The 118,851-nt window shown below is 36.8% G+C and overlaps 3 protein-coding genes across 7 annotated transcripts; 2 read left to right on the top strand and 1 right to left on the bottom strand.

Annotated features, from left to right (window-relative positions):
• The first annotated feature begins 460 nt into the window (after positions 1 to 460).
• On the top strand, positions 461 to 86,357 carry gria2a (glutamate receptor, ionotropic, AMPA 2a). Of its 4 annotated transcripts, none has more exons than XM_005170897.4 (16): positions 461 to 734; positions 944 to 1,084; positions 49,728 to 49,967; positions 61,800 to 61,996; positions 62,148 to 62,201; positions 65,272 to 65,430; positions 65,565 to 65,732; positions 65,819 to 65,923; positions 71,716 to 71,823; positions 71,903 to 72,109; positions 72,548 to 72,915; positions 73,369 to 73,567; positions 76,133 to 76,380; positions 80,518 to 80,632; positions 81,587 to 81,721; positions 84,375 to 86,357. In XM_005170897.4, exons 1-16 carry the CDS (start codon positions 662 to 664, stop codon positions 84,537 to 84,539), a joined length of 2,682 nt encoding a protein of 893 aa, XP_005170954.1. In that variant the 5' UTR covers positions 461 to 661; the 3' UTR covers positions 84,540 to 86,357.
• A 10,186-nt stretch (positions 86,358 to 96,543) lies between these two features.
• tmem144a (transmembrane protein 144a) lies at positions 96,544 to 104,806 on the top strand. The gene is given in 12 exon segments (NM_001003999.2): positions 96,544 to 96,692; positions 96,787 to 96,930; positions 98,334 to 98,456; positions 98,584 to 98,683; positions 99,139 to 99,219; positions 99,819 to 99,897; positions 100,260 to 100,336; positions 101,278 to 101,396; positions 101,482 to 101,601; positions 101,697 to 101,794; positions 102,325 to 102,378; positions 103,925 to 104,806. Coding segments are annotated over 12 exon segments (1,158 nt in total). The 5' UTR covers positions 96,544 to 96,613; the 3' UTR covers positions 104,009 to 104,806.
• Positions 104,807 to 105,425: 619 nt separating this feature from the next.
• med28 (mediator complex subunit 28) lies at positions 105,426 to 108,628 on the bottom strand. 2 transcript variants are annotated; one of them, NM_001007770.1, is given in 4 exon segments: positions 105,426 to 105,969; positions 106,959 to 107,071; positions 108,029 to 108,095; positions 108,454 to 108,628. In NM_001007770.1, coding segments are annotated over 4 exon segments (540 nt in total). In that variant the 5' UTR covers positions 108,616 to 108,628; the 3' UTR covers positions 105,426 to 105,771.
• Between the last annotated feature and the right edge of the window lie 10,223 nt (positions 108,629 to 118,851).

The following is a 118,851-nucleotide window of genomic DNA, read 5'->3' as shown; positions in this document are numbered from 1 at the left end:
ACCATGTTAAACTACTGTCAATTTTATACATGGGTCGCAGTTTCATCTACCCACCATGCCTAAAAATGAGCTAATTCTCAACAGATAGCAGAGTAATAGGCCTACTGGTATGTCAGTTATTGATTATTCAGCCTGATGTTGGATTATTTGGAGTGAAGGTGGTTAAGTTCATTATGTTTCAAAAAATGGGGGAGACCAAGCTTATTGGATAGCAGAGAAACATCTGTCACCTATAGTAGGCACACATTAGGCTTTTACTAATTCAATAAATTCATAACCTAACGACATATGTTACAGTAATGAATTGGTTCCTCGAATCGCAATTCTATTTCGCCAAGCAGCTGAGCCAACATCCCAGCGCGAGAGCGCGCCTCTCTACCCGCGTTCAGAAATAAGAGCAGCTTCGGCTGCGCTCGGCTCTTTTCGTCTTCATCAGTATTCTTACCGTGTCCGCTGAGTTGAAACGATTCTCAGGGACGGAGCCGCAAAGGAGGAGGGAAAGACTCCCGCATCATCGCGCCCGCTCTTTCCCTCACCAGCACCGAGAGCCGTTGCGTTTCAGCTGTGGTCAGTTTTAACATGTGTCCACCCTGTATGATGCCCGCTGTTTTGTGAACAGTGCGCGTTTGGTGGATGTGGTCGCGTGGATAAGCAGAAGACGATGATTTTGTCGGGTCTCCTTTTACCCGCGTTATGGGGACTGGCGCTCGGCGGATCTCCAAGCGTCCAAATCGGTAAACGCTCTCCAGCTGTCTTTGATAATTACCAAATCTCTTGATATATCTGCTGACTGAAATGACATGCCAAACGTCATGTTGAATTGTAGGCAATACCATACGAGATTGCTGTGATAAAACGTTACAGTTGGTGCATTTCTGCTATTTAAGTCGTGATTTGTTTTACGATTTAATTAAATATGATATTTAATGCGTTATTTTCTCAGGTGGCCTGTTCCCTAGAGGAGCAGATCAAGAGTACAGCGCGTTTCGGATCGGAATGGTCCAGTTCGGCACGGCAGAATTCCGCCTCACTCCGCACATTGATAACCTGGAGGTGGCAAACAGCTTCGCCATAACCAATTGCTGTAAGTTAACTTGCACTTTTCTCATATATTCCCCTTCTATTCTATCCTGGATGCTGTTATGAATTAGCCTACCCATGCACAGGTGTGATCATAAAGCAGCCCCCTCCCCTGCCCCATATTATTCATTCACCCTGAGATTATGCCATGTTAAATATTACAGGAGCTTTTATGGCAGGTTCCGTGTGTTATTCCATATTCGAGTTAACAGTGGATAGCGATCGCCTGTGTAAATATATATGTGTGTGTTCTATTATTAACGCTGGTGTAATATGCATCTACGCAACCCTTGAAGGAACCTGAGGCTGGATGTTAGCAAACAATCGGTTTATCGTTCAAGCACTTTTCTTCTCGAGTCTCAACTGTGGCACATTCTGTGTATGTGTGTAAACTGCGTGTTGGGGAGATGGTCGTTATATAAAGCAGTTTTTTGGGGGATGTGATAATTGGCATTCGCGGGAGCAGCATGATGATGGTTTCCACAGTAACGGAGAAGGAGAGGAGATGGCCCCGTTTTACCAGCATCTGCACAATTCGGTGGCAAATGAAAAAGCAGGCTGCCTCCATCGACAGTATTTTTGTGTGCATTGTGGCTGGATCTTTGACCGTCGAATTTCTGCTTTTTATTTGGCGATGTATATTATTTAAAGGTTTCTGACAAACGAGGCACGAGGGCGTAAAAATGGAGCTCGCGCGCGTCCCTCCCCCACGCATCTTACATCTGTGGCATGAAGACTGAACGATGAAACGCTGTGCTATTCAGAAATGACATTAATTATTAGTGCGTGTGAGTTAGTGTCAGTTTTAAGGGTTCGGATTCTTTGAAATTGTTGGTTTTGCGTCGCATCCATAGCAAGGTTTGTTAATAGGTTGGTTCTGTTCTCTCAAAATCAAGCTGCGGTTCATTCACGGACCGGACTGAATGATTCGTTCACTGTTTTAGATCCAAATCGGTTTTGAAAAACAGCTCACGGATAAACTGAATGTCTCTTTCCAACATGTTCGATTTGTAATGATCAGAAAACTGATGAGGCTCTCATGGGGTGAAAAGTTACTTTACTTTCTAAATGAAATTTTTAAAATGAAACTTCTTGAATATTTCAGGAGTTTATATAATGCATTTTTGCTTTTGGACCTAAAACATGACTGCAACAGACTGAACAAGGGAATTGTTATTGTTTAGAACAGTTTTGTTGGAATGTTAGAATTCAGGCTGACATAATTAATTTGTGTCATGAATTAAGTTTATGACAAAACTAGTAATTTAATAGACATATTTTTATTCAACATGCTTGTAAAACAAACTACACTTTTTCACAGAATTGAAATATATCTCCCTCCACAATTTTTTCTGTTTTATATAAATGCTTTCATTTTGTTTTTATGGATGCAACAGACTGAACTGGAAAAATGTTTAAATATTTAGGCATAATTTGATATATAAACCACACCAAACTCTTAGAAATAAAGGTATGCGATCTTTCACAGGGGTGGTTCCTTTTGGAAAGGTACAAGTTTGTACCTACACTCAAAAAAAAAAATTGTTGAATGAACATGATTTAATCGTGGCACCCTTTATGCATCTAATCCAATCAAGTAAACCTGAACTGCTTTGAACATGTTGTATGAACACAAAGCACATTTGTAGATAAAACATGGTTTCAATATGTCAGTCTAACTTCTTTGCAACTAATTGACTCAAAATGTTTGTATTGTGTTATTCTAATTAAAATGATTCTAATTTACTCAATGTAACACTAAAGCTTTACTTTAACAAAATTATGTCTTGTTAAATCAGCTAGTAAATTTCTTGTTCAATATTGTTGTTTGAATTCATTCATTCATTTTCTTGTCGGCTTAGTCCCTTTATTAATCCGGGGTCGACACAGCGGAATGAACCGCCAACTTAAAATTAAGTAATTCAACACAAAAAGGACAGAAAACATGTTATTTATATATATATATATATATATATATATATATATATATATATATATATATATATATATATATATATAACTCTTCATACTCACACAGAATGGTCATTTCAAAGTATGAAGGTTCTATATCAATCCAAGTGACTTTATCATGTTTGATATCATTTGAAATGTCTCGGTGCGACTGGTACAATGGTGTCATACCCTCAGAAATAGACATAATCAAAACAATAAATATATTACTTCAGGTATATTTTGATGCACTGCTAAGGGTGCGCCTTTACTTAGGGGACCTTTATTCAAATGACTATTTGTTTCCTATCGGCAGAAACTCTTTAGATTTATCATGTCACTAAATGCAAATGCCTTTTGCTATAGGAAACACACACCACCTTAGTTTGACTACTTAAGGGAAAGTTTCAACATGTTCGGGCGATTTTGATCTTGAATTTATCTTTGAAAATGTGATGTCTTGTATTGATTTTTTGTGAATTGACTGAATGAATTGGCATAATACACATTTACCTGACTAATAAATTATGTTTTGAATTATTCAAACAGATTTTATGTTATTATCTCTAGTAGGTTACGTTAGGTCCTTAACACCACAAGCCCCTGTACAGGTTAGTAATAGACTAAAACACGATAGACAGAGCAGCGTGGCATGCTATAAGATGTTCTTAGAGCTCCGACTAACACATTGACATTAATTCACGTATACTTAGACTGTAAAAGGCTATCTAAGGAAATAGACCTTTATCTCTAAACTTTTGATTTAGTAGATAGTAGATCTATGGGGACCACACAAAAAAAATTCTAATCTGAGTAAGTAAGGTTTTGCCTTTTTAGAATAGTGGTTAGTCACCTCTGTTTAGTGACCAGGACTGACATGCTTGTGTTTAGGAGATTGTATACTCGGCCGGTACAAGATATTATAGGAATCCGAATGAACGAGAATAATATACAACAACGAATCTAAGCGAATATTCAATCATAATCTAAAGTAATATTAAAAGAAACAAAATAATCTTATCAATGTTTTATAATTTGAGTCAGATAAAACAAGGATAAATATATTAATATTCTAAACCACCTCATACTAAAATTGGAATCAGATATGAGTTAAATTTAAAGTAAACCAACATTGTGCACTAAAAAAGGCCAAACAGGCAGTGAACCTTCATCCACCAGTAGACAACGTGGTTGGACTAGCTGGCTGGACCTTACACAATATCAGCGCTAACATTACATTTTGCTGCTCTTTAAAAGTCCTCAATAGTAGATGTACATAGGGCCTTCATTTCGTCTCATTTCGAAAACTGATTTTGCTTGATTTGAGCTTCACTGCGACAAGTCTGTGATTCATGCGAATGGCCTCCACACCCCCATAAACCCGTCCCACACATACTCACATCATGCACAGAAACGTACAGTTGAAGTCATTATTATTAGCCGTCTTGTGAATTTTTTTAAGTATTTCCCAAATAACATTTAACAGACAAAGGAATTTTTCAAAATGTTTTCTATAATATAATAATTTTCTTCTGGAAAAAGTCTTATTTGTTTTATTTTGATTAGAATAAAGGTAGTTTTACATTTAAAAAACTAATTTTAAGGTCAATTTTATTAGCCCCCTTAAGCGATATTTGTTTTCGATTGTCTGCAGAACAAACCATCGTTATACAATGACTTGCCTAATTATCCTAACTTGCCTAATTAACCTAATTAAGCCTTTAAACTGCACTTTAAGCTAAATACTAGTATCTTGAAAAATATCTTGTAAAATATGATGTACTGTCATCATGGCAAAGATTAAAGAATAAGTTATTAGAAATTAGTTATTAAAGCTATCACGTTTAGAAATATGTTCTTCTTTCCATTAAACAGAAATTGGGGGGAAAAAGTTACAGGGGTCTAATATTTCTGGCTTTAACCACATATTTCATTTGGAAATCGGGCATTTTTCTGTAGAATTGGGACTGTGTTTACTCTTTTGGGCCTGCAAATGTGGAAACTGTATTCAGATGAGTTGGCCTATATTATTTTGTCTTACTACATGAAAACAGGCTTAAATTTGCATAATGTTGTATGTTTAATGCACACAAGAGATTTCCTCTCCTGTTAGTTTCAGCACAAACACTTTTACTCACATGCAGATAATATACATTGGTTTTGAGCAGGATTATCTTAGAACGATGTGAAATGAGCTGCCAGAAAAGCCAACTGTTAAGGCAGTTCATGGTCTGCCATAGCATAACACATTTCTGGTGTAGCATACACTCTGTTATCGCTCGTTTGTATCCTTGAGGGGGCTGAAGTGACTCATCTGAGACCCATCTAAGTCTATTGACATATATGTGCCCTAGAGTGGTTTCTGCATTGTTGTTGCTGTTGTATGAGAGCAGTTTTTTTTTTCTTTGGTATGCAGCACTCTCTAGTCAGCCATTTTCAATGGAATGTTTGTTTTTGGTTGGTCCTATTTGCTTACATATATTCATTGATGATGTTAGAGTTTGTGTTCCTGGAACACAGCGGCTTTTCTTCAATAGTCAGATTGAATAACGCATTAATGTTAAGACTAGGCGTAGTTTGCCTCCAGCTTGCCGCCGGATATGAGATGCGATCGCCCCACATCAACAACTCTCCACTGTGATGCACACATCACACTACACAACATGAATTTCTTGACTTTTATTGGTTAATTAAAGCGTTCTAGGATCATTTTATTTTTAATGCTAACTTATCCCTATGAAATATGTTTTGTTTTTCTTAAATTCTTCTGGTCTATTTTAATCATTAAATTAAACATTATTCAAAAACACGACCAGTTGATTGAAACCTGAACTAATTTTACTTCAATTCTTCAACAATTTTAGAGTTAACTTAGTAATTTTCAAGTGTTTAGTTCTTTTTAGTTTAGTTGAATAACACTAGAGTTCGTTTTCCCTTTTGGCACACTTCATTTGGGCAGTCACACTAGAAGCGCAGCAGAAGTGGACCAAACAAGTGTACGGAGACCTGCTTAAAGAGGTGGTCTTGTTATGCCTTTAATCGAACCCTGGAGTGGTTAGTTAACAAGATCCAAAGTCAAACAATGTTCCTACAGTACGTACGGACATTGGTAAAACAGCGTTTTCCTCTTTTGGGTGGTATCATGTTACAAACAATTACACCTCTAAATATTTTTAAAAACTTTTAAAAAGAAAAGTTGTACCTGGAGGACTCATGTGAATGTCTTGCATAAATTTTATTATGTGATATATTATGTGTGAAATTTTTTTGTGCTGCCGTTTTATCCAGGACCCCTGGTAGAAGAGATGCATATCTCAATAGGAAATTCCTGGTAAAAAATAAAAAGACTTAACTTCAGATCTTTGGATTTCACCAGCTGCCATAGCCAGTTGCACTGTATATTATGGGTTAATGGTTTTCAAACCCTGAGACTGAAAAATGGGTTGACAAGGATGATTGACGGAAAATATGCATTTATTTTTGTATTAAAATTGCAAACATAATATCCATTATATATTATAAACAACTAAACATGAGAATAAAAACAGATGCCAGATAGAATGTTCTTATGGCTTGACCTGATTACATGAAAAAATTTTCATTGTCAATTTAAAGGTGTTTTCACACCTGTGGTTCGGTTCTTTTGGTTCAGACCAAGGGCAACAAATGATTGTAGATTTTTCTGCCATTTTAGTTACTTTGATTGATCCAGTCCAAACCAGTTAGAATTAACTAAATTGCAGACATGTGTCATAAATTGCTTTTCCGTTGGTCAGAATTAACGTGCACCTACTGAACTAATATTCCTACTAAACTTCTGAAAGTAAAAAAGAGAAGAGGAAAATATTGCAACAGAATGCTTGAATGACTGCACTTTCTGACTGCTCCCCTGGTCATTGTATAATATAAAGGTAGTAAGTGTGCATTACTTCTGACTATACATAACTATACATTTCAAGAATGAAGCACAGATGCAGCTGGCAAACACATTTTTATAACACTGCAAATTGTAAAGGTGCATTGCTAGTCACTTATTCAGTTTGTTCACAAGCTAAGAAATTGCTAAAGCACTGTCAACAAAAACCTGTGGATTGACAAAAAGAACATTTATAGGCACATTTTCTTAAACCTAATTTTATTTCAAATTAAAACAATGGAAGATCAAAGTGTAATTATTGCTTAAAAGTATTTTAGTTTGTGATCTTATTAATGTGAGAAGTACTTCAGTATTACAAAATAAATTCTTTTTTTGTATGTATAATATATTTTTGATAATTACTTCTATTTTGATAATTTGTTTCATTGTGTATTTTTTTAACACTGCAAGTCTGTGTGTAAGTGTGGTGAAGTGAAGATAAAGTTCATGTGTTTATATGCTGTCATATGGTAAGACAACAGATGCTGGAAAAATCATTGTCACGCTTTGGTATGCGTGATAGTAAATTAATAAACTCAATCAGGGAACAATTGTGATTTGATAAGGTGTACAGCGCTCCCTATGATTTATTCAATTAAACTTGCACAATTTTGTGACACTTGAGACATTAATTCTGTTTTTAAGATTGAATTCCATAATTCCATCTATCTTCTGCAACAAAGAAATCATATGACCCTAGGCAACTACTGGCAAATAGTGAAGTTTAATTCATGCCCCTTACAAATTACTAGTTTCTTTTAAATTCAAACATTTTTTCATCTTTTCAACAGGTTCAACTCAAAACAATATTTCTTGAAATGTATTTGGCAAATTGGTGATTGGCTTTTTTAGAGAAAATGATATTTCTATTTATAAAGACCACTTACTTCGATCAAAAGTAGCAGTAAAACAAATTTTCATTTCAGAATTCATTCATTCATTTTCCTTCAGCTTAGTCCCTGTTATATCAGGGGTCGCCTCCACAGAATGAACCACCAACTACTCAGGCATATATTTTTCACAGCGGATGCCCTTCGAGCCGCAACCCAGCACTATGCTGGTAAACACCCATACACTCTCATTCACACAAACTCATACACTACGGCCAATTTAGTTAATCTGATTCACATACCACATGTCTTTGGTTTGGACTGTGCTAATCTTTGAACCACCATGCCACCTTTTCCTAAAGAATATTCATTCATTAATTTTCCTTCGGTTTAGTCCCTTTATTCATCCGGGGTCACCACGGCAGAATGAACCGCCAAATTATCCAGCACACGTTTTACACTGCGAACGCCCTTCCAGCTGCAACCCAATACTGGCAAATACCCATACACATTCACAATTATACAGTACACTAAAGCCAAATTAGTTTATTCAATTCACCTATAGCGCATGTCTTTGGACTGTGGGGGAAACCGGAGAACCCGGAGGAAAACCCACACCAACACAGGAAGAACATGCAAAATAAACCAGCCGGGACTCGAACCAGCAACCTTCTTGCTGTGAGACAACAGTGCTAACCACTGTGCCAACATGTCGCCCTATATACCTGATTTATCTTGGAAATTGAACACCAAAAATTAAACGAATCTAATGCTATTTTTCAGGCATAGAAAAACTGAGGGGAAAAATGACGATAAGAAGAGATCAGCGCAAGATCAATTTTGAGTGCTAATGATGATGTTAAAGACATAAACTAGTAGCACATTTATTGAAAATAGACACTTAAAGATTAATAAACATTGTCTACTTGAATGAAATTTTAAATAATTTTGAAATTGTGTTTGATAAGCATTAAAAGGATGCATTGTGGGCCTGTTTGCAATGGCATACTCCACTATTTTGAGCAGAGGTGTCCATACTCAGTCCTGGAGGGCTGGTGTCCTGCAAATTTTAGCTCCAACTTGCCTTGTTACACCTGCATGGATGTCTCTAGAAAGCCTAATAAGAGCTTGATTAGCTAGCCCAGGTGTGTCTGATTGTGGTTGGAACTAAACTTTGCAGGACACCGGCCCTTCAGGGCCAAGTTTGGACACCACTGATTTAGAGCAAGTGAGGGCTCTAAAATTTTTCTGCTTGGGGTTCCCAAATATACAGCTAAGGCGCTGCATGCATGCATAATATGTGTGTGCTAAATTGTGGAGGGAAAACTGAGATGTGTCTTTGGTCCCCACATGGAAAAAAAATGTATTGACATTGTAAGAGCCAGTTATGCATAATTCATTTGTGATAATAATTTAGTGAAGGTTAAAACATGATAAAAATTGATATTTAAATTTAATAAGAATTCATTGTGATTGTATTATCTAAAATGCATAATTTAGTAATTGATATAATTTAAAAACCTTTAATTTGGTATTTTGGCTTCCGACAGTAATACGTCATGAGGTCATTAGTTCATACGTTTAAGGCAGATTGCAGTTATGGATGTTGGAAGCAACACAGTTTTTTGACCGAGCTGATCGAGTCTATTGTAACTTTGTATTTTTGTTTGCATTTGTTCAGTAAACCTTTTTTAAAAGAAGATTCGGTCTTACTCGCGTTTTTGCAAATACTGGTTGTTGGAATTGAAGCTGCAAAAGGTGGTACATAAGGATTTGCACGAAAGGTGTGCCACTATATTAGTCAAAAAACTCGCTAAGAAGATGTCAATGGAATCTCCTTGAATTGCCTTATTGCACGGCTCGACGAACTGATCAACGAACTGATAATTCATTACAGCTTCCTCCAGGAAAAGGTATTGGAACGTACTTTTTATTTTTTGAGTATTGTGAGGAGGAGACGCATATGGATGAATGAGGAATTCCCACGTGCGGAGAAAAACGAAAGTGAAAGAATTAACCGCATGGTCAGTGAGAGCGCTGAATCTCTCCCTCTGTCAGAGAGCGCACGTGAGTGACAAAGTGGATTCAGTCAGTGTGGAATTGTGTGATTATAGAAAGGTTGTTGGCATTCAGTTCTTTATGAAAAGCAATTTGAAGAAAGTGCTTTAAACTTTGTGCACGCGACATAAGCATAAGCTCCGCAACAAATACGATGGCTGATGAAGAAGTTAATATATGCGAAGGCGAAGATGGGGTGGAGTCAGGAAGATCACGTAAACTGACAGAGAAGGGATTAGAGGAGAGATTGCGACGGCTCATAGCAAAAAGGAAACAAACTTTGCGAGCTCTAACAGACAAAATGAAGGAGATAGAGACAATGAAGAGAGATACTCAAAATGTACAAGAAGTGAAGGATATGTTGGAAAGTGATTTTGAGCAGTATCTAAATGAGTTCATTACACTTAATAAAGAAGTTGGCAATTTGTGGACTGAAGAAGAAAAAATGTTTGACCATGTTGATTGGTTTGAGCCAAAAATGGTGATGTTTAAAGACTTCATAAAAACAACTAAAACATGGGTTGCAGATATGCAAGAATCTATGGAGAAAGAAACTGAGCAGTCAGAAAATCATGATGGAATAAATGAGCATCAAGAGGCTGTTTTACCAAGTGACAGTATCTCCCAGATAGGGGTCAGCAGTGGTGCCAAAGCTCACTCATGTGGATCTCATGCAAGTCGTACATCAAGCACTTCATATTTATCATCTACACGTGCTAAACAGGAAGCAGAACATGCTGCTCTGCTGGAACGTGCATCAGCGATGAAGAAAAAGCGAGAGCTTGAATTTGAGGTGGCAAGGATTAAGCAGCAGTTTGAGATGGAAACAGCTAGAATTAAGGCTGAAAAAGAAGAATTAGAAATGGAGACTGCGCTAGCTGAAAGCCAAGCAAAATTAAAAGTGCTCAAAGAGTATGAGAGGTCTGAAGATGGTATGAATAGTTATGCATCAGTGCGTAAAATATCAAGTGAGAATGTGAAGAAGGAAAGAGTAAGCATTACGCTACCGACACAAGCTAATGTAAATGTTCATGTACCAACACGAATGCGGCCCTCACAAATACCACAGCAGCCACAACCAGTCTCTCATCAAAGTCTTATAACTCAGAATAATAGAAGTGATGACATTTTGACAATCATGCAAAGGCAGAATGTAATTACTGAGCTACTAGTAAAGCAACAACAGCTTTCTCAGTTGCCAACAAAAGACATATCAGTGTTCAAAGGTGATGCACTCCAGTACAAATCCTTCATGAGGGCATTTGAACATGTAATTGAGCAGAAGACAGAAAATGATCAAGATAAATTATACTTCTTGGAGCAGTTTACAGACGGTGAGCCTCAAGAACTCGTTCGTAGTTGTGCTCACATGCCACCTAGCAAAGGTTATCACGAGGCTAAGAAGTTACTTCATAAGCATTATGGAGATGAACTTGTGACTGCCAATGCATACATAGAGAAGGCACTCAAATGGCCACAAGTGAGAACAGATGATGGGAAAGCATTAAATGCTTACGCAATGTTTTTGATTGGATGTCGTAACTCTATGGAGGATATTGAATTTTTAGAAGAAATGGATAATCCTACCAACATGAGGACAGTGATATCCAAACTGCCTTACAAACTTAAAGAAAGATGGCGTGTTGAAGCTTTCGAACTTAAAGAACGAAGAGGTAGAAGAGCAAGGTTTGCAGATTTGGTGAGTTTCATAGACCGCCAGGCCAAGATAGCTATAGATCCTCTGTTTGGTAACATCTCAGACAGCCGCCCAAACACAGCTGGAAAGCTGGATCTAAGGGAAAAGCAGCCTGCAAGGAAAGAGGTTCGAGGAAGCAGTTTTGCGATTAGTGTTGCTACTGAGAGTAAAGCACCTCAAGAAATACCTATCAAGCCTCCTAACATAATTAAACTAGCAAATGCCTTTGCTAAACCATGTTTGTACTGCCAGCAGTCTCACACTCTTGCTTCATGCAGTAAAATTAAATGTCAGCCACATGAAAAACGAGTGGAATTTCTGAGAGCAAAGGGCTTATGCTTTGGATGTTTGGTTCCAGGACACCTCAGTAAATTCTGCAAACGAAAGTTAGAGTGCAAAGAATGTGCATTAAAGCACCCTGACATTTTGCACAAAGTGAAGGAAGAAAGTTCTGTCCCATCAGAAAATAAAGATGGTGCTCAGCGTAAAGAAGCATCATGTATGGAAGTTCCCATCACACAAGAGTCATGTGGTCTTACCGGAGCCGGAGAAACTGAATGTGTGCTATCAATAGTACCCGTGAAAGTCAAATCAAAGAATAGTAATAAGCATATAGAAACATATGCTTTTCTGGACCCGGGAAGCACAGCATCATTCTGCACGGAAGACCTACAAAGGAAATTGAATGTTAAAGGGAAACCCACAAGAATACTTCTTAGCACTATGGGCAAAGATACATCAGGAGAACAAACGCTAATGAACAGTTTTGTGATATCAGACTTAGAAGTGTGCGGGCTCGAAGACACGATGTTCATTGAGCTACCCAAAGTGTTCACTCATAGCAGCATACCTGTGCATGCCGAGAATATACCCAAACAGTCAGATATTCAAGAGTGGTCTTACCTTCAGGAAGTCAGCTTACCAGAAATAGAAGCTGATGTAGGTCTGCTTATCGGAGTTAACTGTTCAAGAGCCATGGAGCCCTGGCGCATCATTAATAGTCGAGATGGAGGTCCTTATGCAGTGAAGACGGCTATAGGTTGGGTGGTGAATGGTCCTGTAAGGAAGGAACTGAAGGATTCAGAAAATGAACCATCTCATTTCTCTGTTAACAGAATATCTCTGATGGACATTGAAAAGTTACTGGTTCAGCAGTACAATACTGATTTTCCAGAGCGCAAATATGACGACAAGGAGGAGATGTCTGTAGAAGACAAGCAATTTTTGAGGTCTGTAGAGAAGACAGCAATCTTTGAGAATGGGCATTATAGCATTGGATTGCCACTCAGGAATAAGAACCTACAAATGCCTAATAACCGCTGTGTGGCAGAACAGCGTTTAACTTGTTTGCTCAGAAAGTTGAAAAAAAATGCTGAATTCTTTAATGACTACACAAGTTTTATGGAAACCATCATCAATAAGGGCTACGCTGTCCAGGTTCCCACAGACCAACTGAACAGAGATGACAACAGGGTGTTTTATATACCTCACCATGGTGTCTACCACCCAAAGAAAAGAAAGTTAAGGGTGGTATTTGACTGCACCTCCTCGTATCAGGGTAAATGCCTGAATAGTGAGCTGCTTCAGGGGCCTGATCTGACCAACTCATTGATTGGTGTCCTTCTTAGATTTCGAGAGGAGCCTGTAGCAGTAATGGCGGACATCGAGTCGATGTTTTATCAAGTGAAAGTGCCAGAACATGATGCAGACTTGCTCCGTTTTCTATGGTGGCCCAACGGTAGATTGGATGAGCCAGTGGAGGAGTTCAGAATGACAGTGCACCTCTTCGGAGCTACTTCTTCTCCAAGTGTAGCCTCATATGCACTGAGAAGAACTGCAGAGGATCACAAGGATGCTGCATCACTAGATGCTGTTCAGACAGTACTGCAAAATTTTTATGTAGATGATTGCCTGAGAAGTGTAACTACAGAAAACGTTGCAGTAAACTTAGTCAGTGATCTACGAGCTTTGTGCAGCAGTGGAGGGTTCACCCTAACAAAGTGGATGAGCAATAGCAGAAATGTGTTACTGTCAATTCCTGAGGAGCACAGAGCCAGTGAAGTCAAAGATCTGGATTTACGACGCGATGCTTTGCCAGTTGAGAGGACACTTGGTGTACAGTGGGACACAGAAAATGATACTTTCACCTTCAGTATAAAGCTGCAAGATAGACCAATGACTAGAAGGGGGATTTTATCGATCGTCAATTCCATTTACGACCCTCTCGGCTTTTTAGCCCCAGTCATTCTGCATGCCAAACTTCTATTAAAGGATCTTTGCAAAGAGCAGCGTGTGTGGGATGAAAACATTGATGGAAAGCACGCAGAGGATTGGGAAAGATGGATGAAAGATGTTACTCACCTTTCCAACTTTCACGTGAGTAGATGCGTTAAACCCACCAAGTTTGGATGCACTATTACAGCGCAATTACATCATTTTTCAGACGCATCAGAATATGCATACGGCATTGTGTCTTACCTACTGTTGGAGAATGAACGGGGTGAGAAACACTGCACTTTCCTTTTGGGGAAGTCAAGAGTGGCTCCACTCAAAAGAGTCACAATCCCAAGACTTGAGTTGACAGCAGCGGTTGTCGCTTTGAAAGTTGACAAGATGTTGCATCAAGAGATTCAGGTTCCATTGCAACAATCTGTCTTTTGGACAGACAGCACTACGGTGCTCAGATACATCGACAGTGAAACTGCTCATTTCAAAACGTTTGTTGCAAACAGAGTTTCCTTGATCCGAGAAGCAACCAAGTCATCGCAATGGAAATATGTTGGAACAAATGAAAACCCTGCAGATCAAGCCAGCAGAGGCCTGAAGGCGAAAAGCTTAGCGCAAGGGGGAACATGGATAAGTGGACCAGACTTTCTGTTGCATGAAGAGGATTGGCCGGAACAACCTGTGAGAAGGAATGAAAGCCTTGCCAATGACCCAGAGGTCAAAAATACAATTGTTGTTAACACAGTTAAAGTAGAAGAGAATGTAGAACCAATGAAACAGCTGATCAATTATTATTCGGATTGGAGTAAGCTTAAACGAGCAGTGGCTTGGATTGGAAAAGTGAAGAGTTATCTGTGGAAACAAAAAACAGAAAGAAAAGAGGCTTTAAAAAACAAGCAAGCTGTAAAAGACCCTGAAAAGCAAAGATCAAAATTAAAGCAACTTATGAAGAAACTAAAACCTGCTGAAGTAAAAGAATCACTTACCTTGGATGATCTGGACACTGCTGAATTAGAAATCATACAGTTCAGTCAAAGACAGCATTTTGGAGAGGAAATCAAGGTACTACAGGAGGGAAAGCAACTCACTCGCAGTAGTGCACTGTCTAAATTAGATCCAGTGATTTACGACGGCACGTTAAGGGTTGGTGGAAGACTGAACAAATCAGCTATGCCGGAAAAGGCTAAACATCCTGCGATTCTTTCTAAACACAGCAAAGTTGCAACTTTGATCTTGAGGGACATACATCAAAGAACAGGACATTGTGGACGTAACTATGTGTTGGCACAACTAAGATGCAGATATTGGATTCCACAAGCTAATTCTGCTATCAGAAAAATAATCAACACATGCACAGTATGCCGTAGGATGTCTGGAAAGGTTGGTGAGCAAAAGATGGCAAACCTACCTGAAGATCGGCTCCTCCCACACCAACCTCCTTTTACCAACACCGGTGTTGATTTCTTCGGTCCGTTTGAGGTTAAACGGGGCCGGGTTACCCTTAAAAGATATGGGGTAATGTTCACTTGTCTAACGCTCAGAGCTGTGCACATTGAAGTAGCTGACAGCCTCGACACGGACTCCTGCATCAACGCAATTCGCCGTTTTATATGTAGGAGAGGTCAAGTCACCATCATGAGATCTGACAATGGTACAAACTTTGTGGCAGCTGAAAGAGAATTAAGGGAAGCTATTCAACAGCTGGACAATTATAAGATCGAAAGAGCTTTGCAGCCCAAAGGAATAAAATGGATATTCAATAGCCCAGCTGCTTCTCACCAAGGCGGTATTTGGGAAAGACAAATCCGGACGGCTCGAAGAATTCTTAATTCCCTGTTGAAGGAGCAAACAGTTAATGATGACTGTCTTCAGACGATAATGTGTGAAGTTGAAAGTATCATCAATGGCAGGCCTCTCACAAGTGTCTCAGATGATGCAAACGACGTTGAGCCTTTAACTCCCAATCACTTACTGCTTCTGAAATCTCAACCAATCATGCCCCCAGGCATCTTCTGCAAAGATGACACATATGCAAGAAGAAGATGGAAGCAAGTTCAGTATCTTGCCGATTTATTCTGGACTAGATGGACGCGAGAATATCTTCCACTTCTTCAGGAGCGTCAAAAATGGATGAAACCCAGCAGAAACTTCATGATTGGAGATGTGGTGCTATTGGTGGACAGTTCATCTCCCCGCAACTCTTGGGTAATGGGGAAAATAGTGGAAACACTGCCAGATTCCACTGGAATGGTGCGGAGAGTGAAATTGAAGACCAAAACCAGCACTTTGGAAAGACCCGTAAATAAACTGTGCCTGTTGAAAGAGGCAACGTTGGACGAGTAACAAAGAAGGACAAGTTGATCTTTACACACATTTGAAATTTAAGTTGTTTGGCTCTTAATGTTTTTAGTTGTAATTGATTAGTCCTCCAGCCTAACAATTAGGGGCCGGGTAATGTAAGAGCCAGTTATGCATAATTCATTTGTGATAATAATTTAGTGAAGGTTAAAACATGATAAAAATTGATATTTAAATTTAATAAGAATTCATTGTGATTGTATTATCTAAAATGCATAATTTAGTAATTGATATAATTTAAAAACCTTTAATTTGGTATTTTGGCTTCCGACAGTAATACGTCATGAGGTCATTAGTTCATACGTTTAAGGCAGATTGCAGTTATGGATGTTGGAAGCAACACAGTTTTTTGACCGAGCTGATCGAGTCTATTGTAACTTTGTATTTTTGTTTGCATTTGTTCAGTAAACCTTTTTTAAAAGAAGATTCGGTCTTACTCGCGTTTTTGCAAATACTGGTTGTTGGAATTGAAGCTGCAAAAGGTGGTACATAAGGATTTGCACGAAAGGTGTGCCACTATAGACATTAATTAGAAAGTGTAAAAATGCAAACAGGATTTCTGTGAGGGGGTGGTTTGGGCTTAGGTTTCGTTCAGGGATATAGAATATCATTTGGTCAGATTAAAAACAATAGAAGTCTAAAGTCCCCACAATTCACAGAAACCTAATGTGTTTGTGTGTGAGGGGGAGTGTGTGTCTATATGTGTATGTGGTAGATAAAAAGCAATGACAAATTCTGCTGGCATATGTATAACGTGATCAGCATTTATAATGTGATCTCTCTGTCGCTTCTGCTATCTGAGGCTGTCTCTCTCACATGCACAACCACCAGCATGTTAAAGGCATTGCGTGTGGTGTGTTGTCCGTGTGTGAGTGGGCTATATTAAAGATATTCACATCAGCGGGTCCAGAATGGGGGTGTGGAGGATTTAGTGCTGAAGACAGGATGAAAAACGAGTGACTGAGCATTTTCTCTCCTTTACTGACAGTCCTTCAATCCCAACAATCTGCAATCACCTTGAGGAACAGTAAGAAAGGGAGAGAGCGGAAGAAAGAGAGAGAGAGGTCAAGAAAGCAGGACTTCATTTAAAGGTGTTGGTTAATCTTGAGAAGGCAGTCGACATTTGAATGAAGAATGTGACGTGATGATCTGCTGCTCTGCAGAGAAAAGGGCTGTTTTAAAGTCATTAATGTGCGTGTGCCTGCAAGGATAACCTGATTATTATGGAGGAAGCATGCTTTTGAAGGTTAAAGATGATTGTGTGTTGTCAGAAGATGAATGAGGCCATCAATCAGTCAAAAGTGAGAAGATGTGAAAGTAGCGGGGTCAACGATGTCACTTGATATTAAGAGGTGAACTTATTAAAGGCTGCGATATGAGCAGATAGTTGTTCATGGCTGGTGAGCGATGTCACAACTTGCCGCATTAATATATAATTCAGGTGCATGTTTTACAACAGAGCTCATTTATTATGAATAATCAGGTTTAAGTTGGCTTTCATCAATTTCCAAAATATAATTTGTATTTATCGGACTGGATTTGATAAGAGCAGGCACTACCATATGGATATCAATATGGAAAGAAACCATTTTTCTTACCTAGATGCCAGCAAAAGAAAAAAGTGCTGGTAATTTACCAAACAATTTAGGTAATACTGTGTAACTGAGATTTTAAACACAATGTTGCCAATTAATTTGTCTATTTTTCTTTGCCAACAGAAATAGTTGCATAGTCAAGCCACATATTTAGCAACAGTGTTGTATTGTATTATTTGAACAAATTGATTGATTCATTTACTCAAGTTTTTATCAATAGTGTCATAACAAGATCGCACTGCCAAATGAGCATCGGTATGGTGCATTAAAATAATATAAAAATAAAGCAGCAGCTAATATTTTTCAATCTAAATCTAATATTTCATAAAGTAAATTCAATAGGTTTATGGGTAACACTTTATAATAACTACACACTATGAACCATTTATTAAGCATTAGCAAATAGTGAATTCTTTATCTGTTAAGCATTGACTCTATATAAAGGTTACTAAGCAGTTTAAAACTGCAGCTACAAATGCTCTATTCTTGACTTTTTTTTACCACATTTATAATTCGCATAATAATTGTACTTTTATTCTTAGTTAATGATTTATTTTTCATTACTAAATTAAGTATTGCATTATTTACAAACCCTTTGTATTTTAGAGTAGTTGGAGGTTTTTAAGATCATTCAGAATGCATTAATAAACTCTTCAAATCAACGCTTATATATCTTATTATTTAGGCATATACTAATGGTTACTATGCATGTTAATAAATGCTTTATTAACTCAACTTCATGCTGTTTTGTGACCTAATCTAAAGTAAGGACTATTTATGCTTTATAAATCCCTTATAAATGACAATACATGTTGCTTATTACACACATAGGTATGCGCCACAGCACGCAAAAAATCTTTAAACATGAAATTGTAAGATATTAAAAGATAAAAGATTATTATTGTCTTCATACATTGGTGGAATCGGGTTATTCCATAGATGGTCTGCTCATGTGATTTGACCTCCCACACAAGGTTCTGTTTTTGCACTTACAAAGTCCATTTAAATAGCAAATCTGCCATGATGCAACCACAACTCACTCTTGAAGAGAATGGAAAATTTCTCGTTAAGAGAATAAGGACTACAGTTCAGATTCTCGGCCCAAGCCGATATCTCCTGACACTATCTTCTGACCGTGCCATTACCAAGCATTTGTGTTTTTGTGTCATTACTTAATTAGCCTAGTTGCATGGAGAGCTATACACAAATCTATAATGAAAGCATTAGATTACTTTCGTACCGTTTGTGCTTATTTAAGACAAAATTATTTTTGTTTAAAATAAAAGAGGCCAGGAAGGACATGTTTACATTTTATTAAGTGCATTTGTCTGTTAAAAAACCATCGGGCGCCCATGTTGGATTACTTTATTTACTTAGGATTGTGAAATCAAAATTCTCCTACGAGAGTGATTATAGCGCCTCCCGATTGTGGATGCAGTTATACTCATGGCAGGTATTATTTGGTACTTTGGTCATTTATTTCACTAATTTGGCAACTGTCAAACGTCATCAGGGAAGTGGTTTGAATTTCTGCTTACTAAAAAAACATTAGTGTTCCATTTGGGACAACACTACATTCATATACCATGCTGCTGTGTAAGTGTATAAGTACATAGTGCATAAATGCATAGTGTGCCGTTTTAGACGCAGCTTACGTGTCAGACCGGGCTAAGACAAAAGGTGCACAGGCTCGGGGAGAGTCAGGTTTAATTTTTTGGGGCTAAATAAAATATAATATAATATAATAAATCTAATAAATATAATATCTAAATAAAAATACTGCCTGATCAAAGTTGTTAGCATGGGCTTATGGTGAGGCACTAGTGGCACATATTACTAACATTTCCCAAAAAATCTAGAGGTTTTTACCAGCAAATGTTAGAATTTTGTGTTTTATCTTATATTATAACAGACATTTTTCATGTTGATGTGAAATATCATTTTAAGACAGTAAATGACTTGGTGAAAATTTGAAGATTCCAGATTATGAATGTCTGCTTTTGTCTTTGATTCATTCAAACACATACCGCTCAATGAGCATGACATTGCACGTCATGTGTAGAGAGCTTTGTAATGTTAAATGCTAACTTTGGTCTCTTCTAAAAAAGTTAAACCAGAGATATTACCTGAGCAGTTGAAGTGCATTTATAGGGGGGGGACATATTTGACATATTTGTCTAATATGAAGGTGCAGTTTAGTTGAATCAAAACTCTCATAAACCTAAAGCTGTTAAACTGGTTGCATAAAGGAGATAAACATTTTGCATAAAATCCTCAAAATTAACAACAAATAAGTATACAGACAACAGCATTAAGGCATTTTAAAATAAATTTATGAGCTGGATTTCAGATGTTTCATTCTGTTTGGTTTTTATTGTTTTAATGAACGACTGATTGGAATGTTCGATTGTGATTTACTCGGGTGCAGTTGAAGACAACATAGGTGCACACAAAAATAAATTAACTAAATAAATTAAGTGATGTCACTTTCCCTTTTGAGATCTTTTCATGGAATCTCGAAGATAAAATCTGAATCTCAAACTTTGTGATGTATTATTCAGTCAATGGAAGTATGGTATGACTAATTCCCATTTATATCACCCCTACACTGAAGTGTGCATATATGTGTGAATGTTCATTAAATATTCAGTCTGAGCTTAAAAGACAGACTTTAAAGCTCTAGCAAAGCGTATTTTCTGTCAAAAAGTGTCAGAAACATCTGCATATTCAAATTGTAAATGACAGTGGTAGGAGTAATATGTTAATGCCCAGGACCAAATGCTAATGTAGATGCATCTCTCCCTCCTTCAAGGTCAAATGCAGAAACAGCCATGATTTCTGATTAGCACTGATTGACTGATACACCGTCTTGTCAATTGACTTTAATGTTTATGCCAATAACAGCTGACAGATCCAATCAGATGACCCTCATCTCATTATTCTCAAGAACCATAAAATGACAACCAAAATGTTATTGATGTATATTAGAACTAATGCAATAGACACTTTAGTTTTATCAGATTCTGATTCTTAGCTAAGGCAGAACCCATTTTGAAGCTAAATAAAGCATTTTTTAAAATCAAAATTAAAGGGCTAGTTCACCAAAAACTGATATTTTATTATCATTTACTTTCCCTTTATTTGTTCTAAACCTGTTTGGAAAGCTTTAAACTAGTAACCATTGATTTTCATATTTTTTTTTCTACTATGGAAGTTGACAGTTACAAATTTCAGCTTTCTTCAAAATAACTTTGTGTTCAACAGAAAAAAAAGGAACTCAATGGTTTGCAACAACTTGAGGTGAGAATAAATAGTGAAATAATTTTCATTTTGTGGTGAACTTTCCCTTTAAGTAGCCGTTATATTCATTCAGTCATTTTCTTTTCGACGTAGTCTTTTTATTAATCTGGGGTCGCCACAGCGGAATGAACCAACATATCCAGCACATGTTTTACGCAGCGGATGCCCTTCCAGCTGCAACCTATCACTGTAAAACACCCATACACTCTCATTCACACAAATACCCTATGGACAGTTTTCGCTTACCCAATTTACCTGTACTGCACATCTTTGGGGGAAAACGGAGCACCCGGAAGAAACGCAAAGGCAGGGGAAACATGCAAACTCCACACAGAAATGCCAGCCGGGGCTCAAATCAGCAGCATTCTTGCTGAGAGGCGACAGCGCTACCTACTGCGCCACTGCATCGCCATGTAGCCATTATAAATAGATGTTATTTTTTTAGGTGAAACTGTGGACTGTGATGATTCATAAAATGTAAGTCAATGGCAACCAGAACTCTGAGAAAAATACATGTGGAGGGAAAACCAAATTTAAATTTGTATGACACTCATCGGCCACTTTATAAGATCCACCTGTCCAACTGCTCATTAACACAAATTTCTAATCAACATGAAGGTGAAAGTTGATTTAAGAGACTTTAAACGTGACATGGTTGTTGGTACCAGACGGGCTGGTTTGAGTATTTCAGAAACTGCTGATCTACTGGGATTTTCTCGCACAAACATCTCTAGGATTTACAGAGAATGCCCAGAAAAAGGGAAAATATCCTGTGAGTGGCAGTTCTGTGGGCGCAAATGCCATGTTGATGCCAGAGGTCAGAGGAGAATGGCCAGACTGGTTTGAGCCGATAGAATGGCAACAGTAAACTCAAATAACCACTTGTTACAACAGTGGTATGCAGAAGAGCATTTCTGAATGCACAACACGTCGAACCTTGAGGCGGATAGGCTACAGCAACAGAAGACCACACAGGGTGCCACTCCTGTCAGCTAAGAACAGGAAACTGAGGCTACAATTTACACAGACTCACCTAAAATGGACAATAGAAAAAAAATGCACAATTCAGCCAAAAAACATGTTAAAATATTTGTACTCATGCAACTTTTATGGAGGTCACAAAATTACACAAGCTGACGTTGTTTGTTTATAACATTTTATATTGGCAGCAGCATACAGGATAAACACAACAACCCTTTTTATGAATAATACAACACACACACACACACCTTCCCTCATCATTGTTCGCTAGCAATATCAGCTTGAGTGAGTCTAGGAAGATCATGCTTAAGATAATCTTGAACAGCTCAAGAGTTTTTGTCTAAGGCTGTGAATAAAAAGTGTTCAATTCTTCGCACAGAATGGGTTTCACTTTACAAGACCTCAATGTACCATTAGCAGCCAGTGGTTTTGTATTTTATTTTTTTATTATTTAAATTCAAACATTAAGTAACATTTCATTATAAACAGTTCTTCTGGAGGATTTGTTTTAGTCAATGAAGAACATATTAAGAACAATCGTTATAGAGTATAACTAATGCATTTGTTAAAAATATCTGCAATTATTACTCATCCTACGGTATCCTCACTACAGCAAGAATATGCCAGAAGAACATTGTTTCCCAGTCACGATTCCCTGTATGAATATGGCATGCAAATTACCATACTGAAATTCCCTACTGTACTGACAGCACGTTTAGACAGCCAGAGCAATTGACACACAAATGAATCCCCAGTGCATGCATGTGTGCGGCCCCATTCACACACAGTTGTATCCCATAAGCCCTGATGTGCGGCAGTGCCAGCTCAGACTCTCTCTACTGTTCCGTGTGACTGCTGATCAAACGCTCATATTTAGCTTTCTGACTTCATGCAGTCTGTGTACGGATCACTCTGTGCGAACACAAGTTGAATCTGCTTCATGGTTTAATGGGCACATTATTGTATATGTACACATGGAAGTACATTTGCAAAGTAGAACATAAAAACTGGATATACTGTACACACACATCATATATTTTGCCTTACACTGCATTCTGCGTGATATCATCATTCGACATGACACATTCAAAGACTCATTCTAATTTTAGATGATTGATTAATGTGAAATTGTACATTACTGTACATGTATTCACAATTCTTCCATTTTCACTTAATTAAATTAAACTATAGATACTTGTTGAAATGAACTAGTGTTTTCTTATAAAACATATTTAATATACACTCATCTGCCACTTTATACACCTGTCCAGATGCTTGTTAACGCACATTTCTAATTAGCCAATCACATGGCTGCAACTCAATGTATTTAGGCATGTAGACCATACCTTTCAACATTAAGATGTGAAAATAAGGGATATGCCCACCATAATAAGGTATTCCAACCCCACCCCCACCCCCCATTCACCCCTCCCCCTTCTTTAAAAATTCCTGAAATTACTAAATATGTACACTTGGAGCTGTTTCATTGTAAATAAACAGTTAAATGGTCAGTAATATGTTTTATTATTAATATTATTACCAAAATAAAAAATAAAAATATACATTAGCAGCAAATACATTAGCTAACTTCAGCTTATTAAAATTAATAGCTATTATAATGAAATAGAATCAAGCTATAAATCTCATTAGCCGTTTCTCCACTGTATAACTTACACATTCTGATTAAAGAGCAACGAATGAATCTCTCAATTTATTAAGATTTTTTTTATTACATTGAATAAGAGGTGTCACTTTAAAAATGCAGACTTAATAATGAAAGCATTCGACTGCTTTCCTAATTTTTTTTGCTTATTTAAGACGAAATTAGTTGTGTTTGGGAAAACAAAAAAACAAAATTGACATCCTTATATGTTATAATTATTAATTATATTTGAATGTCTGTGCAAACACGCACCCAAAAGCCAGACTTTCTCTCCGCTTCAATCGCGTGTACAGAATCCGTTTGGTAAACAGCATCTGTTTATCACTATGGAGCACGTCAGCTGACAGTCATGCACCATTATATGACTGTTTTGAGGATTGTATAGGATAGGCAATCGCACCTGTAATCAAAAGGAAATGGAATCGCGCCGTTTTTAATATTTATTTATAAGTGTTTTCATTTCTAAACAAAGCACAGAAGACTCACGTTTTAGAGCAAGGGGCGACCCCTGGTGGTTCGGTGGTATGGGTTGCGCATAGGGAGGCTCAGCTGTTCAGAGAAAGACTGAAAATACGGGAGAAATACGAGAAAATACCTTTACAGGATGATAGCGGGATAGAACAGTAAAATACGGGAGAATCCAGGGAAAAACGGGAGGGTTGACAGGTATGATGTTGACATAACCAAGACGATCTTCTGCAGCTTAAACCGAGCATTAGAATGGGAAGGAAAGGTGATTTAAATGACTTTGCACATGACATGGCTGTTGGTGCCAGACGGGCTGGTCTAAGTATTTAAGAAACTGCTGATCTACTGGGATTTTCATGCACAACCAGTGGCGTAGCGCAAAATGCGGAGGCCCCCCTGCAGGGATCACCGACGGGGCCCCTAGTTGAAGGCGGGGGTGGGGGGGGATTGGGGGGGGGATATACACATAGATATAGATATACACATATATCTATGATCGGGAGTTTTCCTGGATGTTAGTATGCATTTTTGTTTTAATATGAAAATTTTTATTTGACATCACTTTTCTACATTGATGGATCACTTATCGCACGGGCATTCCTGACAAAAAGCTTGTGTTTGTGTGTATGAAAATGTACTATTCACTCTCCCTGTTAAATTTGATCTAATCATGTGCTGAAATACAGCTCCTCTCCTGCTTTCACTTCTCATACTGACGGAGGGAGCGATTCGTTTGTGAATGAATCTCCGTTATGAACGACTCGTTCGCTAGCCGACAATAATACAATTTTCTGGCAGAGCAGCATCTCTTTGTCATATTTCTTCTGCATTGTTTGCTGATTTATTCAACAAACCTAGCATAAACCGAGTGTTTAGTGCGAGTTGGTGCTACTTTGCCTTATGGTGAATGCAGTAAGTGACTATAGATATTATTATCAATAACGTGACCTGTTTAGCACAAATTTAAAAACATACAAAAACACAAAAAACTTAATCCTATGAAATGTTCTGCCTTTGTGCTTTGTTTTCTTTGTTTGCTCGTTACTACACTCGTAGACAGCGCTTAAGTCCAGCATCACGTAATAACACTGTCTTGACTAGTGCGGTTGAATGACATTTGTCCTGGGAGCACTGTACCAATGTGGCGGCGCTATAGACGCATGCTCAGGGTCCCTATGCGATATCTAGTGTATATATCTATGTCACAAATTGAGGAGCGGGGAAAGGAGGCGGAGTGGCGTGACAACGCGGGGAATCCTTCACAAACTGAGGAGCGATCACAAACCGAAAGTGGCGAGAGCGTCAAAGTAGCCAGAAGTCATTCATTTTTTAACGAGAACCGGCGGCGAGAAACAGCGGCGCGTCTTCATTGGCCATGACGCGGTTCGGCGGCAAGCAATCAGAATGAAGTAGTCCACCGCTTGAGCGGAGTTCAGAGAACACAGACCTGTAAACTTTGGTTCCGACCACAGTTGTTCCCAAGAGTTTGATTATTGCGATTCCTGGATTTTCAATTATTAAAAATCGCGACGACGTGGGGCCCCCTAATCACGCGGGGCCCCCTCGCGGTGCGTGCCCTGCGGGCCCGTCCGCTACGCCACTGTGCACAACCATCTCTAGGATTTACAGAGAATGCTCAGAAAAAGAGGAAATATCCAGTGATCGGCAGTTCTGTGGGCACAAATGCCTTGTTGATGCCAGAGGTCAGAAGAGAATGGCCAGACTGCATTGAGCTATAGAAAGGCAACAGTAACTCAAATAACCACTCATTACAACCGAGAATTACAGAGTAGCATCTCTGAATGCCCAACACGTCCAACCTTGTGGTGGATGGCCTACAGCAGCAGAAGATCACACCAGGTGCCACTCCTGTGAGATAAGAGCAGGAAACTGAGATTTTAATTTGTACAGGCCCACCAAAATTGGTGAAAATTACATTTCTGTTAAACAGCACTTGGGGAAAAAAAATTCAGAGGAGGGCTAATTATTTTGTCTTCAACTGTAAGTCCTATTCTGGCTGTCATCCATGATATTTTTTTATCAGAAGAAAAATCATAATTTAGTCAATCAAACTACATCATTTTTTTATACTTAAATGATTTCAGCACTTTGTTGTTTATGATGAGAGAATTTAGTCACTGATGTGAAAAACTAAAAAAAAAAAAAAAAAACATCTTGTGAATTTTTGGGACATTGTTGTACATTTTTGAGACATTGTTGTACATTTTTGACACCTTGGCCACAATCCCATCTGACCTTACTGCTGGGTAAAACTATGTTAGGTCTCAGAAACAGATTTATGAACATTTTTCCTTAATAAGATTACTATGCTTAGGAAAGTTCAGGTTTTAATGTCCCAGGTTGATTTTGTCTATTAGATGCACTATTAGATCTTTCTCCATTATTTAGTACTTGTGCAAGTTGTGCTGTTATAATTAAACAGTATACTGCAGGATTTTGCATAGACAAACAATTTAACACAATAAATATTTAAATATTTTGAAAGTAAACGGCAATTTTCTCAGTATCTCTGTGATCTCTGTACTTTGACACAGGATTTATTTACTGAGAGGCACTGTTAACAATAAAATCCAATTAGGAACCTGGGCTGTTTTCCTGATAGCGAAGTATTCTGTCTATTGAGGACATTTTGTATATGCAAGATTATGGATGCTCATTGCAGTTCCGAGTGCATTTAACAAAGCAGACAAAACATGATTATTCGAGAACTTATTCTATGTACTGAAATATATCAATACATTGAGTCATATCCTGAACATTTTTCCCAATAATAGATGTATGGGAATAGACTTATTTCAAGTGTTACTTAAGTTATAATATTTTTGGGAAACAGGCTGTAAAATTAAGATCAGCCGCAAAATAATTTGGATCTACTGAGGTTTAGAATTAGGGATGCACCAAATTGCACCAGAGTGTACCATATTTGTTCAGTCCATATGTTATCATTTAACATGATAGGCTTGGGAACATCTAACAGAAGGAATATATACAAAAGATATGCATCTTAATACAACAACAGTTTCCTTAATACCCCCCAGTTCCCCTTCGGTTGGGGAACTTCAGTGCCATGAATGGGAGGATTCGGATCAGAAGCCGCTTATCTGGAGAGTATTGAACGGGCCAATGAATGAAATTAATTGGCAGCGTAAGCTTGCGCAGGTGTGCGACATCTGCAATCATCTCAGCATATAAGCACACCTGAAGCCAGCAGACGCCATCCTTTTCGCTTCAGATCCTTTCTGAGTGAGTCGATGAGGGTTCCTCTTGCTGATCAGCACTTCAGAGCGAACGAGTGTGTCTCCCGGTCCAGAGTGGGTCTTCGCGGTGGCAGACGGTCGAGCTGGGTTACTCCCTTGCCTGCGGTTCTTTGGGTCCGGTCCTCCAGAGCGGTGCGTATAGTTGCAACTTTCCTAAAAGAGCAACACAGTCGTGCAGCACGTCCTTTTCAGGATGGCGCTCCGACTGTGCGTTTCTGGATGCGGGGGTTTCCTGTCTCCGGATGATGGACACGATCACTGCATTGCATGTTTGGGGGTCCAGCATGTTAATGCGGTGCTCGCGGGCGGTTCATGTCGTCATTGCGATGCCATGACCGTTGCACAGCTAAGATCGCGGCTAACTTTCGCAAGAGAGCGAGCCACCCCAGTTGCCTCCTGTTCTAAAAAAGCAGCGGGCGCTCGGGCAGATCTGAGGGTTTCAGCGGGAGCTAATCCGCCGCCCACGGGCTCGCGGACCTCTCGCTCCTCACGGCGCTCCATCCAAGCTTCGGGTGGTGAGAGTGATCCGTCTAACCAGATGGTAGCTCTCACACTCGCTGACACCGGAGATCAGATGTCCTCCGCGGCATCGGAGGGTGGGCTTTCACTGTCCGACGAAGATCCGGACCCGCTCGCCCCCTCCGGGCAGGTGAGCGCTGTCAAATCGGATCCTGAAGCGGACATGTTAGCCGTGCTTTCCCGGGCTGCTTCGGCCGTGGGGTTGGAGATGGTTTATCCCCCAGCTCCGCGGCCGGACCGACTAGATGGGTGCTACGTAGAGGACCAGAAGGCGAAGCCTTCGAAGCCTCTCGTCCCCTTCTTCCCGGAAGTGCACAGTAGGCTCACGCAGTCCTGGAGGGCACCTTTCTCTGCCCGTGCTGCGAGTGCCTCCGCCCTCACCGCCCTTGACGGCGGAGCTGCCAGGGGGTATGAGGCGATCCCGTCAGTGGAGCGCGCTATCGCGGTCAATCTTTGTCCGCGCGGCGCCTCTACGTGGCGGGGTTTGCCCCGCCTCCCGTCCAAAGCCTGTAGGTTGTCTGCCTCCCTCGGAGCCAGAGCTTATAAGGCTGCGGGCCAGGCTGCTTCTGCTTTGCACGCGATGGCCACCTACCAGCGCTACCAAGCGCAGGCGCTGGCCGAGCTGCACGAGGGCGGGTCCAACCCAAGCTTATTACATGAGCTGCGCACCGCGACCGACTATGCTCTTCGGACTACTAAGTCCGCCGCGTGTGCGCTGGGGAGGACGATGTCCACACTTGTGGTTCAGGAACGCCACCTCTGGCTAAACCTGGCCGATATGCGCGACGTTGACAAAGTTCGCTTTCTTGACTCGCCCATATCCCAGGCTGGCCTGTTCGGCGACACCGTCGGTGAATTCACCCAGGAATTCAAGGCGGTGAAAGAGCAGTCGGATGCGATGGGCAATGTCATCTATCGGCGTGGCCGTAAGCCCGCTCCGCCCGCCGAGCCATCCACCTCCGCTGTTCCTCGCCGAGGGCGCCCGCCAACGAGTGCTGCCCCGCCCCCGCCTGCGCCTCCGGCCAAGCGGGCGCGGCGTTCACCTCGAAAGCAGGCAGCCCCTCCTGCCCAGGGCGCCGTTAAGTCCGGTAAACGGACCGCGAAGCGTCCCTGAGACAGGCCATCCGGAGAAGAGGAAACTTGCTCTTTCCCCGCTGGAGGGCGGGGCCCCGATAACAACGGTACTTTTCAGTGCCACCAAAACATCAGTAAAAGAGCACTTTTTCCCTTCCCCGGATGTGACTGCACGAGTTCTGCCAGTCCGGGACGCGCTGCCTTCCGGCTCGCAGACTCTACGTGCTTCGCCAGTGGCTCACGAGCGCTGGGGGGACGGTCTCCCTTCCCTCAGCCCTCCAGCCCCCTCTCCGGAGTCAGGGTGCGGAGCCAGAGCGAATCGCTCTCCTCCAGCTTTTCCGCGGGACCCTCGTGCTTCCCGGATCAGCACACCCACTCCGCGCTGCCCCACCGCTGGTACGTCAGCGATTGTAGCGATGACTCCATTAGCGAGGGCTCTGCCTGCCTGGTTAGCGCGGGCCAGCCCCTCGCGGTGGCTCATACGCACAATCAGACTCGGTTACGCGATTCAGTTCGCGAAACGGCCCCCCAAGTTTACGGGCGTGTATTTCTCCAGGGTCAACCCCCTGTCCGCCCCTGTCTTGCGAGAGGAGATTGCTGCCCTCCTGGCGAAGGGTGCAATCGAGCCGGTTCCTCCAGCCGAGATGGAGAGTGGGTTTTACAGCCCATACTTCATCGTACCCAAAAAGAGCGGTGGGTCACGGCCAATCCTAGATCTGCGCGTTTTGAACCGCTGTCTGCACAAGCTGCCGTTCAGAATGCTCACGCAGAGGCGCATTCTCCAATGCGTTCGTCCTCGGGATTGGTTTGCAGCCATAGACCTGAAGGACGCGTATTTCCATGTCTCCATTCTTCCACGCCACCGCCAATTTCTGCGGTTTGCGTTCGAGGGTCGAGCGTGGCAGTACAAGGTCCTCCCCTTCGGGCTCTCTCTGTCTCCGCGGGTCTTCACCAAACTCGCGGAGGGTGCCCTAGCGCCCCTTCGGCTCGCGGGCATTCGCATACTCAATTATCTCGACGACTGGCTGATTTTAGCCCACTCGCGGGAGCAATTGATTATGCACAGGGACGAGGTGCTTCGGCATCTCCGCCTACTGGGGCTTCAGGTCAACCGAGAAAAGAGCAAACTCGCCCCCGTGCAGAGGATTTCTTTTCTCGGGATGGAGCTGGACTCGATCACCATGGTAGCGCACCTCTCCGAGGAACGCGCTCGCCTGTTGCTGAACTGTCTGAGGGAGCTCGACAGCAAACTAGTGGTCCCACTGAAGTTCTTTCAGAGGCTCCTGGGGCATATGGCATCCGCAGCCGCCGTCACGCCGCTCGGGTTGCTCCATATGAGACCACTTCAGCACTGGCTTCACGATCGGGTCCCCAGACGCGCATGGCACGCGGGCACACACCGGGTCTCGGTTACTGCGCTGTGTCGCCGCGCCCTCAGCCCTTGGAACGACCCCTCGTTCCTACAGGCCGGTGTGCCTCTAGGACAGGCGTCCAGCCATGTTGTTGTTTCAACAGACGCTTCCAACACGGGTTGGGGGGCCGTGTGTCGCGGGCATGCGGCTGCGGGCCTCTGGAAGGGTGCCCAGCTGCATTGGCATATCAATCGCCTAGAGCTGTTGGCAGTGTTCCTCGCTCTCCACCGCTTTTTACCGGTGCTGGAGCGGCAACACGTGCTGGTCAGGACGGACAGTACGGCGGCGGCGGCGTATATCAACCGCATGGGGGGTATGCGCTCTCGCCGCATGTCTCAGCTCGCCCGCCGTCTGCTCCTCTGGAGTCACCCGCGGCTGAAATCGCTGCGCGCCATTCACGTCCCAGGCACGCTCAATCGTGCAGCCGATGCGCTCTCACGACAGCTGTTACGCCCTGGAGAATGGAGACTCCACCCCGAGTCTGTTCAGCTGATATGGGCGCGATTCGGGGAGGCCCAGATCGATCTGTTTGCTTCCCCCGAGAACGCTCACTGCCAGTTGTTTTTTTCCCTGACCGAGGGCTCTCTCGGCACGGATGCACTGGCCCACAGCTGGCCTCGGGGCATGCGCAAGTATGCGTTTCCCCCAGTGAGCCTGCTCGCGCAGTTTCTGTGCAAGGTCAGGGAGGACGAGGAACAGGTTCTGCTAGTTGCGCCCCTTTGGCCCAACCGGACCTGGATATCAGAGCTCTCACTCCTCGCGACGGCCCTCCCCTGGCGGATCCCTTTGAGAGAGGACCTACTCTCTCAGGGACAGGGCACCATCTGGCACCCTCGCCCCGATCTTTGGAACCTCCACGTGTGGTCCCTAGACGCGAGGAAGACTTAGGTAACCTACCGACTGCGGTGGTTAATACCATCACTCAGGCTAGAGCCCCCTCCACGAGGCGCGCCTACGCCCTGAAGTGGAGTCTATTCACTGAATGGTGCGTCTCTCGCAGAGAAGACCCCCGAAATTGCCAGATTAGTGTTGTGCTCTCTTTCCTTCAAGAGAAGTTGGACAGCAGGCTGTCGCCCTCCACTCTCAAGGTTTACGTGGCCGCCATCTCCGCTTATCATAGCGCGGTAGCTGGCGGCACCGTGGGAAAGCATAACCTGGTCATCCAGTTCCTTAGGGGTGCTAGGCGAATTAATCCATCTCGCCCCCCTCTCATGCCCTCTTGGGATCTCGCCCTCGTTCTCACGAGTCTGCGATCCGATCCCTTTGAGCCACTCGAATCAGTATCTCTAAGATTTCTGTCCCTGAAGACAGCTCTGCTGGTTGCGTTGGCCTCCATCAAGAGGGTCGGGGACCTGGAGGCATTTTCGGTCAGTGACTCGTGCCTGGAATTCGGGCCGGATTACGCTCACGTTATCCTGAGACCCCGCCCCGGTTATGTGCCCAAGGTTCCTACCACCCCCTTTAGAGATCAGGTAGTGAACCTGCAAGCGCTGCCCCCGGAGGAGGCAGACCCAGCCCTTTCTTTACTTTGTCCAGTTCGCGCTCTGCGCATTTATGTGGACCGTACTCAGAATTTTAGATCATCTGAGCAGCTCTTTGTCTGTTATGGCGGTCGGCAGCAGGGAAGTGCCGTATCGAAACAAAGATTATCCCACTGGATTGTGGATGCCATTTCACTCGCTTATTCGAGTCGAGGTCAGCCGTGTCCCCCGGGAGTACGTGCACACTCCACTCGGAGCGTTGCATCCTCTTGGGCGCATGCACGCGGCGCCTCTCTAACAGACATCTGTAGAGCTGCAGGCTGGGCGACACCCAACACATTTGCAAGGTTTTACAATCTGCGAGTGGAGCCGGTTTCCTCAAGGGTATTAGGTAACCCTTTGGTGATTGAGGAGACAACTCGGTAGGGTGTTGAAACACGCTTGCTGCGCCATTCTCCCTAACACGGAGGTACGTGCGCCTTTTTTATCTGTCAGTAAAGTTCCCCGTCAGGTGAGCCCTGCAGATTCCTCCGTGGCCCCCAGCACTGACTCAGCGGAGGAGTCACTTGCTGGCCCACTACGTTGTAGGTCTGCCCGCTGGTCAGCCCGCGTTTTGGGTATAGGTGCCTGCTATGCGTGATCCCCACTAGGCGATCCCATATGCTTATTCCGCCACGGTTAAGTCCCCCCCCTGGGCGGACCCGTGTCTTCCCTCTCCGCTAACCACTCTTTGCTATGCGTACTCCCCCTTTTTAGGGCTAGTCCATAGGTAAATTCTGCCATCTATCCCCCCCTTGGGTAACGGATGGCCTCCGCAGCGTCCTCCCTATCGGGATTGCACGCTTCCCAACGTACTGTCGTATTTCCTAGAATTATCTAGATGCTCACGACTTCCCAAAAAATATATCTAAATCCGTAAAACTTCTGTTGAAGTAGGATAAATTAGGGCCAGGGACACGTTGGAGGACCGCGCCCCCCATGATGTGGGTGCGTCACGCTTGCTTGACTATCTCCTCATCGAGGGTGTTGGTAAGGTGCAGTCATTATGGCGCTTTCCATATTCTCCCATTCATGGCACTGAAGTTCCCCAACCGAAGGGGAACGTTCGAGGTTACAGAAGTAACCCTTCGTTCCCCGAGGAGGGGAACGGAAGTGCCATATTCCGTCGCCATAATGACTGTCCCTTAGCTGTTTGAAAGTCTCTTCAGCTTAAAAGGATGGCGTCTGCTGGCTTCAGGTGTGCTTATATGCTGAGATGATTGCAGATGTCGCACACCTGCGCAAGCTTACGCTGCCAATTAATTTCATTCATTGGCCCGTTCAATACTCTCCAGATAAGCGGCTTCTGATCCGAATCCTCCCATTCATGGCACTTCCGTTCCCCTCCTCGGGGAACGAAGGGTTACTTCTGTAACCTCGAACGTTTCCTAGTTTATTCAATAATCTTTAGAAATGACTAAAGAAAATTGCTTTATATTAACTATTATATGTTTTTTTAAAATATAACAATGAACTTATTACAATAAAATATAATAAAATCAAATTTTTAACAGAATTTTTTACTATTCATAAAGTTACAGTATTTACATATTTAAACATCAGATTCATCTTCAACATTTGGTTGAAACTTTTTATTTCAGTTAGCTTTTTTTGTTTCTAAGCAGTAAAACTAAAAAAAAAAGTTACGTCAAATTTTAAACGACAATCTCTGTGTTAAAGGCATTCGTCCCAACCCTCTCCAAAACTTGGGCCAAATCAAAGGTTACAATGGCTCAACTTTGGCACACAAGCCCAACTTTGGGCATCTCTGGTCTAGGAACTCGCATTTCGAGCCTTGTATCATGTATTAAATCTTTTCCAATTGAATGTAAGACATCGCTTATAAAGCAATAACCGTATGTATATCTTTACTTCTAAACTTTACTTTAGAATTTTTTACCATAAAGATAAAAAATGGCCAAAAGAGTTTTAAAAAAGTTTATGCTGCGCTCTACTGCACATTAAAGTTCAGCGCACTGGTTTCACTCACCCTCCAGCTGTAGCCACAACAAAAAGTGTAGAGGCTTTCACGCTGGAAACGGAATGCACTGCACTATGATAGCCACTCATTTCACTGCGCCATGCAACAGCCCATTTGATGGTGGTCAAAGTTCAATATATCCTAATATTCCTCTGTGGGTTTTTTGCTCATGACATACTGTTATCATGCATAAACCACACATGCTAACTGGACAAGGAAAATAATGTTCCCGCTCAAATAACACGCTGACAAGATATTTCTACGTAGTATAAACTCTTGTTCCTGCTGCTTGTGCTACTGTTCTGTAATGCCAACATTGATAATACCAACTCAATAAAATATTTGACTAATTCAATAAGATGTTTTTTGTGCTTTTTTTACTTATTGAGTAACATTAGGATAATATATTATTTTATAAAATAATAAAAAATTATTACAAAGCATTTTCTTTTTTAGGTTTTAGTCAAGTGCATCCAGAATATTTGGTTTCGGCAAAGAATTTCCCTTTTTGGTTCTTCCCTACTTACTATGCTTTTGCAGTAAGCAGACCTGTCATGGTAGCCATCATGCAAAATAAGAGCAAGATTAAAATGAAGTATGCTATTCTAAATTCATTCAAATAATAATTTTATAAAGGTTCATTAGTTAATGCATTTACTAACATGAACTAATCATGAACAACACATGTACAGCATTTATTAATCATAATTGAACATTTACTATTGCATTATTAACATCCAAGTCCATGCTTGTTAACATTAGCTAATGCGCCATGAGTTAACATGAACTAACAATGAACTACTGTATTTTCATTAACTAACATTTACTAAAATGAACAAATACAGCAGTAAATGTATTGTTCATTGTTTTTTCATGTTAGTAAATGCATTAATTAACATTAACTGATGAACCTTATTATAAAGTGTGACCTATAAAGGAAATACATATGCAATTTTTGTCTTCATAACATGCTGGATAAGCCTTTAGTTAACTACAATAGCATTATTAGTCTATTAGTCTAAGTGCTTTTTCCTATGGACTACATACAGTTAACATGACATTTCCAAAAGATGATTTATTGCTTTAGTCCACCCGAAACCGAACCTTCAAAGAACAAAGTAAACACACTTAATTCTTCAATTGATTTCTGTCTCATTGGTCGGAGTGTATATCATTTAGTAGCTTCTATCAAGGCAAGAGACACTGTGTATCAACTAAAGACTAAATACATTAGGTTGTTGGCAGTGCTTTGAGTTAGTGTCTATATCATGTTTGCATAGATTTATTGTGCTTAAAAAGCCAGGCTGGCTTAGAAGTGGGCGTTATCAGTGTCTAATCCATTTCTTTCTCTCCAATGCTCGGTCACACATTCTCAGATCAGATTAAACTTAATACTCTCTGTCATCCAGTGCAGCTTCAGGCACTGATTCTGCTCTTCAGCCCCCGTTTCTTAACAATGAGAATACAAACCTCACACCAGTGACAAGGAGCTTACCCTTTTCAATATTCTAAAAATTTGCATTTGTGTAAAAGGAATAGTTCACCTAAAACTAAATATATTTGGTGTTTTTGTCAAATGCTTAGACAATCCATTAGACGGGGGTTTATTACTCTAAAAAGTGCTGGTATGTATGTTATGAATTCTTAATATTATGAAGTTATATGTGAAATGTTTTTTATTTATTTATTCATTCTCAGGGCTGCACAATTATGTTACTTTCTTTTCATCCACTTAATGATTTAATTACAATAAGGCCGTGCAAGGGCTGGTATGGAAAAAAAATCCAATTGCCATCTGATCAAAATTTTGATTTACTATAATTTGATAAACAGTGTTGGGAGTAATGCATTACAAAAGTAATGTATTACAGTAACTTATTACTTTTTTTTGTTACGCAGTAGTGTAAGGCATTACTAACACATTTTCAGTAATATATTATTCAGTACATGTTCAGTAATGCCTGTGTCACAACAAACTTTTCGCTTGCAAGACATTAACAAATAAAAAATACTGCAAGTAAGTTCTATTTCCAGTTTGTGGTAAGTGAATATATGCTTATGTTGTCATTAATCTCCCCCTGGCTATTGCAACTTTTTACTTTGAATGCGGAATGATTTCCACCTCTGAGCTCGAGGTCCGAGGCTATTGGCTCAGCCTGATTCGCAGCAGCAGAAAAGAAGCAAATAGATGAAAATGGCAGAAGACAGTACATTCGCGAGATTGACATATGTGCATATTTACAAGTCGAGAGTGCATTCATGTAATATAAGCAAGCAAATCTCTGCCGGTTTCCTCTGTTCGTGGACAAAACTGCTTGTGAGCTGTCAATATACACTGCTCATGCGCAAAACCTTGCAAGCGCACTCAAAACACTAGCTGCTCATATGCGATTTATCTGCTCTCGCTCCGTCAGATGATGCAGACACAATTTGTGCCTTGTGTTTCCTCTTCCTTTCGTGCTTTTGCTCTCCAGAAATCCTCCTGTTAAACTGCTTATCCCAACAATGTTGATATGGTTTGTATATTAAAATATAAAGATGATAAGTGATAAGCCAAAGCAGCAGAAATTAAGTTTCTTTCCCTCAGTGGATTAAATTAGTCTTTTTAGAGGCATATGAATATCTGTTTGATCTGTTTTCTTTCTGAGCAGTTAGGCAATGTTTAGCCTATATGATCATTTTTATGGCCTAAAATGACTGAGGTTGAGGGGTTGGTCTTCTAATTGCCCTTTGTACTGAGAATGCTATGTTCATCATGCTTACTTTGTGCATGACAGTTTTGTGTTGTGAACCATTTGAATTCAAAGTGAATAAAATAATGGAAACAATAAGAAAAGAAACAAAATCTGCATCTTGTCATTGCATTGGAGTTTACATATCGGCTTTTTGTGTCTAATATGAATGTACCCAAGCTATTTACAGATATTGACAGATAATTACTTTACCTCTACCATACTTTTAACAGACTTGGATAATTTGTTATTCTGGCTGTCATCCTTTCTTGAATTGTCCTGAGCCTTAACATTGCCAATTATATACTATATATAGTAGTCTGGATAGGTCACAGTCATTCTGCTACATCATATCGCTTTCTACTGGATGTAAAAAGCTCTGCGGTACATTTGTCATTTTAGAATGTTACATTCTAATTCTGTAGTTATTTTGGCGAAAGTAATTAAAAAGTAATATAAGAGTCATGTAACATATTACAATTCTGAGAGAGTAATATTGTAAAGTAAGGGATTACTTTTAAATAACAGTAACAAGTAATCTGTAATTTATTACAGTTTGGAAGTAACTTGCACAACACTGTTCATAAAAGAGCAACAGGTTTGATGTGGTGGTTATGACAGCACCAAAGAATGACCAAGCATAATCACGATGTATGTTGCACTATGCTACTGTGCATTTAAAACCCTTTTTTCAATAAAGTTAATTGTCATGACAAATTAAGAAAATAACTATAGTATTTTAAATTCAATTAAATAAATTATATATAAAATCTTATAGAATTATAAAACCTTTATATTTAGATTGTTACATTTTCATATTGATTTCATGACATTTAAGGTGCATTGACAATGCTTTCCATACACAATTTTAGATTTTAGTTAACACCACAAGAATTGCTGTATTAAAATGTATCATTTTTGAATATATTTATATTTAGAATTTTTTTGTAATACAGATTTGTTCTTTAATACTGCAGTCAGATAAATAAACTGTACTTGTAATATCACCTGTTAAAAAAAAACACTCTTTGAATGTGTCTGTCATGATCACCAGCGATCCTATTCAGTTAGATCGCTGGTTCTCACACAACAAACCATGGACCACACTTCCGCCTTGTCCTGGACTACATATTCATACATGCTCTCCAGTCACACTCACACATGCTCACTCATCTAGACTGATTACACTTGCAACACCTGAGGTATATCAGAGACTGATTACACACCCTACATAAGCCACACATTCACCCTCTCAGTTTGCAGAGTCTTGTTTGCTATCAGTGACACTACAACGCGTTTCTCCCTGTCTTGTTTCTCCGTGTTTAGACGGAGTCTTGCTGGGATGGAGTCCCAGTCTTGTTTACCTTGTTCTCCTGTTTAGCTGCCTGCCTTTGGACCTATCGCCTGTATATTGATTACGACTCTGGATTTGCCCGCATATACCTGTTTACACCTGATTTGACCATTGCTTGCTTGACGCTGAATAAACCTGCATATTGGATCTTACCTCAGTTGTTGGTGTGTCATCCCCCGTGGTTACAGTGTCAAACAAAACTAAAGTACATACATAGTAAGGAAATAAATGAAAAAATTATCCTGCTTGTTTTTTGAGTGTTGTCGAACGAGTTCTTAAACACCTGTGATTGGTCATTCAACAGAAAGGGCTGCGATTGGTTCTAATGGTCAGCACAGTTCTGGTGTTATTCACTAATTAGTGACGCGAATACAAATAAACAGCCGTGATCTATAATGCATCATATTATCATAGCTGATCAGCAACTAATATTATTCAGGTTGATCTTACGTGGAAACATAAGTATTTTATGTTTTGTCAGTTTAGTCAAACAAAATGTAAGACTTTAAAGAGGAGGCGTGGCACCCAACCCCACCCCTAACCCCAACCGTCATTGGGTGATGAGCAAATCGTACTAAATTGTACAAATTAGATCGTACAAATTCATACAAATTAGCCACTAAATCAAAAACTTAAGAATTGCCGTGAGATTGCCTTCTATTATCACACTAATATTATCACAGCTGATCCGCGATAGACACGATGGAGAAAACTCACGCTGTGGAGTAACACGCTGGTGTGTGTATGTGTGTGTGTGTGTGTGTATAAACAAGTGTCGCTGTAACAGCCGAGAGAGGAGACTAAACGTTACCACACGCAAGCAGGTCAAAGGTCCACACACACACATAGAGAGAAGCAGAGCAGAGATGGAGTTCACAGCTTTTATTTAATCTCTATAGCAGTGAAATAGGGGCTTGTGGGTTCTGCTGTAACAGTTGTCTGCTTTTTAAGTAACGCTAGTTGGATTGATTAATTATTCGCGCTTGCCTTCCTCATCGAAATAATTGCAGCTTTTGCGATTTTGAAAAACATCTTTTTTCAAATTGTGTGAAAGCCCAAATTTGCACGCTAATTTAAAAAAAGAAATATGCCCATGGTGGAGGCCCATTTGTTAAAGCAGAAATGGAGGCGAAACAGATCCGAGAGAAACCTAAAAAGGGAGACAAAAACAAAAGGAAGGAAAGAAAAGTGCCGTGCTGGAGCGTTTTAGCGAAGTGGTTAACAAGGATGAATCAAGTGCTGGGTATGTAATATGCAACGGCTGTAAATCGATGTATGTTTTTATCTAAAAAAATGTTCATTTCAATCGGTTTACAATTATTATTTTACTATCAGAGATGCACATATTAGCTCAATAAATCTGCTGTTACAGTTTTTCTCGATTGCTTGGATGCAGTTGTCAACTGAAGCTCCACATTTTCAAAACAGTTAACACACAGGCCTAAACAGCGGCACTCATGGTCAAAATGACACATTTTGCTTGCAAAAGGCACATATCGTGTCAAAACATTTAACATATGCAACAAAAGCTAGTTTTACCTTCAAACTACACAACTTGCAAACAAGTATATGAGCTCTTTCAATTAATCATTACACAATGGACAACAAAATACAAAATACAGAACTCAAAATGCACCACCATTGCTTGCCATTGTAGCTTATAGCCAATGACATTTGTTGTCTCTATTTGGGATGTCAAATTCGCCTTTTTGCAAAGAATTGGATCAAGAATAAGATGTGCTTTGATTGAATATATATTGAATTCATGACATTTTTCAAACTGTGGCTGAAAACTGAAATACTGTATATAAAAAAAAACAGACAAAAGTAATAAAATACTGTAAATATTAGAGAAAACACATGTAAACTAATATACAGTCAAATCTATTGGGAGTATAGGACATAGCCATATTGACCTCTTCCATCAATGCTGGCACAGAACAACACAGACCTTCCATCGTTTTTATAAGGTTTGCAGAATGATGGCTAATTGAAGATTTGTGTGAAGGAGTGTCAAACCGGTGCTTCAGTGATTTCATACTGATGTTGGTAGTTTTTAATAGTTAGGAATAGATGGATTCTGTTTGGTTACCAAACTAAAACAATGGAGTTTGGACTGCTTGAATGACATCTGTGTTAACTGTTTGGAAAAATGGTGGGGAAAATGTGTCAACCCAATGAGAAAGGGTTTACACATTTGCAAGACCGGTCCTCTGCTCTGCTGGGATAGTGATAATGAAAATGAAGAGGAACCTAGTTTCTTTAACCAGGTCAAAGCAAACTAGAAAAACTGTAATAACGAATAATCCACGCTGGCCTATCATCATGTTTAAAATAAAGAACTAGATTTATTAAACTGACATTTGTGTTAATTAGCATGAAGCCGTGGATTCGGGTGACATTTCAGCTAATCCGCGCATCTCTATTGTTGAGTTTGCATGATCTCCCAGTGGTCGCATGGGTTTCCTTTAGGTGCTCCAGTTTCCCCCACAGTCCAAAGACATGCGCTACGAGTAAATTAAATGAACTAAATAGGCCGTAGTGTATGTGTGTGTGCAAATGAGTGTGTATGTATGTTTCCCAGTAATGGGTTGGGGCTTCAAGGGCATCCGCAGAGTAAAACGTATGCCGGAGAGTTGGCGGTTCATTCGGCTGTGGCGACCTCTGAAATAGAGACTAATGAATAGGCCCAGATTTTTACCCCATCATTGATTCTGTTTATTTACTTGTATAAATGTATGCAAATTTATATTTATTCACTTTTTTAATTAATTTAAACCATATTATTGACTACTATGAAAATGTGAATATAACTGATTAAAAATACAGTTTGTAAAGTAATATTTTCTGCCTTTTAGTAGATATATTATATAGAAGATTTGCTTTGTTTACCAAATAAAGTGGATCTAATTGGATTTGCATTTAGTTATGATACTCCCAAAATTATTCTGCATAAACCTGCAGATTTTTTACTAAATCTTTCACAGAAATAGGAAAAAATGTCAGCAGATTCCGTCTGGCCCTACTAATGAATGAATGAATGTTGGTTGCCATAACCAGGATAACAGGATGGGATTTGTGAAATATATCTAATTGTGATTTTTCTGATTTGATTTGCAATTTAATTTTAGGAAGTTAAGCTTTAGCTCAGCTAGCATTTTTTGTTTTTAAAAAATGTCTAATAGATGTCTAATAGACGTCTAAATGTAGTTGCCTTGGCTAAAACTAGGCTAAATTTGGGCTGTCAGTGAAAACAACAAGAGAACAAAAGTGTGCTCGCACTCATTTGGCTACTAAGACTGTCACACAAGGACAGTCAGGCTCTTGCTCTCGGATACATATTTCACGCTGGACCACAAACCCAGTCTTATGTTACACAGGTATTTTGGCTGTGCACAAGGATATATAATCTGGGCCAAAGTTATTGATTTTTCTTTTACGCCAAAAATTTCTTTTAAGCTCTAGTTGGCAAGTAATGCGGATGTAACACTAGCAACACAAAAGATTCAGGAATTATATCTCAATAGTCTTGAATCCACAAACAGAAATACACAGGAGACTTTCTGGTAAACGAACACACAATCACACTTGTGTACTGTTGGGATGTTTTCATCCACTCTGGGGTAATTTTAAGTCTTAAACTTTTTAAAAAAACTTTTTCTGTGCTTTAGCTGGCAAAATGATGATTGGTGACAAATCTTATTTTGACACATATTTTGAGAAAATGCTTAGAATTAAAAAAAAGCTCAACGCTACACTCTGGGCAAATTTACTACCCTTTTGTTATGTTAGGGATGAAAACATTTACTAAATTAAATTAGCATAAATCTTTTAGTCCCTTTATTAATCCGGGGTCGCCACATGAACTGCCAACTTTTCCGGCAAGTTTTTAAGCAGTGGATATCCTTCCAGCCGCAACCCATCTCTGGGAAACATCCACACACACATTCACACACACACACTCATACACTACGGACAATTTAGCCTACCCAATTCACCTGTATCGCATGTCTTTGGACTGTGGGGGAAACCGGAGCACCCGGAGGAAAACCACGCGAATGCACGGAGAACATGCAAACTCCACACAGAAATGCCAACTGAGCCGAGGCTCAAACTAGCGACGCAGAGACCTTCTTTGCTGTGAGGCGACAGCACTACCTACTGCGCCACTGCTTTGCCCAGTCCTGATTAAAACAACTAAATTGCTAAGCACATTACAGGATTTTAACTCTTTAATTGCCAAGTTCATAAATGATGTAACTGATTTTGTGGAGGATAAAAACACAAAATTTCTTATTTTCAATATAAAAAGTAATTGTAGACTGGATTGTTTTTAACCTTTTATCACACATGTCTTGGACATGTGAAACAACATTGCCTTTGATGCATTGTTTTTGGTCAATTTCCATTTTTTCTCCCTAATTTACTGTGGGTGGCTGTTTTTACCCCTTTGACTTCCATTGTAGCCCCATTTTTTGATTACAAAACCATGACAGCATATAATCATGCATTTTTGATTGTAGGTAGTTTTCCCTGTTGGGAAGAGGTAAAAATTTGTCATTTTACTGTTGATCATCTTATTATCTAACTTTTTAGATAGGGTTAATAAAAAAAAGGTTATAATGGAAGTCAATAGGGCAAAAAAACACCACCAACAGTAAATTAGGGAGAGAAAAATAAAAATCTAACGATGCGTCAAAGCCAATGTTGTTACTAATCATGCAAATGTCCAAGACCATGATAAAAGGTTTTTAAAAAATCCAGTCCACATTACCTTTTATGTCAAAAATAGGTCATTTTGTGTGTTTTTTTTTCAACAAATCAGTGACATCATTTGTGAACTTAGCAATTAAAGAGTTAAAATCCTTTCATTTTAAAAACATTTAGTAGTTTTGACCAGGACTAAGGTTGATTAACAGATTCATGCAAAACAAAATGTAAAAAATAATTATTTGATGCATTTTTACATGTTTTCATTCCTTACATAACAAAAGGGTTATGTTACATTTGAACAGTGCAAGGTTTAATAATGACAAAAAATTACAGTGAACTAAAACTAAACTAAATAAAGAGTTTATACACAGAACTAAATCAGTAAACTAACAAGGAACAGGTGGAAACAAATGTTGACCATGTTAAAAAAACAGACAACACAAGAAAACTATTGTAAAGATCTACAGCCCTGGATATGCTGTATGATTTTCATCTGACTTTGAGACAGTTTATGTGTTTAATGAAACAAGACAAAGTCCAAAAAAAATTTTTTTTATGCAATATTATTCAATAATTTGCACTTTTCTGATTTTCTTTAACTTTTATTTAATTGACAAAAGTACAAAGAAAAGATTTCCAGTGTTTTCAATGAGCAAATAAATTGTATTCTTGAAATATAAACAAAGTTTGATTTTAATGGCAGCAACACACTTCCCAAAAGTTAGGATAGAAGCTAATTAAAAGCGAAAAGGTCATAGGATCGAAATGAGACAGTTTTGAAGCAGTCCACAATAAGAAGGTGAATTGGTGATTTACCTGGGCTTCATGGTTGGGTATAAAATTAGCATCTCAGTGTTTGCAAATAAAGATCACCAAGAACACAATGGCGATGTGTGCTGATCTCAGAGTCCACATTTCCGCATGGGAAACCACATTTTTAAAAACCAGACATTGAGATTACAGTCTCAATGTTCAGAGAGTCCGTCCAGATTTTCATGAGTGACAGATGCAAAAACAAACGTCTGTCATGGTTCAGGGAACAGCAAGGCAAGCGGCATGGGTGTGAGAAATGTGAACAAAACGTATCTGACATGGAGGCATATATTGGCAAGTGACATATACTGCCATTAAGATAACGCCTTTCATGGTAAGTCTATGGTTAGTCAAGTCTCATTCTGCATGTGCTCACAAAAGTGATGTGCTTGACCTTTCTGTAGTCTAGATCAGAATAGACATTGTTCTATTGAAAATGCATGGCGCATAATAATAACCACTGACTGTTGAGCATCTGAAGTTTTGTATTATGGCAGATTGGGCAAAACATTTTGATTGTAAAAGTTTCGTATAAAGTTTGTGTAATCAATTTCCAGATAATTAAACATAGTATTAAAAGTATTATATTGATGTGACTAAGTATGTTTACATTGGCACCAGTAATCCGATTTTAATATGATTAAGACAATACTCTAATTACAGTTTTTTACAATGGCTATGACACTTTTTTCAATACATTTAACAAGTTTGCTAAACTCTTAACGCAGCAACACACCTAAAACACACAATTGGCAAAACAGTTAATTTTATGCTCAAAATCACACATTATAAACTAAACCTCTAAACTACTTTTCAAAAGACAATAATAAACGAACACACTACACCATGTCTAACAAAACACTGCAATCATGTTTCAAAATGAAATTATTGTTCAAAACACAAACACATGTTCTCTTCCAACAGAAACATTAAGTCAATCAGAACAAACTGACAATAAAAACACTATCATCAGCTGACATTACAGAAACTCCATTAGTTTATGTGTCAGCTCTGCCCTTATATTTGAAGTCTCGTTACAGTTTTGTTTCGTTGGGTTAAGTAAATGCAGGCATTTTCTTTCGTTTACGGCAACAATTTTATACAAAACGAAGAAAAAAAATTGCTTTATAAAATTTACAGTTTATGTAAAAAAAATACAGACACAGAATTTCTGCAGTACAGACTTTTTTTGCAGAAGGACATCACTGCAAACAGGAAAAGCACCACAATTATAATAAAATAACAAAGTAATCTTCTATACTTCCCAGTCTTTTGTCACATGTTCTCATCCACATTATACTTGATATCTTCTGTGGCCCGGCACGGTAACTGTGGCCCTTTGGCCTATTATGTTTTCCTACGGCGACATCCCCAGCCTTGTCAACATTGAAAATTTCATGTGGTACTTGATTGGCCTCTAACTTCATGACTTTCTGAAAGTAATTAGACACAGTGTATGCAAATGCTGTACTGTATATGTACTGTATGTACCAATGAACTCCAGGTTTAAAGAGTAGTTTACTGCAAAACACACTGTGTATAGTACAGTAATGACTGTAATGCATAATCTTACATGGACGTATTGGTGACAGAGTTCTTTGATGCGCTCACTGTTCCTTTCAAAAACCTCAAGAGTCAACTATTAGAACATATGATCATGTGATTGGAAAAACCAAAACAAGACATGAGTGTGCTTTCTAGATGGGCTTTCTAGATGGGCTAGTGTGCTTTTTCCAGCTGTCATATATATATATATATATATATATATATATATATATATATATATATATATATATATATATATATATATATATATATATATATATATATATATGAGAGACTCATATTGCTGTTATATAAATTAAAAAAAAATAATATATATATATATATATATATATATATATATATATATATATATATATATATATATATATATATATATATATATATATATATATATATATATATACATTTCTTTATTTATTTATATAACCGCAATATGCTGTTTCTCATTGGCAATTGAATAAAATACAGGGAATAAACTTATGTTTCAATTCAAATGCAGTTCACAATTAGAACAGCTGTTCACTTTGACTTTATCCTATATAATTTCTGTTTAGAACATGGTGTTGTCTGTTCTGACATACTGTGTTAAAGCATTTGTAAATTTGACTGTAAAATTACATTGTTTTGGTCTTGGTTGTGTTTGTGTGTAAAAGAAGTTAAAGCATTTTAAATTTGTGTTAACTGGATGCATTTTGTGTCAAAACAACAAGAAATGTGTTAATTGTATAGCCCACGAAGACGGATGTTGTGGTAACTGTGTTAAGAGTTTAGGAAACTTGTTAAATGTATTGATAAAAGTGTCATAGCAATTGTAAAAAACTGAGTCTACCATTTAAACAGTGATTTTTGATTACCTTAATCCGAGTCATAAATGAACTAAGCAGAAACTAGATTAAGACATGTGCAGTATGCTGATTTTAGTGCTGTTATTGAAGTGCAGTACAGACATGTAAACACCGCAATCAAACTATTACCGCCATGAAGGACTTTCGCCACATTTTGTGACAGGAAAGTCAATACACACACGGCTGTTTGACACTATTCTCTGCACCTACCCAGTCAGTGAAGGACCACAGATACCTGAATCGCGAAATGCTGAGTTTTTATCCCATACGGCATGTGGTAATTCCATTAAAACAACACTCTTCCAGCAGTTCATACTCACATCCAATATCTCGTTTGTCATGGGGGCATGCATGAAATGTTCCTGAATAAGTGTGAAAGTGTCGAACTGGAATTAAAGTCAACAAATTAAAAATGAAACACCTAAAATTACATGAAACTCTTTAGGAAATGTGGATAGCGTGGTGACGCAATGATGTCAATCAAACTCTGTGCTATAACATGCAAAATGGGATCATGAAGGAAACATTCAAAAAGCATCTCAAGTAAACACCTTCATATTGTCTTCATATGTCTTAATCAGATAAAGGCAAATAATTTAATTGCTGATGTCCATGTAAACGTAGTTTTAAGGGCCATTCACATTTGGCATCTTTTGCGCACACAAGTTCATTATTTCCAGCGGAGGCACATAACTTGTGGCCGCATGTTGGGCGTGATTAGCACACAGCACAAAACGTATTGCACAAGCACCTAGTTGAAAATATCTCCACTTTTCAGAATGGCTCAAGTGCACCATGAGTCACGTGAAAAGAACTGAATAATCAGCTTCATACTTTCTATGGAATTTACACATTTTGCTAGACTAATTACCTCAAATTAACACAGAACATTAATTTTCTCCAAAAATAAAACTTGTATCAGACCTGCAGCAATGTTTTTTAGTTTGTACTCCTGTGAGAAAATGGTTGATGGTCGTTTACAACAACAACAGACAAACATGGGAGCATGAGCGCAAATCGCATTAAAAATAGTGAAGGAAGCGATGCGCCCCCACTTTCAACACGCTTTTATACACCATATGTGTTTAAGTCTGTTCCAATTATTATTTATTATTATTGTTTATTGTAGGCATCATAGTCTGTAGCTATCAGACCTGCAATTTAGCTAGTTGATGCTTTCCTCTATTTCACATTTCAAATTGAATAAACAACATCGCTTGCAACTGTCAAGCCACCTCCGCATTCATAAATATGGCAGCATTTTTTTTTTGTTTATCTATTTTAACCAATCAGCTTACAGAATTGCACATATGACCAAGGAGCATGATTCTTCCAGGACTGCATTTTTCTTGAAAATACCTATTTTCAGGTTAGCAGTGTTGCCTCACTGCAAGAAGGTCGCTAATTCGAGTCCCAGCTGGGCCAGTTGGCATTTCTGTGTGGAGTTTGCATGTTCTCCCTGTTTTAGGGAGTTTCCTCCAAATGCTCTGGTTTCCCCCACAGTCCAAAGACATGCAGTATAGGTGAGCTGGATATAGAGTGTATGGGTGTTTCCCAGTACTGGGTTGCACCTGGGAGGGCATCCGCTACGTAAAACATATGCCAGATTAGTTGGCGGTCAATTCTCCTCCTGACAAATAAGGGACTAAGCCAAAGGAAAATGAATGAATACCCATTTACTGTACTAATTTCTGGGTCTCCCATGTGTTTATTTCACATGTATATTGTGAGCAGTCAAGTTACACCTTGACTCTTGAGCATTGGCTTTCTCATTTAATAAACTCTTGTCTAATTAATTTATGAATAATCACATTCATAGTTTTGACCTGTTGTGAGATAAATAAAAAGAGAAAAATAATGAAGTAAATAAACAAGTGTAGTGTGTCTCTCAATTTTAAACTAAAGTCATATGTCCTATATGTTCTTTTCACCTTATTCTCAGCGTACGAGCGAGACTTCCGGTCTCATTCTCTTCCAGTCAGCTTTAGATGTTAAAAACAGCTTGATACTGTACACTGCTTAATGTTGCAAACTGATATTTTATGATATTATTCTGCTTTGTCTGTGTCATGAACACACTTGTTTGAAGAGCAAGTAGTTTGACGTTTTCTGCCGTTTATTATTACTTTTTATTTATTGCACAGCCAACTGAATTGGAAGTTCTAAAACAATCGCAAACAGGGGTGCACTTCTGCATTGAAGGTCAATTACTAGGAATTACTGCAAAAAATTATATAGAATACTAACATTATGGTCACACTGTGCCCAGCCTTACAGTCCGCCCATAATATGGATGTTATGCAGGGCTTGACATTAACACCCGCCAGCCTGCCAAATGCGGGTAGATTTCAGTGGTGGCAGATTAGACAGACGCTCCCTATAGCCAATTTGACTGGTTGAAAATATTATTTAAATTGTAGTTTTTTAAAAGCAAGGTTTGACAATTAGGATGGCCCAATATGCATGCAAATGCAATCTTAGAATCAAGAAGCAGAACGATAAAAATAATTGTGGTCACGCGAACAAAAGAAAGCAGGTGAATACCGAATGAGAGGATAATCATTCGCATGCACAAGTGATGTAATGCGCGCGACTGTTTAAAAAGCACGCGTGCTCCCGTTTTCTTACGTAACCGTGCCTGGAGATGCAACTGGTATGATCAGTTCTTTTTGAAATAAACTGAACAAAAAGTGATGCTCGGGCACTCACAGTCCAGGTGCTCTAGATGCATGTAATCATCCTTTTATCATCAAACACAGTGTTTTTCACCTGCTTTCTTTTGCTTACAGTTCTTTTTTGTTAAAATTATTTAATTATCAGATTAACTCCCCATTTATGTATAGATAACAGGTGATTTAAGACCCAGGACAGATTACTGTGCATAGTTTTAGATATACGAATAATTCTTTTTTTTAAATGTCAGTTGTTTTTGTTTTGTTTTGTTTTTTTTAATTAAAAAAAAATGTATGTATACAGCTATATTTTATTTGTTTTGACACGTTATTTAAAATTTAAGAAATAATTATTTATTTATTTTTTCGTGTAAAAGAGTTAAATTTGGTAAAACCTTCATTTTGAGCCCTGACAAGTTATGTGAAATAAAAACTAATTGTAGTGAAACACTATGAAAACACAACCCATTTGCTCATGCACATTGAGCAGCTCATACACAACACACACAAAAAAGTGAAATGAATGAGGAGGCATGTGGAAATAGCACAAAATCTAAATCAAGTGATTTTAGCATGTCAAAGTCAAATTTATGCATGTAAAATATATTTTCCCATCAACAAAATTGTGGTTATAGTGAAAATGCTGAGTGGCTAGTAACTACTAGCCACAGTGGCTGGTGATCAAAAAAGTTCATGTCAAGCCTTGATGTTATGTAGTTTTGACATTTATTGCTGTAGGTTACCACCGCCATTAACACAGATTAAAGGTCAGGATAAAATATGAATTGATGTTGTCTATTTTCTAATTATTGCTTTTGTTTAAAACACTTTTTTGACCTGTATAATTAGCATGTCAACATAACAACAGACTTGTCTCTGGTAATGTTTGCAGGATGTCTCCAATCATTTAGCCCACTTAAAAGTTCATTTTCCATGTCAACCTCGAGTTATATAAATATATCTGCTGCAATAGTCAAACTGTACACAATTTGGTCATTCTATTGTGTGTGTATTTGTAGAGAAAATGGGAGATTCTGAATATTCCATTTGCTGTTATCCGCCAGAATTGTAATATGTTGTTATAATTAATAAATTGCTCATCTCTGTTACTGTTTCTTTTTTTTCAGTTTGCTCCCAGTTTTCCAGAGGAGTGTACGCTATCTTTGGCTTCTACGATAAGAAGTCGGTGAACACAATCACGTCATTCTGCGAGACGCTGCACGTGTCCTTCATCACACCCAGTTTTCCAGCAGATGGCCTCAACCAGTTTGTCCTGCAGATGAGGCCTGATATTAAAGGGCCCCTCATCAGCCTGGTGGAGTATTACAAGTGGGAGAAGTTTGCCTATCTGTATGACAGCGACAGAGGTAAACACTCGCTCTTCGTTCTGTTTTGAGAAATGTATGCATTCTTTATCTTTTATTCACAGCCAAGGCTTTTTCAGAGCTACTTGCACACACACATAAACACACTCACACACACACTAGAGAATTCAATCAATAGTCCTATTACTTTGTGGTGAAATGCCTCTTGGAGAAAGAGCATGTGAGGTGGGAGTGCTAGAGATAAGCATTACAGTCTCTCTCTCTCATTCACACTGTTTTATTTATATCCATTTTAACTATTTAACCATAGCTTCATCTGTTATTTACTTTCAGGCTCTCAATATCTAATCAGATGTGACATGGCAGGTTTCTGTTGACAGCCAATTTATCTGTCACCATTAAACACAAAACAGCATATATTTTGTGCAACACGCTGCGATGTGTGAAAAATGATAACGCAAAAACAGAAACAACATGTCATTTGTGACTTGTCACTGTTGCGGCTGGTTATTGGACACAATATTATTGTTTGTTTTTTACTAAATCTATAGTGCGCAGCACGGTGACTTAATGGTTAGCACTGTCACCTCAAAACAAGAAAGTCACTGGTTCGAGACCTGGCTGGGCCAGTTGGCATTTCTGTGTGGAGTTTGCATGTTCTCCCTGTTTTGGCGTGGGTTTCCTTTGGGTGCTTCGGTTTCCACTACAGTACAAAGATATAGGACAAAAAACATGTGCTATAAATGAATTGAATAAACTAAATAAACTATGAGAGTGTATGGGTGTTTTCTAATACTGGGATGCAGCTGGAAGGGCATCCACTACACACATAAAAATATTCTGGAGTAGTTGGCAGCTCACTCTGCTGTGGCAACCTCTAAAATAGAGACTAGGGCAAAGGAAAATGAATGAATGAATGAATCTACAGCAGGGCAATACAGATAATTTTCACATTAATTAATGTGATGTTTTATGAACAAATTTCAGAAGAATCATTTTTTGACAAGGCAATCAACTTAAGAACAAACATCAATAAATAGTCAAACACGTCATACCTCTGTTTTCTTTTGACTTCAGCATCTCTCCACCACCCCAAGTCCACACTTTTAAACCCGATACCTACTTAAATATGAAGGGGGAGCATTCTGGTGTCGGGCTACACACTGCGCTTTGACCCTATCGCTCTCTCTCCTGATAAGGGGAATAACATGAGTTAGGGTGTCTTTCTGAGCTCAAAGTCCGCTCCCCAGACAGCACACCAAATATGCATCTATTCAGTCAAATATCTGTAAGTGTGAACTCATGAATAATGTTTAATGAGCTTTATATATAGATATATAATTTCCTGAAGACATGTTTCACTTTCTAAATGGCTGATTCTACATGCAGTTTTATCTTGACTTGTGCTTGTCTGCACATAATAAAATTCATTCATTCATTCATTTTCTTTTTCAGCTTAGTCCATTTATTAATCTGGGGTCGCCTACATATTAAAATACTAAATATTAAAATGTTCAGGTTTTCAGACAGATTTTGAATTGAATAAAACCTTGCACAAATTTTAGGCTCCCATCAGTGCATTAATAAATATCCCCAAATGATACTCAAATCCTTGAATATACATAAACAAAAAATTGAGTATAGTAATATGGCTAAAAAACAATAGAATTAATAGCCTAGTACTGGGTTGTGGCTCGAAGGACACCCACTACGTCAAACATTAGCTAGAGTAGTTGGAGGTTCATTGCGCTTTGCCAAACCCCTGATAAATCAGGGATTTTGCCAAAGGAAAAAAAAAAATAAATGAATGAATGAATAAATACATAAATTAAAAGTTTTATACATTTTTTTCTTCACTTTATAATTAAAATATTCGTTGATGCTGATTAAAGCTACAGTACAATAGTTATTCAGAGCAGTGATTGAATCTCACATTTTGATCAGAGGTGTCACTTCCAACAGATCTTTCAACAAGCATCTGACAGGTCTTGACAGCATTTGGTGGACAAAAGTGTGTGTGTTAAGTAGGGCTGCACAATTTATTGTTTTAACATCAATATCACAATGTGTCAAATCGCAGGTAATGTGGAGTCAAGATTATATTTGACCACAATTTTAGAGTCATTTCAGTCACCACAGCAGAATGAACTTTTCCGGCATATGTTTTACGCAGCGAATACCTTTCCAGCAGCAACCGATTACTGGGAAACATACATACACACCAGTGATGTGCAGTGAGGTTTGTGGCTGGTGAGGCACGACTCTTTCAGGGTCATATGCACGCAATATATTTGCCAACTACCGATTGTGTTTCATATCAGCATTCTTTCCATACTCATGGCAGATACATATTGGACCAAGGAAGACTCTAAAATGTATTGCGATTCAATATGCCTACAAAAAACACCAAGGTGGATGCCACAGACAGTTATAACAAGCGACACAGCATCATGGCAGATGCTCTATTTCTCTCTCTCTCTCTCCCTCACTCACAAACACACACACACACACACACAAGCATGCACGCACACACACACACACACACACGCACAAACACACACGCACACACACACACAGAATTTGCACACTGGTCTTACCTTTACTTGTAAATTTAATCTTGAAATGACTTGAATTACTTTGAAATGATCGAGTTATCTTCTGTCCCGTCCTTTGAAGCAAGCCCTTTAGCTCCCACATTGGTCATCCATTATTTATTCACATTTTGATTAAAAGTCTAACTTTGAGAGATTTTTGAGTTGAGATATTAACGTTACGTCCAAGATTTTTGCAATCAGTCCGAAGCAAGACGTGAGGCACAGCTCGGTGCAGCCTCACCTTGCTTATCAACAGGAGATACGCGAAATACAGCGATTTTGATTATAAAATGAATTGAAATAATTTGAATCATTCAGAAATTGCATTTATAGTACAGATTAGTGGACAAACATTTATCTTATCATTAGTATACATCTCATGATGGCAGGTGAGGAGGATGAAAGGTGAGGCACTGATACACACTCACACACACACTCATACACTACGACCAATTTAGTTAATTCAATTCACCTGAAGCACATACCTTTGTACTGTGGGGAAACCGGAGCACCAGAAGGAAACCCACGGCAATAGAGAGAACATGCAAACTCCACACAGGAATGCCAACTGATCCAGCCAGGACTCAAACCAGCGACCTTTCATTTCAGTTTTATCACAAAGAAAATGTTTATCAGTTGTGTGTGTTTTTAAGGCTTGTGACTGTGTAGGCATTTTAAGTGAGTTTAAAGCATTTGGGCACAATGAATTATTGCATTTTGTAGCTTTAACAAAAATTATTTAATTTTATTATGTATACAATGAAGACTATACAATTTTATTGTACATTTAATTAACTTTATTCAATATTAATGTATAAATAATTTTAAAATAGAGCTATTCATGTTATTTGGTGAAATATTGCAATATAAATTGCAGAAAATAAAAATATCGCAAATCGTCTTAAGCCTTAGTGTTAAGAAAATAATTAATATTTGTAATGTCAAAATTAGATTACTACATAAAAATGAATAATGAAAGCAGCCAAAGTATAGCTTTAGTGACCACAACACAACAACAAACTCCTTTTGCATGCAAAGATGAAAGACTTAATAACTGGACACCTCAAACAGTAAGCCAAATCAAACTGCATTTATGTGAGGTTGTAGAAACTGAGATCGCACTGGTATTACATGACTCACCCTAGTTGTTTGTTCTAAGTCATCTTTAATTTCTGAATCAAATTAAAAAAAACATAGTTTGGCAAACAATATGTTCAGACGATGTGTTCCTCTGTCATTACAAATAAATATGTGTGGAAAAATTCTTCTACCTTATACCCTGCAATCTTTTTTCTTTGCAGTGCCTTCTCCTGGCAACGGCATCTGCAGCCATTTCAAGCACAACATTAAAAAACAAATTTTTTAGCCTTTTAATAACGGTGCAATTACCCATAGTTTGATGTGCGCTAACGTTAGTAAATGGTGTTGCACTAATTAATTAATTTAAATTCATTTATTGATGATAAATTAAAATTCTCTCTTTCCATAAATTTTGCATCTGACCAGGAAACTCCTACAAATGCATATTCAGTAAAGTCAGGCACAAAAATGGCTATGTCCATGTCTCTACAGCAGGGGTGGGCAAACTCGGTCCTGGAGGGCCGGTGTCCTGCACAGTTTATCTTCAACTCTAATCAAACACACCTGTTTATAGATTTCTAGTGATCTTGAAGACACTGATTGGCATGTTCAGGTGTTTTTGATTAGAGTTGGAGCTAAACTATGCAGGACACCGGCCCTCCAGGACTGAGTTTGTCCACCCCTTCTCTACAGTGCTATTCTTCTCTGCAGGTTTTAGTAAATAATAGCATTACTGTTTTAAGGCCAAAAAGACTTTCACTTGTGCAGCCTTTAAATCTGGCCCCTAGTGTACACTTTTACTTCTCCTCAAATCTTGTGTGCAGAAGCTGCTCGGAGAAACAGTGTCTCTTTATCATTAAGGAGCGCCTCCAAAAGTCACATACCGTTACATGATTTGATTGGTTTGGAGGTTGTGTAGGAAGGGCAACAGCACATGGCGTTAATGTAAAGGGATTAAATGTGGCCATTTTCAGAACCATTCATCGTGTTTTTGAACCTAGATAACACAGTTAAATCAGAATTATTAGCCCCCTTTGATTTCTATTAAAAATATTTCCTAAATGATGCTTAACAGAGCAAGGAAATGTTCACAGTATGTCTGATCATATTTTTTCTTCTAGAGAAAGTCTTATTTGTTTTATTTTGGCTAGAATAAAAGCAGTTTTAATTAAAAAATTTTAAGATCACAATTTTTAGCCCCTTTGAGATTTATTTATTTTTTGATAGTCTACAGAACAAACCATCATTATACAATAGCTTGCCCAATTAACCTAACCTGCCTAGTTAACCCTTTAAATGTCACTTTGAATGTCACTTTAAGCTGTATAGTAGTGTCTTGAAAGCTGTATAGTAGTGTCTTGAATATTTAGTCAAATATTATTTACTGTCATCATGGCAAAGATAAAATAAATAAGTTATTATAGATGAGTTATTAAAACTATTATCTTTAGAAATGTGTTGAAAAAATCTTCTCTCCGTTAAGCAGAAATTGGGGAAAAAATAAACAGAGGGGCTAATAATTCAGGGGGACTAATAATTCTGACTTCAACTGTACACATACATAATTCTCTTGCACAGCTATGTCATTATATCACATTTGATATCAAGGGTGGTTCAGATTGTAGCTAATGCTGTTTATATGGCACCTGCTGTATCAGAGGTAAATGCAGTAATCACATCAGTTACATCAGGTTGGATTATGCATAGAAAGATTTAAAATACAGGAGAATAACAAGGAAATATTTAAACACGATGATAGCTTGATCCAATGGTAAAATACAGGAGAATCCCAGGAAAAATGAGATAAATGTTTAAATCTACTAAAAAGAAAATTGACTGGATTAAGGTTTCCTTTACAGAGCCCCTATTATGCATTATAAAATGTCATGTTTTGGTTTTGGGGGTCTTCAACAACAGACAGATATGCTTGCAAGGTCAAAAAACACTTTCATGAAAAACTCTTTCATTGTCTTATAATATTTATTTATTTTACCTAATTATCCCAATGACTCCGATATGATTTGTCGTTTATTGTGTCTCACATCAGCTGCTTAAATACATGTGGTTGTTGTATGTTTGGCTGAGTGTTAGACACACTCAGTCATTCTTCCAGAGTATATGCAGTCAAAACTCTAGATTTTTGTTTCTTGTTGTACATATTAAAGAAGTAGTTTAAATTGCTATGAAAATACCACAAATAATAGCCATAATAATTATTATTCTGTCCCAATCAATTGTCCCAACAATGTAAGAACAGCAGAAAGCAGTTCGGGTAACTTAACGTGTCAATTGTTCTCCTAAATATCTTTTTTTTTTAGACTACAACAAAGAGGGGGAAAGGATATTCACATTTACTATAACAAGTTCAATTCAACTAGCAGTACAAATTTACTAATGTCCATAGTTTTTATGCAAATATTAATAAGCATATGAGGAAAATCTATTAAATTAGACCATTTAAATCAAATATTAGCAAAATTATCATATTTGTTACACCAGCATAATGTGTAAACCATGTGTTTGTACAACAAAATATAAGTGGAATAAAACTGATAATAATCAAATGATCCTTAAATATTTACAAAATAGAGCTTTAGTAAAAATAGAGCAATTGTGGACATATATTTTAATGTTTTAATCAGCCACAGAATTTAAACGCAAGTGTGTTAGGCTGCGTCCGAAACCTCATACTTCCATACTTTACAGTAAGCTAAAATCAGTATGCGAGCCGAGTAGTATGTCCGAATTCATAGAATTAAAAAATCAGTATGCGAGAAATACCCGGATGACTTACTATTTTCGGCGAGATCCTGAAGTGCGCATCCCATGCACGCTGCGCTATCCCATGATGCACCATGATAGAATTCATGAATGGGAGTGAAGCGACGCAACTGACGCAGGTAGGTCACATGACCATGACAAAACGGCGGATATAGTACGTCCGAATTCCATTCATACTTCTTACATCATACTGCATAGAACATACTTTTCTAACGGCCAACTATACGTTTAAATTCAAATAGGTAGTTTCGCACACAGCCTTACTCTCTTCCGTACACTGAGACAAAATGAAAGTAAAACTAATCTAAATGCAGTACTTTAAATGTTGACTAAGTGGTGGGTCAAAACCACAAGTGGCTAGGTGCAACTGCACAACGATAGTGGTTCGAGAATATATGTTTTGGCGGGGCGAATCTCGTAATATTTTTGACGTCAGTTGCAGGCCAGCAGTTTGAGAACCCTGGTATAAACTGTGTTTACTGACATCGATGCGAATGGACAAAAGATTCCACAAAACGAATCACTCTTTCTTTTACGAATCAATAGTTGTAAACACGGTACACTATCAGATTTAAACCTCATCTGGATGTTTTCATTCACTTAGAGCTGTGTTTACACACTGCATGGAAGCTCATTTTCAAAAACCCATAATAAGGGCTCTTTAATTTTTTACAGAGAAACATAAATATATATTTCTGAATTACAATAAGTATTGTAAAAATCCTCACAATATCTTAACTCCATCTTGAACATATTCTCTGAGCCCTTAGCCAAAAACTTTTTGTCAGTCTAAGAATTGCTGCTATTGTGAGGATGTTATCTGAATGTTAGCTGAGTGTCCATTATATGTGCTACATCTCTGGTTTGAGGCGGCAAAATAAATCTCTCCCCCCAGACCTAGATATGAAATCAACCGAGAGACACAGAGAGAGTGAGAGGAGGAGAGATGTGCAGGAAAGGAGGGAAGCTAAAGAGAAGATGAGTACGAAAGGGCAAATGACCAAAAGAGAGAAGGCTGAAATAAAGAGAGCGAGGAGAAGACTTGATAAATGAAGGAGAAAAAAAGTCCCAAGGGGGCCTCTAGTGCAATAAAAATACTCCTAATATCAAGGTCTCTGGGTGTAATTTGGAGTGGAGGTTGATTAAAGTAGAACAGTGGTTAAAACACAGAGAGCAGTCGTAACTGGGATCCAATCTTATCTAAAAAGACGCAGTGAAGCTGGTGAACGTGGGGTTTTAAAGCAGTTACATTTTAGAAGTGTAATTAAAAGCTAGAACAGGGTGATGAAACATTTTATGAAGATGTTTGATATGACCTTGCACAATACTATTACTTTAGTATTACTTTTTTATTTGACTAAAGTTTAACTTTCTCTTATTTTTATTTGATTGTAGCACAATCATCATGGGAACTAATATAATAATAATAATAATAATAATAATAATTAGATGAAAAAGCTAATCTAAAAAATAAATGTGATTTTTAAGATTTTATCGATGATTAAATGTATGTTTAAAAATTATTAAATGTATGTATGAAATGTTTTGCCATGCATGTATTTTAGTATCAGAGATTCAGGGCTCTATTTTGACGGTGCATGTGCAGAGCGTTTTTGCTAATTTAAGGACGGGAAATCTGCCTTGCGCTGTGGCACATGGTCTAAAAGGGTTGAGTTTATTTTCTTAATGAGTTATTGGTGTGTTTTGAGAATAAACCAATTAGAGTCTCATCTCCCATTCCCTTTAAGAGCCAGCTGCGTCACGCCAAGAACGCATTCGCTATTTACAGGACGCAAAGTAAATCTAAGTGGAAAAAATGAGCATTTCACAAGCAAACAGTTAACAGTTGACAGTTTTTTAACAGAAAACTGTTAAACAGAGCATCTACTGCGTGAGAATGAGAGATAATGGAACTACTTTCACATTCGCTCTTGGATAGGGAAACCTTTAAGCACAGACATCACTTAGCCTATAAATAATTAATTACGTTTGTTAAGCGAAAAGATTTGTTTCAAAACTATTTCCAAATTCAGTTCTAATTTCCAGCAAACGAATAAATGATTAATAATAACAAAGTTTGGTCAAAATACTGAGTTATTTCCAAATACACCTGCTATGCCCTATATGGTCTAAAACCTGACAGGTGGACAAATCTAAGCTTGTTTTTAATGAAACAAATATAAATATGGATATAATAAATAATACTGCTAATAATAATAACATTATACAAAAGTAACTTGAATTAACTGAAAAAGCCTCCCGAGATGAAGAAAGTATGAAGGCAGTGGTTTTTAAATTCATGTAGGCTAGAAATTAATATGTTTTGTAATATTTTAATCATTTATATTTATATAATATATATATATATATATATATATATATATATATATATATATATATATATATATATATATATATATATATATATCCTTAATATATTATATCTTTTTCATATGTAAAGATATTTGCGTATTGCATCTTGTGTGTAGTATGTAAGCCAGGCGCACTTTGCGCCAGACAATAGACCGACTTTGTTCTGGTCTAACGATCAGACTATTTACAGTTTCTCAAAATAGCAACGCGCCAAAACACGCCTGCTTTTTTAGACCAGAACGCCTATGGGCGCACTTTTGAGCGCCAAGCCTAAAGTAGTAAAAGACTATTGCGCTGCGCCTTGCGCCCCATTGCGCCGGGTGTATGATAGGGCCCTCAATGTTTTGAATAATTATAATTACATTTAAACTTTATGTGCTGATAATATATATCCAATTGATATATGAGATAAAAAAAATATTTAAATGCTCTTTTGAGGTCCATAAAGAACATGTTGTTAATCCTCTATTCATACAAAATATGTTTTTGCTTTAAAAACAACAACAGACAACCGAATGAAAAAAAAATCAAGATCACGAGACATAAGCTGAAGTAGAAGCATTCTAAATTTTCTTTGTAAAAAAAAAATACTTTAGAGCTCATGTCTTAATCTAGAAGGTTTTTTCTATGAAGAACAATGAGCCTTTTCTCATTTATTATTGTTTCTAAATATATCTGTAACAGTATTTGCATTCATGGAGCTTCATAACAAAATGCTACTTTAGTGTAGTGAACTATATTATCTGAAATTTGAACACAATTATATTATATTATATTATATTATATTATATTATATTATATTATATTATATTATATTATATTATATTATATTATATTATATTATATTATATTACTGCGCCACTGCTTCGCCCCATATTATATTATATTTTATTATATTATATTATATTATATTATATTATATTATATTATATTATATTATATTATATTATATTATATTATATTATATTATAATTGTTTCTAAAAATAAAAATGAAACACTCAAAATGACATGAAACTCTGGAAATGTGGATAGCGTGGTGACGCAATGACCTTAATCGAACTGAGTGGTATAACATGTAAAACAGAATCATGTGTAGAACATTCAAAAAGCAACTCATGTAAACACCTTAATCATATTATTGTCTTATTCAGATGAAGGCATCTAATTAGATTAATGATGTCCAAGTAAACATAGTGAGTGACATGCAGCAACAAAGCAACAATTCATTTAAAAGAGCTAGCAACTTCTGCTGATCTCTGCACCATTGGTGACTGGATGTGGGCATGTCCAGCAATGCGACAAAGTCAAGAGTTTATCAATTTTATACAATTAAACTTTGACTTTTGTGAGCACCAGCCAATACGAACATCAGTAGAGGTCACATAATCCTATCTCTGCTTCTCCACCACACCAGCCAGTTGTATTCTCTGTGATGTACACAGGCCCGCATTTGCTACAGATAAATAGCCGCGATGACAGAGCACACTTCTTGTTTATCCTGGTAATTAAAGGTGCTGTTTGTACGTTTTTGAAGTATCACACACCAAATGCGCACATTTGCATGTTATTTAAAGTTAAACTATTCCGATAGCACTCTGTAGAGCGGCAGAAATATGAACAGTGTCCTGAGTCATAGCTGGGCACCGCGGACAACCGCGGATTTGTGGCGTCATTGTGCATACCCTGATAGAAATCTATTAGAATTCTAAAATGCAAACCCCTTTTTGACTCTTCCAATGCATAACAATATTAAAATATATTTATAGATCTTGAAGAACATGCTAAGTTAGCATACTTGATTATCTGAAAGACATCTCTGAAGCCAGTTATTCTGCTTTGAAAATATGTGTTTACCTTGGTGGAAAACACAGCTTATTTCATTCCAGTCATAAAGCCTGCTTCAATGTTTGTACATTCAAAAAGACATTCAGATTCAAAGGTATTAAAATTAACATAAGGTGCTGCTTATTTAGCAAATACTACATTGTAAGGCTCAATAGTCAGGTGTGCTTGCTTCTGTTGGTGTTGTCAATCTGGCAAACTGCATGTGCATCATCTGAGAAGGAGGGGCTGTGTGGAAAACACCCCTCTCCAGTGTTTTAAATTTGGACAGCAATATCTAGTTCAACCAATAGGTGGCAATTATACATACTCCACCTTGTATGTACTGATTCTATTTTATTTTATTTCTTTTGAGTTTTTCCCTCCACATGTTTATTTTTAGCAGCAAGCATGCTCAAAACATTTATAAACATTATCTAAGCAACTTCAAAGTAAGAACGCCCACAAGGCGACACAGGGTGAAAGGAGCGTTTTGGATATGCGTATAAAAAAACGGTTGATAGAAACGCCAAGATGCGCATACATTTTGAAAATGCACAAAAAAAAAAAAAACATGCGCATTACTTAGTAGGATAAACTTTTTAATAGATAAGTAAAGATGCACATAAACTGCGATGGAAACACTTTTACTGAACAAATTCCAGTATGCGCAATAAAAAAGGTCATGTGATTTTGTTATACCATGTGATGAAAAAATGTGCACGAATGGACAATCCAGCTAGCTGAGCACAATGTAAAACATCTGAAGTGTTGCTTTGCTCATTCTAAAACATCTCAGTATTAGTGTTATTTTAATATTAATAACCTCTAGAATCTGCGTTTCACACCTTTAAACACCATCGCGTGTTCACTGCGTGTCAGGAATGCCTTCTGAAGCGCAAGTCATTTAAAAATTGAGGAAAAGATTCACGCAGCTTCTCCTACCGCAGCAAATTCCATTTTTATTGTTGATATTTGGCTCTAGATTATCAGGAAGTGATGATTTTGTTCACTTTGACTCGTTGGATGAAAACGCTGCTTTATTCGCACATCTTTTATGCGATAATCCAATTTTACACATAAAGTTAATTCGCATTTTTGGATGGAAACATAGCTAATGTTGGTGTGAATGAGGCTTTAGAAGCGAAATTAAAGCTACAGCAGATTAAAGAAGAATCTGATGTAGACGTTTGATGTGAGACATGTGGGTGTGTCTCCATGTAGGTCTGTCGACCCTGCAGGCGGTGCTGGACACAGCAGCAGAGAGGAAATGGCAGGTAACAGCCATAAACGTTGGAAACCTGAAGGATGAGTGGAAAGACGAGGCATATCGCTCACTCTTTCAGGACCTGGAGAACAAGAACGAGAGGAGAGTCATCCTCGACTGTGAACAGGACAAGGTCAAGGACATTATGGAGCAGGTGAATGGCGCACTAAGAGCCCATTACTCCACACGTGTAAGGTCAGAGGTGTAGTTAAGGAATGATGGACTGCGTACACCTTTAGCATTCATTACGTGATGCTGCAATTATATTGCTCCTGTAAAATACTTTATTGTCTGCTTCCCCTCAGGTGATTACCATCGGTCGACATGTGAAAGGATATCATTACATCATTGCAAATTTTGTAAGTTTCTTTTTTTTTACTGATGTGTTTTACTGTTATTTAAAGAAATCATTAACATTATTTACTGTCTTCCTATTCCAAATGAAAATAGTTGTGTTTTTTTTTTGTAGAAATTAAAATATGTTAATTTTTTTCATTAAAAATGCTAATGTTTCTTCCATGATATGTATTCTGAGCAAGTTCAGAAATAACTTTTCCATTAAGGGCAATAATTTCACACCTGGAATTGATTTCTGGAGGCATTTTCCTATGTTAATAAGGTCATATTTTATAATTAACTTTTTTAATTAAATCCATCTGTGTTGTCATTTATTGGTGACACATATATGGTATTTAACCAGTTACTTCAGTCTGTCAGAAAATTAAAATAAATGACTGTCAATAAAATGTTATTAACAAACTGATAAAAATTGTTTATATATTATTAAACATTAAAAAATCAGGGACAATTATTGCTGTATTGTGACAAAAATATTTATGTACTTAATGTTGTAATAATAATCATTATTCATTTTGATTAATAGAATAAATAAATAAATAAATAAATAGTTCAGCTGCGTAATCTTATTATTTGTATAGGGTGTTCATTTTGACATATTTTTAATAAAGTAACTTTACTCTGATTAGCATTATGTAAAAAAAAACTCATAATCAGCTAGATGAATTATATTTCAAAAGGATAGTATTATGACATTAATGTTATCATTTTAGCTATGATCTTGTTATGTAGTGGACAACTAATTGCAATCTCAGATTGGACAAAAAGCCAATTTCCTGAATGTCTGTCAGCTTTTTTTTCTTCTGAATGAATTCAATTTCCTATATAACCACTGCATTGTCCGAATACTAATGATAACTCAGTGCTGATGTGCCAGAAACCCAAGAGCTGCTTTGTTGTGAATCCTGTTTATGTATGTATGATTTACAGCAGAGGTGACCAATCCTGTTACTGGAGATCGACCTTCCTGCAGATTTCAGTTGCAATCCAAATCAAACACACCTGCCTGTAACTATCAAGTGCTGTTCAGTTCCTAATTAATTGATTCAGGTGTGTTTGATCAGGGTTGGAGCTGAACTCTTTAGGAAGGTCAATCTCCAGGAACAGGGTTGAGCACCACTGATTTACAGTAACTAAATCCTACATCGATTTTCTTGTATGGAATACACTGCTTTATTCAGAAGCATTCCCTATTGTATAATCGCACCTTAGTAATTAGTAATTGAATATTTTCTTTAGACATTTGTAGTCTGCTTGCATAATATTATGATTTTTAATGTTTTTTATTTCTGTTACATTTTTATTTTACTTACGTTTAGACTTTAATCTGAAATTATATTTTAATGTGGTACATAAACACCAAGATTTCATAATGATCAAGACAAAAAAGATTGTCTGCCATAAATTAATTTTGTAAATCAGGGATTTAATGTTTTGAAACAAAAATGCTGATAACAAAACAAAAGACAGTAAAAGAAGATTTAGAATTATTTTACTTTCTGTTCAACAAAACCACACTATAAATAAAATAATAATATTAAAACATATTTAAATGCTCATGTGAGAATGGCTCTTTAAAGGTCCACAAAGAACACATTGTCAATTCTAAAGGTCTGTTAATGATACAGAATGTGTTCTTGCTTTACAGAATATTTTTTTCAGCTGAAGTTCTTTTAACTTGAACATTTTTTGTATATTTTTAAGTGCATGATGGTCAAACATGTACAATGTAAAACGCAATGCAGACCTATGCAAAGAAACACTTTAGAACTTACTTCTAAACCTAAATGTTTACGCTTTTCCTAAAATCATATTTTAAGTGTTTCTCATTTTAGATTGTTTCTGAATATGTTTGAGACAAACCTGTACAATATTTGCTTTCATGTTACTTAAAAAAAATTGTAATTACTTTTCGTTAAGGTTTTATTAGATGTTAATGTATGAACAACACTTAGCATTTATTAATCATACTTCAACATTTATTAAAATCCAAATTTACGCTTAGTAACATTTATTAATGCAGAAGAACTAACAATAAACACATTTATTAATGTTAACCAAAATTAATAAACTCTGTAATAATTGTAAACTAATGAAACATTTATTGAAATGCAACCAAAACATTACCATTATGTCGAAACTTTGTTCCAGAATTCCTTTTAACCTCCCTTTGCTCATATGCTTATGGTATGTAGAAAAAGAGCACACTGATGAAAACAAAATCTGTACAATTTACAGTAAATAAAACAGCAGTTGTGGTTGTTAGTATTTTACTGTTAAAAACAATACAAACATTTTTAATTTCCATGGTAAACATTACTGGATTTCATTTATTTATATTGTTAATACATCAATATTTTGAGGTACCAACATCTACACATCATATCTTTTGTTACACAGACAAAAACACAACCATATGGTGATCAGAAAGTCATATATTGAACCAGTCCTCATATCAAACAACTTTTCCCACAAGCAGAGAAACATACTAATATGTCGCTGTACACTAAAGGCTCTCAGTGGCTACGAAACACCATCATGCTAACATACAAAATTAAAGTAATGCAATATAATAACAATAACATTATTTATCAACATTAGGTGTAACATAAAACTCTAATGTACATAACTGATTAGAAAAAAAAAACAAAAAACACCGTAATCTCAGCAAAAACAAAAAGATGAGTGTGACGCATGGAATTCTGGACAAAGTCAAAGTACGGTTATTCACTGTGCAGTACATTAAGAGCACTTGCTATTAACAAGATTATGGATTTTAACTGTATCCTTTTTTACATTTTTTATCATTAAAATCACAAATGTTTTTACCGTGCAGCTTGAACATACTGTCAAGTGTCTCCTTTTAGTTACGTGGACAACAAAATATAGTGAATGTTTTGAACATTACTGAGTAAATAATAACTATGAGTTAATTTTTCTATGACCATACATTTTTTTTAATAGTGTTTATCGTTCTATAATAAAAATTTGTCATAATAACAACACAACTGCAGCTCACAGTCCAACATGAACTTTGTAATTAAAAAGTGTGTGTCTGTGTGTGTCTTTCAGGGCTTTGTGGATGGAGATTTATCCAAGATTCAGTATGGAGGAGCGAATGTGTCTGGATTTCAGATTGTGGATTTTGATGACCCGCTTGTTGCTAAATTTGACCAGCGCTGGGAGGCTCTGGAGGAAAAGGAGTATCCTGGAGCGGACAGCAGAATTAGGGTGAGCGAGTGCAAATATTGAAATTATGCTGCAGTAAAATATGCTGCTGACAGCATTTTTGAACGCAATCCTAATTATTATGTCTATCATGATACACCAACAATGACTATTGCTCATATTTGTTTACTTCACAGTACACCTCCGCTCTCACATATGATGCTGTGCAAGTGATGACAGAGGCGTTTCGCTTTCTGCATAAACAAAGGATTGACATCAGTCGCCGTGGCAACAACGGAGACTGCCTGGCCAATCCTGCGGTGCCGTGGGCTCAGGGGGTGGAGATTGAACGTGCTCTTAAACAGGTCCTCTGCCAACACATTATCAATGCCTGTTTTCTGTGTGTAAGAACTTCTTATTATGATTTTTTTGTACACATTCATTTGTTCAGGTGCGTGTGGATGGATTGACTGGAAATATTCAGTTTGATCAGTATGGCAGAAGAGTGAATTACACAGTCAATGTCATGGAGCTGAAAAACAGCGGCCCTGTGAAGGTAACACTGACTTGAAATAAATTTTGCCATTCTTCATTAAAATAAGTCCTTTTTATAGGGATGGGAAATGAAAATCTGCATTTAATGGCATTTCAAGTTTCTGTGTTCTTTATTTAATCCATTATGATTATTGCACCCTTTCTAATGTTATTAATAGTTATTAGTTATAAATATATGGCAGCTAAATACTGAACAAAGCAATACTTTTTTGATAGTTTTACATTTTTTGTGCATAGCTACAATACTATTATCTTTGATAACAAATATTAATATTTATGTATTATTTTTGTTATTTTTATTTTGTCTTGTTATTTTTATTCCATTGATTGGATCAAAACACTGCTTTTATCAACATTGTTGTTTAAAATGTGTAATAAATAAGGCTGCACAACATATCGTTTTAGCATCGATATTGCAATGTGCACATCCGCAATAGTCACATTGCAAACATATTGAAGAATGTTGAGTCTGACTCATAGTTAATCGGGGCCCTGTTTCAGAAAGGTGGTTAAGTGAAAACTCAGAGTATGTTAATCCTGAAATGAGAGAAATTCTGGGTTTTCCATTTCAAAATGGCAGGTTTGTCAAACTCGAGAAAGCAGGTTAAGTCAAGCCTGTTACTGAAAGAGAAGTAACTTGTCAGTTACCGTGATAACTTACTCTGTTCACCCTACCTGGTCAGGAGCAGGTTTTATTCTCTAAACTCTGAGTTTCTGTTGGTCTCCTTCCTTTTTTTAAAGCCAAAGCGGTATTTCTTGCCTAAGCCTTAGTCATTCATTGCCTATATTTCAGTCACACAAATACCTACTTTTACATGTATCAAAAAAAAAATAATAATACAGCAGTCACAATTGTTTTAAAATAAAATACTTTATTTTGTATTTTGAAAATACTAAAAAAATACTTTTACAAGGGAGCATTTCTTCACAAACCATCAATCAATAGGCCTATTTCATCAATCCCTTCACCATGATTTTGTCTTTCATTTTAGCAGAAATATGGTACAAATTTCATACAGAAAGTCCTGTCTTGAAAATGATCTCTTTATGTAAAAACCATGTAATGCAGATAATGAGTTGGAATATAGTACTATATCTCGATTTTGTTTCCATTCATTGCATGGCCAGTGAAATCTTTTAACAGTCTTATATTTTAAAAGGGTGATATATGAAGAGATTATTTTATTTATTATTTATTTATTTTTGTTCAATAAATGTACTTTTTTTGCAACTGAAATGTTCAATACTTAATGTAAATCATGATTTCTAAAAACTACTAAAATCTTTTAGTCATTTCCATAAATCATAGTTTTTTTTTTTTTTTTTTTTTTTTTTTGCAATTGTACTCTTCAATGCATGTTGAACATAAAACACGATATCTCTCTAAAAAAAAAAATCAGTTTTTGCAAATAAACTCTTCATATACATCCTACTGCGGTCATGTAACAGAAGTCTGGAGTTTTTGACCAGTCTGTATAGACTGGAGTATTATTAAATATTTGTGTCTCATATACTGTATTGTGCCTCATTGACATCTCTTCATTAAATGTACACTGCATCTGCAGATCATCTACTGGCATTTGAAACGGCCTATGAAGAATTGTAGGAATTGTCACAGTAGGACTTATTTGTATTTTGTTTGATTTATTTGTAGATTTTTTCAGTTCTTCCTTAATTGTGAGAATCCCAGGTTGCCCCCTAGTGAACAGCAGTACACAGTCTTTACTTTAGGTCTTTTTTATTTCTAAAAGTCCTCTGCATTTCCACCTGCAGCACTGAGACTGATAATGATTAAGTGCTGATAGCTTCACATCCTGTTCTTAAGGACTAATATTTTATTTAATCTCATTTATCAAGCAAAGATGCCGATGCCAAATTAGACACTATACTGCCATTATATATCACTGGTCTTAGCATTGTGCAGTATACTAATTTCAATGATTGTTTCTTTTGTTGCTATTTTTTCAGGCAATTTCTTAATGTGTGTTGCGAAATTTCCATCCATACTCCCAAGCTTGTTTAGGCAAATAACTGAGAAAGCACCAATTAGAGGCCAAGATTTCTCAGAAAGTATTTTACAGTATTTTAAAAATACAATATACAAGACACTAAAGCATTTTGATACAAAATATTAACCCATTTTCATAAACCCCATCAAATACAAATAACTAAATTCTCTTTTGTATTTGAAATATATATTTGAAATACATGTATCAGAAATACTGCCCATCCCTGGGTACAAGAATGGCTTTTCCTTTTTTGGGAAAATTACAATAACTGTAGATTTAATACCATAGTTTTAAGATTTAACTTTAATCCTACTGAAAAAAATAAATAATTACTTTAAATTCACTGACCTTTGACAGGGTCATGTACTGTAACTGGATTAATGGGATTATTACTCTTTCTAAAAACTATTTTTAGTACTGCTTACATTCTAAATATCATATCAACCTCTACCAATTTTAAGTGCACTTTTAAATCTATTAAAAACTCAATTTTAGAAATGATCAACGCTCGTAAAAGTGGGAACCTTAAATTAAACATTTCCACTGAACATTGAGTTAAGGTTATATGCAATCTTGTTTTGTTAAATTTGTTGCAGCAACAGTAGCCTATTTTGTGTAATTTAATACAATTACATCTGAAATAACCTAAAAATTACGGCCAATTCCCCACTTATTTAAGTGAAAAGTCTATAAATGTCACACATTACATTACTTATTTTTTTATTATACTTAAATATTTAAATACTTTAAATATTTTAAATGTAAACTTGCATTACCTTTTTCCTGAGCTAACAGTCTCTGTTTTGCTGATGCAGTGGTGTTGCTTTTTTTTTTAATATACGGCCATATTTGCTGTAACTTATAAGTTAAGAAAAAAATGCTAATCTCTTTTTTTCAGATGATGCCATGTTCACTTGTAGTATCTGCGATACATTGATAATGCCTTTTTATAGTTGCAGTATGTGCCCTTAACTGAATTAGTCTACTCAGACTTGATTGGCCTCAGATCAGCTGTTCTGTGTTTTTAATCTCTCTGTACGTCAACTCAGAGTTCAAGTTTAAACTCCAAGTTAGTTGAACCTCCATACTGAAACAAGGCCCAGGAGCTACAGAATTGTATTTAATCACTGTATTCTTATGGAATGTATTTGAGTTATGCAAAAATAAATGGTACTAAGATTTTTTTTGTCTTGTTTCTAGTCCAAATGTCTGATTATTTTACTTGGCCCACTTGCAGATATTTAGCTTGTTTTAATGAAAATCTTCTGATGGTGCAGTACAGAAAACAAAACAATATTTTTACTTGCTCTAAGAATTTTTTGATATTTGGACTGGAAACGAGACAAAACAAAGTAAGTAAAGCATTTTTTTTTTCTATTGAGGTTATTCAATTTCTGTACCTGAATACTGTTAATACTCTTCAGAAAACCATCAAATTTAAACTATCTTGTGAAACGATGTTCATATCACAATATTTACTACAGAAAAATAAAATATCGCAAATCCAGATTTTTCCAATATCGTGCAGCCCTAGTAATAAATATTAGTATTTTATTGTGCAGTAATTAATGCATTTTCTATTAAGCAAAGACAAATTCAAAGTGACAATAAAGACATTCAGAAGATTAAAAAAATTCTGTTCACGAACTGTTTTTAATGGGAGAATCCTGAAAATAAGCACAGTTTTAGATTATAAGTTTCTTTAGGTATAAAGGAGAAAAACTGTTTCAATTGTATTAAGCAGCATATTAAAATATTTCTGGATAAGTTGGCGGGTCATTCCGCTGTGTCGACCCCTGATTAATAAAGGGACTAAGCAGAATAGAAAATGAATGAATAAATATTTTAAAATGCTTAAATTAAAAAATACATTTAAATAATTTAAATGTTATCTTAAATTATAACATTTTTATTTATTTTTACATAAAAAATATATTTTTTAAATAATTACTAAACATTTTACGTTTTAAACATTAAACGTTTTTAATACAGCTGTCATGATCAACAGCAATCTAACCGCCATAGATTGCTGGAGAACAATTATTTTCACTCAGGCTACAAGTCTGTCACCATGTGAACTACAACTCCCTTTAGGCACCACACACACACCTGTCCAAGTTCTCCATTGATTACACACACACACACAGCTGGGAGCTACTAAAGACTGATTACATGGACCATAGCACTTACATTCAAAGACATTGCTTAGTCTTGTTGGTACATACTCTGTAACATTACGAAGTGTTTTCAGTGTTTAGTGTCTCCGTGTTTTGACGTGTTTCGCCTCGGTTTATTATCCTGCCTGCCGCCTGTATCGGCCATTTGCCTGTTATCTGACTGCTTCTGGATTTCCCTGTAAGTTACTGTTAGTGATGGTCAAATTAAGCTTTCTGAACCAGTGAACCATTCTACTCAAATTGTATCGGAAAAGGTTTGTTACTTGAAGCTTGATGAGAACCTCTGCTGGCTAAAGTGTGGGAGATCACTGTGTTGCAAAAATGTCAAACATTCACAACTGACCAACTCAATGTAGTAATACAACAACAGTAATATAAACAAATTATTCAATTAGTTGTTTTGTACATATAAGGTATGTTATAGCACCGACGGCTGTAGTAAAATCCAAGGTTTTCAAAAGTATTTACGTTTATCGTATTCCAACCGGTTCTACACGCACCCACTTGTTCCGAGCAGCGATCTAACCGACAAATCCTGCATGGGAGGAGAACACTCTAGAGGAGGAGGCTATGGGTGTGAGACTTTTTTGATGCACTTGCCAGCCCTCCATTACACACTATACTACAATATGGAGTGGCCTTTTTTTTTAAATAGTTGTAAATAATATAGTAATACACTTTAGTGTGGTTCACAAGCTTTTTACTATGAATTACTTTTGTATTTTTGTTTAATTACTGGTGCGCAGGACCAGTGCAGTGCTTTGAAACAGCAGATATGTATGTAATTGATGCCTAATCTCTCGCTATACACTTTACTACATGTAACCCATGAGAGTGTTTAAACCTTTCAATCAAAATTCGAAGCAGTCATGTGGGTATAGACAAAAATTAAATTTCGGACATCACTGATCACTTGACTATGGTAAAACGAGTCAAGCTCCAGTACAACGCTTCACTGCGAAATGTATAGTTTCTATGATACATGCTTCGAAGCCTCGATGCACAACATCCCATCACTAGTTACTGTTTGCTCCTGATTATGACCATTGCTTGCCTGACCATGCTCTGTGTAATAAAGTACTGCACATGGATCCTCAACTCTGTTGCCAGCGTTCATCAGTTACAATAGCCTTGTTTCAAACTTTGGCATTTAACCATATCTAAACTTTTGAGCTCAAGAATGACTTTAACATATAACTAATTATTGTTTCAGACTCACTGTTTGTGGAACAGGTTTGTACAACCAGTAGAAACGACACAATATAAAAGACTTGTGACAATTATTTCACTGTGCACAGCCTTTCTCTTTTATCACATTCAAGGCAGACTACAAGCAGACAGCCTAGTTCAAACATCATTTCTTTTTTTCTTGGCACTGTTAACTCAGCTGTGCCACAGCACCACCTCTGAATATTGATGTAGAAAACCTTGCCAGAGTAATTTTAGAGTGTTCCATCCACATTTTGGAAAAATACAGACAGTAATGGGATGTTAACTAAACCAAATCTCCAAAAGAATGGATCTATATACGTTTTTTGGCAATTGTTAAAATACGCTGGCTATTATTTGTAATTTGTATTTTTTTAAATGTGTGCTTTTTTCCTCAGATTGGCTACTGGAATGAGATGGACAAAATGGCAGTGACAAAGTCTGACCTTTTCCCCAATGACACCATGGGAATGGAAAATAAAACGGTTATTGTGACGACAATCCTGGTAAGAGAAACTTCATGACGTTTAATGTCAAGAGCAACTGAAGTCTCTATATACCGATGTATTTGCCTGTGTGTTGTAGGAGGCACCGTATGTGATGCTGAAAAAGAATGCAGAGTTATTCACTGATAATGAACGTTATGAGGGATACTGTGTGGATTTGGCTGCTGAGATTGCAAAGCATTGCGGATTTAAGTATCAGCTGAGGATTGTCGCTGATGGAAAGTATGGCGCTCGAGATGCTGAGACCAAGATCTGGAATGGCATGGTTGGAGAACTGGTGTACGGGGTGAGGAGTAAAAACACACACTTGAGCAATGTCTAGATTAATCTGAATACATTTTAAAATGGGATCATTTATTGTTTCAATCTTTTTAACTGAAGTGATATATAATTTGAAATACATATGTTACATTATTATTAAACACACATGATTATTTTTAAATACCTAAATTTTCACAGTCGACACTACAAATACAATTCAAATGTGCTTTCAAATGTATCCATATAGAAAAATGTCTTTAATATGCTTAGTTTTTATAGGGCAAAATGCAATGTTGATGTGAATTAAACAACAAAACAGAGAGAACATAACACTTTAAAAGTATACAGATCAATGTAGACATACAGTCAAGATTACACAATCAAGAAACACTGAACACAATCTTCATGAGAGTTAGATTTTGTGTCTCCTTCACCAAATTCCTCTTCTTTTCACTATTGACAGAAAGCAGACATAGCAGTCGCTCCTCTCACCATCACTCTTGTCAGAGAGGAAGTGATAGACTTCTCGAAACCATTCATGAGTCTGGGCATATCCATTATGATCAAGAAACCACAGAAATCCAAGCCGGGCGTCTTCTCTTTCCTGGATCCACTGGCTTATGAGATCTGGATGTGCATTGTGTTTGCCTACATCGGAGTTAGCGTTGTGCTCTTCCTCGTTAGCCGCTTCAGCCCTTACGAGTGGCACACTGAGGAGTTTGAGGATGGGCAGCTGGGCCCAAGCGAATCTACCAACGAATTTGGCATCTTTAATAGTCTGTGGTTTTCTCTGGGCGCTTTTATGCAGCAGGGATGCGATATTTCACCAAGGTTGGTGCATGCAGTGGGCTGCAGTGTGGGGTTTGCTTTCGGCTTTGTGCATCAACACATTTTCCCACTGATGCCGTGGTTTGTATTTGTTCACACTCCTGCAGTTCTTGCTTCAAATCCATTTCCATAAGGAATAATTTCGATAAAATACATGCATAAATAACTGTAACTTCATTGTTCGATGGATAAGAAGTAAGAACTTACACAGGATAAGGAATGTTTAATCAAAGTCGTGATTTAACCTTTGATTGAACATTTCTTTTGTGAACATGTATTCACCCGGTTGGGAAAAGTAAAGTGCACAAGGTCGCCGTTTCCTGCCCTCTTGGAGTGGTACCGTGTTTCGGCTGCATATTCCCCATTTTCTTCAAAGTGAAAGGGTTTCTTTTTTTCATTTACAGTAGCAACTTATTGGAGTATTTGTGAGTGGCTGACACTGTTTGCTGTGTGTAGGTCTTTGTCTGGCCGTATAGTTGGTGGTGTGTGGTGGTTTTTCACCCTCATCATCATTTCTTCCTACACGGCTAACCTGGCTGCCTTCCTCACTGTGGAGAGAATGGTGTCCCCTATCGAAAGTGCTGAAGACCTGGCCAAACAGACGGAGATTGCCTATGGGACACTGGATGCTGGTTCCACCAAAGAGTTCTTTAGGGTGAGTGGATCATTGTAGACATTATTATTTTTGCTTTTTTTCTGATATAACTGAGTTAAAAACCTTGCCCTGTCTGTGTAAACAAATGAGATATAAGCTAAGCTAAAGCGATTACATCTGCGTAATGTCATCTTCAGCACAAGATAATTGTGACCATTTTTCTGACATTTTGGCTTAATATTTCTATAGAAGGAAATACAGACACGACATGCATCTTTTTTAGGCTATGTCATAAACTGCAATGGCTAAAAATGTCATGTGGTGTAACTACCAAGCATCAAGTAAAGCGTATTAACATAATCTTCTTTAAAGGGATTTTCACCCAAAAATGAAAATTCTGTCATCCTTTACTCACCCTCCACTTGTTCCAGTAAGTTTCCTTCCTCTGTTAAACACCAAAGGTGAAACGTTTTAAAATGTTCGTGAACCTAACAGTTTATGGTAACCATTGAACTCCATGATAAATTTCCCAACTTCAGTGGTTAATATTAACTTTTTTCAGAATGAATATTTTAGTATGCGTGTGTGTGTGTGTGTGTGTGTGTGTGTCTGTGTGTCTGTGTGTCTGTGTGTGTATAAATCAGAAGAAACTCATATAGTCTTGGAACAACTTGAGAGTGAATAAATGTTGAGGGTTTTTTTCAATAAACAATATTATTGAATACATAAAAAACATGTCAATACACATTATTTATCATTAACAGGTACTGTAGGCCTGTCGCAATATTCAATATATTGACTTATTGCATGATATATGAAAATGAGGGTGGTTAATTTTGAAGACGCGATATATTGTCTATTATATACATTGAAATTGAAGATGATGATGATTAGGCTACATAATATAACAAGCAAAGTTTTGTCGAGTGCGCTGCATTCTGTTGAAGGCATGCATTATGCAGAATCCACCTACGCATTTTGTTCTCACACGTTTTTGTTTCGATCTATAATTATTATTTACTTATTTTTAGATTTTTTTCATTTTCTGATTCAAATGTCGAAATATTCCTAACAATAAAACATTCTTTGAAAAATTGTACTGGATTTTTTACACTATTGTTGTAAAAATGTATTGTTTGTAATTTGTGATATAAAATTTATAAAGTGGCAATAATATCGTTTATTGCAATTAATTTGGTGCAAACTATCGCCTAAAAAAAGCCCTATTAGATTTTTTCCAAAAATGATCAGTGTACACTTTTTTTAAAGATACAGTCAGAATTATTAGTCCCCCTTTGAATTTTTTTTTATTATTTTTTTTTTATTATTTCCCAAATAATGTTTAACAGAGCAAGGAAATTTTCACAGTATGTCTGATAATATTTTTTCTTCTGGAATTTTTTTTTTATTCTTGGCTAGAATAAAAGCAGTTTTTAATTTTAAAGAAATTATGTAATTCAATATTATTAGCCCTCTTTAGAAATATTGCTTTTTAACTGTCTACAGAACAAACAATTGTTATACAATAAATTGTCTAATTACCCTATCCTGCCTAGTTAACCTAATTAACTTAGTTAAGCCTTTAAATCGTCACATTGGAATTTTAAGGATCTATCTGCGTTTTAAATGATTTTGATATATTGAGCTTCAAAGTTTTAGCATTCCATAGCCAAACAGTATGTGTCAAACATTTGTTGTTTGAATAAAAAGTCTTAAACTGTAAACAACTAATAAAAAAATTTAAAAACATCCCATAATGTAAATAGGTTCTCATTTAATAAGAATATGTCAATAATTAAATTTTGACAAAAATGTCTGATAGAACCTTATAATTCTAAGGTGAGGAAATGTGACCTAAAGCTGTATAGACGTGTCTTGAAAAAAATCTAGTCAAATAATATTTACTGTCATTATGGCAAAGATAAAAGATATCAGTTATTAGAAATAAGTTATTAAAACTATCATATTTAGAAATGTGTTGAAAAAGTCTTAACTTTCTGTTAAGCAGAAATTAGACAAAAAAATAAACAGGGGGGCTAATAATTCTGACTTCAACTGTATGTGAATAATAGTGATCTTGCAGGTCTGAACAAGCCAGTTCAAGACACTGTTTTTGTCACATCATGTCACATATAATATTTCATGAAAACTGCTTCCCTTATTTTTTTTTTTTATAAAAAAAAATATTAAAGATCATACCAATGGTCTTTTTAAGGTTTTCTTTTAAAGAATCTAACTGAGGCTTTTCTTCATTATAATTTTTTACTTTATGCCCCTCATAAAAAAATACTTGTTCATCACATAAAAAAGTGAATTCAGGTCATTTTTAAGTATGCATTTTAAATATATTTTAACTATCCTTGGCATTTCCCGAAAATGTCATTATATTGTAATGATATTAACACATAGTCATAAAAGTTTGACAAATTCCCTTTTGCAAATTTGGCAGATTATAAATTAATTAGATGAGAGTTGTTTTTATTAATTTGTTATAAAAATTGAATTAATATGAAATGCCATTCCCCTGACATGTTCTGGATATTCAGATTTACAGTGAGAAGTGACATTGCTAAACCTCTAAAATCTAAACCTCTTTTTGTTTGTCTCTTTCTTCACTTTAACCAGAGATCTAAGATTGCTCTCTTTGACAAGATGTGGCAGTACATGAAGAGCGCAGAGCCTTCGGTGTTTGTTAAAAACACAGTGGAAGGCGTCTTGCGTGTCCGGAAATCCAAAGGCAAATACGCTTATCTTCTGGAGTCCACCATGAATGAATACATCGAGCAGCGCAAGCCCTGCGACACCATGAAGGTCGGAGGGAACCTTGACTCTAAAGGCTACGGCATCGCCACACCCAAGGGATCTGCTTTAAGGTGGGTGGAGTAGTATAACAATATGGCCCATGTTGTTATAGTATCCCACCTACCCTGATGTAGGCCGGGGGTCCTCTTTAAAATGAGGTAAACTAGGTAATAGCAGAACTGAGAGTAGGGAAGAATGGTAACCTAAGCAAGATGGGCAAAAACAGCAGGGTAGAGACTTAGCAAGGAAACTGCAGAGATAGCGAGGGCTTAAGAAATGCTAGCTGACAGCTGACAAGCAGGAGACCTAGCAGCCGGTGCTCTCTGGGAATGACGCTTTAGAAAAAGCAGAATAATTTAGTATCAAACAAATAAAGAGCTAGCTTAACATTAACTTATTCAGCTTATTATTAACTATTATATTAAAATAGCAAGTGAGCAGCATAATAAAATACATTTATCTTTTAGGGCTGTTGGATTAAAATATAGGTAAGCAATTCATTCAAATGTTTATTATTTAACATGTTAATATTAATCATAAAAATCGTTAAATGTTAATAAATGGTGTAATTATTGAGTTACTGTAGGTATATTTAGTGGCTTTTATGCATCTTCAAATATGAATTAATGTAACACAGAGCTCCCCAAACTTCACTGGTGTATTATACACAACATAGATATATAAAAATCCTTTATTATCATTTGGAACGCTTCCATTTGTTTTATTTACTGCAATAAAATGTACAAATCAAATTCTGGTGAGGGTAAAAAAGCTAGCTATATTCTTTTAAAAAATATATAAAACTAAACACTAACTTAAGACAATCTCTAAAACAAGCTTTACAAATAGAATTCACACTTAGAATCGATATGATCCATGTTCTTAACAACGTTGAAATGAAACTGCTGCAACTAAATTTAGACGGAAGGGTGATGGATGTTCTGTGATGTTCTGCGAAAGACCCAAGGGCAACAAGTCTAGTTCATGGTTGGGTAGAAAAACAACAGAAAAGCAAATCATTGGAGTACAAAAACAGACCTAATTTAACTTAAAGATTGAACTCCTATACTCATGTTCTTTTTTAATGAAGCAATGTTCAAACATGCACTTCATTTCTCTTGGTTTGTAATGTCCAGACCTAAAAAAGATAATAATGCTTTTGGACCTGGTACATTAAGTGTTTACATTGGCATTTATAAGTCCAAACCTAAAGATACTTTTTTTTTATCATGGATACTTTGCAATGGAACCCATGCTCACAAAAACAAGAGAAAACCAAGACAAAGAAAATTAATAGAACATGACTATTAAACTAAACAAAATGTAATTGTAACAATATTTTGATTTTGTTGATTTACCTTTGGCCATGGACTCCCTGTAGCCCACCAGGGTGTTGAGGCCCATAGTTTGGGAAGCTCTGGTGTATTCATTTTCATATACAGTGCTCAGCATATATAAGTACAACCATCACAAATCTATCTTTTAAATTCTTATTTTTAATAAAATATTATATTTGTGCATATACAGTTGAAGTAAGAATTATAACCTCCCTGAATTATTAGCCACCCTGTTTATTTTTTCCACCAATTTCTGTTTGACGGAGAGATTTATTCAACACATTTCTAAACATAATAGTTTTAATACTCATTTCTAATAACTGATTTATTTTATCTTTGCCATGATGACAGTAAATAATATTTGATTAGATATTTTTCAAGACACTTCTATACAGCTTAAAGTCACATTTTAAAGGCTTAACTAGGTTAATTAGGTTAAATAGGCTGGTAAGGGTAATTAGGCAAGTTATTGTATAACAATGGTTTGTTCTGTAGAGTATCGGGGGAAAAAATTAGCTTAAAGGGGCTAATAATTTTGTCCCTAAAATGTTTTCTAAAAAATTTAAAAATGCTTTTATTCTAGCCAAAATAAAACAAATAAGACTTTCTCCAGAAGAAAAAAATATTATCAGACATACTGTGAAAATATCTTTGCACTGTTCAACATAATTTGGAAAATATTTAAAATAGGAAAAAAATTCAAAGGGGGGCGAATAGTTCTGACCTCAACTGTACATTAGATTAGTCAGTACTGAAGCCAAATCTGGAAAAATAACTTGCAATAATGGTCCAAAAACTAGTGCACCCAAATTTATATGTTATAGAAAAAAATTTAAATACTAATTTTAAAAAGAGGAAAAATCAAGAGAAACAAAAAAAAGTGCTAAATTTAGTTAAAATTTTGTAGGTTGTAATTTATTTAGCAATATTTTGCTTGAATTTAATTGTATTGTCTTTCAATTTATAAATATGTTTGGTGACTAAAATACTATTTTAATAAATATATATGTTTAATAAATTGGCTTTGCTTAAATGCACCAAAATACATTGCCTATATTTAATGAGAAATGGATACAAATATTCATTTTTAAAATTGGGTGAACTCAATTATGCTGAGCACTGTACCTAGTCTAACACATGATATTTTATCATTGTTAAACCTGAATAACAGTTCTGTGTAACTTTTATCAGTGGATCTGATATTACAAAACCCAAATCTAGTTAAAAGTAATGCTTAATTATTGCAAATCTGTAATATCAATTATTGGTTGATCTCTAGAATTAAATGAAGAGAGTGGCAACTCAACTCTTTAAAGATTGATTTACCCGTCATTTCATTTGTTTAAATTTTCTGATATGTGAAAAAAATGTTTTCAATTAATTGCTTGTGTTACCATTCTAACTTTTCACAGCCCTAAAGGAAATAGATTAGTTTGTGTGGTTCTTTTTCAGGAAATACCGGGTCTGCTCATGGAGCTTAGTAGATATTAACTGAAGAGAAGGTTTCAGATGTGTTATTTCCAACAGACTACTGAAGAGTTCTGAAGCCTTTTTTTCACCTGTTTTGCTGATGATGATCAACTGCCATGTTTTCAGTGGAGCAAACGTTGGCAAACTTAAAATGGCTTTCTATTCTCTCTAAATTGAAGCATAGTGGCGTAGTAAATATTGGAAAGGATATCGTTACTAATGATATTCAGGCTAATTCTACTCACGTTTGCCGTTATCATCTGTTTTACTGAATGCATGTCAGTTCTTAATGACTGATGCAATGGCCTCTTGCAACCAGACTGTTATGTTATGACAAATGCTATTTACTGAAAATCTGCAGTAATCAATGCATGCGTTTGGGCTCTTGGAATTGAATGGTCGCCATAAGCATTACAGAATGTCTAAGCTGATGATTCAGAGGCTGAACAGTAACTTGATTATGAATGCATTTGATGATGCACCGTTTGAACTATGCATGCTGTCTTTCTTGATACTTCTAACCAGGTTTGTTTGCTTCAACGCTTAAAATGTTCTCTGCTAACTGATTTGAGGATCTGGATGTGCATTTGAGCAATAACTGATACTATCACTGATCCTCCTCTGTTCTAGCCTCCTGCCTCAAGAGTTTGAGTTTACAAAAAAAGAACTCTTAAAGCTCGACCACCTTACATTTTGATGGGTCGTTGAATACAATTTTGATTGGTTGATTGATTTGACTGACTTACTGATTGATGGATTGTCTAACCCAATGTTCCATTCATTCTATGCGACTTTTGGGGGGCGTGGCCCGCTGCAGCCCCGCCCCCCTCCATGCTGTCTGACAAGTATGTTTTATCGTTTGTTTAAGAAACGCGGTAAACCTTGCAGTGCTAAAACTGAACGAGCAGGGGCTTCTGGATAAATTGAAAAACAAATGGTGGTACGACAAAGGAGAGTGCGGCAGCGGAGGCGGGGAGTCAAAGGTCAGACCCGTGCTCGGGATTGTGGGTTCAAAATGAAATGAACAAAATGCAAATGAGCAGGAAGCACTACCAGAGAACCCAGAAAGACAAGCCTAATGCCTACAAAGCTGCTATCAATTGGCCAGTTTGTCGACAACATCTGGTCCAGAATGAAATGCAGACAACCTAAAAAACAGATTCTCAGAGGTATACGGCTCGTTGGCGGGCGCTGTTTCTGCTTCCTGCTCGCGGCGATGAGTCTGTGCACATCTGGCACGGCAAAGCCGCGTTTGCCGACTGCCAAATGGAGCGCAGACTGTCGATCGCCACCACGCTCAGGGCTGAATCATGACCAGCGCTGTTAGCGAGTGCAAATGTTACTGACAATAACATAAAATAACATTGGTAATGTTATTTATGTTATTTCCCATACGCGAAGAACGCCAGTAAACCTTGCAGTATTGAAACTCAGTGAGCAAGGCATCTTAGACAAGCTGAAAAACAAATGGTGGTACGATAAGGGAGAATGTGGAGCCAAGGACTCTGGAAGTAAGGTCAGTCACTGCAGGGAGCGTGTGTGTGTGTGTGTCTGGCAGGGCTAGAATGTGTATGTGCGTATGCATGACAATCTGTAAAAAAAACTGTCTCAGTTTGGGGGATACAAACCCAAGCATTAGCAGACTAGTGTGTATGTGTGTGTGTCGTGTATTGGAGAGGAAAAGAGTATGAGAGCGATATTAAAGGAAGCTTGTGCAAAAAAGAATTACAGCTTATGTTAATGTGTGTGTGTGTGTGTGTGTCAAAGCAAGCCCCCCTACACAGATTTACCACCGCATGAATCAGAGCCTGACCTGTGTATACAATCAATGATGCCTATACAAACAGGGATGTGATATAAACACGCAGTAATGCATGCCACACACATACACTAGCCAAGACATCATTTACTCTGTACTCGATCCACATTCCCCTCACACACACACACACGCAAACACCACACCTGTATAGGCTCAGAATTTCCTTGTGCTCCTTTGTATTTCTGTGTGCTTTATTGACAACTTGTCCTGTTCCTTTTTATTTTATATCTTTCTTACGCTCTCTCTTTCTCCCTCCTATCTCTCTTTCTCTCTCCCCATGCGGTCTCTCCTTCTCCCTTCACCAATGCTGTAAATGTTGTTTGTATTTTTTGCCTTTTACTTAAGCTGTCTTTAATTGCAATTCTGTAGGTGGCGTCTTTTTTCCTTCTTTATGTGCACACACTGCACCGCACTGTCTTGTTGTATTTTTGTAGCCGTCTGTGTATTTTGTGTGAAGTACTGTTAGACGTTTACATATACAGTATATATACACATTTAATAATACTGTAATATTTGTCTAGTCAATTGAATACTGTTATCTTTAAAGTCGTAATGTGTTAAATATTTATATATAGTATTATAATAAGTGGTTTTGGCATACTGTCGTCTTTTCTCTCCCTTATTTTGACCTTTGACCTTCGCCCCCTGCAGGAGAAGACTAGCGCCCTCAGCCTGAGTAACGTTGCGGGTGTCTTCTACATCCTGGTTGGCGGCCTCGGGTTGGCCATGCTGGTCGCTCTGGTGGAGTTCTGCTACAAGTCGCGCGCGGAGGCCAAACGCATGAAGGTTGCCAAGACTCAGGCTCTAAATCCCTCCTCTTCCTCGCAGAATTCTCAGAATTTTGCTACTTATAAGGAAGGGTACAACGTTTATGGGCTGGAGAGTGTTAAGATCTAGTGGGGTAGGAACGGCAGAGGTTTTATTTTTGTTGTTTGTTCACTGTTTTGTTTTCATTTTCTCATTTTTTTTATCGTACGCCAAGCGCTTCATCGCCACTGCACCACTTTCCGGGCATCTCTCTGACATCCATTTCTTTAGGATTTAAAGGGGTCATATCAACATTTTTATGTAATAATTTGCCTTTGTATTTCCCTGAGGTCAACCAAGGCAGATTCAAGCTCCACTGACGCAGACATAAGACAACACTTTGGTTTTAGTTAAATCTGTGTGTTACCCCTGTTCGGTGTCTGTTGGAGCTTGTTTTCAGGTCTAAGAATTGACATGCTGTAGTTTGTGTAGATTGACCTTTAGGCTGTAATTTAGTTTAACATATGTTTTCCACTCTCTGTCCAACCCTTAAAATTAAATGGAAAGTTTTTGCTTATTTATTACTTCTATTTTTAACAAAAAATATGATTATTTGCTTACTTAAAGTTACAGTACTCTGTTTCACCGTCTCTGTTTAAAACTATTTAAAGCAAGTTACTAGTGAAGTATATATATATATTTTACTAGTTGTGCTTTGCCATGAATGAATCTCTAATCACATCAGAGTGGATCAATGCATGACATTTTCATGACAATGAGAAGCACTTCCTACTAGGCATATACCTTAAAAAAATATCTGAACAAATAACATTACTGAACAAATGTTTTAAAATAAATGATGATACTGATGATTAGATCTAATAGCACACAATTATGGCTAACTGGCTTTTGCCATAAAATGGGAATAGACAAATCAAATTTTAAAACATTATTAAAAGCTTACCATTACAAATCAGGCATGGTAAAAAGACTATATAATTGGTACATTTACTTCCTTCATAGTTGTATTTTTTTGTTAGTAATCCAAAAAGTAACATTTTGTAACATTCATTCATTCATTTTCTTTTTGGCTTAGTCCCTAAATCAAATGCTTATATTACTTCTATTAATAAATCATTATATTCCCCAGAATTTTCTAATCTTTAATGAATGAATGCCACTATATGATAAAGATTATTATTTTCAGTCATTCAATCATTCATTTTCCTTCGGCTTAGTGACTTTATTCATCAGAGGTTGCCACAGCGGAATGAACCGGCAACTTATCCAGCATATTTTTTACACAGCGGATGGCCTTCCAGCTGCAACCCAGTAATGAGAAACACGTATACACACTCATTCACACACATACACTACGGACAATTTTAGCTTGGTCAATTCACCTGTAGTGCATGTCTTGCAACTTGCGGGGGAAACCAGAGAACCCAGAGGAAACGGGGAGAACATGCAAACTTTACACAGAAATGCCAACTGACCCAGCTGAGGTTCGAACGAGCAACCTTCTTGCTGTGAGGCGATCGTGCTACCTACTGACGCCCATTTTGTTAATAAATCAATCCATACTTACTCCCAGGGCCATTTATATTAAAGTTGATATTTAGTCACACCATATTGGTGTTTTCTAACATCTAGATGTTATGAGGTGGGTTGTTAGCTTAACGCTCAACCCCCAACCTGGAGGACCAGGACACACACATAAACTATGGATAATTTGGCCTACCCAATTCACCAACAGCATGTCTTTGGACTGTGAGAAAATCAGAGCACGCGGAGAAAACCCACGCAAAAACATGGAGAACATGCAAACTCCACACAGAAATGCCAACTAAGTGACCCAGACGGGGCTCAAACCAACGACCTTCCTGCTGTGGGGCGACATCACTACCCTTTGTGCCACCATGCCACCCAATTTAATCCACGATGAAATTAAATACTCACATTTTTGCTGTTGGACTTTGAAAAAAAAAATCAGCTACTCTTTCCCAAAACTAGCATTATCCATTATCCTCTTTATTTCTGAACTGGATTTATAGGTTTCTCAACACAGATCAGGCATAACTACTACTGAGCTTCAGACAGCTATATTGTCAAAATGACAGACAAAAAAATAATAATTCTAATGCCGTAAATTTATGGAACAAACAGTGTTTTACATAACAAAAAAAAGACAATTCGATTTTTCACGATATGACCTCTTTAAAAAAAAAACCCCGTAATTATTTTACAAGTTGTGTTAAACTGACCCTATATTTACATCAACCGAAGATTAAAGAAAAGTAAGACAAATGACAAACAGAGCGAGGGTAAATTGTAATGAATAAATCTCCTCAGCTCATTTTGTTCAGCGGCAGTTCCTTCATTTTCCGTTTGTTTACCTTCATTGACGCTTGTGGTTGTTTTGTGAATCGGCTGCACCGCTTGCTTTGATTACAAATCTCTGTCATCGTAGTACGAGACCCATTAGCTGTCAGTCATTCTCCACCCCATCAGCTCCTCATAAACATCTGCAGTTTATATAGATGTTATACATACATTAATATCAATCTGCATTTCAGACGTCGACCTATATACAACATTAACGATTGTTTCTACGTTTTCTCTCCCTCTCTCTTTCTGTCTGTATGTGAATGGCTGTGTATTTCCGCATGTGTGGGTGTATGTTTGGGAACAGATGACGTTCACAGATGCTATGCGCAGTAAGGCCAGGTTGTCTATAACGGGCAGTACAGGGGAGAACGGGCGAGTGCTGACTCCAGACTTCTCTAAAGCCGTCCATGCTGTGCCGTACCTGAGACCTGGCATGGCAATGCCTCTGAGTGTGAGCGAGCTGTCCTGAGTGCCTTACACACACATACACACAAACACTGGTGCAAGCATGCTGTACCCCCACTTTCATACGTGTACATATTCTTACACACACAGACACACTATAAATAAATATATATATATATATATATATATACATAATAATAGTTAACTATTCCATATTCAATGAATCACAACATCTATACACAGGATGTCAGATCCATTTAAACACACTTTATCACGTTTACTGTTCAGTGCAATCATATTTTGGCCAGCGTGTCACGTGTACATTTGCAAAAACAGACGTAAAAAAGGTATACAGGCACATGGCCGCGTGTGCATATGCAGACAACTTCAACTTTGTGTAGCTACACATCTATAAAGTTGTGTATTTTTGCATTTCCAAGTTCTCGTTTCGAATACGCACACATATTATGACCTCATGTATTCGCTCGCATAATCACTTGGCTCCAGTTTTCATCGATTTCTTTTCACATTGTAAGTGACGACATCGCAATGCTGCACTGAGGAACAATGTTAAATCCTTCCTACTGGAAAAACACAACTCCACTCCTGTTTGCATTGCAAAGTGTTTTTGGATTCTCAAGAACTCAAGCACACAAATCATCTGCGTCAAATGTGATTTTGTTTACTTGGTCTACATGATAAATATATTAAATCAAATGTTTGACTAGAATCGTTTCTTATTATATGAGATCTGTATGATAAATGATGTATATAATTACACTTTTGTTCATTTGATGTTAATGTTACCATGCAAATGCTAAATGATTGAGAAAAAAACTAAATGATTTAAGTAGTTTTGTTTCTTCTCCTCACTGGTTTGTTTTGTTGTGATGTTTATTTATTTATTTATTTATTTTTTGGATCACTGTGTTCCGTTTTTCTGGCCTATGGACAATGCAAGCAGTAGTTTTATAATTCTGTCTTTTAATTAAAAAAAGAAACTAAAAAAAAAGAAAGAATATTTTACCTTCTGCATTTCACCATTTAGATGGTATGGATCTGTATATGAATAAATGAACTTCTATATATATATATCGATATCTCAAAATGCCAAATATTGATGTGTGCCAAAATATGTCAAGGCATTTCAGATGCTTTTATCAGTTTTGTCTCTGTACGGGGAAATGTAAAGACTGAAAATTAGCACCCTATACTCGAGGGTTTGTTATTTATGTCATCTTTGGCTCTCTATGTTTTGTTTTGTTTAGGTTTTCATATTAAATGCATTGTACTTTTAATAAGGTGCACTACGATATGCAGTTTTAACTGTGAAAAGCATGACGACCTTTAGTTATGTTTGTTTTTATAAAAGCGATGATTATGTATATCACTTATATTAGTTAAGTAGGGGTTTTCTTTGACGTAGTCATGACCTGAAGACTAAGAGATGGAGATGATTATTACAGATAGTTATATTGAAAATTATATTGATAAAGTATAAGCCGATCACCCTTTTCTATGCCATGCTGTGTAACTGAAATCTTGTTCATTAGTTTTATATGTATATGTACTGTACATGTAAATAGAATCCATTCATGTGTATAACTTAAAATCTTGGATGATACACGATTACACAAAGACGCACATTAGAGGATTGCTCATTTTGTGCTTTTTTTGGGAGAATGTTTGGGAACGTCTGAGTGAAGTACCAAGCTGTCTCTCATTTCCAGACACTAATGGACTGGTCATCACTAGCATCATTTCAGCTGGAGGGTTTGCCATGGGATGAAAAAAAAGGAGGACATTTTTCTAAATGGAATGTGGACCGATTGCTTTATTTTTTGGAATATTTTGAAATAAACAGAGACTGAGAATCCTCTGATATTCTGTATTTTCTCTGTTTCGTGTGTTGGAGGAAAGTGCGCAGCAGGGGGTTGAAAAGCATGTCAGCTCTTCACACATAAATTCACATCCTGGGTCCAAAATTAACAGAATATGAAAATGTTGAAACAGCTTATCTAGAATGTCTCTCTTTTTTTTAAATATGACATGCGGCAGCGCATTTATGAAGGATTCCACATTATGCTAGAAGTATAAAAATATGAGTATTCAAATAGGTGCACGTCGTGTTTTTATGACACCTGGACTGATGTTGAAAATAATACTACCAAATTATTCTACTGGAACAAAATGTAATTTAAATAAACATGTACAAATAATGTACTGAATTATTATATGTCAAAATATTTTAATGGTTTTATGATGAGAAATTACTAGTATTACTTAATCACTTTTGCGCATGATTATATTTAATATAATTTATATATACATACACTTACCGGACGCTTTATTAGGTATACCTTACTACTACCGGGATGTGGCATAGATTCAACAAGGTACTGGCACTCTTCCATTCCACCACATCTTAAAGGTGCTCTATTGGATTGAGATCTGGTGACTGTGGAGGATATTTAAATACAATGAACTCATTGTCATGTTCAAGAATCCAGTCTGAGATGATTCGCGCTTTATGACATGGCACGTTATACTGCTGAAATAAGCCATCAGAAGATGGGTACATTGTGGTCATAAAGGGATGGACATGGTCAGCAACAATACTCAGTTAGGCTGTGGTGTTGACACAATGCTCAATTGTGCTCAAAATCGAGACTCAGAGCTGGCAATGTTTTTTTCAATCTTCTTTTGTCCAATTTTGGTGAGCCTGTGAAAATTGCAAGTTTCCTGTTTTTAGCTGAAAAGTGTGGCACCCGATGTGGTCTTCTGTTGGTGTAGCCCATCCGCCTCAAAGTTCAAAGTGTTGTGTGTTCAGAGATGCGTTTCTGCATGTCTCAGTTGTAACAAGTAATTATCTGAGTTACTGCTGCCTTTCTATCAGCTCAAACCAGTCTGTCCATTCTCCTCTTCCCTCTGACATAAACAAGGCATTTGTGCCCAGAGAACTGCTGCTCACTGGATATTTTCTCTTTTTCGGACCATTATCTGTAAACCCTAGAGATGTTTGTGATTGAAAATCCTAGTTGATCAGCAGTTTCTGTAATACTCAGACCAGTCCATCTGGCACCAACAACCATGCCGTGTTCAAAGTCACTTTAATCACCTTTCTTCTCTATTCTGATGCTCAGTTTGAACTGCAGCAGATGGTCTTGACCATGTCTACATGCCTAAATGCATTGAGTTGCTGCCTTGTGACTGGGTGATCAGAAGTTAACGAGCAGTTGGACAGGTGTACCTAATAAAGTGGCCGGTGATTGTATACGTTAATATAAATACATTTTTGTTAATTAAATTTCTACCTTTATTCTTATTATCTATGATGTTTTTTCCTGCTTTTAAGTTCAAGATAGCTTTAAAAATGAACGTATTTACCTGAAAGCACTTTTAACAGCTTTTACTCTTGCTTTTGATCAAGTTTTCCCTAATGAATTAAAGTATTTTTAAAAAAGAAGTAAATCACACTTTTCCACAAAAAAAAGTGCAAACTGAAATTAATAAAATTAAAGCTTAAAACTCAAAATTACGAGATATGAACTTACAATTTTTAGAAGAAATGTATGAATTGTAAGATTTAAGTTGTTACTGGCAGAAAATGCTTCCATTCATTATAGATTGTTGGTATATACAAATAAGAAGAGTTTTCATATTCCTTTAACAACTAGTAAACTGCACTGACAGTGCTTTAAGCCAATGAAAAAGTGTGTTGATTTATTCAAGCTAATGTGCTTTGAGTGGCTCAGAAGCACAGGAACAGATGTGGCCCTGTTCAGTATGTACTAGGGACACATTAGTGTTCTCATAAACAAGCTACAGTATTTTAGCCAAGTGTTTCTAATTGCCTGATGATCTTTTGGGGGAAGGAAAAATGCCAACATTTGTGTGTATGTATTCTTATTAAATTCTTACTGAAAGACTTGCCTGATGTTCAGGTTACATGTTATAGTTCTGGGACAACACTAACAAACACAGTCTCTTTTCATGCAAGGCTTCCAGGCAAACAGACTGGCATAGCATCTGCAGCTCAGCAGTCGAGTTTCCTCTTGCTGAGCCTAGTTCCTTATTAGCTTTATCAACCAATGGGAAAACAGCATTCCCCTGTAGCCAAACTTACTTGAGTCTGTTGCAGCCAATTAGCACTCAGCGTCAAATTAATTAGGGAAGCGCATTCAGGTATCAATTTTTTTATCAATTTTGTCTCCATGATTTTACGTTTGCATCTAATGCTTAAGCACAGTGCTTTTGTTTGTTATTAGGAGTATTTAAAGGGGTTCCTCTGGCTGATGTATATAACAGTTCTGACTTAACATCACGGAGCATTGTTTTTGTTTTTTCTTTCTCCTACACATACCGCTGCAGTCACACTAGAGTTTGGGCATGCAAAATTTTGTCATACGGCGCTGCGAAATAGGGCAGGATTAAACAAGATGATTAGACATCGAAAAAAAACATACCATAGCTCCTTATTTTAAATTTATGTCCAGAGAGCTCATGTTTTGATCCTCGATTGGTCTCACGCAATCAAGTGATGCGATTTCGCAGGTCAGAGTTCAGCAAGCTTTGGACCAAAGTGAACTGCGAAACTTGACGCATGAACTTGTGTTTCCGGTCTGACGCATTTGCGTGCGTATTCATGGAAGTCTATGGGGTGAGAAGTGTAGTGTGACTGCAGCTTAACTTTCAAGCTACCCTACTTAAAAAAAAACAAAAAAAAAAAACATCTTAAACCAGCCTAGACTGGTTGGCTAGTTTTAGCTGGTCAACCAGCCTGGTTTAGAAGGGTTATGGCCATTTCCAGGCTGGTTTCCAGCCATTTCTGGACGATGACCAGCTTGACCAGCCTAGCCAGGTTGGAAGCTCAGCCAAAACCAGCTATGTCCAGCTTAAACCAGGCTTTTCAAGCTGGTTTTAGCTGGATTTAGCTGGTCAAGACCAGGCTGGAAATAGCTGAAAACCAGCCTGGAAATGGCCAAAACCCCTCTAAAACCAGGCAGGTTGACCAGCTAAAACTAGCCAACCAGCCTATGCTGGTTTAAGTTGTTTTTTTCAGCAGGGTAGCCTGCCAATTCTACAGGGGCTGCATGGATATTAGCCTGAATAAAAGTCAGTGGCTGCGTCGCATACTTCCAGATTATATAGGCCATTTTGAGGGATGTAAAAAAAAACAATAGTATTTCCTGTTTTGCATTTTTAGTTTCTATAGCTTCCGAGTGTAACAAAGGCCAGCTAATCAGTGCTGTGCAGGTAAACCAAACTCCTCTGACCTCTAAAGGTGCAACGCTAGAGGCCATGGTCTTTAGCCTCCTTGTTAGAGCAATTGACTCCCTTGTGGAAGATCGCCAGTTTGATCCTAGCTCGGAGCGGGTTGGGCGGTGTAGGACCGGCAGGGTTACATTGGTGCCGTGACCCGGGTGGGAGTGAGGTTTAGGGGGGTGAGTGTAACGGAGTCCAGCTAGTAAGTGCTGTGCAGTTAAACCTCACTCCTCTGACCTCTAAAGGTGCTCTAGCGACAGACGCTAGAGGCCATGGTCTTAAACCTCCGTGTTAGAGCAACCAACTCCCATGCAGAAGGTCGCCAGTTTGATCCCACTCGAGTGGGTTGGGTGGTGTAGGACCGGCGGGGTTACATGAGGATCCAAAAAATCCAAAATCCACATATTGATTAACATTTTTATGATAGCTCTTTTAACATTAACTTATGATTTAATTGTCTCTAATTACAGTTATGAAATAATTTGATAACAAGCAGGAAATGTTCATGGACCAATGACATGACCACATTGAAATGGTCAATAGTATGTTAAAAAGAATATGTGAGCTGAGCAGTGTGTCTGAATCCATAGTATTCAAAATACAGTTGAAAAGAAGTACTACTTCCTACTACTTCCGGTGAGATTCTGAAGTCCGTATCCGATGGACGCCAACTACGCCACTATGCCAAGATGCCACGCGAGAGAATTCATGAATGGGAGTGAAGCGACAACTGTTGTGGGTAGGTCCCTTGATAATGACAAATGGATGATGTCTGAGCTCCATTCATACTTACACTCATACTATATAAAACATACATTTCTAAAAGTCATGTACATTACAATTTAATGTAGTAGCTACTGCATAGTATGTAAATTTGGACACAGCCCATCCCAGTCTAGCCATGACAGAGCTCCTCATTTTCCTGGCCAGCTAACAATGATGCTATTGAGACATTCAGATTTATGAACGGATATCTATAGTAGAAAGACAAATACTATGGATGTGAATGATTACAGCATTTAATAATAATACATTTTATTTAAGGAGCTTTTTAAGATTTTAAGCTTTTTAATATATATACATACACACACACACACACACACAATTCAGTCATTTAAAGTTGCACAACATATACACAATTGAATAATTAAAAAATGAACCGACAGTATAAAAATAGAGAAGATGGTTAAATACAAATGCATGGTACAGAATTTTGAACATTAATTTTAAGTCTGGATTTCAACAGAGGGAGAGAGTCAATGTTGCAGATGTCAGGAGGAAGAGAATTCTAGAGTTTGGGGGCAGAGCACCTGAAAGCTCTGTTTTCTATTGTGCTGAGACGGGCAGAGGGAACAGAGAGTTGAATGGAGGAGGAAGATCTAAGGGAGAGGGAAAGAGTGGTGATATGAGGGAGATCAGACATGTTAGGTGGTGCGAGGTTGGATGGCCTTGAATGTATGCAGGAGGATTTTATATTGGATTCTGGGTTTGATTGGAAGCCAGTGCAGATCTTGAAAAATGGGAGTGATACGGTGAAAAGAAGGAGTTTAGTGATGATGCAGGCAGTTGAATTCTGGACAAGTTGACGCTAATGGAGGGATTTCTGTGGAAGACCATTAACTATAGCATTGCAATAATCATCGCTTTAGGTGACGAGGCTATGTACGAGGATAGAGGTGGAGTGAGTAGTGAGAGGGGAGCGGAGACGATTTTTATTAAGGAGATGAAAATATGCAGACTTGGTTATATTACTGATATGAAACTGGAAAGAGTGAGCTGTCGAGGATGACATCAAAACTCTTAACCTGAGGAGAGACTGAAGTGCCATCTACAGTGTAGGGAGATGGAGTGAGATTTAGAGAGTGTAGATTTGGTGGCAGCAAGAAGAATTTTAGCTTTGTCACTGTTAAGTTTTAGGAAATTAGAAGTAAACCAGTTTTTTATTTCAGAAAGTGGAAAGGGGGAGTGGGGAGTTGGGCTTGCTAGAAAGGTAGAGCTGGGTGTCATCCGCATAGCAATGGAAGTGAATATTGAATTTATGAAAGATGTTGCCAAGTGAAAGGAGCTAGATTAGAAAGAGAAGGGGCCCCAGGACAGAGCCCTGGGGAACACCTGTGCTAACTGGGGAGGACTGTGACCTGAAGCTTTTGAGTTGAATGAACTGAGTGAGCCCAGAAAGATATGAGTGAAGGCAGTCAAGGGGAGTGTGAGTGATACCGATGGAAGATAATCTGTTGAGAGTGATATATTGTACCGAATGCTGCACTCAGATCGAGAAAGATGAGAATACTGACAGATCCAGAATCAGCTGCCATAAGGAGATCATTTGTGATTTTGATGAGTGAAGTTTCTGTGTTGTGATGGGACTTGAAACCAAATTGTTCGTAAAAGTTAACATGAGTGAAATGGGAGTGGAGTTCGGTCGCAACAATTTTTTCTAGAATTTTTGAAATGAAGTTAGAAAAGGGGCGAAAGTTATTGAAATGATAGGGATCCAGACCAGATTTTTTCATAATAGAGGTGACAGCTGCAGTTTTGAAATGAGATGGGACAATTCCAGTGGTAAGTGAGGAGTGGTAAATGGAAGATATGAGGGGGACTAGAGATGAAAGGCAGGATTTGACCAAACCTGTGGGAATGGGATCGAGCTGACATGTGGAGGATTTGGATTTCAAAATTAGATTATTAGAATTAGTCTAGATTAAGAAAGGTGTAGATGACATCATTAGCCTTCATTAAAACGATCTGAAAACTTCATTAAAACAATCAGTTCAGAACTTCACTTACCTGTCATGGCCAACAGCTGCTACTGAACACATCAAAGTACGAGGCCATCTAGACGTACAAAGAAAGACACTAGTTTTATACATGACTGTATGAAATGTCAAATATACATCAAAATGGAGACCCGAATAACTGCCCTTTAAGGAAATACCGTTTACTATAGTTTACGGTCTCGAGCTGCATTTCAGGGTCGAGATAAGCCTTGTGCTTAAAATCTGAGCTTATTTAATACTGATTTATTTATTATTGTATTAACAATAATATGTTTATTTTCTACTGATAGCAATTCTGTTCACGTTTTAATGTGGTGTTTCAGAACGATCTGTTTGTGTGTGTGTGTGTGTGTGTGTGTGTGTGTGTGTGTGTGTGTGTGTGTATTAAATTGTTAATAGAGACTTGTCAACTACAGCGCGTTGATAAGCAAATTCACATTTCACAGCGTTTCTTTTTCTAACAGTGACTTGTTCCTTCACATAAACATAATAGCTATTACAAGTTGTAATATTACATTTAATAATTAACTCATTAGTATGCTGTTAATGTCGTTACAGCACAGAAAAGCATTGTAAATTATCTTACCAAGTAGCTTCGTTGCCGTCCATACTATAGAGGTATAACAAAGAGCTTGTGTGGGCACATGCGCAGTCAATGTTGAGGATGCAAATATTTATTTTATTTTATTTTTTGTACAGTTTATCATGATTTTGATGTGGACGTTCAACTCAAGTTTCAAAATGTTAAATGTAGAACAATAATTTTCTTTTACATTATTAGTCAAACCTGAGAATAATGGCTAGAAACATGTACAACTACTCCTTTTTTTCTTCTTTTATTTATTTATTTATTTTTCCAAATTACTAACATTTTAAAGCATTGTCAACAAAATGAAAGCCTGTTAACAAAGTATGTATACTCTTTTGACATCAATGACACTGGGAAAAAATATTAGATCTTTAACTGAAATTGATACATGGATACGTTGATACAATTTATTATTTTTTTGAATAATGTATCTATAAAGTTTACTTTTTTTCAAATCCCTAATTGCCCCAAGACCTTTTTGTACACACATACTAAAAATGTACAACTCGTGCTGCTTTTCCCAGTGATGGGTTGCAGCTGGAAGTGATATGCTGGATAAGTTGGTGGTTCCTTACGCTGTGGCGACCCCAGATAAAGGGACTAAGCAGAAAAGAAAATGAATGAATGAATGAACTCATGCTGCTTTAACTGCTCACTGCTGCTATATTTTACATTCAAATGAGCCTCAACATTCTATGTCAGAGGTCATGTGATAGTTTAAAGGGCACCTATGGTGAAACAATTTGGACAGACATACTTATGTAGGTATAGTGTATAGAACTTCATATTGGGGTGATATAAACACACCCAGTCCTATTTTTTTTCCAATTTAACAAAATAAAAACAGTTGACCAATTGGAGTGGTTTTGAGACCGACCGCAATTTGACGTGGGAGTGTGGTCCCCCCCCCCACCGAATTGAGGGACAGCTGTGTATTAATATGTCTCCTTAGTAATGCGTATAATCATATCAACAAGAAAGGATATGCGCAAAGCAACCGGGAATAAAAGGTCTGTTCAGTTTGCTAGGATCATCAATCATCATCAAACGTGATCAAGAGTGAGTTTTACAAGTTGACATTTTTTTAAACAGAGCATGTGTGTAATGAATAACATCGATTTACTTCATATTCTCTTCATCAGCACAGCTGCGTGTCAGAACAATTATAAAAGAAGACGCTTCAATCCCGGGTTGTGGACGTTAAATTTGGTTTATTTTCTACATTAACATAACAGATATCCATACAGCGGTGGATATTAACCTTTATCTTGCCACATTTGTGTAGTGCAAAGCTAAACGTGCACGCTGTCTGTGTGTGTGTGTATCTGTGTGCCAAAAGTATCTGGATGCAGCCTTTATGACGCAAGCTGAGATTGCATCACTCAGCGATGCAATTTCAGACACAATGCACTCAATGGAGTAAGTGATGTCACTGTGACGAGTAGGGTTAGGGGTGGGGTTAGGTGAGCATATTGAAAAGCATTGGATGCAGCTCAGATTGCACTGCATCAAGACCCCTCTAGTGTGTGCGTGCACTGTAACGTCATTGTGTTTGACTTATTGAAACTCCACAACAAATGCATCAAATGCTCATTGGTAAAGTACTTACAGTAGGATTTCTCACAAACGTTTCGTGAGATCTGCTTCCTTCTTGCCTGTCTGTTGTCTGAGGCAGACAAGGGCGGAGGAACACTGACAGGCACGTGAAATCGGTGGGCGTGAAGGACTAGCCTTAAAGGCACAGTTCACAAAAAACGATATGTGATCGGTCAGAACTATAAAATAGATACTTTTGAAAGGTATAAGAATAATCTGATGAGTGTGTTGAGCTGAAACTTTTCAAACACATTCTGGAGACATAAAAGACTTATATTAAATCTGGAAAAAGGGGTAAAATAGGTGCCCTTTAAATGAACACAACTGTCTCTAAAGCCTTAAAGTCTGATCATTTGTATTTGAACTCTTCAATTTAATAAGTTTTATTAGATTAAGTAATTTGAGAAGTTCATCAGTCATCAGATTATACCGATTGCTGGGAGCTGTCTGTCATCAGGTTAGACCATGCTTACTGCTGCACCTCTGCCAATGCTCTAAGACCCAGAGCTGTGAAGATCTGCCACCAGAAGAATGCTGCTGTCCTTCCCGACATCTGTCCAGCAGCCTTAGTCTCTGCAGTGGAAGTATGACCCGTTACTCTGTGTCAGCAGGAAGAGCCCCTCTCCATATAAATGTAACTCTAGTGTACCATAGCCTTCATAAACGTCTGGTGAGATGATATTTGTTCCCTAATTATTTTATATTTTGTTAATTATTGCAGTTCCTTTTACAATCAGTAAAAAAACCTTAACATGTTCACTTGAATGCAAGAGGAGCCTTATAGATTTTTTAACAGATATCCAAATGAGAATCTAATTACCAACAATTATATAATTTGATTGGGTGGACTAACTGTCAGATTGAGTGGGCCAGTGCAACCTTTGACCTTAAAGGGATTGTTCACCCAAAAATTAAAATTAAGTCATCATTTACTCACCCTTTAATAGTTTCAAACCTGTTTGACTTTCTTTCTTATGGTGAACACAAAAGATGAGGTTTTGAAGAAAGCCTGTACCTGTTACTATTGACCTGATAGATAGACATAGATGGATGGATGGATGGATGGATGGATGGATGGATGGATGGATGGATGGATGGATGGATGGATGGATGGATGGATGGATGGATGGATGGATGGATGGAGGGATGGATGGATGGAGGGATTGATAGATAGATAGATATACAGACAGACGGATGGACGGATGGATGGATGGATAGATGGATGGATGGATGGATGGATGGATGGATGGATGGATGGATGGATGGATGGATGGATGGATGGATGGATGGATGGATGGATGGATGGATGGATGGATGGATGGATGGATAGATAGATAGATAGATAGATAGATAGATAGATAGATAGATAGATAGATAGATAGATAGATAGATAGATAGATAGATAGATAGATAGATAGATAGATAGATAGAAGCTATTTGTTTTTCTTTTATGGTTACACGTTTTCAGCTTTGTTCAAAATATCAATATGTCAAGTTTTCTTTTTTTGTGCTTAACATAAGAAAGAAATTCATAAATGTTTGGAACCACTTGATATACAGTAGTGAGTAAATTTTCATTTTTGGGTGAACTATCCCTAGCTGCCAGTTGCCACTGCAACACAAACATATTGTAAATACAATGTTACAATAGTTATTTTTCAAGCTCGTCCAACAGTCAGCAAAATAGTTTCCTCCTAAAACCCTGCAAATGTCAGTAATCATGACTCTTAATCACGTGACCCAATGTTTAACACACGCGTGCCACAATCATGTGATCATAATCGTCAGCTGACACGGAAGTCAAGTCAATTATTCAAAGAGCAGTTCTCGCCTCGATATACTTTATTACGTCGATTTATGCATGAAAGTAGCTTTTATTAATGTCTGTTTTAATTTTTATGTGTGTCTAGTATGAATCCTTACGTGACCGCGTTTATCGTGGCTCTCATCTGCGCGCTCTCCACCGGCGCCGCGCAACACCTGGAAAAAGGTAACAAACACAAAAACTCATTACACTAAACTGGTTTAAAGAGACATTTGAAGTGCTGTCTGATTTATTTATTAAAACTTTAATTGTGATGCAGAAAATTGGCTGTCACACCGTCCAATTGAGTCCAACAGCACATCCAACTCCTCCGACCTGACTTATGGATTCATATCCTGCGCAGTGTCTGCGGTCTTCTTCGGTAGCAACTTTGTACCGGTGAAAAAGATTGAGACTGGGGATGGTCAGTCATTTTTTCTTTTTGGTTTTGCACACTTTTGCCTCCTTTTAGGCTTTTTTTAAATGTCACAGTAAAGGTTTTTTGTACTACAAAGTGTCAACAGAAGAAAATGCAAAGTAATATTTTAGCAAAAGGGTAAGCACAAATAAGACTTATTCATTTTCATTGTATGGAGCAAAGATGGAATAAAAGTAAAAGGTGACAGTCCCTGATAATCACATTTTTGACAATTGTTTCATAGTAGGCTATTTGTGCTTCATGTGTAGTAGTAACTTGAAATTTAGCAACCTGGCAACTCCAGTAATTAATAAATCGTTTGAAATTCTGTCTTGGAACTTTTTAAAAAATGTAATCGTAAATGTACTTAACTATATGAGCTCTTACAGAAATCAACATGGGTATATTGCTTACTTTTAATAACTTCAATCCTAACTGCCATTAAACAGACTTTATGGCATAGTTAATATTTTAGGTGCTCTTGGCATGTTTTTGTTTGTAAAGGTAGCTTTTACATTTATTAAAATAATTACAGTATTATTGTAGACTATAAATATTGCTGTGTTACTTTGAAAGTGTTGCGACGTCTCGTATTCCACAGGAAATAAATAAATAAATATATATATATATATATATATATATATATAATAATGTATTTATCAATTCAGTTCTAATAACTTAAATTTGGGTCTTTTACATGTCATGGACACACAAAAATGATTATTCACATGCACCTATTTTTTATGTAAAAAAACACATTAGTGTTGTTAAAATTAAATGATGTGGAAAATAATTAGTTTTTATTTTTATATATGCAATGTTATTAACTATGCACTGTTATTAACATGTAAATCTACTTATATTTATTATAACCAACTCATTTTCCCAGTACTGGGTTATGGTTGAAAGGGCATCCGCTGCCTAAAACATATGCTGAAATAGTTGGCGGCTTATTCCACTGTGGCAACCTCTAAGAAATCAGAGACTAAGCCAAAGGAAAATTAATGAATGATCAACAGTTAATTTAATGTTTTAAATTGTTTTATTTCAATCTAGAATGTTGTGTTTGTTAATTCACTGTTAATAAAAACATTCATGAATTGAAATCAAATGCATTAATCTAAGCCCCAGTTTTAAGTGCATGCATTAAGCCCCAGTTTGACAACCCAAGTATAAACATACATAGATGGTTTTGGTGTTGTTTGTTTTTTGTTATTCCCTTAACAGTTATTACCAATTAATTATGGAAAATTTGAAAACCACCAATTTTTTACATGGGTCTTTATAGAGGATCTAACTTAAGGTGATGGTTTTCTTGAAATATTAAATTAAATTTCTGCTTTAAGAACAGGCCAAAGAGAAGTCGTTTGCTTAATATGTTCAGTTAACTCTACTGTCTATACATGTAGGTATGTTTTTCCAGTGGATCCTATGTGCTGCTATATGGACAGTCTCCCTTGTGGTGAACATCATTCTGAACAGTCCTAAGTTTTGGCCTCTTGTTATGCTGGGAGGAGCTATTTGGGCTACTGGTAATAACCAATTATATAATTTGCACTTAATATAGCATTTAATAATTACTGCTTGAGAAATCGAACGTATGCACCTGACATACAATCAGTTTTACTTATGTGTCATTGTGTTTGTGTGTCCCTGTAGGAAATATAACAGTAGTTCCTATTGTAAAGACTATTGGACTTGGTCTTGGTCTTCTTATATGGGCTTCATTTAATCTGCTGTTGGGTTGGGCCAGCTCACGGTAAGCAACATTTGCTTTCAGAATGCACTGGAAGAATTAAATCATGTATTTTTTTTATAATGCCTTTGAACCATGCTGGCAAAATGAATCACAATTTTCAAAAATGTTAATTGTAATAATTAAAGTTTTGGTTAATTTCAAAATAAAGTATATGTTGTTGGAATCAGACAATAAAATAACTGAGCTACAGCAAAGTTGATGTTGAAGAATATCCAGTTACAGTTTTCTAACGGATTCAATATAAAATCAACATGCGAGGATCTAGTAATGTGTACCTAAATAATGTAACATACTGAAGTTTTTGTGTTTACTTGTACATGTCTATATGTGTGCGTGTGTTTATGTTCTTATACCCAAACTATACATTTTTTCCCAATATTTGCATTTGCGTGTATTGTAAATGTTTTAATAACTTGGGCTCAGGAACTCACATTGACTCTTTGCTAATGGTTCAGGTTTGGCTGGTTCGGTATTGGTGCTGAAACTGTTTCCAAACCAGTGCTGAACTACTGTGGAGCAGGTGTATGTTTATTTAGGTAAATGTGCACAGACTGACATTCAAAGTTAATAGTACAGGAAAATGCTGTTTTACTTTTAGGAATACTTTTGAGAATATACAAGATGTGTACACTGAATGTGACAAAATGAAAGAATTTTATGTTATTTACCATATGTGAAACTGAAATCTAATCTGAAATAGATTTTTATATATATATATATATATATATATATATATATATATATATATATATATATATATATATATATATATATATATATATATATATATATGTTTTATTTTTCTAAATAAATAAATAAGTAAATGTTTAGTCATCAGTTAGTGAATTACGAAACTGTTATTGTCATGTAATATGTTCTTATCTATATTGATATTGCCATGAAATAGCTATAAGTTGCTGATGTGGCAATAAACAAACAAACAAACATGGTAAAAGGATAATTAAGGACATTATTTGTCTGTCAGAAATGTGCTTTTTGCAACATTTCCAGTTACTAGCAAATTGACTCATTATTATGGCTACTATTATATTTAGTTTCATTCATATCTGGTGTTAAATCTTATAATTATAAATAATATCTGATCTTTTTTTCTTCTCTGTATATGTGTCTACAGTGCCATTGTATTTTTCTTTGTGAAGACCGATGTTCAAAGATCAACAACATCTGAAGAAACACCACTACTAATAGACCATGTATGTTTACCCGTTTTAAATGCTGTAGATCACAGGTGTCAAACTCAGTTCCAAAAGGGCCACAGCTCTGCACAGTTTAGTTCCAACCCTAATTAAACACACCTGATCAAACTAATTGAGTCCTTCAGGCTTGTTTGAAACCAACAGGTAAGTGTGTTGGAGCAGGGTTGGAACTAAACTTTGCAGGGCTTCGGCCCTTTTGTAACTGAGTTTGACAGCCCTACTGTAGATGAAATCTAATTTAAAGAGCCCTTTAAAAATTGACATTGTATACAGGAAATATTTTATCCTCAATTGTAATAGTTCTCCAAGATTTCCTTTTTGAACAATGGTTTAACCAATAAAATAAATTTCTCCTGAAGGTAGTCAACGCAGAATCTGTGGTGGCAACAGATGATTCTTGGGTGGATGCATTAAGCCCACGCATGAAACGTTTCGTGTATGTACACATCACACTTAAATACTGGTTAAATGATTTAATTTATGTACATTGTATCAATGCCGTGGGACAAAGGAATTATTAAAATGTTTTTAGGTGTAATAGCAATTTGCGACAATACTGCCAGGGATGGGATGAGAACAAACCGAAATAAACAGGAGCTGTAAATACCCTGCTACTTGTAATTGAAGATAAAATAACAAAATGAAGCATTATAATTCCTTTATAAATTTAAAAAAACTTGTTAACAAGCTTTATTTTAATTGAAATAAAAGAAAAACAAATAAAAGACAACCAAAATGAATGTACAAACAAACAAACATAACTAAAAAAGCAATGTTTTAGCCTAAATCTAGAGATGTACAGTATTTGTTAATAAAAATCAAATCACTAAGCATCTTCATACAGGCTAGCTTTTCATTTACATTTTCTTTGTTGATAATATGGGCTTAGTAATAGATGTATTTATTTAGACCTATTAATGAATGTGAATTCAACAGCTTGCCAAAAGATTTTTATTTTCGAAGGGCCTGTGTTGTGCAAGTTTACCATAGGCCACAAATAGCCTAGCCTACTAAATTGATGATTTCATTTTAGAAATAAATACTTTTTTTTTTTTTAAGTCTTTATTAATGTACACAAATAAAAAAAAAGAATAATTAAACAGGCCAAAATAATTCTTTATTTAAAGACTATAGGCCCATCGTTCAAGTTTACTATAGAATGACGGTTTGTTTAGAAATTTGCCATATGAATATTCTGTTTTCATTTTATATCTGTATATGTTTTTATACAGCATCAAAATCTACCTTTTAAGAGTAAATGTTTGTGTACGTTTTGTACAATCTCTGAATACAATACAATTAATAAAAATATAATCTCCACACTAATACAATATGTAATAGAATAATGCATTTATAAATATCTGTTATGTGTTGCAGTGGATCATTCCTTGCTGTTGTAGCTGGACTGCTGTACGGATCATCTTTTGTTCCAGTTCTGTACATAAAAAATCATGCATCAGATCCAGACAGCCCATACAATGGGGCTAGCCAATTTGGTACATTTAGATTTAATTGAATTCAGCATTGGTTGAATTAATTAAATATGAACTATAATGAATTTTGTGTATGTCTATCTTGTAGATCTGGACTACGTATTTGCACAATATAGTGGGATTTTCCTTGCTAGTACCGTGTATTTTCTTCTGTACTGTGCCATCAAAAGAAACAAGCCTCAGGTGTTTCCTAAAGCAGTTCTGCCAGGTAACGCCATCACTATCCCTGGAGTTGTTTATCTGCTTTCTTTTCCTCATACCTCTGTATTCTTGATGCTATTTTGTGCATGATTTCCTGTGTAGGATTCCTTTCTGGCATCATGTGGGGTGTTGCTACGTGCTGCTGGTTTCTGGCCAACCACTATCTCAGTGCTGTAGTGAGCTTCCCCATTATCACCACTGTGAGTGGCAGATCTTTAAACATACAGCTGTGGAAAAGAGACCGTTTGAAAGTTCTCAGTTTCTCTTAATTAGTGATTTAAAGTTATAATTTGAGTAAAACAATGTTAGTTTTATTATGTAAACTCATGACACTGATGACGTTTCGTAAAATAAAAATTGCTTTATTTATATAAAAACATTTTACATAAAATTTGGCATATTTTCAGCCGTTTAAACTAATTTAAGAAAAAAACCAATATTATTATTTTAACAACATTATAACTTATTTAACTAATACTTTTACTTGCAATAAAAACAATATTTGGTAAATTAACCCTGATTTTCAGTTACAACAAATAAAAGCATTTGTTATTTTGACCAATTGCCATTTTCTTTATTAAAAAGGAAATGTTCTAATAAAACTTTTTCGACTAAATGTTTTTTTCTCAAGTCCATATGTAATGAATTCAATAATTTTTTGACAAACTAAGAATTTTCAAGTGATCTCTTATTTTTTTCAATAATATGTAACATGTTTGAATCTTTTCAGGTTCCTGGACTGATTGCAGCTCTTTGGGGTGTTCTGGTGTTCAAGGAAGTGAAGGTAAACACTTATGTGTATGATAGGGGTGTAACAGTACATTTAGTCATTTGGCAGGCATTTTTGTCCAAAGCGACTTACAGTTGAGGAGATATTTACCAAATCAACACGAAGCAGTAGTAGTACGCAGAGGAAGTTGAAATTGTACAAATCTTTATGTTTGGTGTTTACTTGTTACTCATCTTCATGTCGTTTCCATCCCAAGATTTTGGTTTCTCTTTGGAACAGAAATATTAAGATGTATATAGATGAAATCTGAGAGCTCCCTCATCCTTTATAGATAGAAATGGTCATTAGATGTTCGAAAAGGAATCAAAATATTGTCAAACTACTCTGTGACACCAGTTGTAACAATATGAGGCTACATCATGAACGATTTTTGTGTGCCAATAACCTATTAAAAATTGAATGTCACAGGAGCATTGCTGTTGATCGAGGATGAGGGAGCTCACAGACATAATCTAAAATATTTTAATTTGTGTACTGATAATAAACCAAGGTCTCGGGACTGAAACAACACCCTCAGTTAGTAACAGGATTTTTATTTTTGGGTGAACTAATCTTTTAATCTAAAACTAAAACACAAAAATACCATAATGTATTTAAGAAACAAGCGGAATGAACGTACTTTTTTTTATCTGATAAACAATGTTAAAATCAATGTTATTCTCCTTTGAAAATGTGTGTTCCGTGTCAGACCGTCTGTCTTTGTTTTGGTCTGAGTAACTCTTCCAGTTTATGCAATTATATTTCAGCATCCTATTTAGCCATGGTGGGAAAACAGTGTATATTATTTCAGCCAAAAAGTCTCTCAGTTTATCCAGGCACGGTTGAAGATGTAACCCCTGGAAGACTGTAGCAGCCTTGGAAATGCCTCAGATTCAGAGTAATAAAAGTCTAAAAATGTTTTTAATTGGCAAACAATACAACTATTACCAACAAAATATGAACTGAGCAGCTTAGTGTAAGGCTTGATTGTCTAGCACAAATGCTGCTACTATTTGCGTCATCAATCTGGCAACCTCTGTGCATGTCAAGTCATGGTTGGAGGGGTTGGCTGACAAAAAAAAAAAAAACCCTCTTCGATATTTTGATTTGGATTGCAATACCTAGTTCAACCACTATGTATTCAATTCTACATAATGCACCTTTAAATCCCACAACTATGCTCTAGGAAACTGTTAAACTAACCATCAGTTTGTATCTATACAGTCATTTGCAAAATCAATCTACCTCCAATATATTACATTATTTACAAATTTTTTTTTTTTTCTTTGTAACCTCTAACAAATATTGCTTACAAGCTTTTGACACCTCTCTACTGAAATCTTGGCGCATTTCTTGCTAGAAAAAACTTCCATGTGATAATCAGGTTTAAAAACTACAACTTATTTTAACAACAACAACGTGTGACTAGATTTGAATGTAGTTTTTGGGCCATTTTTATGTACTGTTACACCCCTTGTATGGTGGATGATTTCCAATTCCTCAAAGCATCAATTGCTTTTATGTAACTCTGCATCTCATCCTCTTTTCCTTTCTCCCTCAGGGTTGCCGAAATTACATTGTCCTCATTTTTGCGTTCTGTCTGGTTCTATCTGGGGCATTAATGACTGCATTTTCAAAGATCTAAATCTTTTAAGGGCAAGAAATGCACAGAACACATTTTATTCTAGTTTTCTTTTAAACCATATTTTAATAACTTTTGAAAGCTGCAAATTGTAAATGTATTATGTGGTTATTACAGGTAATACAGCTACAAGCTGAAACTTACTGAAGAAAACAATATTGTATTTATCAGAAAGGGATGTGGTCCTTAAACTTGAAATGTTACTGCAACAGCAATATTCGCACATGTTCTGTTTATGTTATTGGGAACCTAGTTCCCTGTATTTTAATTTTATTTGCAATAGCACACTTTTTTCTGTTTACACTATAATAGACCTCACTGTACTTTGGCATATAATGGTTAGTGGTTTCTATTATACAGTAAGATTCAGTGGATCTTATTTCACAGGACTTACTTAATACATTTTTGAAGAAGAATATGAAGTCTATTTTAATTTTTGTATTTAATTTAATGCACTGTTTTTCTTGGTAAAAACATGTCCTTTTAACCCACTTTTTTGTATTTCTAATTATTCAGAATGGAAATTCATAGCACTGTAGTAGCATTTTTACTGTAATAACATTACAGTACAGTTTAGTTTTAAAGTTTCAGCACTATATAATAATAATTTTTTCTTTCTGAATTTCTGAAACTGTATATAATATTAGAGGTAAATGTCATGAGTTTCTCCATGATAAAAATTGAGAAAACCTTGTGTTTTTTTTTTTCTTTACTGCTGCCAAGATGTCAAAGGCCTTTGTTTTATAATTGATACATTTTTTGTACTTCTTTCTGAAAGGGAAATAAAGGGCCCTATAATACACCTGGGGCAATAAGGTGCAAAATGTGTTTCTATGACGTGTTGCTATTTTTATTTTTTTTTACCATAATGTTCCCGTTTTCCGCCACGTTATTTAAATAGCAAATCCATTTGCGTTACTTTGTGGACTCATGGTTGTTCTGGTCTATATAAGAGGTGTGTTAAGGCACATTGCTGGTACGTTGCTATTTTGAGAAACTAAAATAGACTGCACAAGAGACCAGCTGAGAGCAGGTCTAAAGTCCAGAAGATGAGACTCTGATTGGTTTATTCTCAAAATACACCTATAACTCATTAAGAGAATAAGCTCAACCTTGTTAGACTATACGCTGCAGCGCAGATCATATTTCTTCATCCTTAAAATAGCAAAAGTGGATTCTGACACACCCTAAATGCTTTTGCACCCTGCGCTTTGGACTTTGCATCTAGATTGTTAAAATAGAGCCCAAATACTCAAATACAAGAGTGAGCGAATCGCTGTGTAGTTGGATGAAACTGATCAGTTGTGCTTATATCAATAGAAAAATGTATGAATAGTAAAGTATCAAGCACTGGATATAAATAAGAAACACAAATGCCAGATCCAAGAAGACCAAAGAGAACTTTAAAAAAATCTGAAAATGTATGACAAAATGTTTATTTTTAACTGTACAAAAAAATAATAATAAAATTGTAAAATATAAACAAAAAATTATCCCACCTAATTCAGATCAATATAACTCCTTAACAGAACATTTTCTTAGCTAACTAATGCATTCTTAAGTTTTCTTATGAAGAAATATAAAATAACTTTGATTTCTTCAAAACCTAACACTTTCATAAGGGAAAAGTTGTAATAATGTTATTTAGTAGCTCTTGAAGCACACTGTAACATACCAAGGGCTTCCTGTACCATTTGCTGGGAGGGAGAGGAAAAAGTGTCCCATTGAGCAACATCTAAAGCAGGTTTTGGATCTCTGTAAATACACTAGTTGGGTTTCATTGGAGCGGGGAGGTTGGCCGAAGCCTGCTCTAGGAAGGCCAGAGGACCCTGTGGCAGTTCTGTGGGCTTCTTGTGCTGAACGTTGATGTCTTCCAATACCTGCTGCCAATGATGGATCTTGGCGAGGTGTTTCTGAATTAGCATCTCTTTCCTCTGGAGTTCATTCTTTAGTTCTGATGCATCCTGGGAGATTTAACAGAACATACATTTTAGTACACATTTCTGATTGATTGAGTTTTGAAATGTTTTGCAAACAGACTCAAGATATGTTTTGATCCAATCTGTTTTAAAGCCTGTGTCTTTTTCATTTCACTAGCATGCATTATTATTCTTCAGCTAAACAATTATTTCATTTCAGTTGGAGAGAGAGTTTTAAATTTATTGCCATGTCAGCTTCTCTGGCTACTTGATGGCAAAACCAGGTCAAATTTATACATTTTCTATAATAGTAAAAAAATAAAAACTAATGATAACATTAAAAAGACATCAACTGCAATAAATAATACATAAGATAAAAATCTAAAGCACTTTAAGGTTTATTTTTGATAAAAAGTCTACCAAATTTGAAGAATTTGCATTTAAAAATATTTCCTTTAAAATCTCCAGACCAAAACGTTGACTGATAACATTAAAAAAAGGGCATTCTAAAAGTATATGTATAACACTTTGCAATATTGACATTTTGGGGGAGCTTCTCCTTTAAATAACTGTCAATGCATGAGTCTTGAGTGTCCGATACGGCATCTTGTGTTAACAACCCCATTAGATCTTAAAACAACTATCTGCTTTTCTTCCTACTAATGGCTGGATTCCAAAGAGTTAATTTTTTGAGCTCTATAGCCTTTTCTGTTTCCATTTAAAACACATCAACGTATTGAAATAAGTCTCTTCACTCTGACTTTATAGTAAAATAATAGGAAAAGTAGCAAATATTTTGAGGAACTGTCATAAATTGCATTAAAAAAAGTGTTTGAATTGTTTTATTTCTGTTTTTAATGTCAAACATTCCATTTCGAAGCTGTATCAAATGAAATAACAGGAACATAGTTTACTGTAATATGCTGTATAAAGTTGAAGATTAAGTAATTAAAATAGTTTTAAAAGTAGTTTTGGTTTAGATAATGCTGGATTGTATTTTCTTCTGTACATATGCTGTAAGTGCAAGGGTATACCTCTTTTTCCACCTGTTCTGGTTTCTGTACAGAGAGCTGTAGTCTCTTCTGAAGAAAGAAACATTCAGTCTGTCTGGCCACATCCAGAAACTTCTGTATACACTGATCAACCCCTGAAATACACACACAAAATAAATAACTGTAAAAAATGATTATTATTTTTTTAATGCACTGGTCGAGTTTTTGGGCAATATTTTTTCATAGCATCTTATTTCAGACTATTGGAAAGAAATGACTTCAAAATTACCAATTGTTTATTTGTGTCTAACGTTTAATTACAATCATTGTTGGGTAAGCTACTTCAAAAATGTAATTAATTACTAACTAGATAATTAAAAATGTATTTTAAATTTAAAGTCGGAAAAGTAACTTAAATGCTCACTATTTAAGTACTTGACTCAACTCTACTTAAAATCCCAATAAATCTTACACATAGACGATATAAACTAAACATAATTCTGTACATTTGACCCAAACAGGATCTTTTAGATCCCAAAAATGGATCTTCGAATAATAAACATGTATCAAAACATTTACAAGCAATGACACAATATTTTATAAATACCATATATTTAAGGCATGTAAATTATATAAGTAACTAATTAAATTACCTAAAAATGAAAAGTAATCCCTTAACATTTTCAGTAGAAGAGTAATTACATTTAGACAGTTTGTAACTACACATCACACTGATTACAATACATATACATGTATAAAATTCATCTTGCTAGCTCTCACATGGTTTCCCACTGAAGATATGAAGAGATCACAGGAAATGAGGAAGAATACAATGTTCAGATGTTTGTTCTGAATCATTGTGAAAAAGTTTTTTTTTTTTTTTTTTTACCGAATTTTCATATTTAAACAACAATTCAGAAAATATGTTGTTCAAAAATGTATAAGTAATACTGCATTTAATGACAGCATGACATTAGCTAAATGGTCATCTGTGATGTTGTTGCGGATTACTGAAAACTGTAGTATTTGAATATAGTCCACTGGTATTGGTGTCCAATATCATAAAAATTAACACATTTTTGGAGCACAGACGAATAAAAACATCTCTTTACCAGTTCGAATTTCTTCCTGGTCAGTTCCATTGACATAGTCTTGGCTGACAAGAGATGCAAAACACGCCTGGCAGAATTAAAAACACACATTAAAGTACATTATAAAACACAATATTAAACAGTTACACCGTAGATTATACAAAATAACATAGGATTATAGTGAAAAAATAAACTAACTCGCCCCATTAACGGTCTAACGGTTATATCATTTCATCAACAGCCAAGTAAATAATTTATTAATCGCGTACATAAAACTCATACGTGTGTGTGTGTGTGTGTGTGTGTATATATATATATATATATATATATATATATATATATATATATATATATATATATGTTTAAACAAACATTAACAAAGGTTTAGTGTGACTGCAGTTGCACCAATGTTATGTTAGCAGAAAAAGTTTACGTGAGCTCTTTACCTCGAAAGAAGCTTCCAGCTCATCCACTAAAGTGTTATTCGCCCCTCTGTTACCGGGAGTACCAGTGAGGAGCCCTGGCTGACCTGGACCACCCGGACCCGGAGGTGGATGAGATCCAGGAGGCTGCTGACCGGGGAACATTCCGCCCATGGACGACGCCATTTTCCCTAACAACAAGCTCTTTTCCTCGTGTGCGGCAAAGCACTCTTTCCAAATGTGAAGTGCCGCCATCTGTTGTACAATGCGTGCAATGAAAGTCATGTAGGCCCAGGTTTGTGCCAGTTTATCATCTAATAGCGAAATAATGTGTTTAATTAAACAGATTTGTTTATAGAGCCATTTTGATTTTCTCAGAATTAATAATATAGCCAATGCTAATACATAATTAACAGACCCAGTGGCAGTTCTAGACCAGAGTAACTTAGGGAGGGCATACATCACAACATGCATTCATGTTCATACATTGTGATCATACATCACAAACCACATCTTTTTACAATTATTCGAAGTCATTTTTTTCATGCATCACTCTGCAGTCTTCATAAACCAGCTAATTAAAAAACTACTCAAAATCCTCTATATATAATCTTCCATGTTATTTATTTGACAAGTAACTTTGTGTGTGAATGAGTGTGTACCATTGTGATGTTGTGGTTGCAGCTGGAAGGGCATCTTCTGCGTAAAACATTTGCTGGATAAGTTGGCGGTTCATTTCGCTGTGGCGATCTCTAATTGATAAAGAGACTAAGCCGAAAAGAAAATTAACGAATGATTGAAATTGGTCATAGTGTATGAGAGTGAATGTGAGTGTGTGTTTCATAGTACTGGGTTGCATCTGTAGGGGCATCCGCTGCTTAAAACATGCTGTAATAAAAAAAAATAATTTTTAAAAATAAAAAGAAAGAAAGAAAGAATAGCCTACGTTTCCAGTTGAGGTGAAATGTTGAACTCTCAGAAGCAGCTGAAATTCTCTCGTGGTCAAAAAAAGTAACTGTACTTCACACTGGATTTTGGAGCTGAATCATCTGTCATACTGTAATACACTTCGACAGGTGGATGCAGGTTGGGGTCCAGATCAGCTGGTGACATGAATCCAGGAGTCCCACATTTGGTCGGCGCCTGTATACTATATGTAGCAAAGCAGGACATGATGAAAGTTAAAAAGGTTGTGTTGGTGGTTATAGAAGTCTGTGTGTGGCATGGGATTTTAAATGTAATGCTAAATAATAATGGTCTTTTATGATTTTAAGCCTGGTCACATTTAAGTTTAAAATGCTGCTTCTCCCTCAATCTAGAGAAATAAATTGTGTTAAAAACTCAATAGTTTAAAATATAAACTTGCAATACTGATCAGTATTATTTCAAGACAAATGTTCAAAGTTTGGACTTGTCATCATGAGAAACATTTAGAATTGTTAATTAAAAAATCACGATTACATTAATCGTTTTATTATTTTACTTAAACAGGCTTATATATTGTGGCACATCAATTTAAAAAGGTTAAATCTAAATTTATCAATTAGATTAAAATAATTTAAAATGAACATTAAAGGTGCAGTAGTTGATTGTCTTCAGAAACATTTTTTTGTTGTGCTGGTTGAAAGTCTCTTCACAGTCCAATAGTAATGATTACAGTAAATGATCTAAATGTGTTTATATGTATTTTTATATTCTGGGTAAAGCATAAAACTATATTCACATTGGGTCATTTTTGAACAATGACAGCCTTCCTATACTGTTGACCATGCTCCTCTGAATATTCGCTCTGAAATAGCATGTAAATGTGGCTAAGTAATAAATGTAATTCCTGCACGGCGCTGGCACTTACTAACTGGCGAATGACATGAACTAGTGGGTTGTCTGTCGGCTGTTGTGACGTGGTGCGCGCGCTCACGATTTCAGGGGGTGTGGCTTTGAATCACAGTCCCTCCCCGCCGTCCAAAGATAATATGCTAAGCGGTTAGCTTTTTGGCAAATCACCTACTGCACCTTTAAGTAAATTTCAACAGCTAAATTTGGCCTTAAAGGGTTTTTGGCTGCAAAAGAACAAAAAGGGTTAAAAGTTACGAATTGCCGTGAGATTGCGTTGGTTATAAAACAGATAAATAAAATCAGGTTGAGAAAAAGTATGAAGTGCATGCAAACTGTACACATGTGGTTAGTAGGCTGCATTTGGTTTGCAAACCAGAGGAGAGATTAACAGAAATACCCAGTAACTTGAAGAATGCCTTTCAGACATGAGGTTTTCTGCAAGCCCCAGTCTGACACAATCTTCTCTAGGAGACCAAAGTTGCAGAACACATAGCGCAACACAGAACACAACCGATTATCTGCTTTACAGTTCGTAGATCCATGATGCTAAGTGATCATGGTTAATTTAGATTATTATGATTATTATTTATGATTATACAGCTTTGTGGTCTTCAGTTGTCCAGGACAGGGTCTTTGGCTTGTCCTTCAGGAAAAAGATTAATAGGGCTGGGATAGCAAGCTGAAGAATAATCTCCAATAGAAGTTGTTGAATCTTTGGAAACGTTGGAGTTCTTTCATAGAAGTGGGTCGAGGCTATTCTTGTATGGTGTGTACCTTCCCCTTGTCTATCTGTACTCTGGATGGGCTGATGATGTATGCTAGAAATGGCAAATGTGACTGATGGATCTCACGTTTCTCCAACTTCAAGTACAGGCGATGTTCATGAAGCTTCTGGTGGACCTACAGGATGTGATAGCAATATTTGTCAAGGTTTCTGGAGTATATCAGGATGTAGATGTAAACTAAGACAAAGCGATAAAGAAACTCATAGAAAACTTTGTTCATAAATGTCTGGAAGATTGATGGTATAATGGACAGTCCACAGGGCATCACTTGGTATTCATAGTGGCAAATGGGAGTAATGAGCGGCATCTTCAATTTGCCTATTTTACAAATATGAATGAGGTTGTTGGCACTCTGCAGTTCCAGTTTGAAGAAGTGTGCCCCATGGATCTTCCAGCTAAAGTGGTTAGAGCAACTGGACTATATGGCTGTTTCTCAATTCCAAGAAAGCAGAGAATGGACTTGCGTTCCTGTGGAGACCGATCTTGCCAGGTCACCTCGGAAGAACGAACCTGGGAGACCACAAGAACAGAGAACACGTCCTGTGAGAAATGAGATGCTGCGTTCTTCCTAATCGTCACATGACCCTCACGCATTTTAAACTGAAAAATTATTTAAACATTACAGCATTCATACAATGATTTATTGTTTTCTCCCTTTTCACAATACATACTATGCATAAAGACTTTACAAATATACGCTGCACTATACAAATAAAACAGTTTTTTTTTCAGCAAATAAACACCCTTTATGTGTTGATTCCTTTATTAAGATTTTCATGGGGATGTTCTTTCACCGTATTAGGGAAACTCCTGAGATAAATAAGTTATATCTTTGAACTTTAATAATAAACCTATGTAAAATGCTGCTCTTGCCACCTCCAGTCGCAATGATGTCTTGAGTGAGTTCGATGCTCAAGTCTGTGTCGGTGTGTCCTCGATATCAAGAACACATCCGGGAACTTTCACCTGTCATCCATTCTTGCGGTCTTGAGTTTTGGAACTGAACTTTAGCAGTTGATGATTACACAAGAACACGAGGATGCAACATCGCTGAAGATCACATTGATAAACAGCCTATGAGAGTTCAGAGCATGATAATCAATGCAGGGCTGAAAATTACTATCTTTCTTACCAACAAAGAAGAAGCTCAAAGTAACTGTTGAGGATGATAGAATAATCAATTCTTGGTGCATCCTACATTTAATATTTCTATACATGTAATGCTTCCTGCACATATTATGTCTCAATAGCCTTGCACTCTATGATGGACAGAGGTAAGATCATTCCTTCGGATAGTTGGGCACCCAGAAGCAGGACGAAGGCACAGTCATGTAGCTGATGAGGTGGAAGTTGGGTGACTGCCTAGTTTCTAGAACCCCCAGTATTCTTTGAGGATCTGTGTCTTAGGACATTTGATGAGTTTGGAGTCTGGAACAAATAAGGATGAGGTAATTATGGAAACAAGTTTGTTTAGTCTTTACTTCAGTGGATGACATCACAGGAACTTCAACTGAATTTGCAGAATTAAGACATAACCGCAAGTTAGGATATCATGATGCTGATGGTGGAATGTTCCAGTTCCAAAAGCGACATGCACTCTTGATGGAATTAGCTCATTTGCAGGGTGATGACAGGGGTGCAGAATGCCACATGACCACGTCCATATGGTTTTCTTTGTAAAGTTTGTACTGAGAATTCATAATCATGATTTTCTGGTGATAACTGAAGCCAGTTTGGGCATTCTTGAGAAATTACATTTTCAGATTAAACTAAATCAATGAGAGCAAACACAGAGTGAGGAAGAAGCTTGGACATGTCTGATATAACAGGAACGGAAGAGGTGACCAGCATTTCCACCAAATAAACATGCTTTGATGGTATAGGAAGCATGGTTTAGTTTTCTTTAGTGAGTCATGTAGGTCCAGTCTGCATTGATTCTGGTACTTGTAAGCAGGAAGTGGGTGGAGCAGAGGTAACCGATGATTGGTCAGTGGCTTCGTACAAATCCTGGTAAGTCTCTGAATTTCCGTATGGAAATCGCCTATATCAGAGCTTTATATTAGAAACACCTTAGAGCTTTCCAATACGAACTTTGATGGTAGCATCCCAATATACAGATTCCCTTGCAACAGAAAGCCACTACACTCTGCCAATGTGAATTGCAGAGGCAAAAGTGAAGGTTTTGATGACAGACCTGAGAGAAGGGAAGGGAAGATTTGAGTGCGGTTATAACTAGCTCGCAAAGGGATCCAGTGGTGATAGTGACAGTGGGTGGAAATCCATGGTGTTCTGGTGTTGGTATGGTCTTCTAATACAATAATCAGGAGACGACAGATGGAAAGTAGTGCAAAGCAGTGTTGTTTATTGAACAGTATTGCAAGTTGAGTGCAGATTAAGCTAATAATGCATGCAATAATAATAATAATAATGCAATAACAATAATTAATGCAATAATGCAGGTCTTAACTGAGTTCAAAGATGGTTTATGAAAAATGGACAACAAATGAGATGTAGAAGACAAAGGAGACATTCAGGGAGTTATGGGAGACATCCAGGCAGTACACATGAAATGATGAGAATCACAGAAGACGGGTAACACAGGAATAACGTAATAGGGCTTGGGGCTGGGACACACCAAGTTGAAGGTTAATTGTTGGGCTTCATCTGTCAGGTTTTGTAGGATCGGCTAGTTAATTTGCTTTGGCTAAAGAAAGAGCTCTGAGTAGTTATTTAGCAACACATCAGAGCACGAGTGTGATGTGACAGCCTGATCTCACGAGAAAACGTAAGTATTTTACGTTTTGCCAGTTTAGTGGCTAATTCGTACGAATTCGTACGAGTTCAGTCGTACGAAATGGTACGATTTTTAAAAGGAGGCGTGGCACCTGACCCCACCCCTAACCCCAACCGTCATTGGGGGATAAGCAAATCGTACTAAATTGTACGAATTAGATCGTACGAATTCATACGAATTAGCCACTAAATGAAAAAGTTACGAATTGCCGTGAGATTGTGTTGGATGTGATGAAGTGACAAGGCAAGTAAACAACAAGTTATACAATAGGGAGGCTTTACCTACACGTATTTGCCTACAAAAATGTGTTTGTGTAAAATGTATTTACTTACATTTGACAAATATTTACAACAGATATGGATTATTAGATAATTAGACATATTTGCAGGAGTGAATCCCTCTATGGTGAGTGACACATACTGCAATAATGTTACTGAACACTGCTTTGTTTAAACTTTGCACTGAACATTTTTAAAGTTCCGGTGCCGATTGTGAACGAGGAAACAGATATGGCCCTTTATGGAGGTCATAAAAAGAATTCACTCAGTTCAGAGAGTATTTGGTCCCTCTTTATATAAGGGCAAACAGGTTCTTAATAAGTAAAACTGCTGTTTGTGAAGTTGCTTATTGATCGAGTTGATCCTCTGCTGAGATTTTGAGAGATTCAATGTATTTCATTTCAGCTGATTTCATCTAATGCCGAGTTCAGACTGAATGATTTTAGCTCCGATTTTGATTGGGCGACAGGTTTCGAGAAATCGCCAACAAATGCCTGAAATCATGAGCAAATCAGTGCTCGTTCATGCGAGTAACAATCACACAGTATGAACTATCAAAGACGCAATCTGAGAGAATCGCCGATTCAAATCATGCCATGTGAAATGTGCTCTGATTGAAAATAACATCATCGATCACCTACAGCCAATGAGAGAGCAGCATTCACTACTTTACTATCAGCAGGAGGTTGGGGGAGAAGTTAAAATTAAAGTTAAAGTCATGCAGTGTGAACCACCCTCTCGCAGATATCTTGCAGTGCAAACAAAGCACAGACGGAACGCTAGCCCAGATAGTCATGTAGTGTGAAAATATCCGTGACACAACTACTTTGAAGATCATGCAGTCTGAACTTGGCACAAGGCTTTGACTTTGTTTTGTGTTTCTCTTCTGTGTTTCTGCTTATTAACAGCAGGTGTTTGGCTTTTGACTTTGTTTTGTGTTTATCTTCTGTGTTTCTGCTTATTAACAGCAGGTGTTCTTTGTCAGCGCTCAATTATCATCTAATTAATCATTCCATTGTCTTATAAACCTGAGTAACTTTAACTCAATTTAGAGAGGGACCAAAATACATTATCTAAACTGAGTAAATTCTACTCAGAGGATTTTGCTGTATATGTAGACTATACAAAGCTGTTTTGTGTCCTGAAAATCATAGCCCTATTTTTAGATTTCATCTTTATCCAACTGCACATTGTTCATTGCACACACATGCAAAGAGAGAGAGAGAGAGAGAGAGAGAGAGAGAGAGAGAGAGAGAGAGAGAGAGAGAGAGAGAGAGAGAGAAAAAGAGAGATGAATAACATCTCACAGTTTGCCATTTCAACCTTCCCACTGACTTGGGCCTTTTAAAGAAGTTGGAGTAAAAGAAGCAAGCAGATAAAAAGTGACAGCTCGCACAAACAGGTCAGAGAGAAAGTTCACTGACATTTAAAAGAGCTTGAGCTCCAGAGCCACTGCTAATGTAATTGGCAGAAAAATCTATAGAGCATCTGTCTAGTTATTATTAACTGTCAGAGGAGTGTTTCAAAGCCTCTTCATTGACCCTTGGGCTTACATTTATTTGTTCAGAATAGTTTTTCACACATTTTGATGGTGATTTAATTTCATGTAGCCTAATAATATCCGGTCAGGGACAAAACATTAGTTGTGTATATGGACTGAGGTAACTGTGACATTTTGTTGGATTTTTTTAGTGATTTTGGAAAAGCTTACATTTGTTTTTGTCTTGATGTATACATGAATGAAAGAGAATTTGTTGTTAAAATCGATATAGGCATCAACCATTTTTTTATTATAATAATAAACAGCGAACTTGTCTCTTTTGGCAACTGAGGCTATATGAGTTTATATGAAAGGGAATTTGGCCGGTAGAACTGAATTATATTAATTGACACTTCAACTAAATTTGTCTTACAACTTTATTCCACCAGATGGCGCAACTATACTAGGTAAAACCATAGGTAAAACATCTGAACAATGTCGGCTCAATCGGAACATTTCACTGGATGCTTAACAACTGATTCCAGAGTATTTGTCACAAGGCAGTCCAAGTTTAGATTTCTTCTGGTGATTCATGTAATGAAAATCAGCAGTTATCCTTTCGACAAGGGAGATAGGGGGCAGTTTTAACACGTTTTGCATTTCCTTCAGTTTCCCAGAGACTATTTTTTGTGGAAAGTTGGAAACCCAAAATTTTAATGTAATAAACCCACGACTATTGGACACCCACCATCGTTGCAAGTAGCCTATGTGTACATACTTCTTGAACAGACAAAGTCAAACGTTGCAATTGATCCCGAGCAGGGGGGCGGTTGCAACAACCCACAGGAATTGTTGCAGCATTCATTAACATTAGCTTTTTTTTTTTTTTTTTTTTTGTAAACATATTAAATGTAAATTGGTTAAATTGTTAAATGTTAAATTGGCCATCTAAATAAAGACTAATAAAAAAAACAAGCAACAACCAATTATCAGGCCTAAAAAACTGAACTGAACATATAAAAAAATATTTTTTTTACTTGAACTTAAACTACTTCTAATAATTGATAAAATAATTATTTTTTCACATTTAATTACATTGAAACTGATAAAATTAAATTGTAATCTGGCAAGCTTTTAAATGAATTCTGTCATGGGGCAGTTGCAACAGCACGTCAACTCTGATTAAACTGTCTATGCTTGGGAAATACAATAGCTTTAACACTTGATAGCTATTCTTGTTAGCTATCTAAGAAAAGAATCAAAGCTAAGAAAAAGTGATTTAAATGATAAGAATGAATAATGTTTTACAAAAACAGATTAGACAGTATGAGAAATTTTCTGAACATTAAAAAAAAAAGTTTCCCCATATAATGAGTTTTATACTGAAGGAATGGTCACATATGGCTGATGTCTCAGATTGAAAGAGGCTCTGACTGAGAACATGTAGTATGGATATCGTCACTCTAGCTCATTCCTGAATGGAGGAACAAGTCTTGTTGCAACTGCCCCATGTTGCAACCATCCCCACTCTCCCCTATGCATGTACACACGTGGGTAGCTGACAAATAGGCAGTTAAAACCTTTTTGTAAAACATCTTTTTAAATATATATATATTTATATATATATATATATATATATATATATATATATATATATATATTATTATTATTTTTTTTTTTTTAATGTAATTTGAAGTTTGATATCTGATAATATCTATGGTATCTGGGGTCACTAACTTTATTAATGTACTTAATTTAATTTAATTAACATTTTTGTTGCATTGTATAGAGCACCTTTAAATATGTGACGTAACGTCTTCACCGTTGGACATTTATCTTAATATATATGAAATTTAGAATAATATATTTTCTCTCCATGACTTGTTGGACTTGTTATTTTCAATAAATGCACACCAAAGGACAACAAAACTTAGTATTTGGCTTCTATATTATTATAAAAACTTTCTATTGATTAAAAAAAAAGTTAATTATGTGAATAATTTGTGAAATTCTGAAACAAAAAGTTGCAAGTGCATGTCATAGGCTTAACAGTGGGCTTTAGTCACATGATCTTGAATGGTGGGCTCCTTCATCTAATTAAAGTTCAATCAGTGAATTGCCGATTTATAACTAACATGTCACTATTTATTTTTGTTCATTTTTATGGATGAAAAAAAAAACAATTGCCATTTACCAAAATGGTCTGAAGTAAAATTAGGCCTGGTGTACTTATTGATGATTTTACAATTTTCTTTTTGATTATAATAGCTGTAATTTATTGAACTGTCCTTGAGACAGTCACACATATAGGACAGTTTTTAGATTTGGCTCAAATAATGTAAAAGATTGATTAACACAGCAGTTTTTTAAAAAGAGTTTAAGCAAGACAAAGAAATGTTTAACCTTTTACTGCAATTTAAATACAAATTTTAATCATTTTTAATTCCCTATACAAATGGCAACACTTACACTAAGGTTGTATTAGTTAATGGTAGTCAATGTATTTGACTGAAATATGAGCAATACATTTATTACAGTATTTATTCATCATGGAAATAAATTTGTTCATTGGTAGTTCATGTTACTTCATGGTGCAATAACTAATATAAACAAGCATGAATTTGGATTTTAATAATGCATTAGTAATTGGTGAACTATCATTAATAAATGCTGTACAAGCATTGTTCATTATTAGTTCATGTAAATAAATATTTTACTAACATAACTAATACAACCTTATTTAAATGTGTGACCAAATAAATGAATGCAAGAATGAATGGATGACTGGTGGTTTCTAATTATAGGCCATTGATTTATTGTAATGCGAACAAGTCAGACTGTATGATCACCTCAAGGTCAGAAACTGACCATTATTTACAGTCTGAGCTTTCTGAGCTAAAGTGAGAAGTCAGCTTGAGTGGAGTCTATGAACAAATTAAGCAATGACAAAAATATATTAAATGAAGGATTTGGTAATGCATCAATTTAGCATTTAAAATGAATGCAAGAACCCTGACCTGACATTTATGACAAATGGCTTTGTCCTGAGAACAAAATTCAACCTTTCAGTTAAAATCTATTATTATAATTGACTATATGCCAGAGTGATGTATTACTTTATTGATTTATTACCTTGTTTACCTTGCAGCATTTACAAAAATATTTTAATAAATAGTTGTTTGGAGGGCATATTATCATTTAAATAAGCTTTGAACTATTAATTAAACTAACATTCATGTCAATTTGTCA

This window comes from Danio rerio, chromosome 1 (genome assembly GCF_049306965.1).
Source record: "Danio rerio strain Tuebingen ecotype United States chromosome 1, GRCz12tu, whole genome shotgun sequence".
Lineage (NCBI taxonomy): Eukaryota > Metazoa > Chordata > Actinopteri > Cypriniformes > Danionidae > Danio > Danio rerio.
Note: the sequence above shows the minus strand (reverse complement) of the source record. Positions and strands in the feature narration are given on the sequence as shown.

Coding starts and splice junctions, on each gene's coding strand:
- gria2a (XM_005170897.4), top strand. CDS start 662: ATGATTTTGTCGGGTCTCCTTTTACCCGCGTTATGGGGACTGGCGCTC. Junction 61,997..62,147: donor TCAAGGACATTATGGAGCAG/GTGAATGGCGCA, acceptor GCTTCCCCTCAG/GTGATTACCATCGGTCGACA. Junction 80,633..81,586: donor CCAAGGACTCTGGAAGTAAG/GTCAGTCACTGC, acceptor CGCCCCCTGCAG/GAGAAGACTAGCGCCCTCAG.
- med28 (XM_073943647.1), bottom strand. CDS start 108,615: ATGGCGTCGTCCATGGGCGGAATGTTCCCCGGTCAGCAGCCTCCTGGA. Junction 107,072..108,453: donor AGCTGGAAGCTTCTTTCGAG/GTAAAGAGCTCA, acceptor TGTGTATTTCAG/GGGTTGATCAGTGTATACAG.